The sequence below is a fragment of the Peromyscus eremicus genome, chromosome 8b (assembly GCF_949786415.1).
Source record: "Peromyscus eremicus chromosome 8b, PerEre_H2_v1, whole genome shotgun sequence".
NCBI classification, from domain to species: Eukaryota; Metazoa; Chordata; class Mammalia; order Rodentia; family Cricetidae; genus Peromyscus; species Peromyscus eremicus.
The window spans coordinates 23,580,372-23,724,550 of NC_081424.1; the positions used below are offsets into that span (position 1 = coordinate 23,580,372).

Consider the following 144,179-nt stretch of genomic DNA (forward strand, 5'->3'; position numbering starts at 1 on the left):
CCCATTTGTGTGGTCAGTTCCCCAAGTTCATGAGTGGAGAACACCCTGTACCAATTGAATGGCATACTGTGGTACCTCTCCTTCAGGTTCTATGGGAAAGGTCTGAGGAAGGATGCCCTGGTGGATGTGGTGAATGACTAGGTGGAGGCTCTTTATTGCAAATATGCCACCCTCTTCTATACCAAATACCAGAAAGGCAAGAATGATTATATGATTTTCTGTGGTCATCTTTATTTGTTACAAAGTGGTCAGCCCTTAAAACATACATACAAGTAACATACATACCAAGAAGGTTGTATTTAGGAATATACATATATATATATATATATATATATATATATATATATATATATGTATACATATATGCATGTAACAACAATTAGTGAATAAAAAAGGCCATGAAGTTAAAAGAAAGCTAGGAAGGGTAAATGGGAGGGTTTGGAGGAAGGAAGGGGAAGTGGGAAGTGATATAATTATATTACAATCTCAAAAAAAATGAAAGAAGAAATTAAAAAGAGAGAAATGACCATGTAAAGACACTTCTTGAGGACTTGAAGCCTTTTGAGACCCTCACTTACCCAAAATTATGGAGGCAAGGCCTTCATCATGGGTGACCATATCTCTTTTGCTGAATATAAGTTTCTGTATCTGCTGTCAACCCACCAGATCCTGGTCTGCAGCTGCCTGGACACATTTCTTGTTCTGTTTGTTTGACATGCTTCAGTGTGTAGCCCAAGATGGAAACTGACCTGGCCACCCCATGGATTAGACTGTGAGAACCATCCCACCCCCCAAAACATCAAACAGTGAGTGAAGGTTGTAGGCCCCCTGGACAAGGCAAGGCCTCCTTGCTTCCCTTTCTCAGAACTAATAAAGGTTTCAAGACAAAAAAAAATTGTCTAAGCTATATTAAATCACCCACCACTCTATACATACATACTAGCACTAAAAACTAGGATCAGCAAATGAGAGAATTGAAATTTGCGTATTCCTGAGATTATTCACCTTACTGTTGCATGAATCTTAGATGGTCTTATTAATAAAAACAAACCTGAGGCCAGATATTGGGATAAATGCTGGAAGATCAGAGAAACAACAAGCCACAGTTACCTCACCTCACCAGTTCCTCAGCTGATCCTGTTTCCTCAGACTGGAAGCCTCTTAGTCCTCATCTAGAATGAATCTCAGCTGAACTGCTGCTCAAAAGCCTGAAAGCTTAACCAGCCAAATGCTTCTAGTTTCTGGTCCTTACGCCTTATATATCTTTCTGCTTTCTACCATCACTCCCTGGGGTTAAAGGCTCGCTTTCTGGGATTAAAGGCGTGAGTCACCATGCTTGGTTTTATCTTTGAACAGATGGATTTCTACCTCTGGAATGCTAGGATTAAAGGCATGTGCTACCACTGCCTATCCTAAGTATCTAGTGGGTTTTCTGTTCTCTGACCCCAGATAAGTTTATTAGGGTACACAATATTTTGGAGACCACAATACCGCCACACCTTACTTTATAGAATTCTTTCCAGTTCCATTCACTTTTCTGAAAATTTCATTTTAACATCTTAGTAAAATTCTTTTGTGTATATATGCTACAGTTGCACTTCCTGTCTTCCTGCTAATGTATATCTAGAGTGGTTATAGTCCTTTACTGTTATGAGTAGTGCAGCAGTAAACATGGGCGTACAAGTACTTCTGTGGTAGGATACATTCCTCTCTGAGTTATAAGGAAGCAGCTCCACAGACTTAATAAACTTTTTTTAAAGTGCCTTATTAGCAACTAGTGGTTACACACAGGGAGTAGCTAGGTAAACATAGTATTGGATCAGAATTTTCCTACACATTTGCATGCTTCTTTTCCAAAGGGATTTTGGTCAGTTCTAAAAGCCATGGATGTGAATGGATTAAGAATTAATATGGTTCATATAGTCTGAAACTGATTTTAAATTAGTGTAACACTTATTGAGGAAGAAAAAAAATGGAGGTAGGAAATAGAAGGTTGAATCCATAAGTGAAGGGTAGAGACGTGTGATCAGCTAGGAGAGTGGCTTTAATAACGTTCTGTGAAGACAAAAATCTACAGGAGAGCTGTATTATGGCTAGCTGTCTCTTCACTTATAATTTGTCACTGGCTGCACAAAAGATTTAAAGTGCCATCAATATTACCTGACACCAAACAAAATTTAAAATCTTCTGTATGTTACCTTGTGGGCATTATTATTTTTTTTATCAGTGTTGTTTATCTAGTGACTCCACAAGTTGTATAAATGATGAAGTCTCTAAGTGCATAAATCTTTCACAAGGATATGAATTACCCGATTATTATTATTATATCAACTTAAGTACATATTGGTTTGCTACATGGCTTAGTGTCAGTCTGATGGATAATTCAAGGTATCTGTAAAAGAAGATGGGAGCTTAAACCTTGATATTCAGGGCTGGCCTTACTAAATCAACCAGTATCTTGGAACACAAATGATTATCTACAGGACGTCAAGACTTCTAGTACTGTTTTGTACATATTTAAACATTTTTAGTGACTTGAGCCCATTGGTCTAGCCCAGTGCCTATTAGAGTTGAACATTTCCCCCTTTGTTATTGTGTAAAGACTACTGGCTAAATACGGACTGAAGCGGGAATGCTGTTTTTTTGGTCTTACATTTGGAACAAGGATGAATAGTTTGGGATTATGTTTTGACAGACAAATATTTGTAACATAATGAGGAATAGTTCTTTTTCAATGGGCAGGGTTTCTCTATGTAACAGCCATAGCTGATAAACTTTGTACATCAGGCTGGCCTTGAACTTACATAGATCTGCTTGCCTCTGTCTCCTGAGTCCTGGAATTAAAGGTGTGCGCCACTGCTGCGTGGCGTGCAATAGTTCATTTAGGCACAAAAAACTTAAAAAAGGAGCTGGAGCAGGAGGTGAGAATAGAAAAGGGATTTGAATGAATAAACTTGTTATTGGGAACAAAAGATAAACATTTTTTTTTCCTGATCAAAGAATTGTATGTTTTCCCTCTGGGAACTATGAGAGATTTGTTTTAACCTTAGCAAATGAGGACCACAAATAACTTCCCTGGAGAAGTCTAAAGGGTATGGAGAGAGAAACAGTAAGCCTCAACGCACAAGGAAGAAGGCTGAGTGAGCACTGAGTGTGTGTGACACTGTGATGGAAGTTCAGTAAACACTGTCACATCTGATCATGCTGGAAACTCTGCAGATCAGAGAGCAGTGAGCTTCAGGCCTGTTAATGGCATTTTCAGTCTATCCCATGTGTTTAGTCTGCAAGTGTCAGCAAGATTTAGGGTGGGAAGTGAGGGGCAGTGTAGCCTGCAGGCGTGGCTTAGAGATTGGGAAGTGCTGTCAAGAAGGCTTTCTTTGGTCCCTCTGGAAGTCACTTGTGATTTGATGTCTGAACCTCCTTTAAGACTTGAGAAATTTTCCATAACTCAGGATATAATGAAATACGGGTAAAAAATTTTTGACAGAAGGAAGAAAGACAGACTATTGTCTTAAAGGATTATTGTACAAAATTGTAGGAAATTCCCACCTCAATTTCAAAAGAAATTAACATAGAAACAAAACTTTATTTTATTTTATTGTTATTCCTTAGATGGCAATTTGCTTTCTAATTAGAAACAGAAAAGTTGTGGGTTCAGATGGGAGAGGAGGTGGGGATGATCTTGGAGTAGTTGGGGGATGGGAAGCCACAACTAGAATATATTGTATGGAAAAAAATCCATTTCTTTTTTTAAAAATTTTTATTATTAAGAAAATTTCTATTCATTTTACATACCAATCATAGATTCTCCTCCCTCCTCCCACTCCCTAGCCTTCCCCTCTAACCCACTCCCCATCTCCACCTCCTCCAAGGCAAGGTCTCCCATGGGGAGTCAGCAGAGCCTGGTACATTCAGTCGAGGCAGGTCCAAACCCCTCCCCCCTGAACCAGGCCTGCACAAGGTATCACACCTTAGGTACTGGGCTCCAAAAAGCCTCCTCATGCACCAGAGATGGATCCAGATCCCACTGTCTGGGGACCCCCTAAACAGTTCAGGCTAAACAACTGTCTCTTCTATCCAGACAGCCTAGTCCAGTCCCATGGGAGCTCCACATCTATTGGTCCACAGTTCACAAGTCCACTAGTTTGGCGGGCCGTCCCTGTAAGTTTCCCCATCATTATCTTGATATTACTTGCTCATAGAATCCTTCCTGCTGTGGAATATCGATCTGTATGCTGTAAGTAGATGTTGCTCTGATTGGTTGATAAATAAAATGCTGATTGGCCAGTAGCCAGGCAGGAAGTATAGGTGGGATAAGCAGACAAGGAGAATTCTAAGAAGAGGAAGGCTGAGTCAGGAGTCACCAGCCAGACACAGAGGAAGCAAGATGATAAGGCAGAACTGAGAAAAGGTATCAAGCCACTTGGCTAAACATAAATAAGAGTTATGGGTTAATTTAAGTTTAAGAGCTATTCAGTAATAAGCCTGAACTAATGGCCATACAGTTCGTAATTAATATAAACCTCTGTGTGTTTATTTGGGTCTGAGTGGCTACAGACTGGGAGGGGCACAGACAAACTTCCTACTACACCCTCCTCTTTCTCATTGATTGGACTCCTGGGGCTCAGCCTGGCATCAGGTTATAGATCTCTGCATTTGCTTCCATTAGTTACTGGATGAAGGCTCTATTATAACAGGGTATTGACCAATCTGATTACCAGAGTAGGCCAGTTCAGACACTCTTTTGACTATTACTAGTAGTCTAAGGTGGGGTCATCCTTGTGGATTCCTGGGAACTTTCCTAGCACCATGTTTCTCCCAGACTCTTAAGGACAAACATGGTATAATCATTCGTAAGTGGATACTAGATGTAAAGCAAAGGATAACCAGACTACAATCCACAGCTCTAGAGAAGCTAGCTGACAAGGAGGACCCTAAGAGGGATGTATAGATAGCCCTGTGAAGGAGAAATAGATGAAATCTACATAAACAAACTGGGGGTGAGGGAGGCAATGGGGGGTAAGGGATGGGGGATGAGAACATAAGAGAATGGGAGATTTGAGCTGGAATAGGGACAGAGTGGAAAAGCAAGGAAAGAGATACCATGATAAATGAAGGCATCATGGGAAAAAATCTATTTCAATAAAATAAAAATAGAAAAAAAAACAAAAACCAAAAAACAAAACCAGGAGAATGGGCCAAAGATTTTCTCCAAAGATGACTTACAAACGACCAAGAGGTATATGAGAAAGAACTTAATTCTAATCATCTGCAAAACATAAATTAAAATCACAAGAAGATAAGGACTCACACTTGCTAGTGAGGACTTTGTTCAGGAACAAACAATAATGCCCTCAACCACAATAGCAGCAAAACAAAAGTGAAAATTATTGGACACACATGAAGAAACTAGGAGTTCATATTTGGCTGGAGTATGAAAATGTGCAGTTACTTCTTGAGAACACAGTATGGAGTTTCCTCAAACCAAAAATCAAACCATAATATGACCGCAAGCTCACTTTTGAATTCCCATCTGAAAAAACTGTATGTGGGATTTTGAAGAGATTATTTATTATTTATGCTGCTATGTTAATGAAAGTATTATTACTTAAAATAAGAAATAGAAACAACCTAAATGTTCATCAGTGGAAAAACAGAATATCCTATTCACAAAAACAAAGAAAAAGAACATAAAAGTTGGTGTAGACATAAATGATAGATTTTGATTTATAGAACAAATTCTATCATGTGTTAACAACATGGATGGTTCAAGAGGATGGTTTGCTGAGTGAAATAAAAACATAGAAGAATAGATACATGAATCCACTTACCTGAGACTGTAAAGCAATCAAATCTAGGCCTACAGGGGAGACTGGTGACTCATTATCTCAAGGAGATATCTATACTCCCATCTTCACTGAAGCAGTTTTCATAATAGCCAAGATATGGAAACAACTTAATTGCCTGTCAATGGGTGAGTGTATAGAAACTGTGGTATGCATGTACACAATATAATATTACTCAGTCTTCCAAAATAAAGAAATGCAGCTATTTTGTATGACAGAGATAGACCTAAACAATTCTGTGCTAAGTTAAGCAAGGCAGACACAGAAAGACAAAAATTACAGAATATCACTCATACACAGAACACAATAACGTCAAAGTCACAGAAACAAAATGAAGTCTGGTGCTCAGAGTCAGGGAATGAGAGGAATGGAAAGATGGTGGTCAATGAATGCAAATGCATACAAATATTAGTAAGTTCTAGACACTAATATACAGCACAGTGGGGATTGCTAATAATGTATCATATACTTGCAATTTGCTAGAGTAGTACATTGTAAATATTCTAATCACGCACACAAGACTAATAGGTGAGCAAATCATATGTTAATTATATTTTTTGTGTATGTGTGATTTTATTGAAAATAGATATTTTCATACCATATACTCTGATTATGGTTTCCCTGCCCCCAAACTACTCCTAGATCCTCCCCACTTTCTCACCCACACAAGTCAATATCCTTTTTTGCTTTCTTGTTAGAAAACAAACAGGCATCTTAAAGAAGAAAAAATACATAAATAAGATAAAAATAAACAGACTTGACTAGGACAAAGCAGATAAGTGGACAGAAAAATGAAGCGCCAAAGAAAAAACACAAGAAACACATGTAGACGTAGAGACACGTACATTGACACCCACAGAAATCTAAAAAACCCAGATCAGAAGCCATATTATGTAAGCCAAAGGCCTGTACAATAAAGGGGAGGAGGGTGAGCCCAGAGAAAGCATTATGAGACAAAAAAAAAATCCTCCAAAAATACCATTGACTTTGTTTTGTGTTGACCATCTACTACTGGGCATTGAGCCAGCCTTAAAAGTAGTTTTTATACCCAGTGGGATTCTCTTAGAGAAAACTAATTTTTCATCCGAGAGTGGTTATCACTTGGAGATAGCTTCTGGGTTAGGGATGTGGGCTTTGTGACCACGCTCAGAGCTCAGAATCTATCGGGTACAGACCTGTGCAGGCCCTGTGCATGCCACCAAGTCTCTGTGAGTTCGTATGTGCTTCAGTACTGCTATGTGTAGAAGGCCTTCTTTTCTTGCTGCTCTCCAACTTTTCCTGCCTCCTCTTCCGTAGGATTCCCTGAGCCACAAAGTGAGGGAGTTGATGTGGACATTCCATTTAGTATTACAAGGTTTCTCACTCTCTGGACGTTGTCCAGTTTTGTGTCTCTGTGTTTGTTCCCATCTACTGCAGGAGCAAATTTCTCTGATGGTGGCTGAGCAAAGCACTGATCCATGAATACATAAGAATGTCACTAGAAGTCATTTTGTTGCTAGGTTCCTTTTGCAAAACAGTAGTATTTGGTTTTAACCTAGGTACCCAGGCTATTTAGTCTTAGGTTCTTGGATACCCAAGCAGTGTTGGTCATGGGTTCTGTCTCGTGGAGTGGGCATTTAACTCAATTAGTTTTTGGTTTGTTACTCCCACAAGCTCTGTGCCATAATTGCATTTAGCACATCTTGCATGTGGGTGACCACTGTTGATCAAAGGGTTTGTAGTTGGGTTGTTGCTTACCTTTCATCTTTGGTAGTGTGCAGAGTACCTTCTAGTACCAGAGGTACATACCAGTACCTCTGGCCAACAGTTTCATTAGATGCAACCCATTCCCGGAACTAGAAGCTTCAGTTAGTTATGAGAGATGGCCAGCTAGGACTCTATCTCCCTCATTATTTGGTGATTCCATTTACATCACAATATATTATAATATAGCACATGAGGTTTTATTAATATGTAATAAAAATTATATATAAATTTATATAATATATACTAGGAATGCATTAGATACACACACACACACACACACACACACACACACACACACACACACACACACACACACATGGAAGTTTCTACTGCATTAAATTTCCATACAACCCTTCAAATGGCCCTTAGTTTTGGTTATTCCTCCACATATTCCCTTCCACATATCCCTTGCCTCTCCTTCCGTGTTTGATAATCCCATTCCACTCACCCCCTCCATCCTATGTTCTATATCCAATTTCTTCTTCTCCTCCTCCTCCTCCTCCTCCTCCTCCTCCTCCTCCTCCTCCCCCTCCTCCTCCTCCTCCTTCTTCTTCTTCCTTTTTTTATATTGCCCTGGCTGTTCTGGAACTTGCTCTGTAGACCAGGCTGGCCTTAAACTCACGGAGATCTGCCTGCCTCTGCCTCCTGAGTGCTGGTATTAAAGGCATGCAGATATTAAAGGCATGCACCCATCTCCACCTGGCTCTCTATTTCCCATTTCTAAGGTGATCCAATCCTTACTCAAGGCTCTTACTCTGTACCTAACCTCTGTAGTCATATGGATTTTACACTGCTTATTGAAGACTTTACAGGTATCATACTCATATAAGCAAATACATTCCATATTTGTCTTTTTGGATCTGAGTTACCTCACTCAAAATGATTTTTTTCCTAGCTCCATTTATTTACCTGTGAATTTCGTTTTTTTTTTTTTTAGCTGCTGAGTAATATTCCATTGTATAAATATACCATGTTTTCTTTACCATTCATCTGTTGACAGATTCTAGGATGTTTCCAGTTTTTGGCTATTGTGAGTAGAACAGAAAATAGCATGGTTGAGCAAGTATCTTTTCGGTAGGGTGACAGGTCTTTTGGGTATATACCCAAGAGTGGAATAGCTGGATCTTGGAGTAGATCGATTCCCACCTTCCTGAGGAGTCACCACACTGATTTTCTCCGTGGCTGTGCAAGTTTACACTCCCACTAGCAATGGATGATTGTTCCCCTTATTCCACATTTGTGCCAGCATGAGCTGTCACTTGTGCTCTTGATCTGGTGTAAGAAGACATTCTGACAGGTGTAAGAAGAAATCTGAAAGTAGTTTTAATTTGATAATGGCTGAGGATGTTGAACACATCTTTTAGTGCTTTTCTGACATTTGAATTTGCTCTTTTGAGGATACTCTGTTTAGAACCATATTCCCTATTTTAATTGGGCTGTTTGTTTTCTTGATGTCTAGTTTTTTTTTCTGAGTTCTTTATACGGTGGACACTAGCCCTCTGTTGGATGTACAGTTGGTGCAAGTCTTTTCCCATTCTGTAGGTTGCCATTTTGTCCTATTGACAGTGTCCTTTGCCTTACAGAAGTTTTTCAGTTTCATGAGGTCCATTTATTAATTGTTGATCTTAGTTCCTGTGATGTTGCTGTTCTGTTCATTAAGTCCTTTCTTATGTCAATGAATCCAAGGTTATTTTCCATTTTCTCTTCTATCAGGTTCAGTGTATTTGGTTTTATGTTGATGTTGTTGATCTATTTTGAGTTGAGTTTTGTGCAGGGTGGTGAATATGGGTCTATTGTTTTACATGCAGCCAACCAGTTTGAACAGTGCCATTTATTGAAGATGCAGTCTTTTTTTTCAGTGTGTATTTATTGCTTCTTTGTCAAAAATCAGGTGTCTATAGGTGTGTGGACTCAGGGATGAAGCCTAATTGATCAAATAAAATATCTTTTTGATGTGCTCTTGGATTCACTTTATAAGTATTTTATTGAAAAGTTTTGCATCTATGTTATAGGGGAAATTGGTCTGTAATTCTTTTTCTTTGTTGGGTCTTTATCTGTGTTCTTCTTAGGGAATGGAGGAAGAGAGGAAAGTTAGGCCCCTGCAGGTGGTCTGCTACAGGCCTGGGAGACTGGAGGCCACCTACCTGTTTAATTGGCTAGCATGATCAGTGTATTTTCAGGAAAATACTGTCTCTGATGTTGGCAGCCTAGACAAAAGGATGGGGTGAGAAAGGAAGTCTGCAGTAGAAGATCTCTTCAGTCTCTTTAGAATAGGAGCAGAGGAAGGAGAGGGTGCAGCAGGTGTTCTGCTGCATACTTGGGAATAACACTGGGAAACTGGAACTGGTGGATGGGAAGGAGAGTGAAAATCATACCAGATTCCTTGGCCAGATGTGGCCAATGGGTTTCCAGGGAGAGATGCCTTGGTTGTTGGTAGATAAGGGATGGGGCAAGAAAGGCCGTTTGTAGGGAAAAATTTTTGTCAAGCAGTCCAGGCAAGAACAGTTTCTTGCCCAAATGGCTATTTTTGCCAAGAAGAAGATAAACTCCATATAGAGTGTCTTTGATGCTCATCTTTCTCTTTGAAGTAAATTGGTGCTGCCAGGAGCAGACGTCTCCCACTGTTCAGAAAGTCTAAGTTTTAAAAAAACATTTTAAATGCCATATTCTATAGGTCTTTGAAGTGTTTGAAGATTACCTACCTAACTGAAACATATCTATGTATACCTAGAAAACATAACTAACATGACTATACGTTTGATTATCTGAGAAGACTAATTATTAATCTGTATTTCTTAATTATCCCTTACAATTTAAATGAACTGCACAAACATAATACTTTAAACAAGAGTAGAAATATACATACAGTATAACAAAATTAACTTTAAGTTTGTATCAATAAATTAAAATCTATACCAATGTAAAACATCTTAAACAAGTTACTCTTTAAAAGTAGGTTCAACAATTTTATCCTTTTATCCTATCATATCTATATCTTATATTTCCATATCATATTACCCCTTTCTTCTTTTAGAAACATATTGACTATAACCAAAAACAATTTGTAACCAACAACCTAAACAAAGACAAACATCCATAATCCATTTTTTGGGAAGGTGGGCATAGTTTTCTAGGCTACTTCTTGCTGATAAAGAGTGCTGTATTCTTATGGGGATCCTGAGAAAATTAAGAATTATGATCAAGTCCTGACTGGAATAGTCTGTGAGGCTGCATTGTCTGAGCTAGTTGCCTTGAAACTGCTCTGGATGTTGGATCATCTGGGCCATAGTGTCATCAGAGACCTTTCAGGGTGTCTTGGCTGGTCAAACTACATTAGCCTGGAAGCAATCCACAAGTTCTCATCTTCTGTAGAAACAAAACCTCTTTTTTTCTTCAGAACCTCTTTTCCAAAGCAACATATCCGTAGAAGTCCAGATACCTTTAAAATACATATATTGGCTTAACTCAGCAGCTTTTTACAATCAAATGTCTCTCTGCACTTAGAAATCCCAAAGACAATAGAATCCAGACTCTCTGTGTGATTTCCATCTTTACCTGGCTTATTTTTATATTACTTTTACTTTCTCTTTAAAGACTTTATTTTTTAAGACTTTCTATTTCTTTATATAACTGTCTATATTCCTTTTCCTCTCTTTTCCAAGCCTATGTATATTTTTATACACATTGTAAACCGTTTTGAGGTTATTCCATCTGAATCTGCCTTATTGTGAATCTATTGCTTTAAACTGCATCACAACTAGAACTGAAATGGCAGCTTTGGCTGCTGGCTCTGCCCACCTCAGCTTTCCAACATGGCGGAGGTAATTCACCTCCAGTTCTGGGCCATGTGTACCATTAACTCTCAGAAGCAATGGGTCCATTAAAGTAGTGTGTAGCCCAGAAACCTCCTTTTTTTTTTTTTTTTGTTTGTTTTTTGTACTAGCAAAAGCTAAATCCATCATGCAGCGTACTGTTGTGGCTTGGAGATGCCTCTGTGTACAGCGGCAGGAATCCACCATGTTGCTTGGCTTGAGCCTGCATGCTGTGAACCCACTATACCCACTATACTGTAGCTCAAGTCTGCACGCCACGGTGTCTCTGTATCACAGCTTTCCTGAGAGACACAGCTAGGAAGCTGCTCTTCAATCCATTTTAGAACCCCCTTTTAAAGCTTTCTCAGGTTTGGGGTAGGAATTCTTGCCCCATGTCTGGGCACCATTTGTAGTCTAAGTTTTTTTGCCACGGTCTGCCACAGGGACACAGAAAAACTTCCAACTACAGAGAATCTACTTAGTTCCCTGGGAGTGGGTGCAGAGAGCATGTTAATTATCTTAACTGTGGAAAGCGTGTTCCAATATATGTTCATATCAAATATATACTGTAGACTTTTAAATACATATATTTTGTCTTGTTAATTTTATACCTCAACTAAGCTATAAATAATGCTAGCCTGAAAAAAAAAAGCACATAGTTGTTGCCTGGGGCTGAGAGCAAAAGAAACCTATTTCATAGGTAAAGAATTTTAGTCACGCAATATGAAAAGATCTAGATAACCATTGTACAACAATGTTCAAGTAGTTAACAATTCTGTGCACTTAAATTTTGGTGAGTCGATTTCATGCTATGCCTTATATTATGATTTGAAAAGTTAAAATATTTTTTCCCTTAGGAAAAACAGAAGGAAGAGTGGGCCCTTAGTAAGCCAAAAGCAGTGGTGGCTATACATTACTAAAATATATTTAATTATGAAATCAAGATTTTATTTCAACATCCGAGGCTAGGAGGATGTGTTGGTTTATGACTAACCAACTTTTTTGTAAAGTCAAAATGAAAATTATAAAGGCATGTATACCTTATTACATTTATTGCATTATGTATATTAACTGTTTAATTTGGTAATATTTAAGTGTTACCTCAACTTTTAAAAAAAATGCTATTGCATGTGTAAAATTATATACAATTTACCAATATATAAATTTAGGTTCACTGATTAAGAAACGGAAGAATTAAAATGCAACCAACCAACTGTGGACTTTGCCCACTTACAGCAACTAAGAAAGTGTTCAAAGTTTGTTCTAAGGAAACCTACCTTGGGGTAGTTTGCTTTAAATGATTTAAAAAATCATAATAGCAGCTTAAAAGCGACCAAACTTTAAACACATATTTACAGAATTTTTGTTTAATGACATGGAAATAAAAGGTGGATAGACATCACTAATAAACTGTGGTTCCAATGTGTATTCCCTCCCTTCATTGTTCAAGTATGGTATGATTCCGACTTACAGACAAAATACCTGAATGCAGTCTACATGGTGGCTTCAAACCATCTGTCACTTCAGTCCCAGGGAATCTGACATCTTCTTTAGGTCTCTATGGGCATTACACTCACATTTTGTACAGACTATATGCAGGCAAAATACTCATCCACATAATAAGAAAACTAAAATTTGAAAATCACTTAAGGTAGTTATCTGCTATACAGAAAATTCTGGATTCTTTTTCTTTGGAATCTGGACAAATTGTCTTGAATCAACACTTCTAGCCCATTCTCCAGGGTACATTTAAGCTCTTGTGGTAAGTGTCGTTTTTTTGTGTTTTTATGAGTGGAAACAAGTTTAGTATTTCCATTTCTATTTCCCTGGGTTAGAAAACAATAATCCTTTCTTCTTGCAGGTGATACACTGAACAGTTACAATACTTCACATTGCATTCTTGAGGAAACTATCGATCATTTTTCTGCGTCAGCTTTGTACAGTATTGCCATATAAGCATCCTAGAGTAAAGCAACCACTCAACGTTATGACTAAATTCTTCATTTTAAATACCATTTTTTACGTATTTGTTTTTATTCTTGCCTTATTTTTATAAGCATTGCATAAGTTCCACTAAAATCCTTAACAGTAAGGCTTTAGTGTTAGCTATCTCTCTGCTACCCTGCTTTCCCATCCCCCTTACAATTTAACTTTTCCTGTTCCATTACCCCCCTTTCCCCTTTATATCCTTGTGTTCTATCTCCCTTCCCCATCTCTCATTGTCCTTTACTTATTTACTGACCTCTGTGGACATTCCAAATGAAACACACATATCTAAAGATTCTAAACTAATCTCACAGAGGAGAGAAAACATGTGGCATTTGTCTTTATGAGCCCAAGCTATCTCACTTAGAATAATTGTTTCATGCCGGGCGGTGGTGGCGCACGCCTTTAATCCCAGCACTCGGGAGGCAGAGCCAGGCGGATCTCTGTGAGTTCGAGGCCAGCCTGGACTACCAAGTGAGTTCCAGGAAAGGCGCAAAGCTACACAGAGAAACCCTGTCTCGAAAAACCAAAAAAAAAAAAAAAAAAAAAAAAAAAAAAAAAAAAAAAAAAAAATTGTTTCTAACTCTGTTCATTTACCCATGGCTTTTATAATTTGATTTTTCTTTATAGCTGAATAACATTCCATTATGTAAATTTACCAACTTTTCCACACATTTTCATTGTTCATCGGTATGTTGACCATCTAGTCTATTTCTTTTTCCTGGCTATTGTGAATACAGAAGCAATGAGCAAGTATCTCTGTAATAGGATATAGAGTCCTTTGGATATACATCTGAGTGTTGTATGTCTAGATTATGCGGTAGATCTATTTTCAGCTTTTTGAGGAGCCTGCAGACTGATTTCCATAGTGACTGCACTGATTTGCACTACCAGTGAGCAAGTACTACCCTTTCCCACATCCATGCTGACCTTTGGTGCCTTTTGTTTTTTTACTCTTAACCATTATTATTGTGGTAAGATGAAATTTTGAAATAGTTTAATTTGCATTTTCCTCATGGCTAATGTTGAACATTTAAAGAAAATATTTCTCAACTGTTTGTCGTTTATCTTTTCAGAATTCTCTGTTTAGTTTTGTGCCCTATTCTTTTTAAACTAGGCTGTCTGTTGCTTGATGTTCAATTTTTAAAAAGTCTTAAATTATATTCTAGATAGCAATACCTTGTCTGATATATAGTTTGTAAAGACTTACCCTATCCTTTGAGCTGCCTCTTCACTCAAATAATAGTGTTCTTTGCTATATAAAAGCTTTTTTAAATTTAATGGGATCCAATTTATCAATTGTTGGTTTTGATGCCTACACTAATTAAAGTCATGTTCAGAAAGTTTTTTTCTTTGCCTATAAGTTCAAGCATACTCCTTACTTAATGAGTATGCTTTCTCTATCAGATTCAAGTGATCAGGACTTTTGTTGAGATCCTTAATGTATTTAGAGTTGAGGGTTTTTTCTTTTTAAATAGATGAGAGATATTGATCTAGTTCTCTTCTTCTACATGTACGTAAATGGTTTGTTCAGGACCATTTGTTGAAGATGCTGTTTTCTCCAACGTGCATAGTTTACTTCTTAAAAAAATAGCTGACTGTAGCAATGTGGCTTATAAAAATTTACCACTGCAGAAGTTTTCTAAAGTATAAACATACTCATATACAAAAAGTATAAATAAAGTTGACTCATTACAACAAGATACCCCTCCTAAATATAACAGTTTAATAAATAAAAAAGCCCAATGCCAAGAATGGTTATCATTATTGGACTTAATGGTTAATGGTTCCTGTAGACCCCTAAACAGTACAGGTTATTGCACTTTCTCTTGGTTACTCTTCAGAGCCTGATAATGATACCCTCATGCTGGAGATACCATGTACTTGAGTCATAGAATATGGAGAAATCAAGCTGGTATTGACTTGAAAGATTTGTTTCTACTGTGTTCATTTCTTAGTGCTGGAATGTAATATGCATGATTCTGGAGGAGAAAAGAAATCCTCAATCATATCCAGCTGAACACTGAGAGCGACAAAAATGACATGCCTGGCAAGATATATCCAATGATGCCATAATGACTTAAATATAATGGAAGTAATGAACAAATTCTGATTGGATTTAAAGTCCACTCCACAAGATGAAACCTATATCCAGTACCATCATTGGGGCATGTGTATTTGGCTAATATAGGACATGGGCCATAGAGGAGAACCAATAACTGTCGCCCTGCTAAAGAGACATAGTACTAACCCCACTCTTAGCAACTCACTGAGTTTCTCAGTTAGAGATGGGATTTTGTGTTTCTTGAGCTAGTGAAAAACTTGTTTATGCTGTCATAACCACTGGGAATTCATGTGGGCAATTGCTCTGTTGTGTCTGGAAAGCACTGTTTCATTGTAATCATCCATTACCCATGGCTCTTACAACTGATTCACCCCTTCTTCTTCAATGGTCCTTGAGCCTTGGGAAACAGGGTATGATACAGATGTTCCATTTATCTGCATATTGACCAATTATGAGTTTCTGGGTTCATGGCCATCGGATTTAAAACAAACAAACAAACAAAAAAATTTCTCTGATTACTGCATCTTTCAAACCTAATCTAAGTGAGCAGCTATTGGTAATTGATAGATGCCTTAGAGAAAGTTAGTTTTCTTTAAGATTGTATTTACTGGTAGGTCTTATGTACTCCATTGGATAGCCAGACACCCAGGAGTGCTTGGCTAGCACTAACTAGATAGACTCCACAAGTTTAAGAAAAATAATGAGGATGCAAACTTCGGTGGGTATTGAATGGGGTATGGATCTGGAAGGAGTTGGTGGGAGAAGGGTAAAATACGGAATTCTTAAAAACAATAAAATATTTTGAAAAATCGTAAATTTATAATGTGCCAATCCACATCAGGTAGAACTTAAGAATGATACATTCATTTTTTATTAAGAAATCTTTTTTATTCATTTTACATACAAATCACAGATTCTCTTCTTCCTTCCTCTCACCCTCCCACCCTTCCCACCTCTCCTGCCTCCTACAAGAAGATGAGACCTCCCATGGGGAGTCAGCAGAGCTTGGTACATTTAGTAGACGCAGATCCACACCTGCCCCCCCCCCACCACACCAAGGCTGTGTGAAGTGTCCCACCATAGGTAGTGGACTCCAGAATGCCCACTCATGCACCAGAGATGTATCCTGATCCTACTGCCTGGGAACCCCTTAAGCAGATCAAGCTACACAACTATTTCAATTATGCAGAGGGCCTAGTCCAGTCCTGTGAAGGCTCCATAGGTATTGGTCTAAAGTTCATGAGTTCCCACTAGTTTAGTTTGGTTGTCTCTGTAGGTTTATCCATCAAGGTCTTGATGCCCCTTGCTCATAGAATCCCTCTTCTCTCTCTTTGATTGGACTCCTGGAGCTCGGCCTGGTGTTTGGCTGTGGATCTCTGCATCTGCTTCCATCAGTTACTGGAGAAAGGCTCTATGATGACAGGGTATTCACCAATCTGATTACCAGGGTAGTGTGCCAATCCACATCAGATAGAACTCAAAAATGATACATTCATTTCTTTTTAAAATCCATCCTTCTTCCAATAGATCTCATCCCCAATTCTGAGAAGAAATTTTAGTTTTTGTTCTTATGCGTATTTTTTCCTTAAACTGTTGCATTGTTTGTTTAGCTCATGGAAGCATTTATTTCACAAACACTTTTGTTTTGTTTACGGAGAGGGCATCAGTTAGAGTGGAACCATGAGGTCTGAGGCTGTAGGATTGGAGTCTTGTATTTCCTTCATGGTTTCTCTGCTTTCAGCCTTGGAGGAAACCATTGACTTGAATAATTAATTATCTATGCTTTCAAGATGGATTTAAGAATTGTCTTATTTACTTTAGTGTCTTCTTGTGGGGATTTTTAAAAGGACATAAAAACACAACAAAGTCTCTTCCATAACACAGCTCCAGCAACACTAACATTTTACCAGTTGTTTCCAAACATTTCATCACCCCTTTCTTACTATTTTTATTTTATTTTTCTTTTGGGAGTTTTATTTGTTTGTTTTTTAACACAATTTATTTATTGATTCTTTGGGAATTTCACATCATGCATCCTAATTCCACTTATCTCCCAGTCCCCCCATATCCACCCCTCATCCCCCACAAAAGAAAATTTAAAAAAATCAAAACAAAAACAAACAAAAAAACCAAAACACCTCTTCTCTCCTTGGTCTTCTCTGCCTCTCCAACATCTCTTCATTCATCCTGGTGGCACTGGGAGCCGTGGTGTGTCACACAGTATACTCTTTTGTCCAATCAGCCTCATTTGTAAATGTTCATTACAATGAGCATTGATGTGGTTCAAGGCCTCTGTTTTCTGGCACACTATCATCAATGGGCCCTCACTGAAACTTCTCTCAGATATTCCCCTTCTGCCCTTCAGGAGCTCCAGCAAGCCATAGATGGGATAGATGTTAGGGTGGGCCAACTCAGTGCCCTGGGTATGGACTTGGTTGGCAGCTGAGCTGGTCTGTCTGAGCAACTGGGGCTGCCTCTCTCAGACAAGGGATGGAGCCAGCTCTTCTACACCTTATTATTTTAATCTGACTATATTTAAAAGTAAATCCCAGGCATGGTGTTGTTTGATTCGTTAGTAATTTTGGGGGGAGAAGGCTGGAGTTCTTTCCAGTGGTTGAAAATTCTGTAAGAAAAATATTCAAGCGAATCCAGTGGTCACAGTTCTCCAGCAAGATGTACTCATGTAGAGGAAGGGATGGAGCTACTATCAGCCTCTAGTTCCTGTGACTTAGAAAACCTAACACAGAGGTGGGGTACCAGCCGGAATGTACTCATGTTCTTTAACCCTGTGTCCTCTGTTATCATCTCTGTACTAGGGATTTAAAAAATAACCTTTACTTCAGATGCAATTATTGACTTATTAAAAAAAAGAAATACATCAAGAATACAAATTCACTTTGTAAATCTCAAATACAAAGTGCTAGTGTGTTTAATAGAGCTTTGAAAGTTATAAGTGCCAAATATGTATAAAATGAAAGCACAATGTGTAAAAATGAACTAAGGGTATTTGCTATCTAATATCTTATGAAAAATATAATGTTGAATCACCTGAATAAATGTTTTTCTCAATTACACACTGAGTGATAGCTATTTGCGAATATCAGCTGAATACACAATTCAGGACAAGCTGATGTCTAACATAATTCAGCTCCACAGTCACCCCTGGGTTCCTGATGGCTGTTGCTTACCCTCAGTGATCACGGCGACTGTTCTCAAGAAAAATATTTTTCTAAGTGATGCCAAAACAAGGCTGCTTTGAACTAACTCAACGACGTGAAGATAATGAATTTCTCTCTTTGAAGTGTTCAAATTTCGGCAAGTGTGAGGGATGCTAGCCCTGAGTATCTCCTTAGAGCACATGCCAGTGGTGTTGCAAAGCATGAGAAGCAGAAAAAATCTGCCCAACAGAATGACATGAGTGCTTTAATTATGGCAAAACTAAGTGAAGACAGAGGAAGAAGCAATTAAAACCCCAAACAGACTCTTTGGCATCTGCAGTACTTCCTCTGGGTGAAGGAGAGGGAGAGGAGCTCTAGCAACCAGTTTACCATGATCTGTGTACCTGGTTTAGCGAATCTGTGTGGCCTGGGGAACTTATTCAGGCATCTTGTGACAGCTCTTGTTTCATTGCAGCACCGTTCAGTTGTCTGTAGGAAACATAAAAGGTTCACCATAGGTGGGGATTTGAAGGTTGATGGGATTTGAAGCCTCCATCCACTCTCACTGTCCTATCGACAAAGTAATAAAGTGTGTAGCATCTAAGAACTTGTTTTTTCCTTGTTTGAAATCCTGTTGGGGAGCCTTTGAGTGTATTACAGTGACACCTGGGGGACATGTTGTGAAATTCCCTTTACTGGAAGGGACTATGAAGGACGACTTGACTCCACTTTATTTATTTTTAATTTTCTTTTTACTTATTCTTTGTGTCTTTCACATCATGCCTCCTGATCCCACTCATCTCCCTCCCTCTCCCTCCCCCAAATAAAACAAAATAAAATTTAAGAGAAAAAAGGAAGAAAGTGAAAATCTCATCACAGAAACTGCAGTGTGATACAATGAGTCATTGTAGTAAACCCTTTTATCCATCCATACTTACATGCAGGTGTTCATCACAAAGAATTATTGGTCCTGTTCGAGGAGGGCCCTGGTCTTTGCTGAACCATTGGTGTTGGGCCCTCACTGGGACTCTTTCTGGACATCCTGTTACTGCCTGGTTTGACACCACTTTAAACATTCATACTTTTATGTTTTTTTGCCCTAAGGTATGTACAAGGCTTGGCTATAGTGGCACAAGCATCTCTTCTGTCTCTCATTTAATTGTATATATAGGAATAATCTTGTTCCATGGAAACCTCGGATCTCAGAGCACTAAGAGTTATTCCTCCCTAAGCATCAGGGCATGCACATAGACTAATGCCAGACGTTTTCTTGGCCGAACATTCTTTGGGCCCCATTCTCAGATTTCCTGATCTCCAGTACATCATTGTGTGACATAAAAGCACATCTCTTTCTCTAGTCATCTTCATAGCTCCATTTTCCAAGGCAATGAAGGGAAGACACTGTGTATTATCCAGATAGAGTTGGTGGTTTTCTGTTCAGTGTGAGTCATGTTGGCTTACATTGGTATGTAATCTGTTTCTGTTCTGCTGAGGTAATCAAACTGCTCTTCTGATGAATTGCTTTTAATTGTGTTTTGGCAATTAGTGAATAGATTCTCAAAGGTCATATTACCTTGTTCATCTAAAACTGGAAATTCTGGGTGCAGAGTCATGTGGTGATGTTCTGGCATTATTATTTGAAAAAAATATAATAGTAACATTTGAATGTGGCATGCCTGCCGCTGTATTGTTCTGATCAAGGAAGGTAATGCATAAAAAGATATTGATAAAACACACAGAGTTATGCAAAATGGTATTTCAACTTCTAAGGTTGAATTGTAGTGATTAGAACTGAATCACTAGAACTACATTTAAAAGTGGGTTTCACGCCACAGTTTATAGTTGAGACAAGTTGTTTTTCAGCTTCATTTTATTGAAGAAAGAAAATTTCCATTCAGCAACATAACTACAAAAACAAACCAATTTATCAGGAGAATGCAGAAGATATTTTGTCAAACACTGATAGTTTGCAAAGATATATATTTTCTCTTACTTATCTTAGACAACAGAATAAATGTAATGTATTCTTAGCTGAACAGTCTGGAAAACATTTGTAGCTTTCATATATTATACCTACATTCAATGTTATTATCAGGCTAGAGGATTTTAAATTGGAAAGGAACAATAAAATCATCTAACTGTACACCCTAATTTCACAAGTGAGAAAGGCATGGCTGGGAGATATGGAATGACTTCACTTAATAGCACAGCAGGTAAGAAAAGCATCACTAATATCTGGTCTCTTGACTACTATTAATGCATTTTCTACCACATACTTAAAACTATGTCTGTTTTGTAAGGATGTAACTATAATATTTTATTTACTGCATTTATCTGTGGCTTGGCATTGTACAAGAAAGCTGGCATATTCTCTAAGTAAAGACAAATGGTACTGTTTATTAATTCAACATAGATCTATCACATCCCTGTGGGACTAAGCATAAAGTTTATAGAAATTATTTACACCAGAAAATACATTTTTATAAATAAAAAGGAAGAAAGTAGCCAATTACCATTAAGCATGGTAAGCGACAGAATGTAAGACAATGTTGTGATTATGGACTAAGGTAATGATTTAAGCTAGCACAAGGTGGGGGGAGTCACATAATGGCATTGTCTTCAAGTTGAGTCTTAAATGGTTTGCAGTTGATACCACAATGAAGGAGGACAGAAATGCATTCTAGGATTAGAGAGTAGAGTGTACAAAGGCCCAGAAGCAAGACAGGATGGTTAGACTAGGTATTTTTCTCTTCGCTGTGACCAATACTTGACAAAACAACTTATACAAGGAAACGTTTATTTTGACTCACAGTTGGAGGATACAGTACATCATATCAGGGAAGGCATGCAGGCTGGAGGGTGAAGCAACTGATCACATCCTGTATGCAGTTGGGGAGCAGAGAAAGATGCTTGCTGCCAGCTACTCAGTTCATTTTCTCCTCTTTATTCAACCCAGGACCTCAGTGACACACCTCAAGTGACCTAACCTTGAAACTCCCTCTCAGTTGTGGCCAGAGGTTTGTTTCCATGGTGATTTTAAATCCCAACAAGTTGACAATCAACATCACTCCCATGCCCACCATGCTCACCTGTGGGTCCTGTAGTCCTTGTTCTGCAGCTGTCTGGCCACTTGTCTGGACAAATACAGTCCTATCTGTCACTGGAGATTAATGTTACTAATAACCTACTAGTCACATTCTCCCTTTGCTTTAATTTCCGCTGTCAACAAAATAGGTCTCATTGTTCGCCGTTAAAGATTACTATTATGTCCTCCATTCTGCAGCAAACAGACCTTTCCGCTAGACTTGCCAGAAAAATATATTACATCAAGTTAAGGTTTGGATTTTAAGATTTTTTTGTTTCGTTTTGTTTTCCAAGATAGGAGTTCTCTGTGTAGCCCTGGCTGTCCTGGAACACACTCTGTATAGACCAGGCTGGCCTGAAACTCACAGGGATCTGCCTGCCTCTGCCTCCTGAGTACTGAGATTAAAGGGGTGCACCACCACTGCCAAGCTAAGATTTGAATTTTAAAGTGAATAAATCTCATGGACATTGCATGGACTGTCCTTGTAATGTGTAATCTTGGTTGTCAACCTGATGAGATATAGTCATCTGCCCTGGGAGATGGGTCTCTGGGAATGGCTGTGGGGGGATTATCTTGACTAAGTTAATCAAAATGGAAAGACCAGCTCCCTAGTGATCATGCTGCTGTGACTCCCTGTCATGATGGCCTCTGACACTGAAGTGTGGGCCAAAACACACCCCTTCCCCCTTCCCTTGCTTTTATCAGTAGTAGGAAAACAAACAAAGAACCGAAGACAATACTCTACTTCTACGAATTGATTTGTTTTGAAACAGAATCTTAGTATGTAGCCCATGATGGCCTTGAATTAAAAATCTTCCTGAATTAGTCTCCCTTATGCTGAGATTACACACATGTCACATGTCTGGTTTATGTTAATTTTTTTTATTATTTCTCTGAAAGTCAAATGTACCTAGGCATCTTTATGCCCCTCAAACCACGTAACTTTTTTTTTATTTGCTTTAGATAGCAAAAAACCCTTATGTTTTGACAATAGGTTTTGACTCCTAAATATTAGTCAGAATTTTGTCAAGTTTACAGTGCCCTCTGCTGGGAAGCCAGACAGCATAGGTGACTATAACAGGACTCCCAGGCTGAGAGCAAAGTAAAGGGTAACACTTGGAGAATGTTTGTGGTGATTATAGGGGACAAGAAGACCTTATTTCACCAGGCTGGGGATACTGACAAGATTTGAATTGGAAAGACTTTTCCTCCATAATTTTATACTTGAAAAATCTTCATAGCATTATGAAGTCATTATTCTTTGATTAATTTTGTTTCTTCTATTCTACAGTGAATATAAATCAGCCTCTTCTCCCACTTCTCTATGACTTGCATTCCGGCACTTTTCAGCTGCCTAGAGGATTAGGGGATTAGAAGATCAAGTAGGATATGATTTTCAGTGATTAATGTTCTACCAATAAATAACTTCAGAGCTCTAGTTGGAGAAAATTGCTACAAAGAGTTTAATTTTATTTTCTTATTGGATTTTCCCCCAAGTTGAGCATAATTTGGATTTTTCTCTTAAGAGGCATATGTCATAACGTAGCTAAGTCATGGAGAAATATTTGTAGTGAATATGTCTTTTAACCTTTCCCACAAAATGGTATGAGAATGGTAGCTAGCCGTTTGATAAAACTGACTTCTGCTTTTACAGGGCAAAGTATATAATAAATATAATTTATATATGAATGGTTTCCCATCTAGTCATAAACAGTAGGCTCTGAACAGGTTCTTGAATCATAAAGAGAAAGTTGCATCATATGGAGGATGAAAACTGAATGATTATTCTGGCCTATTCAAGGTATATTCCCTCAAATTGTGATATTTTTTGACTTGGAACAATGATGGATGAAGGAAGAAATGATGAGATGCTTCTAGAATCTATTTGCTTACATGGGGGTTGGGGGGAGCTTTTTGTTGCGATATCAGAAGAGAGATCACAATTTTAGCAGCATCAGGTTCTAGATTGTGGCTGCATGTCCAAGTATGGTGCATGCAGCCTCTAGTCCCTGGACTGGTGGGAAAACATTCAGAAGTCAGGGAGCTGATGTGTAGCTTCTAGAGAATTTGTCTAAAGATAACTTGTGCCTGGTTTCAGACAGAAGCCAATTCCCCAGTTGAGTGGAAGATCAAAACAGAGCGAGAGCTGATGAGTTGCTGTGTCTGTGGCATGTCATCACAACTCAGCCCATAGATGAAGACACACCTGTGGTTCAATCTTAGGTGCTGTGACTTAGGAAGTATCTGGGAGCTGGGGGTAAGGCCAGTTTTTTTTTATTTATAATACTGTGTCTCAGAGAATTTATCTTCAGGCAATTTTGAAGTGACTACAGGATGGGAGTTCAGATTATTAGCATAATGTGGGCATCCTGGAGTTTTACTGGTCCATGATGTCTCAGGTTTGAAATGAAAAAAAGAGGATTAAGTTGGGCAGGAAATATTAAGTCAGATCAATGGACTGGGAAATTCAGGACCTGTTTTTGTGCCCCATGCAGTGTGCAAGGAATTGGTCCAGACAGCCTACTAATCTCTATTTGCTACAGTTAAATATTCTTTTCTAGCCTCATCCAGGCTGTTTAACATTTTACAAGAACTTTCTGGATCTTGAGTAATACTTGCATATGAAGTCCTTGTACATCATACTTCCCTTTTGAAAAAAATTAAATTCTTCCTTTCTTCCATTTTATTTTTGAGATAACAATTTAATTACATTTCTCCCTTTTCTTTCCTTCATCCAAACCTTCCTTTATACCCCTGCTCTCCTGAAAATTCAAGGACTTTTTAATTGTTCTTGCATGCATGTATGTATATGTAGAAGTCTACGCATACATATTTCTCAATATGACTAGTTCAGTCCATATAACGCTACCTGTAGGTATGTTTTCAGAGCTGCTTCCTGGCACTGAAGAACCAGTTTGTGTGCTCTTCCCTGGCAAAGGCCACTTTTTTGTTTTCCAACTTCCCTCAGTTGCCTACGTTCTTTGCATAGGGTTGAGGCTTTATGGGATTTTCTCCATCCAGGTGGCATGTTCCTTGGTGTAACCCTCGTTCAGCTCACATTTAGGTAGCCATGTTGGTGAACCTTATGGGTGTAGTTTCTGGCATTAATCCTACAGCAAACTCCCTAATCTTCTGGCTACCAGTCTTTCCACTTCTTTTCTGCTGTGTTCCCTGAGCCTTAAGTACAAGAGTTATTTTCAACGCATCCACAGTTCTCTCATTGGACTTAAGACCCACTCAACAAGAGGGATAACATTCCTGGTAGTGGAAACCTAGCTAAGCACTCAGAGTTGATAAAGTCACGGATATTGGGAAAAAATTATAGCCACTATTTTATTAAACCAGCATAATCCCTAGCATGACAATCTATAAACACAAATAAGTTTAGTTTTTACCCTTCATCATGAAAACTTCTCTTCGCACAGACAGAGACAGTTACAGAAAACCACAGCCAATCAAAATGCAAAGATGTGGAGCCCAGTGCCAATGGTTTTATTTATAGTTTATTTTTGATTGATCTGGGAAGGAGAGTAGGGTCAGAGTCTTCCAGTGTGCCCAACACTGGATCAAAGACAGGAAGAGTAAGACTGATGTTGATGGTGGTAAAGAGAAAGCCATCTTCAGAAGTACTGCTATCCAGTAAGAATATGTGAAAAACTTACAAGGAATAATACAACTAGCTATCTATCTTAAACGGAACCTTAAATACATGTAAGTGGGTGTATACATATACACATACATATACATATACATAATATAGTTTAAATGAAATTTCCTCATTTGGGCTGACAAGACTCCCTCCAAGAGGGGTTCCCATGGGACGCCTATGGCCAACAAGCCTCGATTAGATGTAATTCATTCCTGGTATAGGACATTTCATTCATGACAAGACATGTCTATTGGTGCACTGTCTTCCCAGTTATTTGTAGATTTCATTTAGATCACCTTTACATATGTATATACTATAGGAAGACTCTACTGTATTAGGTTTCCATGATATTCAAATGGCCCTCAGTTTTAGCTATTCCTCTCTGAACTCCCTCCCTTGTCCCCCTTTACTCTTACCCTTCTTGTTTGATTCTCCCATTCCCCCCCCATCCATAACTGACTATTCTATTTTACCTTCCAAGGGAGATCCATACCACCACCACCACCCTCCAGTTCTTTACAAAGTTTTGGTAAACAGCAGCTTATCAATGATTTAAGAGCTAACATCCATGTATAAGTAAGTGAATATCGTATTTGGCTTTCCATGTCTGAGTTACTTCACTCAGGGTGTTTTTTTCTAATTCCATGTATTTATCTGTGAATTCTTTTTTTAAAAAAATATTTTCTAAAGATTTATTTATTTATTATGTACACAGTGTTCTGCCTGTATGTATGCCTGCAGGCCAGAAGAGGTCACTAGATCTTATTATAGATGGTTGTGAGCCACCATGTGGTTGCTGGGAATTGAACTCAGGTCCTCTGGAAGAACAGCCAGTGCTCTTAACTGCTGAGCCATCTCTCCAGCTCCCTTATCTGTGAATTCTATGATTTCACAATTTTTAAAAGTGAGCAATATTCCATTGTATAAACGCAACATATTTTCTTTATTCATTCATCTGTTGATGGACATCTAGATTGTTTCAGTTTTTAGCTATCATGAATAGAGCAGTAATGAGTACGGTTGAGCAGGTTTTGTTGTAGTAGGGTGAAGTGTCCTTTGGGTGTATGCCTAAGAGTGGCATATTGAAATAGATCATTTCCAACCTTTCTGATGAACTGCCCTACAGATTTCCACAGTGACTGTAAAAGTTTACACTCTTACCAAAAATGGATGAGTGTTCCCCTTAGCTCCCTATCCTCCCCAGCATAAGCTGTCACTTGTTTTATTGATCTTGTCCATTCTGATTGATATAAGATGATATCTCAGCGTAGGTTTAATTTGCACTTCCCTAATGACTAAGGACATTGAGTATTTTTTTTTTTTTTGAGTGTTTATCAGACGTTTGAGTTTCCTATTTTGAAGAGTCTCTGTTTAGATCTGTACCTCCTTTTTAATTAGGTTAAGATTTCTTGATGTTTAGTTTTTTGAGTTCTTTATATATTTTGGAGATTAGCCCTCTGTTGGATATGTAGTTGTTAAAAATCATTTCCCGTTCTGAAAGTTGCTTCTTTGTCTGAATGATGATGTCCTTTGCCATGAAGAAGCTTCTGTTTCATGAAGTCTTATTTACTAATTGTTGATCTTAACACCTGTGCAAATGGTATTTTCAGAAACTCCTTTTCTATGCCTATGAGTTCGAATTATCCCCCACTTTCTCTCTACAAAATTCAGTGTATCTGGCCTTATGTTGAGGTCTTTGATCCATTTGGAGTTGAGTGTTGTGCAGGGTAATAAGTACAGCTCTATTACATTTTTTTCTTTTTTTTACAAGCAGCCAAGCAATTTGGTCAGCACTGTTTGTTGAAGATGCTGACTTTTTTCTAGTGTGTATTTGGCTTCTCTATTAAAAATTAGGTGTCCATATGTGTGTGAACTTATAGCTAGATCTTCAGTTCAATCTCATTGGTCAACCAGTCTGTTTTTGTGCCACTATCATGCTGTTTTTATTACTATAGCTCTGTAGTATAATTTAAGATAGGGGATGGGAATACCTCCAGCTGTTATTTGATCAATTAGGAATGTTTTCATGATCCTAGTTTTTTTTTTTTTTTTTTTTTTTTTTTTTTGTGTGTGTGTGTGTGTGTTTCCATGTGAAGCTGAAAATTGTTCTTCCAAGTGCTGTGAGGAATTGTGTCAGAATTTTGATGGAGATTATATTCAATATGTAGATTGCTTTTGGTAGGATGGCCATTTTTGCTAGGTTAATCCTACTGATCCATGGACATGGGAGATCTTTCCATCTTTGCATATCTTCTTCAATTTCTTTCTTCAAAGGATTGAAGTTTTTAATCACACAAGCCTCTCATTTGCTTGGTTAGTGTTACCCCAGGATATTTTAAGGCTATTATGAAAGGTGTGGTTTCTCTGGTTCCTTTCTCAGTCAGTTTGTCATTTATATATAGGAGGGATAGTGGTTTTTGTGAGTTAATTTTGTATCCAACTACTTTGCTGAAAGTGTTTATCAGCTGTACCAATTTCCTAGTGGAATTTTTAGGGTCAGTTATATATATACTATTATATCATCTGCAAATGGCAATACTTTGACGTCTTCCTTTCCAATCTGTAGCCTCTTGATTTTCTTCAATTGTCTCATTACTATAGCTAAAACTTCAACTACTATACTGAATAGATGTGGAGAGAGTGAACAACCTTGTCTTGTTTGTGATTTTAGTGTAATTGCTTTGAGTTTCTCTCCATTAAAGTTGATGTTGGCTATGGCCTTGTTATAAGCTACTTTTATTATAGTGAGAGATGTCCCTTGTGTATCCCTAATTTCTCCAGGACTTTTATCATGAAATGGTTTTAGATTTGTCAAAGGCCCTTTCTGCATCTAATGAGATGATTATGCATTTTATTTTCTTTCAGTTTGCTTATATGGTAGATTACATTTATTGATTTTCATATATTGAACCATCCCTGCATCTCTGGGACAACAACTCTTTGATAATGGTGGACAATTTTTTTTTGACGTATTCTTGTATTTGGATTGAAAGTATTTTATTGAGAATTTTTATATCCATGTTTCTAGGAGAAATTAATCTGAAATTCTCTTTGATGGATCTTTAAGCAGTTTAGGTATCGGAGTAACTGTTGCCTTATAAAAAGAACTGGGAAATGTTCCTTCTGTTTCTATTTTGTGGAATAATTTGTAGAGTGTTGGCATTAATTCTTCTTTGAAAGTCTGGTAGAATTCTGTGCTAAAACCATCTGGCCCTGGGAATTTTTTTGTTGGAATACTTTTATTTATTACTTCTATTTTACTAGGGTTTATAGGTCTGTTTAAATTCCTTATCTAATCTTGATTTAACTTTAGTAGGTGGTATATATCTAGAAAATTATTCATTTATTTGAGCTTTTCTAATTTGCTGGAGTGTAAGTCTCTGGATTTCCTCAGTGTCTGTTGTTATGGCGCCCTTTTCATTTCTGAATTTGTTAATTTGGATATTCTTTCTTGCCTTTTAGTTAATTTGGATAAGGTTTTGTCAATATTATTGATATTCCCGAAGAACCAACTCTTTGTTTCATTGATTCTTTGTACTGTTTTTTGTTTCTATTTTATTGATTTCAGCCTTGGGTGCATCCTTTCTTGCTGTCTACTCCTTTTGAATCTCATTCTTTTTTTTTTTTTTGTCAGAGCTTTCGGGTGTGCTGTTGAGTCAGTCATATACGATCCCCCCTTTCTCTCTCTTTAAATGTGGGCATCTGTTGGTATAGACTTGCCTTTTAGAACCACCTTCACTATGTCCCGTAAGTTTGGATATGTTGAATTTTCATTTTCTTTCAATTCTAAAACTTTTTATTTCTTTCTTAATTTCTATCTTCACCCATTTTTCATCCAGTAATGAATTGTTCAGTTTCCATGAGTTTGCAAGCTTTCTGTTGTTTCTATTTTTGTTGATATCCAGCTTTAATCTATGATGATCAGATAAGATGTGTATTTTAATTTTATTGTATATTTTGGGATTTGCTTTGTGTCCATATACATGGTCAATTTTGCAGAAAGTTCTATGAGGTCCTTAGAGCAAAATGTATTCTTTTGTGTTTGAAACATTCTGAAAATATCTGTTAGGCGTATCGTATTTGGTTTATGATGTCATTTATCTGTATCATTTTCCTGTTTGGTTTTGTCTGGATGACCTGTTCATTGGCAAGAATGGGGTGTTGAAGCATCCATAATCATGTTTGAGGGTCAGTATGTGATTTTAGCTGTGGTAGTGTTTCTTTTATTAACTAGGGTGTCCTTGTGTTTGGTGTATAGATGTTTAGAATTTCACCGTCTTCTTTAAAATATTTCAGTTGATGATTGTAGAGGGATCCTCCCTATTTTGGTGTGTTTTAGTTTGAAGTTTATTTTGTCACATATCGAAATGGCTACATTGCCTAGCTTCATAGTTCAATTTTCTTGGAATATTTTTTCCATGCTGTTATCTTGAGATGATGTCTATCCTTGATGTGTGTTTCTTGGATGCAGTAGAAAGATGAATCCTGTTTTATATCCAATCTGTTAGCCTGAGTCTTTTTGTTAGGGAATTGAGACAGAGAGGTGTTGAAAGTTATTAATGAGCAGTGTTTGTTAATTCCTGTTATTTTGGTGTGTGTGTGTGTGTGTGTGTGTGTGTTCCTTACTTCGATATGCTGGTCTGATATTATTTGTTCCTTGTGTTTTCTTGGGGGCAGGTAGCATCTCCTGGTTGGAGTTTTCCTTCTATTGCCTTCTATGGTTCTGGATATGCAGATAAACACTGCTTAAATTTGGTTTTATCATGGGTGGTGAGGGAGGCTGTAGGAGAAGATCTCTGTGATCTGCAAGAGAGGGGGCCAGAAAGGAAAAGGAGGCTGCAGCAGGTGGTTGGCTACAGAGTTCAGGATGACACTGAGGAATTGGATTTTGAGGAGAGGAAATAGTAGTTCTGAAGATTGCCTACCTATTGCCCTGGCTGGCTTTCCTGGCTGGTGTGAAGGTTTTTTTTTTCTTTCTTGAATTTTACTTTTTGTTATTCCCTCTCATTCTCTGGTGACATTTTTGAGTAACATAAGTTAATAATGAAGGCTATAAGACAGGGCAAAAGTACATACGGTTTTCATGTTCTTGTGGTGGAAAATTAATTTCAGCCACTCGTGAAGTTTACCAAATAATGTCCCACTGAGCAATTTGGGTCCTGTTAGGAGATTACTAACTTATATGATGCAACAATAAAATTGCTGATGTTTTTGAGAACAGAATCTCTTCTGAGAAAATGAAAGAAATTTGAATTTGAACAGTTGGTATGAAAATATGTTACAACTGAGATTATATGCTTCAAAACATGAGCAATGAGGCAGAATTGAATTTGCTCTCTTCTACTGACAAGATATCACTAACAGGGTGACAGTCACAGGCATATCTGTGGTCCTCACTTAAGAAATGTCAAATCTGGCAAGTTCAGCAAAATAGTAGTTTTCTCTATGTTTAAGACATACTCATTTCAGCAGGCTTAGTACTGATTTTTCCAAGTTGCGAATGGAGGAAACTCAGTGTTGCTGGCTTGTTTAGAATACTTGAAGCTTATGTGTGCATTCCTTCAATTCTACTCTCTACATGCAAATGTGCACATGCTTGTGGACATATACTCCCTTTCAAATGTTTAGTTAATTTCACCTGTATAACTATGTATGTTGGAAATATTGACATATGAACATAAATGATTCAAGCAAAAAAAAAACCCCAAAACTTAATTTGTCTTCTTAAGAGAACTTTATAAAAGTGAAATTTGATATGATAAAATGAATAAAAAATGATGAAAGGTAACAGATCCATGAAACAAAATATCTGTAAATGGTATGTGCTAATTTAAAACTTCTGAAATCAACAAGATTTAATATTATAACTTTCATAACTACATTAACATCTCAGAAGGAAAGAAAAGTGCTCTAGCCACCACTACATCTTCTGGTCTTCGTGGGAAGACTCGGCATCACAAGGCGGGAAACTGGATCAATTTCCCATTACCAGCTGCTGTGAAGGTGTGATGTGATTGGTCACAGCACTGAGATGAAACAAAAATTTGTCAGCAGTGTCTTCAACTCCAGTGAAGATAATGAACTGACAGGAAAGGTCTCCAATTTACCATTTCAGTATATTTAGTGCTCTCTCATATTAGGGTATGTTTCTAAGACATGACCTCTGGGGAAACGGGGGTGGAGAATACCTGATATGTTTTGTATTATTCCCTAAAACTTAATGTGAATCTACAATTATCTTAAAACAAAAAGTTTAATAAAAATACTCAATTTAAAAATTTTAAGTAAACGTTAAGGCTGCAAACTTTTCTCTGTCATTTTTGGGATTGGTTATCACTTGTCCATGCGTGAAATTTAGACATGGAGTATTGGAAAAATACATACTGCAGAAAAAAACTTAGAAATAGGTGCAGGCTTGTGTTTTGTTGTTGCTGCTGTTGCGTTTTTGGCTGCTTGTGAGTCCTTGCTTCCTTATGCTGCAACACTTTCTGTATTTCCCTTAGTTACACATGTATAAAGATACAGGGTGTAGCCTCATGATCTCTGACATTGAAATGTCTATCAGTAATACAAATTAGAAATGTATTTATTCTATAATCTCTTTTAAAAGACTAATTTTAGGTGATTTGGTGGTCAATCCATCAACTTAGGATGTTTAGAAGTGACAAAAGTTAAAATAAAACCCACCTGAGCATATTGGTCAGAAAGAAATAGAAACAAAGGAAGAGCATAGGAAGTGGATCAGCACTTGTCACCACTTTTGGATAAGAGCACAGTCATAGTTGTAGAAAATGCAGCTACATGCTTTAGAAGATAACCAGTATTTGTTATTCAATATTTTAGAAGGTCAAGAAGACGGTTTAGAGTCAAGGGCACACCATGAGAAGTGTATTAGAAATAAAATATTTGAGAAATCTTTTAAATCCTTTGGGCTACTATAACAAACACACTGAGTCATGGAGTTTATTAACAGTAGAAACCCATTTCTCACTGTTCTAGACTTGGGAAGTGCAAGTTCAAGGCAGATAAAATTGACATATGTCTGCCTTCAGGTCCACTGATGGGCATCTTTATGATAAAAGTTCAAATGTTTTTCTAAATTAAAAAGTTTATAAAATAATGTTGCAGTAGACCAAGGTTAAACTACTGAAGGGAAAAATGGCTTGTGATAAAGGAAATGTCATCTATGTACAACGTTCGAGTCTTCAGTAGTGCAGTGATAGCCTAGGCCTGAACTTTTACCTTGCTCACTCAATTACCAGAGGACCTTTCAGGATCTCAGTTCGTAATATCACATAATTTTACAGGTATAATAATTTAATTTAATAACAATTTTAAACTTCTGAATATTTTACATGCCTTTTCTATGTGTACACACACACACACACACACACACACACACACACACAGATGTATGCTGTTGTGTTACACTTGGCCATAGTATTCAGTGTAGTAATATGTTTGTGGCTATAGTCAATAAGCTATGCTATGCAGACAGCATGTGTAGTATTATGTGTTGTCAAAATCTGTATATTATGTTGATACATGATGGCACCACCTTACAACACACTTATCAGAAATTATCTCTGTGGCTAAATGACACACAACTATAATAAAATAATGGATAGACACACAAGGAGAGAATGTAGTATATATACAAAATTATAAATGATACAGCAATATTTCTTCAGACATTGTAGCTATTAAAGATATTAAAATTACTTTTTATTGTATATGAAGAGATTGAAAAATTGGGATCAATGTCCACAATATTACTGACATATCCCTATGTATATGCCCTTGTACATAGTCAGAAGAAATTCTTGAAAGAGTAAACATGATGATTTTATTGAAGAATTCAGTGAAGTGAGAGTGAAGAGAGATTAGAAAATGAAATAAATTAGAAGGAATTTAACACATTCAGGGATGATTATAAATAAACTAAGAGGTGGGAAGAAAAAATGATATATAAAAAGAAAGCATGGTAACTTACCCTTTCAATACAGCACTGGGAGGCAGAGGCAAGTGAATCATTGTGAAACTGAAGATAACCTGGTCTATCTATATAGGGAATCCCAAGCCAGCCAGGGTTAGACAGTGAGACTCTGTCATAAAAAAGATATAATATACATATAACTGGAATTCCAGATGCATAGAAAAAATGGCGCATAAAGAATACTTGAAGACAGCAAGGCTTATGTCACTTGCAGAGGTTGGGAGTTCTTGGGATGGAGGCAAAGGCTCCAGTACTCCAAACTGAATTTTTGAAAAGTAGAAAGTTGTGTAAGATTAAAAGAATAGTAATAAAAATTAGTGTAAAATGACTGAAACTTAAATATAACTAGACAAAATAGAATCAGTTAGAGAAAAATAGAGATTTCTTTCAAAAGAACAGTGAAAATGTTGTCAGTTTACAACAGAAATAAGAGAATCCAGGAAAAATGAAAAAATATTTAATATATTTAAAGAAAATTGTCATCTATCTAGAATCCAACTGTTATCACAATACTGTTGGAAAATAAATGTAAAATGAGGTGGTTTAGGTACACAAGCAAGTACTGAAGAATGTGTTAGAAGGTGTTCTTTAGATAAAAATTAAAATAAGAAATTCTATACTGAAACTCAGAGATCTGGGAGGAACAATGAGAAGTATGAGATAAGTATGAATATTGATTTCAAAATCATTCAAAGGGCTGGTCCCCAAACTTTGCAAGCTCCTGTGTCTTATAAGGGTTTTCTCTTCAGTTTAAGATTTTTGCAATTTTTTTTGCATTGGAATTTGTGTTTTGACCAAGTTCCCAGACATTACCGGGGGCCCAACTATGACAACCATCGAGGAATGCTGAGTATATAAAAGGCTGCAGGGTTTATATTTTGTATTGAATTAAAATCTAAGCATATATGAACAGTTATTTTGTGAAAATGGGTGTCATATTTCCCATAGGACAGTGGAAAGATAGTTTTCTCAATACATAATGTCTGTACATGATGCAGAATCAATTGGATACTCTATAGAAAAAAAATCACTTCATGCCTCTCTCATGTCATTCTACTACCCACATTGCCAAGTGGACTGGAATTCTACATGTGAAAAGGAAGGATAAAACTTGTAAGTGTATTGGAGAAAAATGAAGCAACAATAGGGACCTTTTCAGAGGACCTAGAAAGTCCTTAATAAGGGGAAATTGAAACTACATTAAAAATCTACCGTTCCGCCGGGCGGTGGTGGCGCACGCCTTTAATCCCAGCACTCGGGAGGCAGAGCCAGGCGGATCTCTGTGAGTTCGAGGCCAGCCTGGGCTACCAAGTGAGTTCCAGGAAAGGCGCAAAGCTACACAGAGAAACCCTGTCTCGAAAAACCAAAAAAAAAAAAAAAAAAAAAAAAAAAAAAATCTACCGTTCCGATAATCAATAAAACACTACCAGAGAAGGAAGAGTCAAGACAAAGAGTGGAAAATGCAAATCCAGGCCTCTTTGAGATTTCATCTTATACCTGTCAGAATGGCTAAGATCAATTAGGCAAGTGACAGTTCATGCTGGGGAGGATGTGGAGTAAGAGGAACACTCATCCGTTGCTGGTGGGAGAATAATCTTGTACAGGCATTATGGAAATCAGTGTGGCAGTTCCTTAGGAAGATGGGAATTGATCAACCTCAAGATCCAGCTATACCATTCTTGGGCATGTACCCCAAGGAAGCTTCATCCTATCAGAGAGGTACTTGCTCAACCATGTTCACTACTGCTCTATTTGTAATGACCAGAAATTGGAAACAAAACCTAGATGTCTATCAACAGAAGAATGGATAAAGAAAATGTGTTTACATTTACATTTACACAATGCACTATTACTCAGCCATTAAAAAAAACCGACACCGTGAAATTTTCAGGCAAATGGATGGAAACAGAAAAATCATCCTGAGTGAGGTAACCCAGACTTAGAAAGATGAATATGGTATGCATTTGCTTTTTCGTGGATAGTAGCTGGAAACTTAGTGATAACCAAGCTATAAGCCATAGAATTAGAGAAGGTAGATAAACCAGGTAGATAAAGAGTAAAGGACTAACCGGACTAGACAGATATGTTAGAAAACTGAAGTAGAATAGATAATTATGGATGGATGGATGGATGGATGAGGTGGGAGTTACATCTAATTAAGTTGTTGGCTGAAGAGGTTCTAACCCCCAAACAACCCAGCTGTTGCCAAAACTGTGTAGGTTGCTCTCCACAAACTGACCCAATTGCTGCATGTTCAGGGCCTGCATGGATATGCAGCAGGTCCTCTGCATATATATTATGAATTCCAGTGTAGTGTTTTTATGGGATTCCTGAGTTGGGAACAAGTGGGTTTCTGATTCTTATTCCTTCTTTTTAGCTCTTTTCCTTCTGTTGGATTGTCTTGTCCAACTTTTATGTGATAGCTCTTGTTTTATCTTAATGTATATTATTTTGTGTTATTTGAAAAACATGAATGAATGAATGAATGAAAATCTAACTACTGGGGTAAAGGTTAACAACCGAACTGTCATTTGTACCTTTTGGGAGAGGGAAAACCATTTTTCTCCAGTAGAGTGACACTGGGTAGATCAACCACTTCAGAATAGGCCTCATGCTCAGGAGTGGTTGATCAACATATAATGGACTCCACAGTTTTTTGTTTTTTGTGTTTTTTTTGGTGTGTGTGTGTGTGGTGTGTGTGTGTGCTTTTATTTCATTACAGTTTGGTGTTTTGTTTTAATTTTTCCTTTTTGAGTGTGGTTTTACTCTGTTTTATTGGTTTTGGGGTTTTGTTCTTGTATTGGGTTTTTGTTCTTGAGAAGAAACATGAATGGGAGGAAAGATCTGGAAAGACTTAGGGGGGAGGAAAGAATATGCTCAAAATATATTTAAACTTAAAATTTGTTTTAAATAATAAAAAATACCATGAAAAGAGTCTTGAGCTATGTCTCAATGGTAGGGAGAGTGGTTGGTAGCATGCTCAAAGGTTGTGGTTCCGAGCTTTGGAACTCCAAAGTAACAACAATAGCAATAAAATCTATCTATCTATCTATCTATCTATCTATCTATCTATCTATCTATCTATCTATCTATCTATCATCGATTAATAATCTATCTAATTTATCTATCATATATCTATTTATCTGTCTGTCTATCTGTCCAATCTAGTCAAACAGTTCCATTTTAGGGAAAGATATTAGGCGGTTTTTAAAATATATCAAGAAATCCTAATTCTTTTAAGGTAACAAGTGAACTGTCTATAGTTTAGGGATGCTGGTAGCAGATATGATGAAAACTCCTGGATTATCAAGCCAGCAGACAGCATGAGTATCTATGTGTGAGGCATTTTGTCCTGAGCTTCATTCCTATAGAGTTAAGAAAAGAGAGTCAGGTGATACTTGTACATCTAGGAGGCACTTTCTGAGTACTGTATCTCTAAGTTTAGAGCATTTACACAAGCTTGCTTGCCTTTTGCTCAATACAGAGATATTATAGTCCTGTGGCTATATATAGACTTACCTTTATTGCAGATGGAGGTACTATTGTCTCCATCTTTCAAGGCCCCTCCAAGGTTACTGATATATAAACATCTTTGAAGAGTTAGTCTGGAAAACAGAAACTTAATATCTTTTTTTTTTTGTAAGACATACAGAAACACCAGAGAGTTGTAGAAAATTCATTCTCAATGATGGTGATAGCTAAAACTTGTTTGTAAGTTGATATGAGGCAGGAATTTCTTCCAACTCTTAAATATTGGTAAAGCAAATTTACGTGGATTCGTTAAAAATATTCATATCCATGGGTTCTCTATCCGTGGATTCAACAAACGAGACTTCAAACGAGACTTCAAATACTTGCACAAACAATTTTCTTCCTTACTAAACATATATAGACATTCCTTTTCATCATTGTTTCCTAAAGAATTCAGTATGAAAACTTTATTTACACAGCTTTTGCACTGTGTTCATTAACACCAGTAATACAGAGATGTTTGAAAGTGCATGGAAGAAATGTGTAGAATACAGACAAATACTCTTGCACTTTATATATGTAAGCCTCTGCAGAGTTTGTTAGCCACAGGATCTGGGAATCAATTTCCCATGAATCCCAAGGGATGTACAGTGTACATGTAACATATATACCACAGACACATACACACACCAGATACATGCATAAGCACACACATATCTATTTATATGACTAATTTCTCATCTCTCGCATTTAAAATGTAAACCAATGGCTATGTGTGTATGGTTTATTCCATGTTTCTGGTCTCTCAGTTATTTCACATGAGTTTAATTAACAAATGGTGTAGTGTGCCATACCATACTCCTTTCTTTTTATCAATTCCATACTCAAGAAAACAAAAGTAACGTTGTATAATTTGAGAGTATAACAGTCTTAAAGTGTGGCAGCTTCAGGCCACCTCCTATCCACAGAATGTAGAACATTACCCCAAACTGGAGTGCAGTAAAGAGTTGCCGCATGGGGGGGTTTTGAACTCAGGACCCTTTCTTACAGTTTGAGAAATGCACACTGTGCTTTGAAAATTGAAAACTTTTCTTCTTCTTCTTTTTAAAATATGTTTCCAGGCACCAAGGGGTCTCTTTATTTATGATGATTCCAGCATAAAGATGCATCGTAAGGGGAAAAGCGTGTCTCTAGAAGTCACTGAAAATACAGTGTATTAGGAGTCTCCTCCACCCCCACCTCTATCCTTTAACAATTGTGATTCTTATGGATATTGTTGATTTTTGCCCTGATTGCCATCTTCATCCTCAACAGGAATTTAGTAGGGAGAGTTTACTGCGGAAAACAAATCCGTGTAAGTTCCCCCAGGGGAGCAAACACCAGCAATATGTTGAAACCTCTGTGGTCTTCCTTAAAATTAAACAGCTCGGTGTACAACAAAAGCAGAAATTGCAAAATGTTTCCGTCCTCCTTTCGCATCAAAAATCACTCCCTACAGGAACCAGAAAAGGTTTGTCAGCCTCAGTTACTGAGCAAGAGCAAAGGCTACTCTACAGGACACTCCGGGGTCATGCACACAAAGGGTGAGCGAGGGGGGTGGGGGAGGCTGGGAGGCAGTAGAAGCCCGCCCCGGCTGGGACCTGGGGACCTGGAACAGGCTAAACTTAAGGCTCGGGATAGATATTTGAATGCCTCCCAAATTGCGGTCCTATCCCTCAGAGGCAGGGAGAGGAGCGGAGTGCGTGCGCGAGCGCTTACGTCGCCTCGAGCTCTGTGCTGGGATAATCAGGAGTTGGGCTGAGCCGAGTCCTCTTTTAGCAGCAGCCGGCACAGGAGTGGCAGCAGCAGCCCCAGGGACGCGCGGGACCCAGCGGCTCGGAGCGCACGGGGACAGCTGGTGCCGGCCGCGCCGTGCCACCGCTTGGGCGCACAAAGGTAAAGGCGGCCGCAGCCCTTGTGGCCTGCCTGGTCCCGGCGGCGTTCCCCGTCCTCTCCCTCCTTCCTTTCCCGAAGGCGAAAATGGCTGGGCCGGGCGAGGACCTGGGACAGCAGTGGTCCTAGCTCAGCGGGTCCCCACCCTTCCTGCTGACAGGGGCGGCGGGCTGTCCTTGGATGAGGTGGCTGAGGGCTGCTGCTCCCTGGCGAATCCTCAGCCGGGTCGCAGCCACCGGCTCTCTCTGCTTGCTCCATCCCTCGGAGAGGAGTTGATGCTGGCATCACCCCCGCCACCGCCACCACCTCCGCGGAAGCCAGTGCTGATGGATGCTGGGGAGTGCCGCATTGCTTAGTGTCCCCGCCTCCGGTTTGCTGGTAGGAGCTGGCTGCTCTTTCTTCCTTCTGGCTTTGGGGGCGGTGGGGCGACGGCGGGGGGTGGGGGGTGGGGGTTAGCAAAGATAGAGACATTTCTATTTCATTCTCTACAACTCCCCGCACCCACCCTGGTTTTGACGTGTGTGCTCCCAGAGAGGTCTCCTCCCGTCCTTATCCTCACCCTCCACTCCCTTGGCAAGTGCCCTGAAATAAAGAGATAGACTAGGCAGAAGTTGGGGCGGGGGTGGGGGAGCCCACGCCCGTGTCAACGGTACCCAAAACCCAGCTGGAGCCTCATGAGATCACGGTGTGTGGAAGAGGGCTGGAGGGAAGGGTGCACGCTTTCTGCAGTCTCCCCTAATTGGATCACAATAACCTAAAGTAAAAATCGCCCCAAGATGTCCTGTAAAAATAGCATCTTTGAATAAGCAGAGGGAGAAACGAGCTCCCTTCCCTTCCCTTCTCTCCTTTTCTTTCTGTCAAAGACTCTCCCTCCCCGCCCTGGAGCTCAGCGCTGAAGAGCCACCTTATTATTAATCAGAATTCCCCCTCTTTATCCGTGGCAGGCACATCCTTCAGCGGGGACCGCAGCAGCAACCCGGTGCTGGGGCTGAGATGTGCCTGGGGTTTGTTTTCCTTGCGTCTTACAAGACAAGAGAAGAAGACAGAACCAAGACCCGAAGCGCCCATGCTAAGTGGAATTAGGGTTTCATTCTTTTTTTCTTTCTTTTTTCTTTTATTCAGAGAGATAAAGGGCAAGAGGCAGGCTTTTAGGGCCTGCCCAGAGGCCCACTTTTAATGGGAGGCGTTGTTTTTTAGGGGGGCTGGGGTTAGAAGTTTAGATACTCTCCAGAAAAGCTGTGGGGGGAAAAGCAGGAGCAACAGGGTACTTGACTGAACGTGAAGAGGAACCATTTCCTGTACAGGAGAAGCAGCAGACAGCCGCTAGGAGGACTGGGGGCCTGAGTGTGGTGTGGAGGTAGCAAGGGCCAGGTGTGTTGTTGGACACCAAAGGAGAGCTTCAGGGTGGACAGCTTGGGCACAAGGTAACAATGACTCATTTGCAAGCTGGTCTCTCCCCTGAGACCCTGGAGAAAGCTCGCCTGGAACTCAATGAGAACCCAGACACTCTGCACCAGGACATCCAGGAGGTGAGGGACATGGTCATCACTAGGCCAGACATTGGCTTTCTGCGCACGGATGACGCTTTCATCTTACGCTTCTTGCGGGCCCGGAAGTTTCATCACTTCGAGGCTTTCCGCCTCTTGGCCCAATACTTTGAGTATCGGCAACAGAACCTGGATATGTTCAAAAGCTTCAAGGCTACTGACCCTGGCATCAAGCAGGCACTGAAGGATGGCTTTCCTGGGGGCCTGGCCAATCTGGACCACTATGGGAGGAAGATTCTAGTTCTTTTTGCTGCCAACTGGGACCAGAGCAGGTAAAATCTAAAATTTTACTTATGATCTTTTGACCCCTCAGTTTTTTAGAGTTTACTCCGAGGAGTTTTGGGATGTTGCAGTTCCGATGCTTTTGGTTATTTGGATGGAGGTGAAGGGGACACGGGCCTGAGAAATGAGCTATGGGTCTGCTCCCTGGGAAGAAATTGTATTTTTACTTTTTAAAACTTCCTTCTCTGACATAGTTTCTTCTGTAGCTTTACGTGCTCCCAACCCATATTATGATGCTGAGAACTAAATCACAAAACTGCTAAATAAAACTTCTAAAAATTTTGGGCTTCTAAATCCTCATGTTTAATAATGTGGAGAAAGGGGGGGGAGAATAGAGACAACTTTTTCCTTCTTCATCCTCAAGAAATTCTTAAAGTCAGCTCCTCATCATCATTGTCATTATCGTCTTTCTCTCTCCCTCTTACTGACATTTTATCTCCCCCAAATAGCCTGGTGCTTAGCCAAGAACAGGCAGTTTTATTGCTTGGGAATTTTTCTGCTTGGTGATGTGTAGATGAAGGCGTAATATGATAGGTGTCACTTCAATGAGAAGGAAGAGTTGTACCCTCTTCTGTCGCTGAGCATGCTTAGTGACACTGAAAATAAAGGCTGACTGGTGTTTGTGTTCTACACCTGTCTCTAATCTGAAGGGCATGCTTCCTGTCTGATGCGATTGCTCGTCTTTTTGAAGTGGGAAACTTTAAGCTCCATCAGCTGGTAGACTATGAGCTCAGGTGCTGTTTAGTAGAAGAGAAATAATACTCTTACTTCCTCTACTTTACTGTAGAAAAATGCTGACAGTGACGTTTCTATGTTCTTCACAACTATTTTTCTCAGATGGAAAGACATAAAAATTACAAAAGGCTCTTGGGTAAGGTAGTTTCCATCAAATACAAAGTTAGACATATTTCATAGCATTTATGAAACCAGTTGTTAAGGCATTTGGTGTCTTTAGTTCTGTGAATGGTGTCTTTGGATGCATTTGGTTAGTTTAAACTATTTCTGGAGCAATGTAAATGATTTCTGCAGTTAAAGAGAGATCCAATAACTTGAACAGATTCCTCAACAGACTTCTGAGAGTATTAATAGTATGTTAAAATGTAAATGAATATTTTAATAGATTTTCCCTTTTAATTGGTCATATTTTCCTGCAATTCTAGGTCGAAAGGTTCTACTGATTTTTTTCTAGTAAATATAAAGATTAACTGTTATATATATATATATATTATATCTAGTAAATATAAAGACTGTTATTAACTGTGTTAGGAACTCACAGACAGGATTAGCTACAGGATGGGATGAAGTCCCCTTGCTTTGGTGAATCCTATGACTCTTATATTAATTTTTTTTGGGGTGCGGAGTTCGGGTAGGAAACTTCAAAGGATTATGCAGTTCCAGTCATTGACTACATGTTTTCTGTGAGTGTTTTTTTTTTCTTTTGATGTAAGAAGTTCACCATAGAATTATGCAAACCATTTGTGTCTATCAAAATGTAAAAATTAAATTGACACAGAATCTCATATTCCTTATATCAGCTAGATTAGAAATATATTCATTGAGCTATGGTGTTATGCTATATTGAAAGTATGGAGACATTTTATATTTAAATATGTCTTGAATCTGTTTGAAGTCTTGAGAGGCAGGTTTCACACACACACACACACACACACACACACACTCTATTGTTTTTTTCTGTAAGTGAACAAATATTATTCACACTTTATAAATCATACCAAAGTGAATGTTACTTGCAGTTCTCACGTGTGTAGGAAGAGTTATTTTGACTATAGGAAAGAGAATGTGTTTTAGTTGCTTATTGTATGCATTAATAAAAAAGACAGGCTATTAATCATCAAAACTCTCCCTGAAAATCTATAGTGGGAGAGAATTTATTGATTGGCATGTAGAATTATTTTCAATAAGCCAATACAAGATGATAAGTAATAATAAATGCTTGTGCAGTTAAAATTAAAATGAGAAGCCACATTTTATGGACATGTACTGTCAGGATCTATACCTCGTCTAGAAGGCATCAACAGGAAAAAGATGAACCTGGTTTAGGGATTATCTAAATTTCAGATATTTTTCTCCTTCTTTGCTCATAAAATAAAATAGTTCATTTTCTTTTCTTACCTATACCAAGTTTCAAATCAACACATACTGATGGACAGGGACACAGATAAACTGTTCTAAATCTTGGCATTCTCTAGAAGCCTTCATCTTCAGGATATATGATTAAACAGTGCTCTGATCTCTGCCTTAACATGGAAGGGAAGCTGTCTCTCACAGTGCCTGAGCCTCCTCAGGTCATTTCAATCTGGATTTCCTCTTTCTGTTCTAAGTCCTGTGGCTTATCTTACTTGACTCCTGCAGAAGTCTCTGGTACCTTCTCTATATGATACCTTGGTAATAGTGCTCTGTTAGGTGCCCATGTCCCATGCCACGTTCTCCTATTCTCCAGCCCTCTCTTGCTCTGAGGTTCAGGTATTTACACTTCCCTTTCTGTCGTCTTGATAGTCCCAAAGCACCTGAGTTCAATAAGCCTGCATGTCTGAACTTAGCTCTGACCACATCCCTTGAGTTGAACAACTGTTTTTAAAAAGTAATGTTGTTTTAAGGAAAGAACAAGGGGATTGTAAATGACTAAACAGGGAAATTTCAGACATTGAGAAAAATCCACAACCCACATAATTTAAGAGGATAGGGTTTATATACAATTTCCCAAGTACAGAGGTAAAAAGAAAATGTATGGATTTTGATAAAAAAAAAAAGCCAAGTCTATGGAAAGTTAATCTGGTAACAGAAGCATTTGAACTAGAAAGTAGAGAGACTCAGAAAGAACCTGAGTTGAAATAAAAGTTTCACAGTTTTTACCAAAAATTCTAAGTGGGAACTGAGCTGTGATGAGTTTTCTCCTGTACTGTATAAGGAAGAAAAATTTCGATGTTCCCCAGGACACTGAACCTTTAAGTGTGAGAGGAAAGCATAAATAAAATAGTGAGTGACTTTTTCTACTGAGTTACAGCACAAGTTAGTTTGGACTTACTATAAAGAACTAAACCATTTCTCAAAACTTTCTGAGACATGGAGTCATCAAGAAGATTATGTGAAGCATAATACTTGCAGTGTAGCCACTTTATAATAAATCTAATGCAACTCAAAATCCTAAAATGTCCAAGTGATTTTTTTTTTTATGAACTGGAACAGGTTTAGATGCCATGCGTTTCATTGATCAGGCTATACCTTGGAAGATTCACACAAATTTATCTCCTTTCTTTCAGATCGTCTAACACGATTTTTGCAAATAGAAGTAAACACAAGGAAATTATAAACAATCTGATAGTCACACTGCATCATTGGTTGTTCTTGGACCCCAGATATCACACGCTTCACGTGTTTCTGCGATGATAGTGCCTTGCTTAGGACTGGTAGATAAATTCAATTTTCTTCACCAGATTTTGTCAAAAGTCTGGGACATTGGTCCATGGAGATAGCTTCTTGAAGAAATGAAGCTTAGAATAGAAAGGGAAAGCATTCTAGGTCTCAGATGATAAGAGCAAATATCTGAGAAGTTGGACTCCATAGATTAAAGCTGTGGAGTTGGCTCAGTAGGTAAGAGCACTAGCCACAAAAGCAAGGTAACTTACGTTCAAATTCTAGAACCCATGTAAAAGCTAGACACACAGCCTGTGCCTCTGCAATCCCAGGGCTCTTATTTGTAAGAATATGATGCAGGAGAATCCTTGGAAACTCATGGATCAGCTTGTTGTACACAGTGGCAAAACTACAGATACCCTGTTTCAAACAAGATGGAAGATGAGGCCTGGCACCAAAAGTTGGTAGCTTTGACCTCTACTTGTGTCTGTATAGTGTACATCTCACATACATGTACACAGAGGGGGGCACTCCATGCATGGAGAAGTAACTGTTACTGGAGATACTCATGAGTGAAGTTTTGTCATATGAAATAGAAGATGACATATTCGGAATTGACTTGTGTATTGCCGATGAGCTTACTACTAATACTTTTGTAGATTGCAGCAAGCTTACAGGGCTGTTCTTTATATCCCAAACAGTCATTTATCTGGAACCCAGCCTACAGTCGTTAGAAAACAATTAAATGTAACTACAATTTAAACAATTTTTATCATTGTGGTAATTCAGAGTGTGCTAAACATCCTGTTCTTGTTTTGCCACAATGATTGACTATCGCATACAGTATTCAAGTTCTGGAAGTGGTAGACAGCAGACTGTTCAGATATGGCTTTGATCTTCTAAATTTTCCAAAAATTTGTCTATTAGTCTTGCACATTTATTGGTATTGTATAGCTTTTTCTTAGAAAAGAAACAATGTAAATGGACAGCTGTTTGTGGCTTCTCTTCAATTTATGACCATGCTCCTTTTTTTCCAAAGAGTGAGGTCAACAAAATGCAAGTTGCTCAGTCACTTAACACTTAAAAAAAAACCAGCCTCAGAGCACACCAGCTTGATTAAGTGCCAGGTGCAATGATTTGCTCTTCCTTAAAGTCCTCTAAAAGACGTAAGTTGAAGGAAAACAAAAATGAGTATGTATAGATTGAAATAGTCCTGGGCAATTAGCCAGAGAAGTAGGAAAACATGCTTATAGCAATCCTTAAAAAAGAAGGCTCAATGGTTTGGTCTGATTTTAAAAGACTTCCTTTCGCAGATTACTGGAATGTTCTCAGCTGAGACATTATTGTCAAGTGTAGTGCAGACAAGGCACCTTCACCAGCTGGAAGGCACTGCTGTGTGATGTTATGGGTGGGCTTTGACTAGGTTGAGGCTAGCAATGGTTGATGGACGTTACATGGGATTTCTGTCCTGAAAGAACTCCCATAACTGTAAAGAAGTTCTCTCAACAGCATTCTGGGAACAGCAACTGATGCCAAACAAAGGTACAGACCATGGAAAACTGAAGGTAGTATAAAAAGCTGTCTTGCGAAATGTAAGGTGACAGATTCTTGAAAAAAAAAATAGGACAGTGTCTTAAAACTGGGCCAATTATTCAGCAACTAGTGAAATAATACTAAAATAGCAGCAAACACAAGAGACGCCACCCTTGCTAGCATGCTGACTAGGTTTGATTCAGGCTCTTCCCATGTTACAAATAAGCAACTTTAAACAAAGTTAAAGAGTAGCAAAGGACTTAAGTTACTACAGGATGACTCACATGAAGTATTGAAAGGTGTATCAACACATAGTACACAGGCAGGTTTTGTTTATTAAATGAATGAATGCCTTCCATTTGGGAAAACAAAGACTGAGCTCCTTTAACATTGCCTGGAATGGATACATAATTTCACTATTATAGCCAGCAGTGTTTACAGAACGAGGAAAATCTATTCTGATCTATTATGTCCTTATGATAGTAAGCAACAAAGTGAGTTATTAATATTTCATTCAATTTGATTTAAAAATTATTTCTGTCAGCTATTTGCTTTTTATCTAAAAATGTGTAAGTATTAAGAACAAGTATAATCATATAGCATTTGCTTTGTAATGTTAAGGGACATAGAGCTTTTCTGGAACAAAAAGTGAAAATCCAAAGAACTAACCACCAGTTGGGCCTCAAATATTTGATGAAGATACTATAGACTACTGTTAGAACTGGGGGCTGTGAACTACTCAGTTTGTGTAGGAAAAAATCACCTATCTAGTTAATTAAATTTATTCTTATTGTTCCCATCCATCCATCCATTCAAAAACACTTCTGCATCTTGTATCCACTAGTTTATGAACTTTCCCTGGTTTCCTTTAACTAGTATGTGGATTAGTCAGTTCCTTTTGTGTATAGATAGTTGCCAACATAAATCAGCCTTAATACTTATTGGTGAAATTATTAAGGCCACTCCACGTAATTAAAAGGGAGGTTTATTTTGTGGGATACAAATAAACTTACAAGTAAAGGGATAGTTTACAGGGTCTGGAAAAGGTGTGGCGCAGTCCGGTGGTGTTCTCTGGCGAACTCTGCTCAGTCTACCTCCAGTGTCCAGGGTCCAGGAACCAAGAGAGCCCATGCATCCAGATCTCGGGTCTTCAGGGTCCTCCCTTGGCCCCACCTTGTAGGCGTGACAGTTACCGAAGCCTCAATGGGGTTGGAACTTCCAGATCAAAGCTGGAATGGCTACCTACTACAAATACTTAAAAAATTCATTTGTGATTAAAAAAAATCTTGCTTAAACTTCAGATTATAGAGAAAAAGGAGAACAAAAGGCTAAGGTGAGAAAGAAATGTTCTGAAAGCAAAATCTGCTTGTAGCAAGTGACATTTGCTTAGAGTAGCTGGTCCTGAAACTTAGGCTTCCAGATGTGCTTCTGTTTTCTCCAGCATGAATCTGCTTTATTTTATGTTGCTACAGGTGGTTTTTTTCCATTTTATTCTCCATAGACTGGAATTTTATCTGTGGCTGTCTCATTTGGTGGTTCTGCTGTTCTTACCTACATGCACCAAATGATAGTAAGACTGAGGCAGCTGATATGGGCTTGGAGACAGAAGCCCAGCAGACGAAAACAAGAATTTCCATTTCTTCCAGGGCTTGTAGACCGAGCCACTTCCATCCTGCCTCCTTTGAATGTGCTACTGGTTTTCCTCTACCAAATCCCTTACTCAATGGGAAAGTGCCATGTTGTATTGACTTCCTGATCTCCTATCATCTCGCACATAAATGCCATTAAGACACAACAATGCAGATCAACTTCATTAAACCGTGTTCTAAGTATAAGACACCAAAGGAAGTGGAAAGAACTTTGTTAGGTGTCAGAAAGACGCTGGCTTCTAACTTAGGCTCCCCTCTTTCTTCCCATGAAGATTCTGAGAAAACTTTAAATGCTCTGAGACCCATATTCTCCTCTGCAAAATAGTGGGCTCAAACCTGTGCTGAGACTTCATTATTACGTCAAGATTAAAATAATATATTTGAAATTGCTTTGAAAAATCTTAAGTATTACCCAGATAGAAGTATTATTATTAATCATTAATCATTATTATCATGTATGGTAATATAAAACGTCTAGATGGGTTCATCAGCTTTAGCACTAATGATACGCTGCAGCTTCAATAAAGCCAATTCTTTGCCTTTGTTTCATCCTCAAGCACCTTTCTAGCAGGAAATGCTTTCAACATTAGAAAAATGTGGTTTAATGAAAACTGAGAGGTTGGGCTAGCCTTAATGAAGGGTTTAATAATGGCTGATTGATTTAGTGACAAAGGGAAATTACCGGCTGTTGTGCTGTTCCGTGTGATACCGAGATGCTAGCGCGTATTTCCCCTGTGATACTGAAAAGGCTCCAAAGTAGAGGACACAACCCATTTGCCATTTTAGTTGGTCTTTGCACCGAAGGAAGGGCTGCTCTGGACTCTAGGAGGGAAACTACAAAAAATTGCTTGGCAATAGAGGCAGAAAAAGAAGCTTACTTGGTCACTTTGAGTGCTTTTGAGAAGCACCTTTCAGAATTCACATCCTGTAGTTAACTTCTTTAATTAAAAAAAAAAATCAAAGTTTCATTTTTCTTCCCTACTAAGCAACATTATATAACTCTTTTTTCCTATTTAGATATCTTTTCATTTTGTCCTTTGGAGGGAGAGGGAAACCTGAAGTGAATGATATAAACCAAATATTTACACCAAAATAATGGCAGCTTGTTTTCTTCTGTATGGGGGATATAAACAGTGTACTTTGTATTCTCTGGAAATAATTTGATTTTTGCCTAGAATATGAGAGGACTGAGTGTGCAGGGCCTGTTGCTGCTGTACTGATGACAGAAAGTAGTATCATATTGAAAAACACAGCTCCAACGGTAAGATTAGATATCTGAGGTCCAAAGACAAACTGGGATTTCTTATGAGATATAGATTTGTAGTGGAGAAGGCCGCCAATGTCTCAAATAGATGGAGACAAGCTCACATAGCAGAGCATGCTGGAGGTGAGAAGGGTAGAATTTAAGGAAAACGAAAAGCAGTGGCATCTCAATAGACTGAAGAGAAGGAAGAGCAAAGAAAAACACCAGTGTTTTGGGGGTACATTTCTTGTGATAAAATCTCAAGTGTCTGGAGTGAGCTTGCTATATGTGAGTCTGTAAGGTAGACTTAGTAGTATTTTTTTAAGGACATAGTGAGATTTTTGGAAGAGCTATGGGTGATTAGTGTTACATGCGGGTGTTAAGAAGACCAATTTTACAAAAGAGAGTAGGTAAGCTGTCTAGAAGAGAAAGAAAGAAGGTCAAATAAAAAAGAGGCAGGGTGCTACTATATTAGGTAATGGAAATAGGGCTCTAGTGGAAAGGAGTCATTGGATACCAAAGATACATGAATACATAGAGAAAGGAAGAATTGGGTTTTGGTGAGTAAATGTAGAGGCAAAAGGAAATTTAACAAGGTGTTATTCATTAAGTGCTTGATGCAGGCGATCCCAGAGGGAAAGTTGGTTTGGGTGACACAAGAGTGAGTTCCACTGATATGAAATAATTCAGTTGAAAGGGTACCGAAGTGCTGGTGTTTACATAGCTACTGGGAAGATGGGATGTATCTCAGGAGTGACACTGGCTCTGGGCCCATCATTAGGGCATTACCTACTATCTTGGCCAAAGGTACAAACACATGACTGTGGAAGCTTGTGAGATACCCCATGAGGAAAGCAGGAGACCAAATTCGACGTTCACATTAGGGATACTGGAGGAAGGAGTGGAGGAAAAACTAAAACACTGTCTAGAAAAGTGGGACAAGAAAGAGTTCAGTCTCAGCAGCAAAGATTATTGTAAACATTCTTCTTGTTTTCGTTACAGGCCAAGCACCGCTAAATGCGCTACACTTCATTTATTTCATTTTTATCCTTATAAAATTTTTGTTAAACTGAGACTATATGCCCAAAAGGTCCAAACATCAAGTGTAGATTAAGTGAATGCAAAAAGAAAAAAGTTTCTGCAGGAATCACAGAAGTTAGAACCTAACTGTGGAGTCTGTGGTAGGCACAAAGCTACACGTTTTTACGTTCTGTCCTATGAGGTCAATGGTATTATCTCTGACTTTGAAAAAGGAAGTGAAAACTTAATGATATTCAGCAACTTCTTCAGTGCACAAAGGGAAGCTGGGATTAGAGAAATAAATAACAGTCCCCACTTTGACTTTTGTATTTTGTATGGCCATAAGTTTTACATTAAGACATTAAGTTAAATAAAAATGATCCCAACTTATGAATTGAGGGATATATTACACTCTGTAAGGAAGACTGATTTTTACAAATGATGGACTTCAAGAGGGCTTCAATACTTTCTGACTACACAGTGAATAGGAAGTAGCTATGGTTGTCAATGATTTTTTAAAAAACATATTATGGAAGGTTTAATTTCCTTTGAGAGCAATGGTTTACATGGTATGCTGCCCTTTGTTAAAAATCATGATTTCCTCTTACTATGTGTTCTGCATCTTTCTTTCAACTGATTCAAGCCTTGGTTTATGCTATTTTGGGAAGCACAGTTGGTAGTCATGAGCTGCAATAGTGTGCTAGGTTTTATTCATGACTCTTTCCTAGTACACAAGAGATGAACAGCAGTGGCCGTTCATCTTGGGTCTACACCCCAAATATGAACATGTGAAACATTTCATTTTAGTGGTCTTCAATAAAAAAAAAACACCATCTGAAAGTAATTTTAAAAAGAAAATGATGGGAAGATATCTGAAGAGATGATTTTTTTTTTAAAAGTAGAGGTTATGTCTCTGTGGATGGTATTTTACAGGCAGTGGCAGGAGCCTGTGTAATAATGTTCTGTTAAGCAAGAGCCTGCTGAGTTGCTAATGGTGAGAATATGACATGTTTGACAACAGAAGGCCAGAGGAAGTCAGGAGTGTTTTTGGCCTGCCCTCTGAATGCAGTTAGCTTGGAACCTTTTAATGTTTCTTTTCTCAAACTTAAAAATTAAAATGATTTATTTATATCAGACCATTTAGTTACCTTTTTGGAGTAAGACATTGAGTATCTTTTAAAAGGGTAGATTTCCTCTTGAAAATTCTCCAATCCAGAGTCACTTCTTCTTTATGCTGTGATTTGCCTTATTTTACTCCCTTAGGAATAATGAAGTGTATAAATCTCTTGATTTTGACACAGTTTTGAAGGACCATGCTCCAAGTATATTTTTTGAAACAAATCGTCTTTTGGTTCATCCTTACTGGGTCCATGATTGATTTTTTCACTACATATAAATTCATTGCCCCCTTGTAGCATACTTCAGATTTAAAATACATTTTATAATGTTTTCATATCAATGATATTTGAGATTCTTATGGGTAATGCAAGGATAAATCATCCTCATGAGGGAATATCCAGATTAGGCTTTTGTGAATTTAAATTTTTTAACATGGTTTTATTGTGAATTTCAGAAATTAAAAATGATTTTTTGAAAAGGTGCCCAGTTTTAACCTAAAATATATCCTTTCTGCTCTAACTTGCTCATTTCTGCAGGCTTACAAGCTCCAGCTCAGAACACTATTGGAACATTATGTTTAGAGTGAATGTGGGACAGCCACGAGTAGTATCAAAAACAGCTGGGCACATCGTTCCACAGATCCAAGGAACATAAGCTCTAGAAGTTTTCAACTCTCCACAAAGTTTTCTGATTTTAGGGACTGGCAGGATGGGTCAGGGCACAAGGGCACTTACCACTCAACCTGACATTTGAATTTGACCCCTGGAACCCTGTGGGTGGAAGGAAAAAAACTGACTTCCAAAGATTGTTCTCTGACCTCCACATAAACTCTAGCACGTGCACACCTGTACCCATTCTGCCCCAAACAAATAAACAAGTGTAATAATTTTGATTAGTTTTATTATCTTACATATTCAAAGGAATATTTTTAAAATTTTTACACTGAGGCCTATAGCAACCTGGATACATTCCAGATAGTTGAGAATAATCTTTTGATGATTATTTTTTATAAAAGTAAATAGTCTAACTTAAGATCATTCTTTTTTAATGTTTTTTTTTGCCAATTATGAGCATGTGTATAATGAATTTTCTTTCCCCTTACCTCCCACCTTCTCTTATGCCCCCCATCTCTATCAACTCTCTTTTATCCCTTTCAGTCTCATTCTCAGATTTATGTACTTATGTTTTGTTTTGTGACTTACCAAGTTTAACCAGATGTGTTTATATAATCGTAACGGAACTACTATTGGAGCCTGGTTGGTTCACCAGTGACACACAACTGAGGGTGACTCCATCCCTCCCAGATCAATTAGGAGCTAGTTCAACAGTGAGAGGCCAGGATGCCTTAGCCCTCTCCCAATCGATCCCTAACTGTGGGCAGACCCACTCTTGGGTGACAGACCCATTCTTGGGTGATTTAGTGCAAACAAGTGCACCTGCTGTAACGACCTGAGTTCAATGGCTGTGTTCTTCTCAGAAGATATACTTCCACATCTTCTGGCTCTTACTTTCTTCCTTTTCCTTCTTCCACAATGTTCCCTGGGCCATGGTGAAGGCAGTTACATTGTGGATGGTAAAAATGTCTTGTTCACGCCTGTGCACTTGACCTTATTGTCAGATCCCTGAGAGTCTCTGAGTCTGTGTATTCACAACTATTGGTTGGAATGAGAGGTTTCTCTAATCAGGACTTGGAGTAGTATTTGGAAGGTAGTTTGATGCTGTCAATTTAGCTAAGCAAAAAGAATTAAGTAGATCCCTAGGGCCTACGGCATCTACCCCTACCCTATCTTCCCAGCTGTTGATTTTTGACTAGGGTTATGGTACCAGGCATGGATTCCCCCAAGTGGACAAAGCCTTACAGCAAATCAGAGAGTGAGTGGTTGCCTGTCTCCTCAGCAGTCATGCATGTTACCGGTGCACAAGAGTGCTTATCTTACCTTGCATGTTGGCATTGTATGTAAGACTGTTGATGCCTTTTCTCTTCTGGTACCGTGAATGGCACCTTCTGGAGCTATGAAAGCTAGCCACTAGGGGAAGCTTCCACCTCATTGCCAATCTGGTGTCTTTAATTCTTAAAATCAAGGTATGTGGTGTCTTCAGCAATAGACTCTTATTGAGTTCTGGTGGGAAAAGCCAGAGAAACAGGAGCAACTCTCAATTATTTTGTGGTTCTGTGGGGGCCACCCAGACCAAGAACTCCTAAAGAGGATTTCAAACCCGACACTGGGATTTCATTTAATTTCATTAAACTATAGCTTATAGGAGCAGCATTGGCCAGCCATGCGGGACATGTGCCTTCAAATTTGTTTTTTAAAAAATGTACTTTTAATTGGTTTACAAGATAATAGTTTCCTATATGACTACGTCATACATCTTTGGGTGTAGTCAACCCTCTCCCTACCCCCGGTCTCCCTTATGCAGTATTCCTCTTGTTGCTTAAACCTTTCCAGGATTGGTATTCTCCCTCTCTACTTTCGTATTACCATTATTCTACTATCTCCCCCCACACCCCGACCCCTGAAAATGGCTTCTTTCTAGCTTCCTAGTTTCTAGGGGAACTTCAAGTTGAATAAACAAAATCAGAAATTTGAAGCTAGGATTTACATGTGAGAGTGAAATGTGGTGTTTGTGTCTCTGGGCTACTTCAATCAGTGTAAGTTTTACTGTTTCATCTATTTACCTGCCAATTCCATGACGTCATTTTCCTGTACAGCTGAATAAAACTTCATGGTGTAGGTACCACATTTTCTTTGCCTGCTCATTAGTTGATGGGTATCTAGACTGATTCCGTTTCCTAGCTGCTGTGAATAGAAAAAAAAAATGGATGCAGATGAGCATCTGTCTTTGCAGTAGAGTCCTTTGGTTATACGCTCAGGAGCGGAATAGCTGTACCATAAATAGTTTCATTTCTAGTTTTCTGAGGAATCTCCATGTTGATTTCCATAGTGGATACACCAGTTTACACTTCCACAAACAGTGAGTAATTGTTCTTCTCCGCACCTTCTCCAGCTTTGGTTGTCATTTGATTTCTTGACAATAATCATTCTGTAATGGGAGAGATAGAAACTCAAAGTAATTTTAATTTTCATTCCCTTGATAATTAAGGATTGAACATTTTCAAAATATCTATTGGCTATTTGTATTTCCTTTCTTTGAGACCTCTTTCTTCAGATCTATAGCCTGCTTTTGACTTGGTTGTTTGTTTTCTTGATGTTCTGTTTCTTTTTTTGTGATTTTTCAATAATATTAGTTCTCTGTCCAAGGGTACATGGGAAAAAATTTCCCTCATTCTGTAAGCTGTTTTTTTTTCACTCAATTGACTGTTTTCTTTGCTGTATAGAAGCTGATTTGGAGTTAGTTTTTAATGAAGGTGAGAGATAAAGGTCTAGTTTAATTCTTACACATGTAGACATCATCCAGTTTTCCAACATTATTTGTTGAGGATGCTGTATTTTCTCCAATGTGTATTTTTGTTCTTTTCAAAAAACAAACAAACAAACAAACAAAAAGCAATCAGTGGATGAGTGAACTTAGATATGAATTTTCTATTCTATTTCATTGATATACATGTCTCTTTCTGTGTGATCACCACACTGCTTTTATTATTATTATTTTATGTATGCTTCTAGCATCATTCTTTTTTCTTAGGATTATATTGGATGTACAGATCTTTTGTGTTTACATATGAATTTGAAGATTTTTTCTAGTTCTGTGAAGAATGGCATGGCTATTTTGATTGGGACTGCATTGAATCTATACATTGCTTTTTGTAAGCTGGTCATCTTTGTAATGTCAATTCTATTACTCTGTCAGCATAGAAGGTTTTTGCATCTTTAGTGTCTAACTTAATTTCTTTCTTTTAAATATTTAAAATTTCTCTTGCTTGGTTTTGCTCCAAACTTTTTCCCCCTTTTATTGAAAATAGATTTTTTCATAGAATATATTCTGAGTACAGTTTAGCCTGTCCCTGATCTTCTCAGTTCCTCCCCACCACTCCTCCCATCCAGAGCCAGAAGGATGGAGAACAAGAAGGGAACAAGACCTTCGAAACACAGTTTGAATGATGCATACTCAAACTCACAGAGATGGAGGCAGCATGCTCAGAGCCTGCAGGAAGCTGCACCAGATGGGGTCCAAGAATGGAAAGGAAATGTGAATACATGCCCCTATCTCTAACTCAAAACACTATATCCAGTTGAAAACCACTTGCAAGGAAGGCTTACTGGGGAAATAAACTAATCTCTCTCTCTCTCTCTTTCTCTCTCTCTCTCTCTCTCTCTCTCTCTCTCTCTCTCTCTCTCTCTCTCTCTCTCTCTGACAGTGTTTACTCTGTGTAGTTTTGGTACTTGCTCTGGATCTCGCTCTGTAGACCAGGCTAGCCTTGAACTCACAGAGATCCCTCCTGGCTCTGCCTCCCAAGTGCTGGGATTAAAGGCGTGTGCCACCACCACCTGGTGAAATAAACTACTCTCATGTTGGACAGTAGATGGCTAACACAAAATGAACTCAACAGCATAGTTGAAAAAGTTATAAGTTCTTTGTCTCATAACGTTGAGTTAAAGCATTTCTTTAAACCTTACAAGTCCTTTGTGTATCTATTGAGGCTTCAGGTTTTGTTTTTCTGGAATTCCTATGTGTTTAAATGTGTGTGTGTTTTGCTTCTATATATATTTCTTGTGCTTTTTTCTTTGGCTCTTTTTCTTCTGTTTGTTTTGTTCTGCTCTGATTTGTATGTTTTTGCTGTATTGTATTATTATTCCTTAGATGCCTTTTTGTTTCTAATGAAAGACAGAAATAGTGTGTTTTTGTTTTGTTTGTTTATTTTGTTTTATTTTATTTTATTTTTCTCTATTATGAATGAGAGCAGTTCCCCAATTTCTCATTCAATGTGTTTGGCCTTGGTGTGCAGAAAGGCTACTAATTTTTGTTTTAATTTTGTATCCTGCGATGTTACTGAAAGTTTAGTGACTTCGAGAAGTTTTCTGGTGGGCTCATTACATATTTTAAGTACAGCATCAAATTATTGGCAGGCAGGGAGAGTTTGACTTACTTTCCTATTTGTATCCTTTTTATTTCCTTTTTACCTTATTGCTTGAGCTGAGACTTTTCACACTCTATTGAATAGGAGGGCAGCAGTGTGAATAAAGCCCCGTGTTGCTCCTTCTTTAAATGGACTGCATCAATTTATTCTCCATTTAGCACGCTGTTAGTATGGGCTTGTCATACATCACCTTTATTTTGTTGTGGTAAACATTCTCTAAACCAATCCTCTCTAGGACTCTTACCGTGAAATGATGTTGGACTTCGTCAAAGACCTTTTCTGCATTTGTTAAGATGAGCATGCGATTTCTGTTTTTAAGTCCACTGATATGATTTATTACACTTGCTCGTTTGCCCGTCTTCTGGGATAAAACCAGAATCATAATTTTGTTTTTTTGTGGTCTTCATCTCCAGTGAAATATATAGTACCAACCTTTCATAAGCTTACCTCTAAAAACACTTCTCAAAGTTGCCATTTGATGCCTCCTTTTACCTTCTTCGCTGAGACAGTGTCTTAACCTTGAGTCACTGTCCTTGCACTTGTCTCTGATTCTGTTTTACAGGGATGTGTGCACCTACTGGGTTTCTAGACTGTGTCAAGGCACTGGGCTAAGTACAAGGTAGTAAAGCTAAAGACCCCAATCCTTAAATTTGGATAGCTTAGTTTATCATAGAGGTGTGGTATTGCTTAGCCTTTCCCCTTTTGTTTTTATTTATTGTTTTCTAATTCCATTTCTCCTATGTTCTATTTTTCTTTTATATTTAGTGAGAGAAACACAGTTGAAACAATTAAGGACTTGGGATTTTTATACATAGCTCTCTCATACAGTGTTCTTGTTTGTTGGGTGAGATTCTGAATCTCATTCCAAATTTTTCAAGTATAGTTGTCTCCAAGTGTCTTTGGGCATTGTTTTTCAGCTTTCTACATAGACACCAAAATTTGAAGATGTTTAAGACTGTTTCTAAAATGGCAGTGTACTTGTATATATTTTCTATGCTTCCTATCTGTAGCTTAGTGTCTCTATTTAAGTATCTCTTGATGACTTACAATGTCTAATAAAGTACAAAAGCTATGCAAATGGTTGTATTTATTGGATAATAAAAAGTTCCCATACATGTTCATGGTTTACACATTTTCAAATGTATTTGATTCTCAGTTGGTTAAAGGCTCAGATGCATGGATGGCCTAGAGGAAAATAAAAATACTACACAATTTTAAACATGCTGTAATATTTTCAAAAGCACTGTTATTTGTTTGGGTAGAATATATGTTTCCTTTCTTAAAATTTATTTTTATTATTTTAAATTATGTATTTTTAATTGGGGGGGCAGTATGTACACATCGGCGCAGTGCCCACAGAGGTAAGAGGCATTGGATTCCTCTAGAAATAAAGTTACAGCAGTCTGTAAGCCACTGGACATGGGTGTTGGGAACTCAACTTAGCTGTTGTGCAAGCGAAGTGCATGCCCATAATACTCTTAGCTGTTGAACCACTGCCACAGTCTCTGCCTGCTAATTTCTACTTTGTTCTTATGGCCCATTCCAAGTCCCTCTCTTCTTAAAACCATAAGAGAAATCATTTCTGGGAAAATTTTGAGATCTTTTAAAGAGAATCTTTAGTTTGCTAAAAGATCAGTCAACCAAACAAATAAACAACACACACCCCCAAATAAACATGTCCCCCAAACTCCACCTAAATACAAAACCTCAATAATTTTTATCCAGGTGGCTATAAAAAGTGGTTGTTAGCTTCACATTAATACTTCTCTGTTGCTAATAGGTACACACTGGTGGATATTTTGCGTGCCATCTTACTTTCTTTAGAAGCCATGATTGAAGATCCAGAGCTGCAAGTAAATGGATTTGTTTTGATCATAGACTGGAGTAACTTTACCTTCAAGCAAGCTTCTAAGCTTACGCCAAGCATGCTTCGACTTGCCATTGAAGGCCTTCAGGTAAGAATATGCTGATATCATTTCCTTATCTCCTGTATTTTACTTGTCTAATATGTTAGAATATGGGATGTCTTATGGAATAATGAAATCAAAACCCAAAAGGGTATAGGTGTATTTTAGCACAAATCTTAAAGACAATAATGAACCAAAAGATTGAACAAGGAAAGCACAAGGATGGGGGAGGGGAGGCCTGTGATTTGTGAAAGGAGCCTGCTCTAAGTCTACACATAAGTGCTAGGGTTGAATGGAAAATTTGTCTTGATAGCCAGAACATGCATTGGTTTTGATGTATTAGTATTTAGGCTTGTTTTTTTTGTTTCATTTCATTTTCTGTGATGTTAGCAAATTAACAAAATTTTACTTAATGACTCTATTAAGCTAGTGTATTTGAGACTGAATCATGTTGTCTTGTATATAATTAATAATCAATGACTTTACTGCTCCTTAAGGTATAGAAATCTGTTTTGAAATATTTCTTTATATATAATAGGAGTTATTGCTTTCTTTCTCTTTGTCAGTAAAGGGGTGGTAATATGGAAGTTGTGCAGCAATAGTGCATCTTCTAGGGAATAATATTAAACTTGTTAGGAATTATAAAGTGGGAAATGAGTTCTTATGCATGCCTTTCATAATCTTGCTATTGGTAAGTTCTTGTTAACTTTCAGGATGCCCTCTGCTCGCTCTTTCTCTCTACTGTATTCTACTTGCATAATTTGTGGAACTGGTTTTGAGCTCCTAGAACATTTATAAGTTTACTAAAATGATATTATTCAGTATTTATTACCTGTATTCCCAACACATATTCTAGAAGTATGCACGTTAACACTTTTATCAATCAGAATGTCTCTTATTTTAAAATAACAAATTATATACTTAATATTCCCTTAGGAAAGATGCTACATTTTCTTTAAATGGTAAATAAACCAAATGATATATATATAGATATAATTCCATCCTTGCTGATGTCTGCAGGCAACTAAATTGATGACCACAGACCTCTTAACAATAGGTACCTCCTCCAGGCTGCCGGACATCTTAATCAAATTTAGTTCACAGTTTATGGCCTGCCTTTGTACTGAATAAGGCACGCAGATCTCCACATAGGTTTTTCCTGCAGCAAGCGTCCTGACTTGCTCTTGGTGAGTCAGCTTTGCTGATGACTTATCCTCTTATAACCCCATAGAGACAGTTAATAAGAACCGAGAGAGGGCAAGGATAATGCATGTTGTACAATGAGCATGTCATGCATTCTGCCATTTTCTGGCAATCCATAAAGTGCTCTTCAACTTGCGAAGAATACTGATTATCACCAACTATCACTTAACACAGAATGATCACCTCACCAGTTATTATCTCTACTTAGCTAGGTCTCATTTTTTATTTATATGGAAGCTGGAGTAGGCTTTCTGTTGTAGGAAAGATGGAGAACCCATCTATATCCAACACATGTTGCATGGGAGCCCCTTCATAAGTCATTGCTGGAAAACAAACAAGGATTTAAAGGAAGTTCTTGTTGTGAGTATTGTCAGAGCTTTAAGTGCTTGGTGTGAACCTGGCGGGAGCTACAGTAAGCCAGATTAAAATTTTGTTTGCGTCTAGAATGGGAAATAATCTCTATTCCTTGCAGAGGCTTTACTGTGCATATGGGGCTTCCTTTTCTTTATTCCCCATAAACTACTCAGCCACCTATTTTTCCCCAAATAGCAACATGGTGAACAGGCCTAAAACCTCCAGATTGACAACCAGGAAATGCTTAAAAGACAGGAGATCTTCTCGAGAATATGTTTGACACATGTATTAGTTACTGTTCTGCTGCTGAGATAAAACATCATGACCAAGGCACATATGGGAGAAAGAGTTTATATGGTTTATAATTTCCAGGGGGTTAAAAGTCTATGATGGTAGAATGCAGGCATGGTGGCTTGAGCAGGAAGTTAAGAACTTACATCTTGAACTATAAACATAAGCAGAGAGAAAAGTAGAAATTATGAGTCTTTAAATTTTCAATAATAATTTTTTGGAGCCCATTACCTATTGTGGGACACATTGCACAGCCTTGATGCCTGGGGAGGGGCTTGGACCTGCCTCAACTGAATGTACCAGGCTTTGCTGACTCCCCATGGGAGGCCTTCCCTTTTTGGAGGAGGGGATGGGGGTGGATTGGGGGAGGGAAGGCTGGGGGGAGGAGGAGGAGGGATGAGAGGGGGATGTGTGGTTGGTATGTAAAATGAATAAAAAATTTCTTAATAAAGACAAAAATTCCTTCCTGAAATCCTCAGTAATAAATTCTCAATAGAAGACACTCCTCCTCCCACAAGACAACACCCCCTAAACCTAACCAAACAACCCTACCAACTGAGGTCAAATATGCAGACATCTGAGCCTATGGGGAGGAGTTTGAACCACCACACAGGTTACTGAACTTCAACTCCAAATTATCTTCAGTTCATATTGATTGTTTCTTGAATCTGTGTCTATACAACTACCTCTAAAACACTGCTGATTCTGCACCCTTAGATTGCTAAAAGTTTTCCATTATGACACACTTAAGCTTACAGTTAGTCTCACAGTGAAGTAATAAAATCTGACTTTTAAAATTAAGTCTCTGGTTTAGCCTGAATTTACTATGTGGAAAAAAAACCTGTTAATGAACATTGTTATATATTCCAACCAGGATATAATATGAACAATTTTCAAGATAAACATGAGTTGGAAGCCTGTTTGAAATAAGGACACTATGTCAGGCTGCTATCCTGACAACCACGAGAACCAAGGGTACCAGCAATACCACAGATGTAACCCCCTTCCCCCAACTAAACCACTCAAAGCAGTTAAGAAATCTGAATGGTTTTAGTAACCCAGCAACAGTATACCCTAATTCTGCTATATGTGACTTTTACTTAGATTAATATAAATAATAGTCCAAGATGTTGAACCCAAAATAAGAAAGGCTACCAGTGAGCCTAATGGAAGATGGGAAGCTAATTTTAATGAAGACTTTTATGAATGGATGTTATTGTTTTGAAGAGGTGCTGTCTCCCTTCTTTTTGAGTCATCTATGTAATTTGTCTTTATATAACCAGCCCCCCTTTTTTTTTCTGAAGCAAACTAATTTGGGTGACCTCGATAGAGTTAGTATCTCGTCCCTACTTTATACAGATATATGGGAAGTACTATAGGTCTACCTGTGTACTGTGACCTACAGTAAAAGGTCAACTGAGAGACCATATGAAAGGATGGATGCAGGAGTCAAAAAGAACTAGAACCAGACGGCAGTGCTGCCACTCATCAAGGACTTGTGAAATTACATACCTTGCCTGAATCTCGTTCTAGGTCTTTACACTAATCTGAAGTGTTGTTATGAACGATACATCTTGCACCTAGCAGGTGATACCTTAGCTAAAGTTGGTGTGGATCAGATGATTTTTTGGTAGCATGTTTTTTAGTTATCAGGATGGACTGTTTCCTTTTTGAGAAATTTGAGAATTGAGTAATACAGCAATTTCTCAATTTTAGCTGTTGTTGTTGATTAACTTTGGGAATCTGAATAGTCTCTCTCTCTCTCTCTCTCTCTCTCTCTCTCTCTCTTTTCTTGGTGCTCATGTTATATATAAATAATTACATTTTTACATGTTTCTTCCCTATGGTTAAATAACATCTATAAATTTCACAGTGGATATAAAATAAAATACTCTTTCAATTGGGAAGCCAGAAAAATAAAAGAGAGATTATTTCCCTTGGAGCAGTTTAGCATTTATTTCTTTGATGAAGCACTCTAGCTGAAAAGGTGCTGTTTGTGAAGATAGTGTTGGCTTTGGAGGTTGTGCAAAAGTTTGCTAAGGGAACAGACAAGAAGGGGATTTAGGCAAAGGAACACTCAGAAAGTACTTTGAACAACTCAATTCAGAACTAGGGAGAGTTGGAACTACATAATGAATCCATTCCGATGTGATGGCAGGAAGAAATGAATTGAGGAAGATGAACTTGGGGAGGCAGGCCATGATCTGGACCACTGGGATAGAAGAGTTCAAGCTATGCCATTTGGTCAGAGCTCTCCAGACAGAGAAGAATTGGGGCCGGGAACTGTTTTGATCACTTTTCTGCTTTGGAGAGATTTTCTGAGTAGAAGAAGAAATACGGGGCAAAAGATTAAGAAACTGGATCTTGAGGACCGCCCAAATTACCCCTAAGTTAATCAAGTTCATTTATGGAGTGGGAAGTGAAACTTCAGTGAGTTTAAGGTACTTAGCCAAATTTTCTCAGTGGATACTTAGTGGTGAGTCTAGTTACCTGAGTCTGGACATCAATGTCTTTCCCAAGGATTTCTGTGGTTATTGTTGATTCTTGGATTGAAACAAAGAAATGCTAGGTAACAACAGCTTAAAATAATTCCAAATCCTTACATTTGAATATAATGTAAGTGAAATGCCCATAATATGAATGTTCACTTCTAGTTAAAGAAGTCACAAATGACTGTCTTGTTTATTTTTGTACTTTGTTGACACTCACCAGCAGATCCATTGTGTGCTCTCTGGTGAATAACCTCGTGACTGCCTACTGACTCAGAGTCTCTGGAATATAGCATGAAGGCTAAAGTAAAGATAGGTTTTGTTAGTATCTAGGAGACCTTTTATAAATGCCAGTATATATTGACAAGACATTTAGTTTTGACACAAAGGGGGTTTTGTGTATTTTGTCTGTAAAGAATACCAAACATTTTCAAAATATAAAAGGCATCAAATGTTTTGATCAACACAGTGTGTTTTCTTGATAGGTATAGTCAATATTAGCTCTGTTTGAAGGAAGAATATATTTAGGTTTCTTTAGAGAGAAAGAAAAGAGAAAATTGTCTTGCTACTTACAAGAAGTTAATTGATTAGTGTAGTCACAGAAACAGGAAGTTTCATTTAAAATCAATATAAGATTAAATGAATGTGACTTGTAGACAGAAGGTACCTTCCTGGGAATCCAATTAAAGTGTGACATGTTTAGAAATACCTGGAACAGATCAGTCTTTGAATTCAGAGTGAAATGATGATTCCTTTTTGAGTATATTTTATTTCTTTTGATATGTTATTTTTTTGGAAACTTCTTTAGCAATAAAAAGTCAATTTATAAAAAATTTAAAATTGTGTTCTCTTTGTTCCAGTATTGTTCGAAGCCTTTCAGATATGCTTATCTGTTATTCTCCTTGGCGCTGTCCTGCTGTGTCTCTGTGCTTTTACTTCCACAGTTGCCCTGGAATCCCCTAATTCCATCTGCATAATGCATCCAAGACATGCTTGCTAGCAAAGGGTTTGGCTGTGACAAGGGGCTGAATAGGTCTTTGATTGCTACATAAAGCACAAATGTAGGACCATTGTAAAGTACCTAACATGGTGCCAGATACTCCAAGATTCCTTATTAAGTAAGACTTGAGAAGGAATAAAGAATATGTTGTCAATTCACCGGCCCTTTCATTTGACTCAAGGACCCTGCTAACTCAGAGAGCTCTGATCATTCATGCAGAAGGCAAAACGTGCTGCCACTACACATTCTGATTCTGACTCTTTGGAAGCCCAGTTACACATAGGGAATCTTGCCAAAGTCATAGTACACGCTAACGACTTGGAACATAACTCGTGAAGGCCATTGAATGAGGAGCTCCATTAACTCCAACGCAGCCTTAGCTTATTCAGTCTTCCAAATCTTACTTGTTAATGTGGGTACCTGTGAAGTCACATGTGTGCATGCACATGTGTGAGAAGACTAAGCAAGAATAGAAGAAGAAAGTGGTAATACTGATGGACTTAGGGCTTCAGAGAAAACCTACAGGCTGCTTTACTGCTGCTCTTCGTGATGGTTGCTAATCTACTAGTAGGTTACAGTAGGTTTCAGGCATACAGCATTTGGGCAATGGCAGACACCTTTTGCTTGCAAGCTGCCTTTCAATTATAAGGCAGCATTGACGAGACAGTGTTGAAATGATACCTATCTCGAAAATGAACACACGGCCTCATGATCTGTATTCATTTCGACAGCCTGGTGGGAAGAACATTTACTTTCACATTTTGTATGCACAGACAGAACCATATTTGAGAAGCAGCGACAAGGGCAGTGTGTAAAAAAAGTCACATTTTTCTCATCACATGCATAGCTGTCTGAGCTAAGTATGCATCCTTTCAGGAAGTTGTTACTTAGCCTAAAACAAAATGAGTGAAAACACTCAAGATGCTTAATTTTGTGGTGTGAGAATATGTTTTGACTGAGTGGTTTAATTCATAGAAGTAGGGCACTGTCACCCTTAAAACCTGACATTAGGTATCTAAAAGGTATATATAAATTCAGTTCAATGAGCTTGTCAAGACACTGATAATGGTGTACACTAGTGTCTCATATATGTATGTATATATATATATATACATGTATATAGATTTGCACACACATATAAATATATATATAATATATATATATACATATTAGATCTACATTTTTACTGGATGAAACTGCTTTTTGTTTCCTTGTTTAATAACAATATATGCTCAGAATACCTAGCTGTGAGGAACTAGGTGTTAAACTTGAACAAAAGTAAAGATATGTGTTGTAGAGTTACTTAACACATATTTGCTGAAGTAAAAAACAGTAATAATTATCAATAAAACTTAATACATACCCTCTTTCAACTGCTGACAAAAAGGCTTAGTATTATTTACCTTTAGGTAGTTGAACCACTGAAGCTACAAAAAGGAAAGAAAGAAAAAAATTACACTTTTTTTTTTGTCTGAGCCATTGAGATTTTAATAAATGAAAAGGAAACAATGATCTATCAAGAAAAACTCAAGGATCCAATGACGTCTTCTTAATTCCACTTCTTTGCCTAAGTTTAGATGTTTCTTGAGCCAGAGGATAGAGATGAATGAATGTAGCTTCCATCCTACTCATTCTAATGGCAACATCAATGCATCGTGTATTCTTTCCCCTTGGCAGAACCTCGTTCTTATCACTATCTTCAAATCAAAGATGTAAAATGCTCGGGCAGGGGAGAAGGCTCAGTGGGCAAAGTGCTTTCTGCACAAGCCTGAGGAGCTGAGTGGGAAGAATTCACAGAACCCATATAGAAGCTGGATGGACAGCAAGAGCACCGTGATCCTAACCCCCTGCAGATGTCATAGGTAAACCAGAGAATCTCCAGAAGTTTGCTGCCCAGTCAACTAGGTGAAAACACCAAAGAGATACTGTCCCAGACAAGGCAGAAGGTGAGGACTGGCATTCGAGGTTTGTCCTCTACCTCCACACTCCGCGGCTCCTGTGTGCCTGCATTCTCATACATGAACACACAGAGATATGTATGTACGTAATACAATGCCAAATGTGAACATGTACTTATACTTTTATATATTAGTTTATTACTTGAGTGGCACTGGGTCTAAATACAGGTATTAGTAAGACTTACACACTTAGCCTTCAAGTTTATACTCAGCTTTCCTTTAGAGTTTTTGATCTCCTGAGCACTTAATTAAAATAAATACCAGTTTGAAATACCAATCAAAATGCTATTTTATTTTCCTTATAGTTAAAATTCTGCTATCATATTATCTCTTTGATGAATAACATTCTGATTCTATTCACTTAACATTGTTCTGGAAATTAAAATACTCTTCATCTCTCATTGCCACTAGTCTGAGAGTCATTTTTTCCCTTAATGTGCCTATTTTTCTTTTCTGCAACTGAAGAAGCCATAATAAAGTCATAAGAGGAATGTCTCCTTGGAGCTTTTCCAGGGAACTCTTTGATGCACAGCTCATAGTGTGGTGTTCCTGTAGCCTCAAGTAGACTGCATTTGAAACCCCACAATCAAATGGCAAGGTAAAATGTGAGAAAGTTCCTTAAGTGAATGATGGTTGCTGTAACTGACAAGCTAAAGTACCTCAGCTCAACCATTTCTTACATGAATTCTGTGTGCATCTGCCATCGGTAGCCGGTGCTGCTCCTGACTCAGTGGCTTGGGTTTCTTCCTCCTCATTCTTCCCTGGCATCTTCTGCATGTGCTTTCCAGTGACTTTGCTCAGTTTCATTCACTGACCTTGCCAGTTGGCAAACCTGAAGGACCACTGTCACAGACCCCACAAGCTAGATTTGCAAATAGTATATATGTTGCCTCTCCCTTTGCTCTAACTGAAACAGTGGATGCTCACTGTTGCAAAGGAAGAAGCAGAGCATCCCAGTGATACTAGGATGAAGAAGGATCCCTGGACAAGAAACAGTCTTTCTCAGAGCCTGATATGTAGACCAGGCTGCCTTTGAACTCACAGAGATCCTCCTGTATGTACCTCCCCAGTGGTGGGATTAAAAGTGTGCACCACCATGTTTGACTTCTCTCAGCTTTGTACTGATGTGGGTGAGAATGAGACCACATTTTCCCTTTCTGTAGTATTTATCTAGTCTAAAGCAGTTATTGCTTAAAAGTTTTATGTGTTGTTAATATGTGTCCTTCCTGATACTTTGAAAGATGAGAGCAAGTTTAGTTTCCAACAGTGTAAAGCTTTTACTCTGGGGTACATGTTTCAGAATCATAGCCAATGAACTGACTTGATTCTTGTCTAGGTCATAAGTTCCTACTTATGTGTTTTACTTATAATGTGCAAGTGTTTCAGTTGTTCTTTTCTGCTTTTTTGAGATGATGTCTCACAGTGTCTTTTCTCGGTCTTGAACTTACTTTATAGCCCAGGTTAGCCTTGAGCTCTCCTTTCTTCAGTCTTTACCCTAGGAGTGTTGAGATTGTAGGCACAGACTGCCATCCCTAGCTTTTATTTATTTTTAATGGGATGAATGGAGAAAGTTATGGTTACCTTTCCTTGGGAAAGAAATAAGAGCTACATATATTTTTCCTTTTATGGAATTTAATCAAAATATCTTATGCATTAATATAAATATCCTGATTTGGTTATTTGTAAATTCATTTCAGTTTGTACCTTTGGTGCTCCTTTCTGTCATTTAAATTTCCAGAGAGAGATGAAAATTGTCCTTATTCAGTCTGAACATTGATTAAGAAGTCAACCCTTTACCTAGTTTATAATCACAAGATGACAGAAATGAAGGCCAAGAGACACTGTTTTGACCAGTTCTCTAAGACATACTTATTCTTTTGAATGACACTAGTAAGATGACAGTGATGATGATGGTGGTGATGAAGATGCTGATGCTCTCTGATATGCATGAAATTTTAGAGTACATTTTCCTTATGGGGTGAAATATGAAATATTCTTATTCCCCAAATTCAGAGTTCCAAAAGACACATTAAAATTGATGATAAATAAATCTGGGCAGATTGAACTCACATTCTAAAGTTGAGAATGCCATTTTCATTTGCAACTAGGCAGCGATTTGCTTAGATGGGATACTTTATCAACTAGCTCCAATATAAGATCTCAGAAAGATAAGTCTAGTAAACTCACAATCTCTCCTGAGAGGGTCAATGAGAAGCTCATTCTTTATCACACAGGACCAGAGTTCTCAGAGCCCATGAGAATATGCAGGCATTGGGCCTGGAAAGTCGGAAAGTAAGAAGCAGAGAAAGTAGGATGCTAGGGCTCTCTGGCCAGCCGGTCAGGCAATCAGGGAGCTTCAAATTCAGTGAGAGCCCTTGACTCAAAAAATAAAGTGCTATGGGTAGGAGTTATGGCTCAGTGTGTAAGAAAATTCACTGTTCATGATTGAGGATGTGAGTTAATATTTCTAGCACCCATACAAAAAGTGAGGCGTGTCTACATATACCTATAACCTTAGTGCTCTTGGGCAGGAGCTTAAGAGAGAGTGGAGACAAGAGACTGTCTTGTGCTTGCTGGCCAGCAGCTTAGCCAAGAAAACCACAAGATCTAGGTTCAATGAGAGATCCTTGAAAGAATAGGGAAGAGAGTTATAGAGAAATATACCTGATGACCTCCTCTGACATGTGCAGATGTGTGTACATACATGTTCATGCATGCCCATATACTAGCCCACACAATAAGGTGGGAACCAATTGAGAAAGGCATGCTGTTGAACTCTGGCCTCCATACACAGAAACACACATATGTTCCTCCTTCAATACACACACATAAACACTTTTATGTATACAAGCACACACAGATGTACACATAAGGAAATATAGATGAGAAGACAATAAATGTTTCATTTTAAATATTCAACACAAGGAAAAATGAAATTAACAGGGTGAGGACAGTGAGTCTAATAAAAGTTCAAATACCATGCCTAGTTCCTAACCTGGACCAGTTTTCAGACTCCAAGTCCACAAAGTAAAGAATATAAATTGCCACACAGAAGAACATGTATCTCAAGATAATTGTTTCATTACTTTTTATTTATTTATTTTTATTTTTGAGAGGATCTTATATAACCAAGGCTGGCCTCAAGCTTTTTCTGTAACTAGGAGTGACTTCTGGTCTTCCTGTCTTCATGTCCTCTGTGTTGAGATTGAAGGGTATACATAATCATATCCAGTTTATATGACTTTGGAGATAAAACTTTTGGCCTTGTATAAACCAGACAGATACTCTACAAACTAATTTATACCTCCATTTTCAGTTAAGTCCATGGCCATTTATTTGAATAAGGGTAGAGTGGAATAAGGGAGTTACCCAGCTATTTCAAGGGCAATTGAACACAGGAGCCAAGGTGTCATTCATATCTGGGGACATGAAACACCTTAAATGAAATACTTTTTCTACGTTAGAGTGGGAATTTACAGGGATAAGAAAATTGAAAGAAAAGGGAGTGGGGAGTAGCTGAATGTTTACTCATAATATGTCCACTTGATCTGCAGGCTCATTCTACTCATTTCTGGAAAAATACGTTGCAAGAAGGAAAGGATTTGAGACCAGTAGCTTTAGGTGAAAGCTGAGTTGTGTTTAACCTTCTTCTTTGCAAAATTCTAATGCAAAACAAACCCAACAAGACACTGAAGATGCTATTATAGAAGAGATGATATTGTTATATGAAGCAAGTGGAGGTGTGTGGCATGTAGAGTGTTGCTCAGACTTCTCTCTAGAGTCCAGGGAGTCATTCTTCCATGGACCAGATATATTAGATGCTAATAGGTTAACCTGGTGTTTTAGTTATTGTTTTGTCACTGTGAAGAGACACAGAGATTTAGTCCATTGTCATCATGGTGGGGAGCATGAAAGCAAGCAGGCAAACATGGTGCTGGACAGTAAGCTGAGAGTTCTACATCTGGATCTGCAGGCAGCCAGAAGAGACTGTGAGCTGCTAGTCCTGGCTTGAGTTTCTGAAACCTCAAAGCCCACTCCCAGTGACATACTTCCTCTTAACAGCGCCATGCCCTATGGGTCTATGGGGCCATTTTTGTTCAAACCACCACATCTGGGTTCTTGTACAAGTAATGTATAGAGGGAACTATTTTCCCAGAGGTTATGTCCCTAGGGAGTCTACAGGCACAAGTAATCAGAACATTGTCTAAATACAAATCCATTGTCTTCTTTCCTCCATTCTGAGCAGCCCTGAAGGATCACACAGCAGAGTGTTTTTGTGGGATCAGCTGAGGCCTTTGTTATAGCTGTTGGATGTCTCTCTCTCTCTGCTTAGCTATGCTTCCCTTGATTCTGATGAGATCTCTTCTCGAGCTATTGTAGATGTTCCTTTCACGTCAGGGGTACTGCTTGACTGTAGAATTTATAAATAATATGGGAAATGTTACATACAGTGTTAAGTGGAACATGACATATGCGACACAAATTAATGTAAAACATTGCCATATTTATGCTGCTAATGTATTCAAAAAGAGAGGAAAAAATACACTTGACTGGAAAAAGTGATGCATCAGAGTGGCAAAATGAGGACGAAATCTCATCTTTTCTGCTTTCTGTCTTTCCAGGCTTCACCGTGTGGAATGTACTATTACTAATAGTAGATACTTCCTTTCAAACAGTTGTGGTATACAGTACAAAATAAAAAGCCATTGAACAAATAACTGTACAGTGTGCCGTGTTTGAGAGTTAGCTTCCATTTAAAAATAGTATTAGCATGATTTGGATGAGTTAATAAAATGAAGACGTCTGTAGCTGTTCATCTTCACACAGTTTTACAGAGCTTGGGCAAGCCATTGTTATTGTGATGGCCCCTGTCTGGGCTCACAGCCCAAAGCAAAGTTACAGCAAGACCCAGGGAAGCAGGATCAGCAGAAATCCAAATATGTATCGATGAAAAAAAAATCACACATCTTTTAGAAAGCTTGTTTTGAAGCCACCAGACATATATAAAATGCCAAATATCGTGCTAATATTATACTCAGCATATGCTAAGCAGTTTTTGGTTGGAGGAAGGAAGTTGAATTTAGTCCAGTAATCATCAGTAGCATGATATAAAATGTGATTTTTTTTTTTTGCAAAGACAGAATAACATAGTCATGAAAGAAATAAGTTAATGGCAATAAAGATCATCTTATTAAGACACACTCGCTTTTACTCTGTTGTTACTGTTTATAGGTTGCATTCTGTGTTATTGAAATCATTTCACAACACAACAAAGTACGTTTTGTAGATAAGAATTACTTAAGAATATTGCTTAAGATGCATTGATGAAAATGCTAGCAAGTGTTTATGAAGCCTTTTAAAATTGAGCTAAATCTTTAAATATAACATAATGGTTATATGAAAAGACAAAAGGTGAATATATATATATATATATATATATATATATATATATATATATATATATAAAATAACAATGGTCACAGAAGAAGAGGCCCCATGAATTTGGAATGGAATGAGGGTAGGTAAGTAGGAGGGGTAGGAAGGTTTTTTTTTAATTTTTTTGAGACAGGGTTTCTCTGTGTAACAGTCCTGACTGTCCAGGAACTCTCTTTGTAGCCCAGGCTGGCCTCGAACTCAGTGAGATTCTCCTGCCTCTGCCTCCCAAGTGCTGGGATTAAAGGCGTGCACCACCACTGCTTTAATTAAATAAAATGCCACATAATGCACTGTTGGCATAATGAATCTGAGGAATCTCATGTGAAAGGTTGTCCTAAGAAGGTCAAGAAAGAGAAGCTGAGGCAATCCGATTGACTGAGCAGAATAAGATACTCTTTGAATTTAAGCTATTTTTTCAATGGTTGTCTGGTGTCAAATAGTCCTAAAAATATATGTACAAGTAACATTATATGGACTGGGTAGATTATATTTAGGAATATATGTGTATATGCACACACATGCACGCACACACACACATACATACACATGCAATAACAATTAATGACAAAAGGGACCATGCATTTGAAGGAGAGTAGAGAAGAGTATTGGGTGGCTTTGGGGAGAGAAAATGGAAGGGAGAAATGTATTAAGTACACTATCAAAAATAAAAAAAACACTAAAAAAAAGAAAAAGAAAAACAATGTGTCGTTTTTCCTATCTTGGTTTCATCCTACTTGTACTCATCAAGTAGTATACTTTTAAGAATTAAGAAAATTGTGTTTATGAATGTGTGTTCGTTTAGGAGTGTATGCACATGAGCGTACATGCTCACTGATGCCAGAAGGGGATATACTATCCCCTGGAGCTAGAATTACAGGCGGTTGTGAGTCCCCCAACATGAATTCCGGGAGCCCAAATCAGTTCCTCTGCAAGGACTGTACATGCTCTCAACCACTGAACTGTTTCTCCAGCCCAAGTTTAGAGACATGTGAAACAGCCTATCATAGACATGAAGGAAGGCCACCTAGTCCTGGTCAAGTAATAATATATAGAATGAGAGAACCCATTTTCCTTATTGTTTCCTATCTATTTTTCTCCTGTCCTTACTTTATTCTTTGTCACATGCCACTTTGATGTTATTTTTGGAAAGAGAGAAGTAGATTTGCTTAAAGCTTGTCACCATCCCCTACCTTTGTACATACTGATCACATTTGTTCTCTCCAGAACAGACTTTCTCAGTCGATACTCCCCCATTCTTTTGCATAGAGGAGAAACCAGGGCTTTCCGGTGGGTTTGTGCTCAGAACTCATCTGGCTTAAGAGATAATAGAATAAACTAGAGGTTTAGACAAAATAATGTTTTGATACCTAATTCAGAATGTACTGAAAGAGAAATGAGTTGTGCAGGCTAAACTCTCCTGTGGAAAAGATTTGCAGAAAAATGTTCATAGTCGCACTTGCTTAGACTCAAATGATAAATTCTGTTCTTTATATTAACATACTGCACATTTTTTAGAGAGGTAATTTTGTGAGAGTACTGGAAAGTCTGCTGTGAAGCAATCTTTCTTAGAAATGGCTGCGAGAACAAGAGTGGAATTATGGCGATATCACTGGCATGTTAACATGGAAGATGGGAAATTTCATGGGGTTCCACCCCCCAGGACAAAGAACTAGAGGCAACTAATAACTGCCAGGAGAAAGAAATTGGCCATTTCGAGGGATGAGCACCCTTATTGATTGTCCAATGCAGAGTGGTCAGCCTTGAAACCATATACACACTTACAACACAGATGAATTCAGCAGGTAGTATTTATATGCATATATATGCATATATGTATATATATGTGTAACAGTAATAATCAAAGAAAAGAGGTTATCAAGTTGAGAGTTGGGGGACATGGATGGAGTTTGAGGGAAGCTAGCTTGGAAGCAGGAAAGAAAGAGAGGGTAAAGTGATGCAATTCTATTTCAATTGAAAACATTAAAAAAACAAAAACAGGTGTTCATTTTTTTCTGAACTCTAACCAAATACTGGTAAGTTAAAAATAACTATTATATGCCTTAACAGTTTTCCCTATGAATTTTTTAAATTAATAGTTAGGCTTACATGAACAGAAAACTTCATACTGAAATTTCAGAACCCCAATGTGATCTTGCTCAAGTAAGGAAAATGACATCTTTTACCTTTTTTTTGTGTGGTGTGTGTGTGTGAGTGTGTGTGTGTGTGTGTGTGTGTGTGTGTGTGTGTGTGTGTGTGTACTATAATGGGATTATATCGCTAGCAATCCATGGAGTCTGCTTAATGATCAAAGGAATTTATTTGGGGGTTAACTCACAAGACAGAATAAAGGAATTTGTCACAGGATCCTGGAAGGGTGAGGCACGGTCCAACACTGTTCTCTGGCAAGCTCAGCCCTGGTCCATCCCAGCATCCAAAATGAAGAGGTATTGAAGAGAAAGCCCACGTATGTGCATCCCAGGTCTTAAGGGTCCCTGAGTGGCCATGCCTCAGGGGCAGGTACCTTAAGGTCATAGGCAGGTGTAACAGTTACCTGCTACCTCACTAGGGGTGGTGCTTCAGGGCGTGGCTCAAACAGCTACCCGCTACGGTACTATGTGCACGTGTGTGTCTGTTCACATGAATACATATGTTCATGTGAGAGGGCAAGCATTCTTGCGACATAGTGCAACTGTGAAGGTTGATACCCTTTTTTCACTCGTTTGAGACGGGTTTTCTGCTGTGTATACTAGCAGGGCCCTAAGATTTCAGGGTTTCTTCTACCCCCCTTTGCACATATGCATTAAGAATGCAGATGTGTGCTACTGCATTGAGCTTCGCATGGTTCTGGGGATCTGGATTCAGTCCTCATGTTTCTTTGGCAAGAGCTTTACCCACTAAGCCAACCCCCCAGCTCATGAATGCTACTCACTGATTTTTTATGGTTATATAGGGAATGTCTACTAGGACAAACAGATCTAAATCAGTTTTAGCAGATCCACACTGTAGCTGCACATGCTGTGTCAGACTGTATAAGGGAAAACAGTGTTGAGAAAAAGTTGGGAATCTTAGACTCTTAGAAATCACATGGGACACTCAATATAAAATTATTTCTGCACAGTATTGAGATGCAGCTTCTGTTTGTAGATGGAACAGACTAGTCAATCACGTCCCAAAGCAGCATTTTTCATCTTTAAGAGTTTGACAGCAAAGATATTTTGAAATTCAGCTAAAGGATGCCTGAGAACCTTGGTTGTATAGCAGCTGTTGAGCATAGGATTGATGTCCTCTTAATACACTGTTCCATACATAAACAATTTTTCAAAGACATAGAAGGTCTATTCCTTTAAAAATTTGAAGCTATTCATTGCTACTTAAAGAAATGCATTTGTGTGTCCTGTTGACAATGGGCTGTGATAGTTCATTTTGATTGCAGTACCAATGGGATTGGAAAATATTTATGAGGTGACCTAAACACACCTGAGGGTGCATCATGTGGATAATTACAGGAAGATCTAATTTCTGCAGAGAATTCCCTAAATGTGAGTTGGAGGATTTCATAGGCCGAGTATATGGATAGAATGCAAAGGAGAAAAAGACAGATAGCTAGTGTGTGCATGCTGCATCTCTGCTTCTTTGTCTCTAGAATCTGAGATGCTCTGTTCCACCTCATCACCTTGCCAGGGTGAAGTGAAACCTCTGAACCCAGGAGCCCAAATAATTCCCTTAAGTCGATTTTCTCATGTATTTGTCACAGCACTAAGAATTCTGACCAACGCCCTCCCTAATGCTTTTTATGTCTATAATTTGCCTTATCTTTTCATCCCTTATTCTTATGAATTGATTTTTAAAGAGTGCAGTATTCTCATACTGTCTACAAAAATTCATATTTTGTAAATGGGCTGAATGTTTATATCCTTTTGAAGTTAACATGAAGGGGAGATCCTTCACTATGGGATTATGCTCCTAAAACAGATACTTAGAAGAGCTTGCATCCTCAGTTTTTCTCTTTATACTATATGAGGAGATATTGAAGCCGCGCTCACCATATGCCAACCCCTTTGGTCTTAGTCTTCTAAGCCCTCATGATCATGAGAATTGAATGGTGTTTAAGACAACTGATGTGCGCTATTTTTGTTATAGTACCCAAAGTAAGGTACTAAAGAAGAGAAAAATAAAAACCACATACACACACACACATATGTCTTGTATAGTATAGAAATATCCATCATTAGAAAAATATAAAATTATATTTTTAATTATTATATTAATTTAAATTGTAAAATGATTAGTAAAAATGCTAATAGTTTATCAATGGGTCTGAAAAGGAAAGATAATTAGAACTTTGTTAGAAAAAGAGCCCAAGAAAATATGACTAGAGGACTTTTAAAAAAGATTACAAAAGAAAGGCAATGCACTATTAAAGCATTATGTGTTGAGAGACTGGGAAAGAAGTAATTATATTTGTGATGCCTTTGGGTATTAGAAATCAGCCTAATTCAATGTTATCTTAGCATTTGTTGATTTTTCAGTGCCAAATGGTCAGCCCTGAAAACATAAAAGTAGTGTTTTGTGGACTCAATAAGTTATATTTGGAAATATATATGCATATACAAGTTATGAAAATAACAGTTGATGAAAAATGAGTTTGAAGGAGAGTTGGGAGGGGTATATAGGAGGACTGAGATTGAGGAAAAAGAAGGGAGAAATGTTGGGATGGAAATACATTTTCAAAAATAAACCAAAAAAAGAAGGATAAGGAATAAAGTTTTGATTTCAGTTGCAATGAAATAGTCATTGTCTTCCTTTTCCTGTTGCTGTGATAAAATACTGTGACAAAAGCAACTTACAAAAGTATTCATTCTGACTCACAGTTGAAAGGTACTGTCTGTGATAGAAAGGGTGTCAGGATACCAGGGGCTTGAAGCAACTGGTCACATCACACCTTCCACCAAGAAACAGAGAAGAATGAAACTGTGTGGCTTCTAAGCTTCCTGTCTCTGTGTATATAGTCCAGGATCCCATCAGGAAGGGTGCCCCCAACAGTGAGTGGATCATCCCACCTCAATAAATGTAATCAAGATAACTCTACCAAGCATGTCCAGAAAGCCTACCTCTCAGCTGATTTTAAACTTTGTCATTTTTGACAATCAACAATAACCACCACAGTCAAAAATACTGTACTTAAAACTCTAAAGTAATGTTTTCTAGAGGGTAAGTTTTGACTTGGCAGAACAAATGTATTTTAATAGCTAAAGCTGGTGTTCCTCTGTTAAAAGATGACATAATGAGACATACAGTTAACAGTTGCAATATGCTGGCAATTCATTTTAAGCAGATCATAAACCATGTATTTAACAAATACAGCCTGATGATGGAACGCATAGGTACCAAGAAGTTTGAGTATCAAACACAGACTGATGAAGCAGATTTTGTCTACAGCATATTGCGCTCAGATCTCTTGAATCATTTATACCAGTGGTTCTCAACATATGGATTACAACCCCTTTGGGGACTGAACCACCCTTTCACAGGGGTTGTATATCAGATACCCTGCATATCAGGAGTTTACATTATGATTCATAACAGTAACAAAATTACAGCTGTGAAGTAGCAACGAAACTAATCTTATGATTGGGAATTCACCACAACATGAGGAACTGTATTAAAGGGTCACAGCATTAGGAAGGTTGAGAACCCCTGCTATACAATGAGAATGTCTGTTAGATCTGAAGAAACATTGCCTTCCTTTAGTGAAAGACTTGCAATCTCTGCATGGTTTTAGCAAGCCACAGAGACCATGGTAAGAGCTATGCAAATGCCCTTGAAAAGGGAGTGCATAGTTTATCACTAGCATATGTTTGTCTTGTCATATCCCAATATCTCTCCTTAATATCACTTTTCCTGCTTCTTTGAAATAGACTGTTAAGAGGGCTGTTAAAAAAAAAGTGTGTAAATTTAGGTCTTTTCTTGTTCAGTGTGCCTGGTTTTTGATTTTATCTCTGGCCCTTCACAGCTATTGTAAGATACAGATAAGAGACCAGGTTCTTGAATTCACCAAGGAAGTTTTAATCTTTGCCGAGGAAGTTTTAATCTTCAGTGAAGTCCCAGTTACCCAAGAACCTTTTCCAGTGTTCTGCTTTAATGTTCTCAGTGCCTTGGCAGTGAGGCAGGAATGAGTCATTTTGAACTCAAGTTCTCTGCCAGCTAATACTATGTTGTTTAGACTCCTATGTGATTGCTTGCTTGGGGAATTGCTCTCTCCCTGTTGGTGAAGCATAAAGGTCAGCTTGACCTTTGGTCACATCTCTCCAGATCTGCTTCTCTTTGCCACTCTCCACAGCTGTAAGCCAATTTTGAAGTCCAGCTGATATTGGGGTGGCATGAGCTCTGAGAAGATCCACATGAAAGCACATCTTTCTTCTATGTTGGCATCTGAGGCCCAAAATGGCTTACTAAATAAAGTAAGTCCCAGGGTCTCAAAAAACTGTATTAGTTAGCTGTAGGGTAGACTGCAAACAAGTTTTCAGGAACAATCATAATCCTCTCTGAATGTTTGTTACCAGGAGAATGGAGGAAAGGAGGCTCACTGTTGTGTGTGGGGTCTCTATGAGGATAATTGTTTCCATAAGAAAATGCCAACGTAGACTCCAGCTCACATGTCTAGTAAAGGAAGTAGATATAAGGGGAGGTTGGTTAAAAGACAAAACATTCACTTACGGAAGGTGAGTCTACTCTAGGGATGTGTCATACAGGATGATGACTAGAGTGGATGATGCCATTTGTATGCTTGAAATTTCCTAGGAGAGCAGACTTACGTGCTCTTCTCTCTCTCTCTCTCTCTCTCTCTCTCTCTCTCTCTCTCTCTCTCTCTCTCTCACACACACACACACACACACACACACACACACACACACACACCCCTTTGGGAGGTGATGAATATATTAATAGCTTTATTATTATTTCACATTATAAATATATTAAAACACAAAATTATACCATATATGTGTGGTGATATTTTATTTGTGTTCTAACAAATAAAGCTTGCCTGGGGATCAAAGTAAAAAGCCAGCCACTATATTAAACATAGAGGTCAGGCAGTGGTAGCACATGTCTTTAATCCTAGCTTTCAGGAGGCAGAGATTCATCCAGATCTCTGTGAGTTCAAGACCACACTAGGAACAGAGCTAGGCATGGTGGCACATGCCTTTAATCCCAGCACTAGTTAACCATAGAGGTCTGGAGGTCTGTACGCTCAAACAGGAAGTGATAGATCTGGGCAGAAAAAGGAAGTGATGTAGCTGGGTGGAGAGAGGATGTAAGATGGCAAGGTACAGAAAGGTATATAGATGTGAGTATACAGGAAGTATCTCTCTTGGGCTGAGGATTTCTTAACGGTAAGAACTTGTGGCTGGCTTGTTCTGTTCCTCTGATCTCTTAGCTTTCACCCCAATATCTGGCTTTTTTTAATTAATAAGACCTTTTAAGGTTCGTATATATGTATATGTGTATATATGTATATATACATGAGATATTCATATACATATGAGAAGAGAGGGGATCTTACTATGAAGCTCTGGATGACCTGGAACTCACTATGTAAACCAGGCTGGCCTCTCAGATTAACTTGCCTCTACCTGTCTCTATATGTACATTTTTAGTTACCAGTTTGTATCTTCAATTGAGCTAAAGAAAAAATATCAGATGATCTTTTACATATTTTTCCCCCAGAAGATGGTAAAGGAGTAAAACTTCAAATTCTGCTACTAAAGTAGCTAATAATACATGGAATGTCTTCCCCTGGGGCATATTTGAAGAAGGACACTGGCCTGCCTCGCCAGGGAGGCTCCGTCCTTATTGTTCTTTCTTTCACACTTGACTTAGTATTATACTGTTAAGTAAGACTTGATCTCTAAAATAATAAAATGCGTGGGCTTGTAACTAGAGATCCTTCTTCAGTGCTATGGATTGAATACACAATGCTCCCTCATAGACTCATAACATGAATTTTTGGTCACAGATAGTAGACCTGTGTTGAGAAGCTGTGAAATTCAGAAGTGACTGGGGATGGGAGGTTGGGGTTCATTATCCCTTGCCATTCTTTGATTTTTTTCTCTGATTTATGTCCAAACAATGTCAAGAGCTGTCTTATACCGCATACTTCCATGACCATGATGGTCTGTTTAAGTACATGGCAAACATGTGCTGAGTTCTCTGAAAACGTGAGCCCCCCAAATCCTTAATCTTTTAAAATTTTCCTGCCATCTGTTAGCTTAAAAACAACAAAATCCTGATTAAGACATCTATGATCTATTACCACCATTTTATAGTCACCTTTTATAATAATTATTTTGGGGTTTTATTCTTTTTTCAGCCAAACCACACTTTTTTTTTCTAAGTTGTCTGGCTTCTTTCTATTCTGGTTGCATGGCTTTCACTCTGGATTCGTTTTCATTTAATTCTTGCTTTAAATCTACCAATCCTTGTTTAAAATGTCTGCTACTCCTCTGCTTCCAGTGCTCTATGCTTAGGTTGTCTCTGCTGCATCTATTGGTGGTTTATCTGCTTTCACTTTTCTAAAGCCTCTTCAGATTGTATGAATTTATTCTTCAGTTCTGCATCGATTTTACCGTTTTATTTCCTTTACAATATTCCTTGGTCTTGGGAGACGGTCAGTGGTTAGTTTCTTCCTGTGTAAGCATGAACACTTGTGTTTGGATCATCAACATTTATGTAAAATCTGGGCTGAGGGTAAGAGAGAGGAGACAAGTGAATCCTATGGGTTTCCTGACCAACTACTGTAGCTGAACTTGAACTCCTGGGTCAGTAACAGTCTTGTCTAAAAAAATAGCATGGAGAATAGTAGAGGGAGACACAAGAGACTGCCCTCTGGTCTTGATATGTTCATGTACAGGTGTGTGCATCTTTGTTGGACATACATATGTGCATATACCACCCATACACATATAGACATGAAATATATTTTCTCATCACTTTTAATGAAGTCTCAAGAGTAGTAGAGAAAGACAAATGTATTCACTCTATTGTTTTTATTTCAGGAAACACCTGCTTTTAAATAACTTTTATGTGTCCTTGTAACCTATCAAAGAGCTTTCTTGTCAAACATAGTATTAAAAAGATGTAGCTAGAGTTTTCTTGCCTGGCCCACGGTCAGGGCAAATCTCTCTCACCTGCCAGTCCCACAGCCTCAGACCCAATCAAGTAAACACAGAGACTTATATTGGTTACAAACTGTATGGCTGTGGCAGGCTTCTTGCTAACTGTTCTTACAGCTTAAATTAATCCATTTCCTTTAATCTATACTTTGCCACATGGCTCGTGGCTTACCGGCATCTTCACAAGCTGTTTCTCATCGTGGTGACTGGCAGTGTCTCTCTGACTCAGCCTTCCACTTCCCAGCTTTATTCTCCTCCTTGTCCCACCTACACTTCCTGCCTAGCCAATGGCTAATCAGTGTTTTATTTATTGACTAATTAGCAACACATTTGCCATACAGAACATCCCACAGCAAAAAGATACTTTAGTTAGATAGTGTTCTAGATAGTATTAGCTGTCAACCTGACAAAGTCTAGAATCTCCTGAGAGGAAAACCTTGATTTTTCAAATTGCCTAGGTGAGATTGGATTGTAGGTAATTGTGCATTGACTTTAGGGGATTATCATGATTACTAACTGATACCAGAAGATCCATTTCACTGTGGGCAGAATCATCCTTAGGCAGGTGTCCTGAGCTGTATAAGAAAGCTACATAATCATGAGCTAGGTACTTGCTGTCTCCACATTTCTGCCTTGAGTTCTTGCCCTGACTTCTCTAGTGATACATTTTAAAGATGCTTTTTAAAAATGCCATGCCAAAAAGATAAAAAAACAAACTGCTTAGTGGACAAAAGAAATGTAAGTGATGTACCATATTTTTCTTGGATACCTTGAAAAACGTCTTAAAACCAAACCATAAGCAAATCATTAAAACAGATGGACAGAGATTTCACCAAAGTGGGCACACAGATGGCAGAAGAACACGAGATGATGGACAGAATCTTTGGCATAAGAGAAGGGCAATTCAAAGCTCACTGAGATTTCACCCCATATCTAGGAGACTGGATTAAATGAAAGAAAATACTTAATTCTGAAGAAATTAGATTGCTTAGACAATGCTGGTATGGTTGTAAAATGGTTACTCTGTATCATGAATTATTGTAGTTACATCCAACTTATTAAATGATCAATTTACATAAAAGTGTATACACACATACACACACACACACACACGAGGGTTACAAATCTGATGCATTTGCATAAGCCTTGTGAATTGCAGTAATGTTTGGTTTTTTTTGGATTTGGTGGTTTATTCTAGAGAAATAGCTCAATGCTAAATTTGTATAATGGCTGTATAGGACATATACAGCCTAGATTTTTGCAAACATCCTGTGGTTCTCTAACTATTTTAAAGTAAAAATGAAAGAGTCAGCAAGTCAGTAGATAGATTAATATGTGTTCTAAACACTGAAAATTAATAATACTACAGAGTGAGATAGCCCTTTGCCAATATATCATTGCAGAGGAAATACTTGGTGAGTGAGAAAATGTTTATTTTCTACTTTGAAGAGTACCATACATGGTGGTTTGAATGAGGATGCCCACTATAGGTTCATATGTTTACACACTTCATTTCCAGTTGGTGGAGCTGTTTGGGAAGGATTAAGAAGTATTACCTTTTTGGTAGTGTGTCACTGGGGGCAGGTTTTGAGGTTTCTAAAGAATCAGATCATTCCCAGTTTCTCTTTCTCTCTGCCTCCTCTTTATGGTTCAAAGTGTCAGCTCTCAGAAACTGCTCCAGTGCCATGACTTCCTGTATATTCCATATTTCCCACCATGATGGTCATGGACTCTAATTATAAGCCCCAAACAAACTCTTCTATACGTTGTCTTGGTTGTGTGTCTTCTCACAGCAACAGGAAAGTAAATAACATGGCATGCAAATACAATCAGTAAACAATTTTAGTTTGTATCATTAACAACAGAATCACGACTTTTGCTATTGTTTTGTTTGTAGTCAAATGTATATACTATAGAGAATGTTAGATGCAAGAAAATTCTTCAAAGCCACCTATGCATTAACTTAGTTATCTTTGTTCCTAAAAACATTTTAAATGTGTACAATAGAAATATGGTTACATTCCACTCCCCTATTTTTCTCTTCTAATTCTACCCATCCTCCTAATACATCCTCTTACCAACTTCATATCTTTCTTTTAGTTTTTTGGTAACCCACTAAGTAAATCATTGTTGCCCATGTGTGCCCTGGTATGGGATCATCAACTGCAACATAGGGTACCCACCAACAGCCAAGCCCTTGGTAATTCTGTTTTCCTTCCTCCAGAAGCCATCAACGGTCATTAGCTCCTCAGTAAGGCATAGGACCTGGAAAAGCCCTTCCCCTTCTATACCGGTATTTTGGCTGGTTTGATTCTGTGCATGTCTTGTTCAGGAAATCACGGCTGCTGTAAGATCATGAGTGCTGCCCATGTTATATCATGAAGCTGGCAATTCACAGCATTCTTCCCATCCCCTTACTCTTGTATTCTATTCCTTTCTTCTGTTTTTTTTTTTTTTTGGTGATGTTCCCTGATCATAAGGTGGTGTACATTTGATAAAGATGAAGATGGCAAATACTGCTTCATTTCTGTAGCATTTGTTATCTTTTCACTATAAAAGCATTTTGATGGCTTTAATAATGCCGGCAACCTTAAACAATATGCAAACCTTAAAATGAGCCTTTCTATTGAGTGCACATATATGAATATAGGCACATGAACATAAAAACACATGATACCAGCATTCAAGGAATGGAATGTGGAAGGTTAAAAAGTGTAATGTCGCCAGGCAGTGGTGGCTCACGCCTTTAATCCCAGCACTGGGAGGCAGAGCCAGGAGGATCTCTGTGAGTTTGAGGCCAGCCTGGGCTACCAAGTGAGTCCCAGGAAAGGCGCAAAGCTACACAGAGAAACCCTGTCTCGAAAAACCAAAAAAAAAAAAAAAAGTGTAATGTCAGTAAGACTTAAGCCAATGACAAATTATGTAGATGAGAGGTAAGATGGATTATTAAAGATGAAGGGATTGGGTGAAAAGGCTCTATATTTTCTCAGCAAAACTTCTGAAATCTGCCTAAGTTGCCTCACAGATAAGTCACACTTTTTATCCAAAAGAATAGAGAATAGGTTTTAAAAAGTGATGCCTGTCAGCTAGCCACACATTGCTGAATACAACTGTGGTATCAGCTACTTCTGAGGCAGAGACAAGAAGATCCCTTGATCTTGAAAGTTGGAAGCTAGTAGAGCTGGACTTAGGCTCAAACAAAATGGAAACAGATACCGATAATACAATCTTCTACAAAATTTAAATGACATGTATTGCCCAATGTCAGATTCCAAAGTCATGGAAAACAGATTATTTAATCAGCTTCACTCTGTTTCTGATTTTTGTGTGTGTGGTCCATTAGGTATCAAGGGATTAGGAAAGTGTCTTCTCAAGAATTCCAAGGGACTTTAATCTATACATCCCTTAAACACCACACACACACACACACACACACACACACACACACACACACTCACTCACACACAGCCCCACTATTAACCTTTTCCTCCAGAAAATGTGTACTTTCCTGAGAATTTTTGCAGTAATTTTTTGGCTGGAACTTCATATATATCACGATTGAGATTTTGGAAGCAAAGGTTACAAAAGTCTGTGCACAGAAATATAGAAATGGTTGCATGTCTTGCTTATGATCCCTGGTAGACCTAATTCAACCCTTCAGTCCTCATCATGGTAATTAGGAGTGATGGGAGATCCTGAGTTCTCTGCAATGCTATGGTGGACATACAAGCTAATTACTGACATATTGACACTAGTATGGTGCCCCATTGTCCCACAGTTAGCTGAGTACTCTTTTCTGTAAAGCTTTATTTGTAAGAAAAGGTTAGTTATTTGAGGGGGAACCAAGGAACGCTTTGGGGTGGTTATGACTTGCCAGTAAAACCACAGGAGTTTAAGCAAAAGACAGAAAAGTCCTGCTGGGGACAAATCAATTTTTCCAGTGGCTTAATTAAATTTTTAAAAAATTATTTTCATTGTACATACCAACCAGAGTTCTCCCTTCCTCCCCTTCTCCTGCTCATCCCTCCACCTCCTCCGCACCTCACACCCATCCACTCCTCAGAGGGGGTAAGGCCTCCCTTGGGGAGTCAACGGAAGTCTGGCATACCAAGTTGAGGCAGGCCCAAGCCCCTCCCCACTGCATCAAGGCTGAACAAGATATCTCACCATAGGGAAGTGGGGAATTTTAACTAAAGTTGTTAAGTATCCACAAGATTTGAGAGTAAATGCAAGAAAAACACAGTAAACCCTTTGGAGCATTGAAGTAAGTTATTTTAAAATCATATTTAGAGATATAGTCAGTGTGTCTGAATTTTGAAAGGAGATAATGATCCCAACGTGAACCCTATTGTTTCCTCCCCCACTCATTGTTTCTTGGTTGCTGTAAAGCTAACAGATGACAGAAATTCTCATAGCAGACGAAATTACCTACCGTCTTCAGAACCCCCAACCTTGCAGTAAATGTTTGGAGACTGAATGGGAACTCCTCAGTAACTAAGTCATGTAGAGCAGCTGTCTTCAGCCTGAGCCACATCCTGTGGTTCATGTGAGCGTCTTTGAAAAATATGTGCCTTAGATCCTCTCAAGCTATCTTTGTAGTCCCCTGCTTCACAATCCATATGGACACCACACAGATCTGGAAAGTGGTGTAGAGCTAAAAGTGTCCTTGCAAATTATCGAACGTCATGATTCTGCCTTCAGTAATCTATTCTCTGCAGTTTTGTACTCTGACCAGTTTCATGACAATGGCCAATAACTTCAATTAGGGAAAAGCACATAATAATAATAATAATAATAATAATAATAATAATAATAATAATACCAATCTTATTCATTGTTTTTTGATAATTAGTACTAATTATTCAAAATATCTCATTATTATTATTGTTAAGGCATATGCATTTTATAGTGTTTAAAATGTTTTTATGTGCAGCCACGAATCATTACTTTTCCAAGTATCTAACAGATTTATCACTTCTTGGTAACATCTTCATATTAATTATCTATTGCAACTTGAAATTTAATATATAGCACTGTCCCATAAATACTATCTATCCTTTTCGTATTTCAGTTTCTAGTACAATTGAAGATGTGTCGATTAACCAAGATTAAAATGAACAGTATAATCTCCTATGCCTCTACTGCGTCCTCCAGTCATTTGTGAGAGTGTATACACTCTGCCTTCTCCTGTTTTCCTTTTAGAGTTTATTCAATGATATAACTTAAGACTCAGCCTGTAACAACCTGTGTGGTACTTCTAATATTGATCTCACCTCTTTTGTTGTTTATATCACTACATTCTCTTTCTCTTTGGAATTAAATCAAGTAAAAATCTCTATGCATCTCCCTCCAAGAGACTACTCAGGTAAAAAACAAAACAAAACCAAACCCCCTCAAAACATAAAATCACTTCTTGCTTGTTTTTTAACGAATTTGCTCCAGAGACAGTTCAGCCTCATCTCTATTGGCTCCAGGTCTCACTTCAGTCTAACTTACTCCTTACTTACTGTCTCATCCTTGTTGCCCATGGTGACCAGGAATGGAGTTAAGAGGGTCGTGGGGTGTCTCATCTGTGACCTGGACACTGAACAAATTGTGAAACTGAAACTACATGTTTCTTTCCTTTTTATATCTTGAAATTAGCGGTCTCCACATTTGTTGCACTGAAATATGAACATTACAACACTGGGTTTCTAGGCTAGGCTACACACTCCTGCTAAGGTAATGGTCCTACGGTACCATTTCTGCTTGCACTCTCTTTTCATAATACCCAGTGTTAAGACAAATACAAAGCCAGACTATTCTCACTGTCAAGGAGGCTCAAAAACACCTTCTTTGCCGCATGGCCAGACCTTTGTGAACACACTTTTAGCTGCCACCAGACAGCCCTGGCAACTGTGTTCTAAGAAAGCCTGGGCGTTACATTTTTGTTTCTCTGTTCTTTCTCCCAGGGACATTTCTCTACAAATTCTAAATGACATCCCCTAGACACTGCCTCTTTTGTGAGCCTTTTACCCATATTTCTAAATCTTCTGTTCAACAATCTATCCTTCCTCCTCTTTAAACTTCACGACACTGTGCAACAATAATCTTTTCTTCTTCCATATCATTATTCTTCCTGCCAGAACATAAGCTACTCTACGGTAAGAAGAGCACTTCTTTCTCATTTCCTCTTCTATTTCTCTGCATTGAGATTTAGTTAATATTTATTATTAGACTTCTTTGATGCTTGAAAAACTAAATATTATTATTATTGTCTTTGTACTGACATTTTAGAATGATGTAACATTTTACTATTATACATATTTATGAAGGTATATAGAGATACATGTAAAATGTATGCAGTATAAGGTCATTTCAGATCATTTGAAGCACACAAAATGTACAGAGGGAAAGGAAAAAGTCATTTGTTGTTCTATGTCATGAAGTTAACTAGGTTACTTCTTAGATGTCTTTTTCAAGTGTTTTCTATTCTTTTGAAAGATAAGTTATTTTGCGATTTATTGACTACGTTTTGCAATTAGGAATTGTTTGAAAATACTATTAACTGATTCTTTAATATCTCACCTTACAAGTACATTATTCATTTATTCCTTCTTCTGTTGAAGTAAATTAAAATTGATTCCAATATCTTGCTACTTACCAAATGTAAAATTCAAGTAGACATTCCTGGACAAGAACTTTTGCTCCAATTAATAAGTTTCTTGCAGTTGATGACCAGAAACAACATGGGAAGACAAGAGTCATAGATCTTTTAAGTTTCTTTCAAGAGTTACTCTATGTCTATGTATGTGCATATGGTGATTAACAGATATGGCAATTCCTGTTGTCCAAAACTCTTTAGCATAGTTTGATTATCCAGAACAATGCTGACTCTAGTTTCACATGCGGTAGATAAGACAACAGTGTCCTGAACTATCCATTTATGGACATTTGTCTGATTTTAATGCAATTCACCAGTTTTAATTCTTCTAGGATATTCTGCTCTGTGACTCCCCTTTTGGCAAGTTTGGATGTGGGATCAGCAGTTCTGGGTGCACATTATTTAAAATAGCCAAAATGTCAAGCGAGAAATCTGATCCATTATTGATATGCAGGTCAGTGTAAGAGTAAGGTATTCCTGCTGCCAGCTGATATGTGATGGGTGCTAAAAGCTTTGGTAAGAGCCTGACTTAGAAACCTGCCAGTGTGACATTTGTTAGAAGGTAATTTTAGCGTAAGTTTTCTTCTGCTGTTAGATTGTACTGAACTTGATGCCTAGTGGATTGTGAAAACATGTGAGCATAATTTCTGTCATTGAATTTCTTAGAAATTCCTCAATATCAGATTGTATCAGACACATAACAGAAGAGAGTTTGTCCTTCCTGTGGGGCTGGTGGTTGTGATTCCCTTTAATGTATAATCAGCCTTCTCTGACAGAGGAACAGCTGAGAGAATACCACACCTGTTTTGCACAGAAAAAGAGGCTTTCTACCTGTTCAGTTACACAATGAGTCAGTATGTTACAAGTAAGCTATGTTTGGAAATAGTAGATTATTATTAGAACTTATAAGCCAAGAACGTTGAATATTATATATATGTGTGTGTGTGTGTGTGTGTGTGTGTGTGTGTGTATGTGTGTGTGTGTATGTTCAAATACACACACATGTATATATATACATATCAAGAGAAAGAAAAATGTGAGTAGCAATGTGGGTATTTTTCCATAAATATTACATATATCTTTCCTGTTTACAAGTGAGGTGAGAGGTGAGATTAGATTTTTCATTGTAAATTTAAACAAAACAACTCTACTAACACTATTTTTCAGACTTAAAAAACAAAATAAAAAATTGGAAATGATAGCCTGCTTTAAGATACAGTAATGACAAGAACATTAAAAAAACCCTCATTTTAACATGGTCAAGTGGAAATGATGTGACATATTGGATAAGAGGAATATCATGCCATATTCTTCTTTGGGCCTGTAAGTTTCATGAACTTGAGCAACTCTGAGTGTCATCATGGGCTGAGTCATTTGAGAATATTCCTCTTGATTCCCCTGAATGACAACTAAAGAGTTTGTCTTGTCCAAGAAATAAAAGCTGATAGAGTTATCAAAACCAGTGTGGCCAAATGCCTCTCCCTTCCTTATGTTGCATGGTACTTGGTCTCCTTATAGTACACACCCATGATACTTTGAAGGGCATCATTCTTTCAGAGGATTCACTGTTATAACAGGGTTGCTAGTAGTGTGCACTGAGAAAATATGTCCCTCCATTGTTTTTTCTTAGATCTGTTTATGCAATCCATCTTTCAGTGAACACTACTGGATTAGAGCATCATTTCTAACAAATTTAAGAAAAAAATATGCCTCAGACAGAACTGAAGAGGAGAAAAACTGGACTATTTCTGATACTACATAGGAATTGAATTCCAAGAAAGAACAGTGACAATAGGAAAGAAAATTTTTCTAGGGGTCATTGTATCATGAAATCTTTCTTATTCAAGTACTAATGAACACAGAATGGGAGAATGAGAGCTTATCATTATTACTGCTGTTGTTTTTTTGAGACGAAGTCTCACCGTGTAGCCCTGGATGGAATCTAACTACTGGTAATCACTTTCCTCAGCCATCTGTGAGCTGGGATTGCAGGCCTACACCAACATACTCAAAAATGACAAATTTTTAAGTAGAAAATGTCAGAATTGATGAGTACATATATAAGTACAGTACATTCTACAACTACTCTGGTGAGAAATACATACTGACATTTGTATTTATGATAGACAAAACAATATCTAACACTTCGTTCTAAAACAAATACATGGTTAACTATACAGGGGCAAACTTTGAAAATCAGTCTTCTGATTCAAACTTGAAACTCAAATGTTATCTACATATTTGGGTATATTTCTATTAAGATTTAAACAGCTGGTAAGGCAAAATCATTTCCAAATACACTGATATTTCCAAAATTAAATACTCAGAAAATAATTATACTTAGAAAGTTACATAAATAACAAAAATTAAGTAACTCTTTTTGTTTGTTTCTTTTGTTTTGTTTTTTCGAGACAGGGTTTGTCTGTGTTGCCTGGCTGTCCTGGAACCCTCTTGGTAGACAAGCCTGGCCTCAAACTCACAGAGATCTGCCTGCTTCTGCCTCCCAAGTGTTGAGATTAAAGGTGTGTGCCAGTACCACCTGGTTTAACTCATTCTTTTCTTAATTTTTAATGATCTATTGGGCAAATCCATATTACTTTCTTAAAACACTTAAATTAAGACACATTTGTTTAGATGAATGATGAGAATATAAATTTGTGGTTTGCATACATTTGGTTTCAGTGATTAGTATCAGATAGAAAGACTCACTATATGCTTAATTTGAAATGCAGGACTACTTATCTTTGGAGGTAACTTGATTCTTATGAGAGGAATTGACTTTTCATTTTATTTTAACCAGGTATTATTTCCTCTTCTCTGTGATAAACTACCAAGTGTTAAATAGTGTGGTTATAGAATATGTGACTCATTATTTTCCCTACAGATCAGAGCAATATATTTACTTCTTGTTGAAATGCTGCTTCTGTACAATGCTTTGAATCTAGTCAAGTTCATTGTTTGTCTGCTTGGGTAGGATGACACATTAAGGAGCAGTTAGCAGTTACAAGAGAGGCGATGAAGACTCCTGTAGCAAGAGTACAATTTTAAGCTAAATCCTCATATATGTGTTCTATGAGGATCAAACACTTTGTTTTCCAACCTATTATTTGCATCCATTTAAATATGGTCATTACTGCTTATAAGACTGGCACATAAAAAGACATTCTTATTAGCTGGAAATTAAATAGTTTCTTGGTGTTCTCCTCTCAATTTGGCAGAACACATAGAGGTTGGAGTGTTTTTTGCTGAAACTCTGTTTTTGCCGTGGAAGTGAGTGAGTGACTTGTCTGAACTCTCCATCCAGAAACAATGACATAGAGAACGTAAGGAACAATTGTAATCTACTTCTTTTCCATTCCAGATGTTAGCAGTAGGAGGTGAGCTAATATTTTGAACAAGTGCCAGCTTGCTGATATTTCCAAAGATGAGATGCAAATATTTAGTAAAACTATGAAGGATGGGTGTACTATTTTTAAATATCATCATAATACCCAGAAGTGATATCCTCAAAAGATGTATAAAGGGAGAAAATGTGGTTAGCATGTCAAAACACAATTGTAGTAGGTATAAACACAAAGGAGGAAGAAGAACAGTGATGTTGGGGCAGAACTAGCTGTACCAGTTGCTACATCAATCACTTTTACTCCCTGGACTATGGCACAGAAAGTAATATTGTGTGTGCTGTGTATCAATGAGATATTGTGAGTAACTGGTACCACAGTTACAAGCTTCTTGATAGAGTTCCATGTCATCTGTACAGAGCTGAAGTAAATAAGTTTGGAATCTTGTTTTTTATTGGTTAACAACACAAGTGGTGTTTTAAATAGTATTTTTCAATTGTTAACACTTGTTTAAAAACACGTTTCATATTGTTGGACCCCAAAGTTTAGGGTCTCAAGTGGGCGCCCCAAGAACCCAGACTCCAGTCCAGTTGATGCAACAGCACGAGGATTTTATTGAAGCTTCTGTACAGAAGGGCAAACTCTGCTCCTAAGAGCAAGAGCTGCATCTTACTGCAGCCACATAGGGGCTTTTAAAGGAAAAACCCACAAAAGCCATAAGATTACAATTTCCATACAATTTCGTTTCACAAGATCATGGTCTGATCACAGAGTGGGATCACAGATCATGGTCTGATCACAGTCACGTCCGCATGTACATTCTTCCTGAAACCTTAAGGGCGGGTATCAGGGTAGGAGTGGAGTTTACACAAAGGTCACAGTGGTCCTTCCTGGAACACCTGCAACTATCCCAGTCACAGTTGAGCACATCTCTTAACAGAAATCTTTTTACATTGTTACATTGTTACAGGGGTGATTGAATAATAGCTGAGTCAGGTGGCCCTTGGAACTAGTTTTCTTTTTAGTTCCTTATTTCCTGGGGCTTGGGGGTGTAAGCCTGAAGGGTTAGGGTCTTTCAATATTTATAACACAAGTGCCATGAAGGGATGACACAATGCTTTGTATCCTAGTAACATTTTAAGAGTAGATTTGAGAACCAGGCCTCTTGTTGCATGCCTGTAATTTCCAGCTATGAGGTAGGTTGATGCATGATTCTGAGTTCAAGGCCCGCCTGGATTACAGAGTGAGTTCAAGGCCAGCTTAGGCAATTTAGTCAGACTTTGTCTCAAAATTAAAGAAAAACATGATGAATCAGGGAGACAGCAAGATGGGGAGGTATGTGGAAGGTGTGATAGGGAAGAAAGGAAGGGGGAAATGTAATTATATTTTAATAAAAAAAAACTGTTAGAAAAAACAAGGTCCTAGGAAAGAAGGCCAGTGGTAGAATGCTTGCTCAGCCAGTATGATTCTATAGGTTCAACCCTCACATCTATAAAAAAATGAAGTAGATTTATAGTAGGAAAAGTGTAATCCCTGGGGGCTGATTGCTACAATTTATAATTGTGTGTGGTGCACTGGTGTTTGAAGTAGTTTGAATTGTTTTAAAAACATACAAGGAAGGCAGAAGAGGAGAAATAAATGAATAAAAGAAGCTTGACATACTTAGTTATCAATGAGTAAATTACAAATATGATTTCTGCCTAGGGAAGACACCTTTTGAAACTCTGTATTTGGTTTAGAAACCCTAGGCAGTCACACTTATGAAATGATTCTAGAATTATGGGTTCCATTCCTATAAGGTGGTTCATTTTTCTTTCATTTATAGCTTAAAAACAATACCCTGAGTACATCAGAAATTATGTTATTGCTTCCCATTTGGCAATATTATCAGTTAATACTATTATCACAGTTTTTATATTTTAGAAAATTAATTTTCAAATTTTAATAACATGCTAATAGTTCAAAATGTCTATCTGAGGAACCCATTTTTGTGAGAAAAATATGAGCAATTTATATTAGCAATTCACTGATATTCATGTGTTTTAGATATATGTTCTCATTCACAATGTCTAGAGGCTTGGCTTGTGACCCGTCCTTATCCTGCAATTGTTTGTATCCACTATGCAGTGAAGTCACACTGTACACTGGAGTTACTTCTAAATCCAATGCTTCCAAAGAAGGACATTTGCTTGAGTGTCATGTGACCATAGGCTTAGAGAAATGCTGATGTCAGTGGGATAATGGTGGGCCCATTCTCTGTTCTCCACAGCATTGAGGCAGTACAATCTGTGTGTCAAGCTTTAAGTGCTCTGCTCAAGGGAAAAAAAAAAAGAATGAATGGGAACAAGAGGGGCAGCAGAAACACTTGGAAGGTAGAAATCATGTGCATTTACTTCATACAGATTATCTTGGCCACAATTTCCTTAATTGTAGGGCATTTCTTATATTCTTGGTTGTACGGTAAAGCTGTAATGTAGGCAGAGTCAATGATGAGCATCATGTATGCTGTTACCTTGTATTCTGTAGTACTATTCTGGCCCAAAAGACTGCCTCTATATTATATTATAAAATAGCTTCAGGATTTTTCCCCTCTTATACAGTGAATGTGATAGTGAGTATGGTAGCCCTGTATCTACAAGGTATGCTCAACAAGTAATAGAAATTTGAAAGTAGCATTCTTATTAAATGTTGGTCCTTACAGAAAAGGAAAGAAACATGGTTTAGAGAAGACAAACTATTTAAATAGTTTGGTTAAGCTGTAAATATCAGAGTGTTTTTCATTTAATGAAATTTGCCTATCTCTGTTCTGGGATACATTTGCAATGTGCACAGAATATAAACATAAATATGGCACAGTTGGGCTCAGTTTCATGTACAAAGCAGACATATTCCTGAGTAGTTCAAGAAAAAGTAGATTTATTTACAGGGTGTAAGTGCTTAAAGTTTAATGGAAAAGCTGAAGCAGTGGAGTTCCTGGAGGATTGCTACAAAGCTCTGGATTTGAGTCCACCTCTGCAGTTGTGATTCAGAGGCCAGTGACCTGCTATAATCTTATTTATTGCTGTTGCCCTGAAGACCCCTTGTATTCTAAATGTCAACTACAAAGTGGAAGGGGGATGTAGGTCCCAACTGCTACAATATCTTCTCTGGAAGTTAGCTTAGTGCTTGTCACTGGAGCAAGAAGGTTACCACTATTGCTTTTGGTCCTTCAGACTTGCTCAAGTGCAGCCCATTGGCAGAAATCATCCATTCAGAATCCCACTACAAGATCTACACTTGATTTTCCATGCCCTGACTCTAGAGTAGGGTGTGATCCGTGTACAGTGTTTAGAAATCCCAGTGTCTGCACTCAAAGAGCTCACAGTTCAGCATCAAAGACAGGCAACAAAAAGATTATCAGGGCTTGGCAAGATGTCTGTCAGTAAAGTGCTTGCTATATGACCATGAGGATCTGAGTTTCAGACTCACTGTCCATATAAAAAGTTGGATGTAATGACACACGCTTATAATCCCAGTTCGGAGAGACAGAGTCAGGAGGATCGCTAGGGCTTACTGACCAATGAGACTGGCCTAATTGGCAAGACTCAGGTCCTAGCGAGATAGCAAAAGCATAAGATATCAAAAAGGACAGAAGAAGAAGAACACTTGAGGCTGATTAGAACTTCCAGTTATACATGCAAACATATCCATGAACACCTATACACGTGCACAAAATCATGCACATGTATAAAGACATGTAGAGGGTATGAAACAAGTGCAGGGGTGAATTTTGGTGCTGCTAGTAGCAGAGAGAAGGCTTTTATGAATGAGCATTCTGATGGGAAATGAGAGAAGGAACCAGAGCATTGTGGAAATAATGTTGCCTGAGCCAAGTCCTACGGGCTTAGTAAGAGTAGAAAATACAGAAGGGGGTTGGGGAGACCATGCCAGGCATGAGGGAGACAACAGTCCACAACCACAACACAGTGACCACAGGCAGAAGACATGAATGAAAGCAACATACTGAGTTTGGGGTTTGGAGACATCAGTTTGACCTCGTGCTGCATGGGAACATGAAGCTTCACAGAACCTTGGAGGTCAGGGATGTTAACCCTGAAGAACCCAGAGGATGCTTAGAGGAAGATCAGAGTGTAGGAGAAGAAGGAATCCATAATCATGCCTTGGACTTCTCTGCATTATTGAAGTCAGAATTCTGAGCTAGATGTACTTGCTTGAAAAGTGGATTCTCTTCCTGTTCTTTCTCTTTGGCTTAACTGTAATTTGGTATGACAGAGTTGTGTATTAAAAGAGATCTGTCCGTGAAAGTGTTGTATGTTTTTTCAGAAGAGAAGGCAATGGCCTCCCTGTAATTGTCAAAATTTAATAATCCTGATTTGAGACTCATGGTGTTATATCTGTATGACTGATGCTTATTCAGCTATGTTGTAGATGTCAACTCCTTATATTTCAAAGATACAGTAAATAGTTCTATTCAGACAGTGCAGCCTGTCTCCTGTCTCTGAAACATCTTTCTGTCACAAAGGAGAAGAATGTTGAATTTATTACAGCATAAATAATTCTGGTTGCATTGTTGAGCTCGTAGGAACAGAAGACAAACACACACAAAACTCTACAGTGAAAACTGTGGGAGGAGCTGAGAACTGGGCACTTCTGGAGTAAAATGCCAAAGCAAGAACCCATAGTTGTAGAGGATCATGGGTACTCAGGTGTGGGTGTTCTTGCACATGCTGAAGGCAAGCGGGTGACTGAATGTGGAACCAGGCACTCATCTGGGTGCTGTGTCCTGTAATAATGCTTCAGTGGACCAGGAAAGAACCAAGGAAATTGCTTTGCCATTTCTATATCCTGTTGAAAAGTAACCATGTCAATATTAGTAATGATGATGTTAGCAGCCTTCTCAATTGCCCAGGGCCATAATAATTTGAAGAGTGTCTGAAATTTGAATATATGTTGGAATCAGAGAAACCTCAGCAGGGTAAATTAACTTGAAGCCATATGAAGGGGCTAGCATCTCATACCTGGTAAAAACTGAAGCAGATGTTGTTTAGAGAAAGGCATCTCCAAGCCATCTCCTTCTAGATGCTTGATAATTAATGTTATCCTAACTTGAGTTCACCATAAACAGGATGCTGTAAGAAAAATCAGTAGTGAGAGCAAACAATTCACACTCTCAAGAACTCAAAAATATAATGTTGTGCTCACAGCTTTTATTATTAATGATGAAAATAACCAATATGCACAGAGACCAAGAATCTAGCAAATAAAGTTAGTGTGAGAATCCATTTTATTTCTACCAGATTCCTAAAATTGGAAGGTGGTAATATACCAGCTATACAAAATAACTGGAATTGGAATGTAATGCTTGGGGAAGGAGGGGGTGTAAATTGATTCAGTCACTTGTATTGGTTTTGTAAACTTGAGGAGCATTTGCTCTGGGAAGCAGCATCAATGGTGAGAAAAATGCATTACTTCACCCTTGAATGTGTGTGTGTGTGAAGGATGTCTTGAGGGCTGCAGTGTGGGCCATGGCAAACACACAGATGATGTGAAAAATGACATGCATGAATGAGAGAAGTCCGTTACCATATATACCATAACGTAGTCATAGTAATCACTGGTGACACTGGACTACAGTGATACTAAACATGTGTAGCTCAAATGTAGTGAACCTCAGAAATGATGTTATATGACACACATGCACACACACACACACACACAAACACACACACACACACACACACACACACACACACACACACAAGTTGACATACTTATAAAGTATCCCCAATTAAAAACAGTTTGTTTTCCTAACTGGCCCATGTTTTGGATCAGAAAGTCTTACTCAAGAGAACACTTAAAAAAAAAAAAAACCAAACTTTGGATTTTACCTTCACCATGACCCTTACCTTTTATTTGTTCCTATTCATGCTCTGTGGAACACAACAAAATGTCAATTATTTATGATGCTACTTGAAAGACAAGATTAGAGGAGTTTATGTTGTTGCTTTTGTTCGTTTGTTTATGAGGACCAATGGAGCTGATGCTTGTGGAGTTTTGACATAGTAGAAGAGAGAAGAGTCAGTCCTTTGGAGGAGAGTCCTCAGCATATTCAGCCAGGTGTCAAGGTTGTGAGTCTTCTGGCTTAGGTATCAGTTTATGCTAGCAACTGAGCCACAGGTGCACCCCCTTAGTCACAGCTAGGCAGAGCAGATTCTCTTCATCATTCTGGTCTCAGATGTATCCAGGTAAGTTTTGGTGAAGAGGAAGTAGGCTTTAATGGAGTCTCACCTTTCTCCACTGGAGTGAGCTCAGAGCACTTTTGATGCTCATTTAAACTACTGAACGTTTTCTGAGGTTTCCTGTGCCACAACACTGGGTTTTCATTTTGCTTAAGTGTGATTCCTTTCTAATAGTTGAAATAAGGAAAGGTACGTTTATAATAAAGCCTAGAAATGATGTGAAGAGAATAAGATACGTTGTGATGTACCTTACTTTACATTTTAATTTAATTTTTAAATTTTGGCATGAAGAGGAGCACAAACTATGTGTGGAAGTCAGAGAACACCTTACAGCATTGTTTCTTTCTTTCTACTATGTGAGTCCCCAGGCTTGAACTCAGGCTGTCCAGTGCCCTTCCTTACCCATACCCCCTGAGTCATCTTTTTGACTTCTTTATTTATTTATTGTGCGGTCGGGGATAGGTGGGCTCATCAGAGTGTACATTTGAAGGTCAGAGGACAACCTGCAGGTTTTCTCCTTCTATCATATGGGTTCCAGAGACTGAACTCAGATCTTGAGGCTTGGCAACGAGCATCATAACTTACAGAACCATCACGCTGGCCACAAAAATCCATGTTCATATAAGGTATCATTCCCGTTACTAATGATGGCACCTAAAGTCGATAAAATATTCGAATTTAAATACATTTTATTATCAATAAAATTAATTTAAATAAAGCAATTATTCTTACCTGAATCTGGTATGTGATACCTCTTTCTAATCTGTCTGTTTATTGTGCTTCTGTGATGGGGATAACTATTAGAAGTGAGGAGGCTTAAAATACACAGTATGAAAGATGCCAAGGTTCCTTTCAGCAACCCATTCTTGGGAAGGATTCTCTTTACTACGTATTGTTTTAGTTTCATTGGAGAATCTTCTTTCTGTGGCAAGACTTGGTCCTTTTTCTTTAGTATGTGGATTAATACAATTAAATAACATGCAATAGTTCCTGAGCCACTCCAGTGTGGAAAAACCTGTTCTACCTTCTCTACCTTTCTTGTTGCTCTAGGACAGCTTCCCAGCAAGATTTGGAGGAATTCATTTCGTCAACCAACCTTGGTATATCCATGCCCTGTACACTGTGATCCGGCCTTTCCTGAAGGAGAAGACTCGGAAAAGGGTACTTTTGTTGTTTTTTGTTTGTTTTAAAATCTGATCTCGGTCCCCATCCACATTCAATGAGTTATGACGCACTCTTCGATTGCTTAATGTCAGCCACGATAGAATTTCTTTATTCTGGTCATGTTACTATTTAGCATAAAAGACATTTACAGATTTTTAGAGAGTTCACAAGCTCTCTAAATTCTCAACAATGTTTCATAAACTGGACAATTGAAAACAAGCTTTCCTACTGTTTCACCAAATAATGAAACATGGTACTACTTTCATTCCTATGGCAATCTCACTGTAAACCTCAAAATACTCTGCTAGGTTTTTCCATTATTGTTGGCACTCTTAATTTCAAGTAAGTCTAGGCAAAAGTTGTTATCTTATTTACTGACAAATGAATGCTTGTTATTTCACAATATTTACTGAAGTAAGTAAATTTTACAGAAGCTGATCTACCAGATATTTCGATAATAGTACTGGTGTGTTGAAATTTTAATATTTCTCTAAATAACGTGTTATATGAATTTCCTCAAGATTGAGTTTCATCATACAAGGGTGGTAATACATATACATGAAAGAAAATCATGACTTTTCTGCAACTATAATAATTATTTAAAGCATTTAGTTCTAGTACCATAGTACATGGTAAATTGAATAGGTATGCTAATTGAACATAGATTAAAAATATATTTAATTATGTTATTTCATTTATTCATTTAGCAGCTCTGTAAAGGACATTTAAAATATTGTTCAACTATTTACTTATTTAAACATACGTACATTGTGAACAGTTCAAATACGGGTAAGCATGCATCTCCTCTAAAAATTAATTTTTCTTTGTGGTGAAAACACTCCAAATCTTTTTCTTGTAGCTTTAAAAAAAATAGACAGTGACTATCTGTATCTAGAGTCCTCGTACTTATTCTCCATATCCATCTGTAACTTGGATAACTTGTACCCACAGAGCAACCTATTCCTAGCTTTTCTTTGCCAGCCTCTGATTGCTGATTTTATGCTGAACTCTGAAAAGTAAATTTAGTAAACATGGTCTCCTATTTCCGAGCTGAGGAAGGAAGTCTGAGGATGGGTAAGCAACTTGCTTCCTCACAGATGCAGCTGGGAAGTTGTAGAGCCAGTAAATGCCCTGACAGCATCCAGTTCTATTTACCTCTGTGTGCTAATCACCATCAAATGATTAGTGATACTGTAAGATACACTTACTTCCAAACCTATGGGGATGACAATAGTGTTGTGAGTCTCAGTGATTAAGCACTTTGTGTCTTCCAGTATCACAAAGTCCTCATTCTGAGCATGAAAGCACAGTAATTATGTGTTCACATCAAGCATTAGTGAGCAGAGGGTTGACTGTGTATGAATTTGTTAAAAATATTCCATTCGTTCAGGAGGAAGAACGCTGCAAACAACTGTGATTTATACTAAGAGTTGTTTCTACCACTAAGCATGAAATTATGCATATTTCGGAGTTCAAAAATATAATCAAGTGCTTCACAAACGTACCTTCAAGCTTTGTTCCATGAAGTAGTAATCAGGTTATTCATATCTGCTGGGTGTTTTAGCATAAATTCCACTTATATGTGTTCACTCCTGCCCCATGCTGTTCTCAGGGCATAATGTACGTTTCATTTACTACTTACAACAATGCTTTAGGGCAAGTCATCTTTATTTTTTTTCATTTTATAGGTTGAGAATGAGACTTAGAAGACAAACAAACCTGCCATACATTCCTGTTAGTAGATAGAAGAGCTAGAGATCCAGGCTGATTTGGAAAATTCCGCAGAGAGGGGATAGCAAAGACACAAGTCTTAGGTATGCAGTGCCTAAGTTATTGAACAAAAGCAAAAAGACCAGAAAATCTGGAGAATGAACTATGGGGGAAGAGAGTAAGGGACAAGATCGAAGGAAATATGGTTCATTAGTTCTTACGTGGTCTGCCTAGCATTGCAAATGCTTTGATGTTCAATCAGTATTACTGTGACATGATATAACACAATCCTGCTCTCTTGAATGCATTGCTAGCCAGATCTAAGCAAGGCAACTGAACTCCATAATTTTAATAAAAGTTACATGACTTGGAAATTTTCATGTGAAATAATTAAAGGTTAAATTCCTTTAATTTTTACTTATATAATGAATATATATGGCAAAGGTATTTTATTCTTACTAGCATTACAAGTGATACCCTGCCATTACTCAAGCACCCCATACTGCTGATGTTGTAAATACATGCTCTGAAAAATCTACTGAAAGAAAAAGCCAAGGAGAATTGGGAGTACACCCAAGTGTACAAGAAATGGCTACAACTTCATTCTCCTAAATTAAGTTAAATGACAACATAACAGAATGGTGAAGATTTCTGTGTCTAAAATAATGAATTCCCTTCTGATAATTTCATCAATGCCTGGTATTTTCATACCAAGCTTCCCATCCGTCATAACCAATGCCTAATGTTCTCAGGGTTCAAGACAGTGTTAATTCCTGGAGTTAAGGTTTTTTTCTTGTTTCTCTTATATTGCCAGCCAAAAAAGGCACTGTTGCTGACTCTGGAAAGCAGGGGCTAGCTTCAACTCATCACCCTACTACAGCCTTGAGCAAGCCTCTGCTTATAGTTTTGCCACCCTGTAAAGGTTGACAGGGAGCTGGGTTCTCCATTAAGTAGTACAGACTCTTATCTCTTCCTCAACATGGTGGGCTCTGTCTTCTAAATTTTACTGGTTCTCAGATTTATGCCATCTTAATTCTTTCTTTTCCTAGTCACCTGATAGTCTTCATTTATGGCGTAAATGGCACAGGAAAATGAAATAGAAAAAAAAAACACATAAACAGTTTTTAGGATAGTTCTTAGTGTTGTTAAAACACAGTGTAGCACAGGAACCCATAAGGATCAGATATCTTTCATGAGTTAACAGAAGAGCAAATACAAAACAAAACAAAATGAAAGAAAGCAGAGCAAAACAGATCAGTAGCAAAACTTCAATAGATGCTCTTAATACAGAGTTACTCAAGACAAAGAACTCTAAGAGCAAACATTTCCCAGCTGAGCAGTCATGATGGATTCCTGACGCACAAATCAGAGGATCAGTTCCCACTTAAAGTTCTGAAGGAACATCTCTTTAGGATGTTATTAAATTGTGGGTTTTGAGAAATGGTAGTGTGGTGATTTATAAATCTTCGAAGCTGCACATATATATCTCAATACTAAGTAAATTGAAGGATATGTCAGCAGGAGAATGGTGTTGTTAAAAACACATGATATAGAAAAAGTTGACCCTTGTTTCCCCGTTGGGCAGGAGCAGAGAGTTGAAATTGTTGACCAGTGAAGGGCTTCATACAAAGGGTACTTTAAAAAAAAGATTACAAAAGAGTAGGTCAAGAATATGTTGAGGGAGAAATATCCAGGAAGAAGAAAAATCCAGTACAACTACTCTAAGACAGTGGTGGGAGGTGGATTAAAAAGAGTAATCTTGTAGGAAATATGGGGCCATACAGGTTTTGCTTATTGCAGTGAACAGAGTCAATGGTGAACTGTGAGCAGAATGATGTAATCCGGTGTATGTGTTGTCATGGCCATTCTGGCTGCCATGTTGAGAGCATTCTGAAGGAAGAAGAATGGCAGGAGGCTGAAAACCCAGGAGACCTGAGCTGTGGCATAATACAGAGGAAGGTGGCTCTAGTTAGGGCTGTAGCTGCTCTGAGTGGTAGCAAAACCAAAAAAAAATAAAGAATTTTTGAACAACTTGGATGATGCAGGAAGTAAAATATGATTGATATGTATTGGCTTGAGAAACAGGAAGGATAACCAAACCATTACTGATGCTAAGAATAAGGAAAAGCAGTTTCAGGGTAAGATTTTTTAGTTCAGTTTTGGACCTTTTGGATTCGAGGTACCCATTGGACATTGAAATGAAAATGTCAAGTAGAGAGAGAGAGAGAGAGTGGAAGTTCAAATACAGAGTTCAAGAGTAAGGTCTGGATTTAAGACACATGTTTTTATAAATCTACAGATTGAATGAAACCAACAAAGAGGGTAGTTTAAGAATAATAAATCTGGTTAAAATATTAGAGTTTGGCTGGGAATGGTAGCACATGCTTTAATCCCAGTACTTGAGAGGCCAAGGAAGGTGGATATCTGTGAGTTTAAGGAAAGTCTGGTCTACATAATGAGCAAAATGGATTCCAGGCTAACAAGGCTATATAGTGAGACCCTATCTTAAAAAAAAAAAGTTGGAGTCATCAGCAAATGAGAATTGGACACTGAGTTCATCAGGGAGAGCAAAATTGATAGAAGGTAATATCATGTAGGGTTAAGAGATCAGTTAGATATGGGCTGGACTTATAACATGTTAAAGAGAGTATTTGAACAGTGAATAGAAACAAGGTTTTATGCATCTGTTTGCAAGGTATTGAAGACAGCAAGATTTTTTTTTTCCTCAGATGGGAAAGAAAGGTTCATGTTTTAATATGAGAAAAACACGGGAAAATTGTTGGGAAATAAAACTGAGTTGAGGAAAGAGAATGGATCTTGTTTTGCTGGTGTAATGGCTAGTCTCTGTGGGCTTTACACTGTCTCTGTTCTAGCAGTGAGGCAGAACACATGGGCACAGATGCTGGTGGGTGGATCTCAGCTGGCTGCCCTATTTCCTCAGTGAGAGTGGAATCAAGGCCAATACTGAAAGTAATGCTGATGGAGGAGGTAGCAGAGTGTTCCAGAATTTATTGCTCTAAGGCTGGTTTTTAACCACAACACCTTCATGACTTGATGGAGGATTTCGTTATAATTTCGAAACACATCTGATGTTTTCAGGGTTAGATAGCTGGTACAATAAGAGTTTTGAAACTTAGATTTTTTTAAGGGGAAATATTATTGATTGAAGAATATTGGTGCGCGTGCGCGCATCAATATCACACACACACACACACACACACACACACACACACAGAAGCTGTGTGGTCTTAAACTACAGTGGAAACATGTTATGTTTTCAATTAACCTGGTTTACTGCGGTGCAGATGGCATCTTCCAACACTATAATTACCTACTAAAGAATCTGATTGTTCTGTGCACTGGCCAATGTTTGAGTGATATCTGTTTTTAATCTTCCATAGTTTGTTAAAAAATAATAGCTGATTGGTAATTTGCATCTCTCAGAGTTTGCCTGATGATAAAGATATATTTTCCTACATATTTATATCTGTGGGTTCTAAAGATACAATGAACAAATGTGAATGTGTTTGTTAACCTGTTCATCTTGAGCCCCAAATGTGAAATTAAGTAACTTATAAACTATACTTTTAAAATAAATATTAACAAAATTTGCATAGTATGCTAATAGTGCTTTTTGAACGATTTTATGATGATAGAAATGGAAGTGAAGAAAAAGCAAGTTACAATTTAAAAATTTCTTATTATCTGATTGGAAATGGAAGGTCCATTAACTAATGATGAAAACTTGATTATGAAGGAGGACTTGAGAGTCACATACTTTTCTTTTTTAACTTTTTAAAATTTGATTTTTGAGAATTTCATACATGTGTATGCACATAGACATAAAGCTATATATGCATATGTATTTATGTATAATGTATCTGATTTCTGTCACCCATCTTCTCTTGTCTTTTTCCACCCTACTATCCGTAGCCTCACCTCTGTTTTCACTGAGTTTAACTGGGCCTTCTTAGTGATTATGGATTTGGAATTATCCATTGCAGCCCCATTGTCTCATAAATGGGCATAGAATTGCAGAAGATGTTGATCTGTCACCCCAGAACCCGTTACTGTCCGATATTTCAGCAAGGAAGGGTAGGATGTTGTGAGCATCTCCCCAGCCCATGATTGGGTATTGGCAGTCCCAATCTTCTACAGACCTATGCAGTGCAATGGCAGCTAGTGTGAGATCATGACTGCACTGACTGTGCTATGTCCAGAAGAAATCATTTCTCTGGATATTACATTCTTTCTGCCCTCTCTTCCACCATGTTCCCTGAGCCTTAGGTAGAATAGTATAAAATGTTTTGTTTAGGGCTGAGCACTCAATCAGCTCTGATTCACCTCAAGCAGCAATGTGTCTCTGTGTTCATTACCATTCACTGCAGAGAGAAATTATCTGATGAAGACTGGGAGTAGCATGTATCTACGGATAAAACATAAACATATCCATATGTTTATGTCCATATGCATATGGATATAAACATAAATCATTAGAAGGCAGTTTAGCACCATGTTATGTCAATGAATGCTAAGAACAACAGTAATAAGCTCACACTTAGGGCTGGCAACATCCTCATCTATGTTTTGTTTTGCTTTGTTTCCTTTTTCTGAGATTTTTTATGCACACATAAAATGTATTTTGACCAAACACACCTCATATTCTTTTCCCACTAACTCTCCTCTATCCTCACAACCTCCTTTCCTTCCCATTATTATGTATCCTTTATTTAATTTTAAAACCTTATGAGTCTACTTAAAGCTCCTGGATGAACATGGGTTTAGGGGTGTCTGCAGGAGCATGAGTAACCTCTCAGGGACCACATTCCCCCATAGAAGTCATCAATTACCAATAGTATCTCAGTGAGGAATGAGATACTTCGTGAGTCATCCCTCTTCCCCCACTGCCTATCCATGCTGGAAATTTAACTGTTCTTATGCAGGTCTTATGCATATAAACACAGCCACTGTGAATTCTTATGATTCAAAAATTCTGATTTGCTACAGACATATACTACCTCTGGCTTTAACAATCTTTCTGGCTCCTTTCTGTGATGATGTCTGAGCCTTGGGAGGGAGGCTATGTGATATATATGGCCTACTTAGAGCTAAGCACCCCATAGTCTCTTATTCTCTGCATGATGGTAGGTTGTGGTTCTCTGTGTTAATTACCATCAACTGAAAACACAGGTTTCTCATATGAGGGTTTAAAGATGCACTAATATGTGGATATAAAGGTAATCTGGAAACTTCATCTCTACTGGCTAGGCTTCATCATTTTTAGAAGATTCTATGCATGCTATCAGGGAGACTAGTAATCAAAAGTCTTAGCTAGCTGTGAACTGTGTGAACTACAAGAATTAACAACTGGCCTGACATGATATGGCCCTCTGGTGTGAGAGTGGTACAGATGCAAGAGTAACAAACAACTTTCTGATTGAAGTTTAAGCCTGCTTCATAAAACAGAATTTATACCTGCTGCCATTAATTATGGCCAAAAATCTGTGGATGGCTAGATCATGGGCCCTAAAGAAGAACAAAATACTGCCATTCTACTAAACGGATGTAGTAATAAACTTCCCCTAACTTCTTAACTTTTATACCCGTAGATTGCTGCATCTCTCCGCCATGGGGTTTTAACCTGGTTTATAAAGGAGACATGAATTCCTTCTGTGGACCATGTCTCAAAACTGATCTAAGAGCAAGTGATTTCCATCATAACAGTTATGTCATTATTGTACCAGTAGGCACACCTTGCCTGGAAGGTTGGTAGTGCAGTTCACAAGTGAGCCACTAGATAAGACTGCTGATATCTCTTCTCCCTGCAAAATATGCATAGCACCTTCAGAAACTATGAAAGCTACCTACAGGTAGGAAGCATCCAGCTCAGTTCCAGCTTGCTTTATCTATAGCTTGAAACCATAGTGTGTGATGTCTCCTTTAAAAGCCTTAGTAATAGTGACGCATATTGGCTATTAACTAATGGAAATAGGTTTTTATTCACTGGTACAATATTACTTCGAATGAAGTTTTGTTATATCAACATGTTAACAAATAGTGTTTTAAAATTTGCAACACTGAAAACATGTAAAAATAGAAAAATTTAAATGATTTGTAATAAAAAATGTAGAAAGGGGTAGCAATTGATGGAGTTAGCAAATAATTGAGATTGTGCTTGAATTTGTCTTCAGACTATAAAAAAAACTCTATGTAGACAATAATTTAATATTTAATTTAAGTATACTTATGATGTTGCCCTTTCAATTCACTGTTCTGTTTTCATTTGGACAATGAATATGGAAATCTCTAGGACTGAGGACATTGGCAACAATACAGAACATGTGTCCTTTGGGACTTTGGCCTCGCTCAGCCTTTACTTACAAGGATGCTAATCTACTTTTCTTTACAGCATCCACTTCAAATTATACAGCTCCAATAGAGTAGTTACAGTATTCTTATTCTTAGAGAATTGACAATGGAGAGAAATCGATATGGAGGCATCTTTTGATCTTGATAACTTGGGCAGCTCTGGAATTGATGAGTCTCTCATGAGAAAAAGTTGATTGACCACCATTCATTGTGTGTATCACCAGGTTTGCACAGCTAACACCAAGGTGATGTAGAGTTTTGAATACTCTGCTCTGGTCCTGACAGAGAAGCAGAAAATCAAACTCGTGATTCTAGGTCTTTAGCCCAGTAACTATCCGACCTTCCAGAAACTAAATATTCTTGCCCCTCAGGATTTTTATATGAAATATTAGATAATAGTACAATCTTGCCTACTTCATAGAATAAAGACTTAAATATTGTGAGAAACGTATAATCCTCTTACGTTTGTTTTTTTAGGCTCACCATTCCCAACAGCCTTTGGGTGGTATTTAGTTTTCACTGTGTGTTTCCTTCCCACCTCTTGCCTTGCATTGATAGATATTTTTGCACGGTAACAACCTGAACAGTCTACACCAACTAATTCATCCTGAGATCCTGCCTTCTGAGTTTGGAGGAATGTTGCCCCCATATGACATGGGGACGTGGGCAAGAACCCTGCTAGACCATGAGTATGATGATGACAGCGAGTACAGCGTGGACTCCTACAGCATGCCTGTGAAGGAAGTAGAGAAGGAGCTCTCCCCCAAATCCATGAAGAGGTAGGTATGCTGTAGATCACCTGGAGAGTGGGTAAAACTCCTGGGCGAAGGCACACTGAGTTTGACTTCCTCATTTTCTTTTCTGTGCCTTATTTCCTTTCTGATGTCATTTTAAAGTCTTGCTGTGACAATGACTATTTTTTAAGTACATAAAAATCCAATTAATTACTCAGGAAAAAAAGTCATATGGGTCATATAGACACATACAAGCAACACACACTCACTTTTAAACACTACATTCAAGCTTATGTTACCGGTTCAATATTTCTGTTCAGTCTTTATCTAAAGATGGCCATTTTTGTGCCAACCACTATATCCCTCAAGGTTTAATCATCGTAAGGTTCATTATTGAGTTAGAGTCCATCTGACTGTTTTGACTCATAATGCTTTATGCTGTTTCTTTCCGTTAGTGGGTGGAGGAATTGCAGATGCATGCTTATATAATTGGCTCTGCCTCTGAATCCTGTAGCAAACAATATGGCTTTGATTCTCAGGCTTCCCCAGGTCCCAGAAGAGTGCAACTTAACAGTGCTAACAGATAACACCACAAGTCTAATCACCATCAATGAAAGTGTATGCTTCCCAGGGCCAGCTACCTCTAGGAAGATGCAGACATTTCACTAGTTATGCTCAACCTTATCCACCATTTTTTTTTTAAATCATGAAAGCTTCATGGTTCTTTGATTAAGGCTTTGATTCAGGTAGTGTCAAGCATGATCCTAAAGAGTGACTCTCTCCCTTCCTTCCTCTCTCTCTCTCTTGTCCTTCCCCCTTTCTGTCTCTGTTTCTCTTTGTCTCTGTTTATCTCTCTGTCTGTCTCTGTCTCTCTTTCTGTCTCATATATGTATAAGCTGGCACATATTTTTATGAGATGATGATGTTTGCTCACTACAGGCAACTGCACACCTTCTGGAAATAAAAGGAAAGGACCAGAAATTTCCCCTGCTACCTATCATTTCCTTACTTGCTAACAAATTTGTTTGTAAGCTGACCTCAGATTTCTTACCTCCCTTCACTTGTCAGCCGTATGCAATAATTATCAGTAAACCTGAGGGTTCATTAACCTCCTGAGGTGTTTGCTGATAGGATGCCGAGGATTTTGTTCAGTACTAAGTTGCCTCCAAAGTCTGCATATGTGTAACTAAATGGGCATGTCTATGTGTTTACATGGCTTTTTTTCTAACTCTAAAATGTTCCTAAAACAAAAATCCTGAAAAGTAATTGCCTCTGGGTAATTGTCACTTAACAAAAGTAATTCTACTAACAATTGTGATACTCTTACATTTACTATGCATTTATCATAAAATAGGCCTGAAAGATGGGCCCTTTAGTTCTCACAGAAAACTTGTTAAAATATTGTATTCTCAGAGCTTCTCCCATGCCCCGTGTATGTGTGTGTGTGTGTGTGTGTGTGTGTGTGTGTGTGTGTGTGTATGAAGTTTAGGAGACAGGTGTCTCTAATAGCCCCTAGTCTCCTCTCTTAACAGTTAACAAAGGCATTTCCCTTGGCCATTCCTCCTGTGACAGTTTCATTCACACGGTCCCATCACAGGCATACATTCATTTTCTCTCTTCAATCTAGCTGCACCTCTATTACTCACACTGTTGACCTTTTCCCTTCACAAGAATTTTCTGATTGCCCTCTTAAATTCCATCGTTGTCTCATTCCCCTTTCCTTATTTATAATCTACGTGGAAATCCAAACATCCTTTTAAAAACGTGATTTAAGTCATCACACAACTCCCATTTAAATTTCAGATGACTGATGATTGGATCACGAATCACAACATGCTATGACTTAACAAACCACTGTATCATCTGGCCCTGTCTGCATTTCTCCACTGGGTTATCACATCTTCCTCCTCTCCTACCTTCAGATGCAGCAGTCTTCTCTGCTTCTCAGCTTCTCCAGCTGGTCCCTCTCTAAAGTCATTACTTGTCACCTCTGGCTCGAGTTCTTCTTCCAAGTGTCTTCAAATGGCTGGTACCTGTCAAAGGACCTCCTCAAAAAGTCTCTGCCCCCTTTGCAGCCACTCAGTCTTAACCATTTCTATGTATGTGCCACTCATTCTACTCATTTCATACCAATCACTGTCCTTTTAAAAAAATTTCCTTGTATCATTTAGCAACACTGTGAAATGACTGGGGCTGTAGAATGAAATTTGTGGAGACCATGGTGACTGTATTTGTTCTGTTTTCTGAATCCCTTGTTCCTGGAGGTAGGCTGTCCCCCAGACGGCCCACTACATGCTAGCTGAGTGGATGAGTGAGTTGTTTTCTGCCTTTCAATGGCTGCCTAAAGTAAGTATTCAAAACTAATAGGTGACATTTGAACCAACTATGACCAGTGCTGTCTACATTTCTTGTGTAGACCTTGTTAGCTTCTGGTTATCAGTAGTTGCTGTGCAAGAAGTCAAAACATGTTGCTGACTCACACTGAGCACCTTAAACTGAGACTTGCTCATCTATTAGCCCATGACCCCTAATTTTATGTTTTGCATTTAGCCTTGTTATGAGAACATAATTTTGATGGAGTAGCATCTCTTTTTAGATAAGCTATGTAGCCCTGATTTGAAGTCAGTTTGGATCCTGTTTCTTTACTCCAATTAGTTGGGGCATTTTGGTCCTTGATGATCAGGCTTCTAGCCACCCCCCCCCCCCCAGTTGTGTATTTTGCTTCTGATGTGAGCTGATTAGAACTTTACAGGTTCTTGTTCATTGGTGTGTGCTTATAGCATGTGAAGGTTTTGTAATCCTATTGGGACTGTCTTGCTGTGTGTATTTGCTGGGGAGAGAAGAATATGATCAGTTGAAAAGATGCAAAGTTCCCTAGAGTATGCCTGTCTTTAGTGCTGGGAGTGTCTTGTGTCTTATACTTACAGGCCCTAGGATACTGTCTGACTACATGCAGCAAGACTAACATTTCACTTTTGTTGAATCATGTGTAACCTCTCAGGGACAATATTCCTAAAGAAAATGGATTCTGCATAACTGAATGCTTGCTGACTCACCATGGGAGGCCTAAACTTTTCGGAGGAGGGAATGGGGGATGGTTTGGAGGGGGGAAGGGTTGTGGGGGGAGCAGGAGGAGGGAAGAGAGGGGGATCTGTGGTTGGTATGTATAATGAATAAAAAAACTCTTAATAAAGAAAAAAACAAAAAAAAATGGACTCTCCCTCCTCTATTAAGTCATCAGCTGCCAATAGTATATCACTGGAAGGTGGGACTTCCTGAGTTGCCCCGCCCCCACCGCCAACTCCACCCCCATAGCTCATTCATGCAGAGACTTTGATTGGCTTATTATTATGTAGGTCTTGTGTATGCAGCCACGCCATTAGGAATTCGTATAACCTGAGCAGCTGTTTTGCTGCAGATATCCATTTAGCTGAAAGGTATGAACACTTAACGACTACGTGTCAATCTGTATTCTACTGACTTGCATAATTTCACACTCTTGTTTCTTGCAGTTAACTAACAAGATGTTTCTAGTCTCATCTTATTGATAAGGAGATCAGAGACAAGAAAGATAGTGAATTCCAGTTCTAATTTCAGTGAGCAGACAATCACGTTCTGTGAGCTACTTCCTTAACCCTTTTTGTTTGTCATGTGCTTGGGGTTTAAATATGCACTATTATATTTTTATTCTCACTATGTTAATGTAAAGCAGGGGTTCTTTCCCAATTTTACACATAGAATAGTATAATTTTAAGAGTTTTAATAGCCTTCCCATGATCAAAAGGCAAGTAAATTCGCTAAAAAAGTAACTGGGATTGAAATACTTTTCTCTGAAATCTAGGTCTAAAATATTTTATTGCAGCCTGTTATAGCTGCATATTACTGAATAAATAAATATTGGATAATTAAATTTAACTTCCTTTGTTATTTCATGTGTGTATGTTTGTGTATGTTCACGTATGTATGGGCATGGGTACTTGTGTAGGTGTATGTGTATGTATGTGGTCAATGTCAGGTGTCTTTCTTGGCTGCTCTTACCTTATTGTTTGAAACATGGCCTTTCATTGACCCTGTAACTTACCAGTTTTACTACTCTGGCTGGCTATGAGCTGCAGGGATCCCCTAGTTGGGATCAGAGATACTGGCAAATACTCAGCTTGTACTTGGGTGTTGAGGATCCAAACTCAGGTCCCCATATTTTCATGACAGGCATTTTAGAGTCATTTTCCCAGCTCCTTACTTATTTTAAAAAATGGAATAAAAACTTCCAGATATACATAGTTAATGATAGACAGATTCCTTTACCATGACTGGAATAAACCACTTAGGAACAATGATGATCTTACACAAACCACCCCCTCTTTCATACAAGAAAGTAAGAATAAAACCTCAGACTAAGTGAATGAAATACAACCAGGGCAACTAAATACCAAAGACAATCTTAATCATCTTTCTGAGTGTTTCCTTTTTCTCTTGTGAAGTTGTTGTGCAGATGGAGCCAATATTTACCCACCAACAGTTATGAAAACTGTAATGCCTGAGAAAATAATGTAACAATTTAATTCCAATTCAGACAACATATTTTATATTCTTAAAATGTCAGATTTCATTCAAACTGAAGATAATGTATTGTGTATCTAGGTGTGTGTTTTAGCGGAATATTACAGCAAACACAAATAATTTATTGTTGGGCTTTGTGCAGCTTAAACAGCTTTGGCATTTACTTATTTGAGATGACTAAGACAGTTCAAAGTCTGAATAGTAGATATAGTTTTATGATATTTTCTGTTTTCCTAACAAATGCATTTTCTATTTCTCTTGTTGCTCTTCACTTTGAATGCTTAATGTCATTATTTTTGTATGAAAATTTATTAGAAATTGAGATATTAAAATCTTACTATACATCTTATCCTTTGATTCTCAACTCTGCCTCTCCCCTTTTCTCTCTGTCTTCTTTTCCTCTTGTTTCCTCTTTATTCAATTGTCTTTTTCCCACAAAATCACTCAGGGAAACACAGAAAAATTTACTCCGTATGTTTTGTAAGTTCTAGTGCCTATTTAATATTCAGATAATGTGAAATTCATCTAAGAAACAAACCCTCTCCCCACTTTAAAAAAATGCTCCCATTTTCTTTTTCTTCTTTTTTTGAAACAGGATTGTTTATTTAAATAAATGAGTCATTTTTGTTGGTGAATCTTGTGCTCCTTAAAAATATAATTAGTTCCATTACGTTCTTTCTTATTAGCATGCGCAATTGTAATTTAGCTGAGAGTCTTCTTTTTCGGGAGTTAATGAAGTCTGCTAAGAGGCATGTTGCTACAGCAAAAGGCAATTGGCTGGAATGCAGCAGTGTGGAAGAATTCATTACCAGGGAGGGCTCTAAAAGGGCAGCTGCTTCTTAATGCCATAGCCATTAAAATGGCATCTCTCTGCCACAACATTAGCGTGTGCCATTATTTCCTCTTCTTCCCATTCTCATGCATTTTCCATTGAGGAGCTGGTATATAATTCCACCTTCTCTATCAAAAGCATGTATGTACACGGGATTTTCAAATTGTGTGCTTTTTTAGCTATAGACCCTTCCTGCCCAAATAAGCATTTTTATTTTAAATGTCCTTCAACATTTCTTGAAGAGTTCAAACATATGGGTTATTTTATTTGGATTTTCCAGTGGGAAACTTAACAAAATTACATTCAAATTCTGATTTGTTGTTGTTGTTGGTGGTGGTGGTGATGTAATCATTAAAATTGAGAGATGACAAGGAAATGAATTATAATTATTTTGGATTTGTTTTTGTAGATTATTTTAAAGCAGGAATTAAGCCTCTGTCTGGTGTTGAAATCATCATCAAAAGCATCTACCTATTAGTTTCTTTTTCTATCCAAAAATAATTTATTAGAAAATATCCGTCCTACACTAGGAAATTTCAGTATCTCTAAGAGAACACTCTTGCTCAGCTGTAAGGACAGCATTAATCCTATTATTTTCTGTTTAGAACCCGGGAAGCCAGAGGGGATTGTTTGCTCACTCTGATGCCAAACTCTAAATGTATGATATCCACAGCTCATAAATCCCTTGATGTGGGGGAAGAGACTTCACAGCCATGGGAGAAGCAGCAGTGGAGAAAAGACTGACGGGAATGTCATGTGGATAATTCTGGGTGCTAACTCGTTGTCTTTGGCTTTATTCTTTTCAGATCACAATCAGTAGTGGACCCCACAGTACTAAAACGCATGGATAAAAGTGAAGAAGAAAACATGCAGCCTTTACTTTCTCTGGACTAAGAACTTCTCCACCCCTACCCCACCGATTAGAAATGGGAGGTACTGGCTTTCAGCAACAGGACAGCACTGTGGCATTTACCTGCTGGAAAACCTTATCCATGTTAATGTAGCATAATGCATAAGGCATCTGGCTTTCACATTTGCCTAAACCATGGGTGCCCCGGGCTAGATTTTAAAAAGTCAATAATTTATTCTGTAAGTGCCAAGTTCTTTGTAAATACAATATAGTCTTCACATCAAGTTTGTAAATTTTGGTAGTAATTTAATTTGGGAAAGATTGACTCACAAGTTTGAGCCAGTGATATGGACTATAATAATAAGCATAAAGACACATACACTATCGAATTCAATTAAATGTATCCCTGTTTCCTATGAAGCCATATTTCTGCTATCATAGTGAATTGTTTCATCGTCTTTCTCTGAAACACTGTCAATATTCAAACATACTTGGGCACAGCAAGCAATTATTCCAGGAAATTGCTATGATTAATGTTTTCCTGTTCAGTGGTTTTCATTTCAGAGGAACTATCCTAGAACCATCATTGACTGCATTCTGAAGAAAAAGAGTGGATGATAAGCTGGTGAACAAAAAACTTGAGCTTTTCTCTGTTGTTTGATTCACGGAGTTTTGCAAGACAATTTATTTCCCCACTCAAGATGTGGAATTCTGAAAAAAGAGTGGATATTTGTCTAAATTGTTGTCTTCACAATGTTCCATTTGGTTAAGGTCCTATTGTAATCCTTGTCTGATGTACTTTAGAACATGTTCATCCAAAATTCATTGACCAAGAAAATGAGAATTAGTTCCTGAATAATTTTGACAGCCAATTTTGAACATAAAATTTATCACTTACAAATAGGGGCCTAATTTCACATCATTATGTACTTGTTGAAAATATATTCACACACAACATACATATTGTTATTGCATTCTAATAAATTCTCGATATGACAGGCTTTGAGATGTCATGGAAAATGACTTTCAGTGAAGTCAATGAAAATGAGAACATGAGACAGACTTCAGGGTACCTATTCAGGGGATTTCAATATACCATAAAATGAAATCTTGAATATGTGGCACCTTAATGAATGTGTTTTTTTTCCCTTTTAAAAAACAACAAACCTCAGTATAACATAGATACCAGACAATGGAAAACAAAAGAGTTTTTCTTAAATTTAAGTTCATTATCATGTTGTTCTTTTATGCTTACATTTTCTTTTGAGAAGAGATTAAAAGTACATGACATTTGACAGCTATAATGAAAGTGTTGGAGAGCATCTATGACAGCATATAACAGTTTAAGTCTAGACTCAGATTTGTATATGATTTAAAGTTTTATTTCATAAATTGTATAATTATAACCTATGTTGAACATCTCAATTTAAATTTCAAATTCCCGTGTAGAGAGGCAGGATTTTTTTTATCACTCTCCTGGCATGATGAATCTTAAGATTGAGAATTTACCATTATTCTTTCAAAAAGAACATATCTCCAAGAACTTTTGGAAACTAGTATAAGCAAAGGCATATAACAGCTTTGACATACACATTAGCCAAGAACTTTAAAAAAAAAAACAAAACCCAGTTATAATTATGCAGACCGAAATCTCACAGTTGAATTAACACACAGGTCTTCAGCATCATGGGCTGCCTAATGCTTATAAAATTACAAAGATCATGAATTTTTTTAAAGATACTTTAAGAATAGCAACCTTCAGTTGAGTGTAGAACAACAGTGATGCTCCAGGGACTGTCCATCCTTGTGGCAGAGATCGAAGAGAAATGAGAATTAAATGCCAGGGCAATTTTATGAGATAATAATTGATGCACCAATAATTGATGTGTGTATTTTTGTCTACCTGACATACATTCTACAGCCCTGGACTTTCCTTGTGTTGTAAACATGAATCAGGCAGAAGTCACTGAAATCAAATAAGAATAATGTAAACACAGACAGCGATGTATCAGTCTCTTGACACTCATCGTTTGTTGACAGGTTTCAGAGTCTACTAGCTTCAGGTGTCATCCAGCATGGCCAGCATCCTTCTCCTACCATAAAGTTACTGTCACATAAAAATAACTAGTATCATCCACACTCTCTCTTAAGCCCATATTTGGAAAATTCTCATTGGCATTGCCAAGCGTCTGCTCCTCTTTAAATGAGCAACTGAAAGTTGGCTAGATGGTGTACAATATTTTTTTAAAAAATGAATGAACAAATTAAAACAATGATGCCTTTTGATTTTCTAGCAATGATTTTAAAGCTGCTTAGTCAAGGGATATTTATTCAAATTTATAAATTTTCCCTTCAGCATCAGCTTAAAGCACCGTTTAGGCAAATCTTCCCTACTGTAACGTTTTACATCATGTAGCAGTGTTTCTGGTACACGATCTAGTAAATAAGCATGCCCGTGTTCTTCTGCACTAGATGGTTCTGATGGCTTCTCCTTTTTACTTTGAATCCTGTATTTTGCCATTTAAATAGTCTCATTACTTGACATTTGTGAACTTCTAAGAGATACCATATCAATTTGGAATAGTCTGGTTGACCATTGTTCTCTACTTTTAAAAACAATGGTGCTGGGCAAGGAACCCAGTTCTGAGCATAGAGGCAGGTACCCTACATCTGAGCTATATGCCGAATTCCCATTTATATTTTTACTTTGTCTGACCTGTCTTTTATTTCTTTCAGTTGTTTCAAGAACAGCTGCTCCCAAAACTGGCTTAAAAATAAAGAATTCTTATCATGTTCTCAGCAACACATTTTGTTGACTACTATATAAGATAATATCACAATATATACTCTAAGGAATATGAAGAAGTGCCTCTTTAAAAATAGAACAAAGCATCAGTAATGACATGCTCAGTTTATTTTCACACTCTTCCAAAAAAAAAAAAAAAAAACCAAGATATTCTTCAGTATTGTAAGGGTAGCATGTAGATATCTCTTGAAGAAGGATGTCCAAGGGAGTGGTTTGACAATTTTCATCCAGTATTGTTTGTTGTACAAAATCAATGCAGTAACTTCAATCCATGCTATTTAAAACAGAGCATTATGTTAAAACACTATGAAGATATTAAGTAGAGTTTTTTTCAAGCAAGTTGTTGAAATGGGTATGCATGACATTATTTCAGCAATAGTTTGCATTTGTGTGGGCAGAAGCATTCCATAAGCCATTTCATAGAAAATGCTTGTTTACACTATTAAAATTCTCAGATCGCTAAAGAAAAAGCCATGTAAGATGTTCTCTTTAATATGAGTATGCAGGTCACATAGTTAAATCCAGCTTTTATAACATTCCTAAGGGAACAGAATGGATTGTATAACACCATGAAAAGGGGAGCATTTAGGCTTCATGTTACAAGGAAACCTTTAGAGCCATGGCAGGCTGTTTCTATTTCTACGCACAAGTTCAAGTTTATCTCCAGACTCATGGTCCTTTATGGATAGTGTATTAAGGAAATCTGCTGAGATAGTTAATACTCCTGCTGCTTTATTAAAACTGCCTAGTTGGATTGGTTCATACTACCCTTTTGCTTCTGTCATTGAGTGCATATTTATTAATGATTCCTTAAAAAGTTGCCCTGAGCCATGATGACATTCCAGAAAGATTCTCAATACACAGTAAATTGACCCAAGTCCCAGCATGCACTGTTTCAACTTTTAGGTGATATGGTATTCATACTTGACATCAGTAGGCCTCAGTCAGACATTCTAGTTTAGACCGGCTATGTGCACAGGTGGCCTGAAATAGCTGTGTGCTCTTTAAGCCTTTGAGGCTGCCACAGGAAAAGACACACATGGGAAAAAAATGGACTTTTCTTGTTTTCAGTTGAGGAAAATAGATTCTCATATGCTACTGCAATGATTGGTCATTGCTCAGAACTTCAGATTGGATAAATAAATAGAAATACAAGCAGGCCTTGGCTTTGTGGCATTATTAGCTCATGGCCTTTACGGTCTGGAGAAGATCTTTCATGCATCCAAGATTTTAGTTTATAAAAAAAATGGAGGTTAGTTAGTGCCACACACAATGCTATGAAGTTTGTCATTTGAGAACTATGGGAACGAATCCACCTAGACTGTAGGAAAATCATAAAACTGCATTTTTTTGGTAGTAAAATGCTCAAATTAAACCCTTTGTTCAAAGGATTACAAATGTTACTGTAGAAATGAAGATCATTTAGAAACCAAATAGTTGTGATGATTATGATAACTGCACTTTACAGCAAGGGTTGGGAGGTGTTGACACTAAAAGGTGTTTGTCAGGGTTTAACAGAGTTTCAGATCTCCATGCAAATATTTCTGTCCTTTCTGTTTGCAGAATTCTTGATTAAGTCAACATTATTTTTGTGAATAAAATAGACCTATAGAAAGCCTAACGAAATCTTAAGAACATCTTTAGCATGGACTGGTCCCCAACTATTTTGAAAAATCCCAATGATCTCTATGTAACTGATTTACATATCACAGGTTCAAGTCATTGTCTTATTTCTGATCTAGTTCTGTTTTGGATTTTTGTGTCATTGCATGATGTTTTTTAGTTGCAAGTTTTTATAATAAACTTAAAATAAATTTTAAAAATTCAAAATAAAGAAAGCTAAAAATATACATTTTTTTTGTCTCCAAAGTTCAAATAATATCTAAGACAAAAATTATACAAGTGTTTCAAAAGTATATTACTGTTTGGCTTAAATGTAATAACTATTGCTATTACACATTGTGTTTCATTACATATTATTCACTATTTGATTTCTTGAGAGAGTTCTTTGTGACAAAGCATTATGATAAAACGTATTTCTTACTCTAGGAGAGAGAAATTTTTGCCAGACTTCACAAAGTTAATAATATACCTTGAAGTCATTGAATATTTAACACTGCTATCCTACTGTGAACTTAGCCTGTTGGTTAAATTTTCTTTTAAGAGAATGATGTAATAATCAACCTTACTTGCCATGGATTTCCCATGGAATCAACTTTTCCAACCTAAGTTAATGGATAGCTATAATCATAAGTTATGTACTCTTCCATGCCCCTGACTAGAACAATGCATGTGCATCATTTGCTGAAAGTAACAAATACAGAAGTTAAAAACATTCTTCTTAAATGAATATCCACCATAAATTTTGAACATAAATTTGGATACTGGTTGAGAAACAATGATTTTTGTAGTACTGTTTGTTGTCTGGTCACTTGGGTTACAGTGGAGTTAGTGCCTTAATTCCTTGTAAAATTCTGTTGAAGATTTTGGTAAACTATCCCTCATTCCTTCTCCATTAGATGCTGTCTATGCTGTTCAGAAAAGTTAGAGGAATGCCTTTTTTTAGGGACAGAGACAGTCACACAGACACACAGGACAGAGTCACAAGACAGTCTTCAGTCAGAGACAAATTCAGATTCATACAAGAGACAAACAGAAGGCAGAAGTTACAGGGAGTATAAAGTAGAGATTTCAAATCTTGACTCACTCTTGGTTGAATCACTCCAAGGAGAAAGGCTTTTATTACTTTCCATAATGTGACATGGATGCACTATTAGTACCCTCATATTAATCATTATTGTGTCTAATCCACTCCATTATTTATTCCAACAGAATTGAAAATTGCAAAGCAATATTCTGTTGGTTTGGTTTAGTTTGGTTTCTTTTTTGGTAAGTATATACACTTCTTTTAATGGTATTTGTTTTACATACAATAGATTTTGAGTTTGTAGGTGCTGAATGGGCTACATCTAAAAATATGGTGATTTCTAATGGAACACATAAAAATAGAAATAATTTTACTTGAAGAGATTATTGTTGCCTCTTGGTCAGAAATGTCTCAATTTTTCTAATATTTGAATGTTTAAAACAGAGGGCAATATATAATTGCATAATTCACTTCACTAAAATGAATCTTAGCATTTGATCACTTCACAGCCCTTCAACAGAGTTTAAAGAAGCTAACTTTTAAGTTGTGGAAAATAATCTTAATCACGATGTGATTTTCACATCTTCACAGAAAGCAACTGGACTCGGCAGGAGTTTAAGTTCAGACATTAGAACCATAGAACCATCCACACTGATTTAAGTAAACTTCATTGAAAATAATTTCAGGAGTAAGCATTAAGTATTGGTGAAATTATTAAGGCCACTCCATGTAGTTAAAAGGAGATTTATTTAATGGCGTAACTTACAAATTAAGGGATAGGTAGGTCACGGGGTCTGGGGAAGGTGTATCACAGTCCAGCGGTGTTCTCTGGAGCTCTGCTTTGTCCACCTCCACCATCCAGCGTCCTGGAACGAGAGAGTGTCCGCCAATCCCGATCTCGATCTCGGGTCCCCAGGCACCTCCCTTGGCCCCGCCTTGTAGGCGTGACAGTTGCCGAAGTCTCAATGGGGGTTAGAACTTCCAGAACAAAGCTGGAATGGCTACCCACTACAATTAAGTAAAATGAAAACATTCAGCCTGACTGAAGAGTTAATTGAACTCCTAATTTCCTGGAACTTCCAAATTTTTATTTTGCATGTATGTGGTCAATCATCACCTTAATCACCTTAATGTTTCCTTTTCGTCTCTCATATGGCTTAAGATATACAGTCACTACATTAGCGAATCAGTGCCACATTTCTCATTCAGTGGATAGTTTCTTCAAAATGGAAACTACATTAAAATAAGAAGACACTGGGTGGTGGTGGTGCACACCTTTCATCTCAGCACTTGTGAGGCAGAGGCAGGTAGATCTCTGAGTTCGAGGCCAGCCTGGGCTACAGAGTGAGTTCCAGGAAAGACGCAAAGCTACACAGAGAAACCCTGTTTCGAGAAACAAAACAAAACCACAAAAAATAAGACAAAGCCACCAAATATTGAGAAGATGGCAAAGTATTGGTTAAGAGATGATTCACTCTGCACAGATGCACATGTGTGTGCATTTTTACTTCTTTTTTAAAAATTGAAAACATTTTTTTCATATTATATACTCTAATTATGCTTTCCTTTCCAGTTATGATTTCCTTCCCTCCAAGACCCTCCCTATCTCACCTCCCACCTGAATCCACACCCTTTTTGTCTCTACTTAGAAAACAAACAAGCATCTAAAGAATTATAATAAAATAAGATAAAACAAAAACAAACTGGAATTGGACAAACAGAAAAAAACAACAAGAAACACATTCAGATGCAGAGACACATATGATTGCACATGTAAGGAGCTTCATTTGGGGGTGAGAGATGTTGGACCTCTATTTTCCTTGGCAATTTCATTTAGATCACCCTCCTACATGGACATATTTTAGAAGCATGAACTGTATTAGATTTCCATATGACCCCTCAAATGGCCTTTTAGTTTTACTCGTCACCCCCATAGTCTCTCTTTAACCCCCCTCTTTTTTTCCAACTCTTGTTTGATCCTACCAATCCCATGCCCTCCTCAACCATCCATAACTATCTATTCTATTTCCCCTTCCTAGGCAGATCCATCTGTCCCTCCTATTCCTGTATGCTATACCTAACTTCTGTGGTTATACATATTGTAGCTTGCTTATCGAAGACTTAACAGCTAACATCACATATGAGCAAACACATACAATTGTCTTTCTGGGTCTGGGTTACCTGACTCAGGATGGTTTTTTTTATAGCTTCATCCATTTACCTGAGAAATCTATTTTCTGACAGCTGAGTAATATTCCTTTGTGTAAATGTACCCTCTTTATCCATTCAAGTATTGATGGACATTTAGGCTGTTTCCAATTTCTGGCTATTATGACTAGAGTAGACATGAATGCGGTTGGACAAGTGTCTCTGTAGTAGGATAAAGCATCCTTTGGGTATATGCCCAAAGGTGATATAGCTGGATTTTGAGGTAGATCCATTCTCAGCTTCCTGAATAATCTCCATGCTGATTTCCATAGTGGCTGTATAAGTTTGTACTCCTACCAGCAATGGATGAGTGGTCCCTTTACAGCATATCCTCACTGGCATGAGCTGTCATTTGTAGTACTGATTTTAGCCATTCTGCCTGGTGGAAGATGAAATCTCAAGATAGTTTAGATTTGCATTTCCATGATGATAAGGATGTTGAACATTTCTTTCAGTGCTGGTATCTGTGCTCTCTTAGAGTCCAGGCCCTTCTGGCCTTTAAAGTCCCCATCGAAACGTCCGATGTTAGTCTAATTGTTCAAACTTAAATGTTAGTTGCTCTTTTCCCCTTATAGCTTTTAATATTCTCTCTTTGTTCTGTATGCTTCATGATTTTATTATTTGTATCAGGAAATTTCTTTCTTTTTTGGGGGGTGGTGGTGGAGGGAGGAATTTCTATTCTGGTCCCGTCTATGGGGTATTGTATGCTTCCCATACCGTGATAGGTATGTCCTCCTTCAGGTTGGGGAAATTTTCTTTTATGATTTTGTTGGAAATATTTTTTGTGCCTTTGACATGGGTTTACTCTCCTCCCTCTACTCCTGTTTATTCACAGATTTCATCTTTTCATAGGGTCCTAGATTTCCTGGATGTTTTGTGTCTGAGATTTTTTTGGATCTAACATTTTCTTTGAGTGAGGTATACAGTCCTTCTGTCTTGTCTGCAATGCTTGAGATTCTATCTTCTCCCCCTTGCATTATGTTGTTTGGCTCGCCTCTGAGTTTACTTTTGCAGTTCCTGACTTTTTCCTTTCCAATTTTCCCTATGTTGGGGGTTTCTTTGGCGATTCTATTTCCACTTTCAAATCTTGAAGATCATTCCTCATTTCATTCCACTGTTTGTATTTTCATTAATTTTATTATTGGATTTATTTCCATCTTTTTAAGATCTATGAGCATATTCATAATAGTTTTTTTTGAAGTCCTTTTTGTGTGCTTCAGTTATATTGTGTCTCTCAGGGCCTAGTGTAGTAGGGTTGCTAGGATCTAGTGGCAACATATTGTCTTGGCTGTTACTGATTGTGTTTTTACGTGGGTGTACAAGCATCTGAGGTTTGAATAATTGTAATTCTTGGTGCTGATATCTGTTGGGTCTTGTGTGTGTGTGTGTGTGTGTGTGTGTGTGTGTGTGTGTGTGTGTGTATGCTGAGTTCCTTGGTTTCTGTTACCCTCTCTGATTCTTAGGAGGGTGTGGTGGTTGTTGGTTGCCTGGTAGAGAGTGCTTCTGAAATTATGACAGATGTGACCACTGAAGGTCCTGTATTATGATCAATCCACATGAGTCTATTAAATGGGTAACAGAATTTATTAAGATATAAATTGAGGAAACACATTCACGATTACAGAACAGAGTAGACACCAGAAGTTGTCCTCTGATCTGACCGGGAGCGAATCCATCACCTCTCAGGTAGGAGCAGGGAGAAGGGTTGTGAGACCCTTCTCCAACTCCTTAAAAGAAGTCACTTACAATGGGGTCTGAAGTGGGGTCTTTTTCTATACAGCTACAACATCCAAAGTTCTTACCCCTGCACATCACTATTTTTCTCTAAGCATAAGGAAAAGTATCTCTATTAGTCTCTCCTTTTTAATTTCTATTATAAAAGTATCTAACAAACCAAACATAGTAGTTGTTATTCTTAAAAAAATGCTGGTATTCACACATAAATAAAATTCACTTAGTTACCTATGATTGGAATGTTTGCATGATAATTTAAAGTTCTATAAATTTTTAAACATACAAACTTGAAGTGCTAGAAGGTTATGAAACATTCCTTGCATATGGAATTTATGGAGAGGACATGTTATTTTTTGTTTTGGGTTTGTGTGTTGAGTACTTTGGTTGGATGTCCAAGGCATGTATAAAAGCAAACTTCATGTTATCTTCGAACTGTTTCCTCTGTAGTTCTACAATGTTACCAACTACTAGTTCCTGACTTCTGATTTCTAGGGCTAAAATCTTTGGAGTTATTCTGTATCTATTTCCTTTATTTTTCTCAATTTTCATGCTATTATCTCACTCACACTATCAGCTCTATCCTTAACACACACACACACACACACACACACACACACACACACACACACAGAGTAGTCTGAACATGTGTCTAACCAGCCTTAGGATCCTGCTGTCAGTTATAACATTTTTCATCTAGAGTCTTTCAATAACTCAAAACAAGTTTCCTTGCTTCCCCTTTTAGTCCCTAAGTCGATTGTCAACCTATTAATAAACATAAGCCTGTTAAAATGTAAGTCAAATAGGCCCACAGTTTCCAAATGCTCTGGAAGTGAAACCCAAAGTCCTTATGACGATGCATGAGGAGAGGTGATGCTGTAACGTTAATAAGTTCCATTATAGCAGAAGGTAACTCTAATGGCATTTCCTCACATTCACTGCAATACCAGTTGTTAAATACTTGAGGTTTTTACAACTAACGTCTCCTCATTCAGCCTTTCTTTTTTCTTGGACAGTCTCATGAGAATCTCTACTTTATCATTTTGTTGTAAATGACCATTTCTTCTTTTCCAGGAACTTGTCATGTACACTTCTATCTCGTGGCAGTCACCTTCCACTCCATTTTTCTCTTACTTGGCCTGTTCCTTCTTCACCTCCTTCCGATCTTTGTTTAGTGTCCTGGTCTTCCTGGAGCCCCTTTTCCTATTCACAACAAAAGAACCTCATGGTGATGCTTCTTCATAGCCTTCTGCTCCTTCCCCATAACATATCTTGTTGGGACCTTCCCTCTCGTTGACTAGTTTTACGTCTCCATTGGCTCCACAAAGGCAGGGATTTGAGGCTGACTGTTGACTCTTGTTGCTGGCGCCTTGACCAGTACTTGTCAGCAAATCCAAGATTTCACGATAATCAGAAAGAGACATAACTTGATTGTTAGGACACATAGGAGCCAATAGTATGCTCTATGTTATTTATCATTTTTAATCAAAGTTTTATTTTATTTTTAAAATTTTATACATCATTACTGTTTTACTACATTGTCACACATTCCCCCCAACTCTTCCCATGAACTCCCACTCCTTTTCAAACTTATGACTTCTTCTTTATTTACTACTGTTATCTACTGGAGAAGGGTTCCAGGTCAGTTCCAGCTTAACCTCTCCTAGTTCTGATTCCAAAGTGTGTGATGTCTTCAGCGGTGGAGTTTTACTTTCAACTTATGTTAAAGAGGGAGACTTTGCCCTCTCTGATAATAATCATGTAGTTCAAATAAAACTTCTATTTCACTATTTCCAAATATGCATTTTATCACAGAGTGTGGATATTTTAACTTTCACGGTGGAAATGGTATTTCAACTTTGTCTGTAAAAATAACTCCTGTACATCGCTGGTCCCTATACCTATCACATGTATGGCTATTTCTTTAAGAGATTACAAAATACCTCAGATAGAAAGTCATTTTGATAAAAATAATAGTGAATTGTGAACAGTTTCAAGTTTGTAGGTAAGGGGCCACTGAAGCAGATTGTACTTTTGGGTAAGAACTATCGGAGGAGATAATATCTCTTAGCCAAACAGAATCACTGTGGGGGCTCTGAGGAGAGTTCAGCTACCTGGGATGGAGTGGGTGGGTCCTTTCCTATAGGTTTCTGAGGACACAGGGTTTTATGCCACGTTGTTAATGAATAGGCCATAGCACTTGCTTATGCATTTGCTTGCAGACAGGCTGTCTCTGAACATGCCTTGAGAGGTTGGAGGCCAAGAACCTAGAAAAACAAGTCACTTAAGCTCTAGAAAACAAATTTGTCTAGTGTTAGGAATTATTGTCCAACAAAATAATATAAATGAAGATACAGTTTAATCATTTAAAGATCTCTCCAAGAGATGGAAATTACACATTGCAGCCATGTATTCTGCAAGCCCTTCTGACAGCAACAAGTATCAGTTGGGTTTTATATTTATATCTTTATGTTTGACTTTGAAGTTTTGTCGTTCTAACACATGATAAGAATCACTTGTGCTCCTGTGGTCTAATTAGCCCTCCAGAGTTCTTGTTTCTCTTCTCTATTTTAATTCCAATTCCATTTATGAAACCTTCCTCTCCTTAGTTATCTCCACATTCTTAATTTCCAACTATTTACACTGATTTCATAATTTTAGCAATGAGATATTCTAGATACCACCTCTATGTGATGTGTTTCTCATTTTTATCCTGTTTTGATTTTTAATTCTTAGCAAACTCAAGTTATTTCATTTCTTCAGTGACACTGTTGTGCCTTTCCCAAACTGCAATCACTCAAATCTGCAGCTTCTTCATTTATTACTGGATATTCTATTAACAAAACACCAACGATAAGGAGTTAGAATTGGCAGGTGATATTGATGAATGATGTATAATTGAGGAATAGGATAGATGTTTGCAAGCATTTTCAAAAGTTAGTCATTTGGTGGCCCTGGATTTAAGGTCAGTGCTCCCCAGTGTGTAGAATGTAGGATATTGTTCATTGATGAGTCATGACTTTTGTCAGTTTACAAATACATGGCAATTAGGGTCAGCAGACACTGTGGGAAAACATCTTCAGAGAAGCAAATAAAGGTCCTTGTTCAAGAACAAGGTGACATTTCCTTGTTCCAGACAACTGTATAGTAGATTCTAGTTGCTTCTATAATGTCTTTTCTGTCAGCTTTTACTAATGCACTTAGTATCTCTCAGAAGTGGAGTTAAGTATACACACACCACAGAAGGTATAGAAGGTATTTTGGTTTGTGCTCTCTTTCTAAATTTCGTGGATTTTTTAAAAATACAATTATCTTATTTATAATTAATTTAATTATGTACACATTCCAAAAGATTTAGAAAGTTTTGCAAACAGATCATTGTTTTATATTCTTAAAACCACAGAACTGATGTTTCATATTCTTTAAAAAAAGAAACTGTGACGTTGTATTTACTGTTGAGGATAAATGAAGCTCTGTGGAACAAAATGTCACAAAATGAAATCCCAGATTCAGAAATTTGAGTATGTATCCACCCTCTCAGTTACTTTTTTCATAAACTAAGTTCCCATACATTTAAAACCAAGTACAACATATAAGTAAAATTGTTACTAAATATGGAAACATTTGCAATTGGTATTAACATTTGGAGGAATATACATACCTTTATGACTAAGTTTATGCAAATGTATTGTAATGTTGCAATGTTTTAAATACAGTGTTCATTTGATAAATTTTATATAAACTTCAAATCTTAAAAACAAAAAATAAAAAATCTTGATATCTTAGATGATAAAATGCGGAGAAGGGCAGTACCATGTAGCTCTCCCTTCAAAGCAGTAGAAGGGGGATGTATTTCAATCATTTTCTTTTTATATTAGTAAACTTACAGAGCACTGAACTGCATCCAAAAGTCCCTAGGCACTGAAGACATAAGAGTAATAACAAATTCCTCACAGTTCTGGAAGTCTTGTTCTTGTTTTTTTGTTTCTGTTTTTTGTTTTTTTTTTCCTTTTTTTCTTTTTGGTTTTTCCAGACAGAGTTTCTCTGTAGCTTTTGGACTCTGTCCTGGAACTCAGTCTGTAGACAAGGCTGGCCTCGAACTCACAGGGATCCACCTGTCTCTGCCTCCTAAATGCTGGGATTAAAGCCTTGTGCTACCACCTCCCAGCCGGAAGTCTTGTTCTAATGGACAAGACATCGGAAAGGAGAAAACGTCTTGGTCCTATCCTAGAGACATGCTAATTCAATCATGTCACTTCTACATTCTCATCTCAAAAATGGGGCAATGACAGTACCCACACCCCAAAACTGATTTTGTTATTTGTTCCTTTGAAGCCCTGGCCGTTTCTTTTGTGTGGAAAGACCCAATGTAATCTCCCCTTATGCGTGCTGTTCGGAGGAGCCTCCCCCTGTCTATGTTTCCTGAGTGCATGTTTAGAGCTTTTGGTAGTTTTTGCAGATGCCCAGGGACAAATCAATCCGATCGTCAGTCCCCTTGAGGTATTTCTCTTGAGATATATTGCCTTTCTACTTTATTTCATAACCCAGAAATATTTCTAACAGAAAGAAAACAAACCACTTAAAACTCTGATTCAGTTTCTCCATTGAATCTGTTGTTTCCCCTAATCAGCGGACTTCCTGCTTCTGAGATTTAATGAGAATTTTTGCTTTCTGTTAAGTGATTATACCATGAAGTACCCCCAAGAAACTCATTATAGGAAAGCCTGAAAGCGTGGGCAGAATAGAATACCAGGAATACGGACTATAACATCTCAGTGGAGCTGTGAGGAAACAAAGGAAAAGAAAACTAATAAACAATCCTAGCCTGGAGGGAAAATTTGTCTCTACCTAGGTTCAGAGAGAAGATCACTGAGAAAGCATGCTGAGCTATAAGATGGATACCATGTTAATTAATGGACCAATGACATGACCGCTTCTCTTTTTTTATTGATTCTTTCATGTGAGTGATGTATGTGTGCGTATCTGTGAATGTGGGTTCATATGTGCGTGGGTGCATACACATGCCCAGGTGCTTGGGGTCTGGAGGTTGACATCGGTGTCCTCCTCAACTGTTCTCCGCTATATTTTACTGAAGCAGGGTCTCTCACTAAACACCGTGCTTGCAGCCATTTCAGTTAGTCCAGTTAGCCAGCTTGCCTAAAGGTCTTGCCTCTACCTCCAGATGGCTGCAGTATTAGGTGGCTATTACATCTGCCTGGCTTTCATGTGGATACTGAGGATACGAACTGCAATCCTCATGTCTGTATGACAAGCACTTTATTTCCCAAGCCAGTTGCCAAATCCCAAGATTCCTCTCAATAAAAAAAAAAAAACACAACAAAAAATTAAACAAAATAAAAAAAATCATGCAAATTAGGAATTGTGCCAACCTATAACATCATGTTAAAAATCAATCAATCATTAAAAGTCAATCAAAAGTTATTCTTTTTCAAATAATTATTTTCATAAGAAAAGGTAAAGGACAACAATTTTTTTCATAAAATTTACTAACAGGACAGATACCCATTATAGTCATAATGAAGCATTTTATATCGGGAAGCAGGAAGATATTGGATTTTTTAATGAATTGATATCTTAATATTTATGAATATATCACCCTTATTAATGAATATTGAAAATTTAAACTGGTTTCTAAAATACATATTGTGACTTCAATTTATTTATTAAAAATCACCCAAATACAGTTTTCTATGGCAAAGTATTTTAAAACGTATTATCATAGTTGGTTTTTGTCATTTAATAATTTACACATGTTTAAACAGAATTTCCTTAAAGTAGTGAAACACTAGAGATAACTGAATGTGTTTAAGGAAGTATATTTAGCTGTGCAGTTTTTAAAATTTAGATTTGGTAATCACTCTTTGATTAAAATTGAGATTGCCAAGGAGGTAATTATCAACATCTCTGCAGATAATCAGAAGAATGTACTTTATTCATCTTTACAACAATCAACAAGTGTTTCTGTTCTCATTTTTCTTGCAATAATAGATGCTTCTGCTGAAAAATCTGTTAAATGTGAAGTAATCCAGTCATTCATGTTACTCACTTATTTGGAGACCATTCAAGCCTGTCTCACTGGGAAAGTTAAGCAGCAAGCTAAGGAAAATGTGGAAGAGCCTGGACCTCAACAGTCCAATGATGTGATGCTGTTTCTACTTAGTTCCCTCTGACTCTCCTAACTTAGAAATTAAATTCTGCCCCACCTGCACAGGACTTCATTTAATTCATTGAACTAGTCTGACTGTAAAACCATGGACTCTCTTAATGCTATAAAGACTGGGAATACATCCTATGTGCAAAGTTTCAAGTGTGGACATTAACAGAGTTTCTAGTGTGGTCATTAACAATTTCTAGTGTAGACATTAATGTAGTTTCTAGTGTGGCATCCTAACATAGGCTCACACCTACCCCTGCTCTTTGTAGTACCAGCTGTTTGCAAATTTCATCAGGCTTATGTTGAAATAATAATAATAACAATAATAAAAAGCTCTTGGTGGAGTCAATTATTGTGGTTAGAATCATGTACTTCCTGTTCTGGGGAAGGAAACTGGTTTGTGTTCCTTTTGTTTTCTCTATCAAATAGCTTCCTCTGGTCAATGGAAAAGACAGCAGCCAATGATGGATACTCATTTTAGCTCGTAACTTTCTTCTCTATATTTATCAATGGTTTCAGGCCTAGAAGTTGGACATACTTTCCGTAGTTACTGCTGTCATGTAACTGTGAAGATCTGTGGTGATATTTGGGAGAGTCCCTCCCATTGGCTGATCCAGGAATTACTTTCCAGCTCTACTAACTTACAACATGATTTTCTTCTAAGATTGACTATTAAGGGCTGATGATCTGGCTCAATCTGTAAAGTATTTACTACACAAATATGAGAGCCTGAGTTTAACTTCCAGAACCCAAGTAAAAAAGTCTGACCTGGGCCTGAAAGCTTTGCACTGGAGATAGGCAGCAGGGATGGAGGAACCCCAGAGCTTGCTGGCCACCCAGCCTAAACAACTCTGAAGTTCTGTGAATGACTATCTCAGAAAGTATGATGGAGGGTGATTTTAGAAGACATTGACCTCTGACCTCCACATGGATTCTGCAAGCAAATGTACACCTTCACACACACACACACACACACACACACACACACACACAGAGAGAGAGAGAGAGAGAGAGAGAGAGAGAGAGAGAGAGAGAGAGAGAGAGAGAGATTGCTAAACAGTATTATTAATAAACATGGAGCCAGATATTGAGGTGAAAACTGAGAGATCATAGGAATAGGACAAGCCACAGCCAAACTCACCTCCCTGACTCCTCAGCCTCCAAAGAGACCTACTTCCTGTATACTCACAACTATATACCTTTCTGTCCCTGCCCTCTTACTTCCTCCCTCTGCCCAGCTACATCACTTCCTGTCTGTCTGTACAAACCTCTATGGTTAGTGATGGGATTAAAGGCATGCGCCATCATGCCTGGCTCTGTTCCCAGTGTGGCCTTGAACTCACAGTGATCTGGATGGATCTTTGCCTCCCAAATGCTAGAATTAAAGGTGTGTGCTACCATTGCCTGACTTCTATGTTTACTATAGTGGCTGACATTTTCCTCTGATCCTCATATAAGCTTTATTGGGGTACACAGATAAAATATCACCACAATACAGATAGAGAGAGAGACAGACAGACAGACAGGCAGACAGAGACAGAGAGACAGAGAGAGACAGAGAGAGAGACAAAGAGACAGAGAAAGATATAGAGAGACAGAAACAAAGAGACAAAGGGACAGAAAGATTACTATTGGAACTTTATGGTCTAGAGTTTTAACAAACTAGATTTTCTTAAATCTTAAAGAAAAAGAAAAAGAAAACCACAAAGTAATTAGCTCATTATCACCTGTCCTTGAGTTTACCAAGGGTGACATTGAAGTTGCTTGACCACTAACATCTTGTCTAACTGTTTTTTGTGGTTTTCAAAGGAAGTTGTGTAAATATTGCACTGATTCTGCAGTAAGGATGCAAACGTTACATAGTCATGCTCTTTTAAAATGATGCATTTGGAGCATTCACAGTTGATGTTGGTACAGTGAGTGGATTTGAAACTATGATAATATTAATATGTCTGAAAAAATTGCTCCCTTTTGAACTATTTCTTTGGGTTACAGCTGTACCCTACAATTTCCTCTTGTCTTTTACACTTAGATCTTGTTTCCCTAGATTTCGCTACAGTAGTGACTAACCAGATATTACAGTCACCAACAGAAAAACACACTGTACTGTAAACATCTCTTTCTGGTTTCACGGAAAATACGTTTTTTCCCTGTGCCTCACTTCTCTCCCCAAGAAAGTACCTAGATAGCACTAATAATTAGAAAGTTCTGCCCTCTCCTTAAATTTTTCTTTCTAGTTGCGTCCTTTTCATAGGTATCATTTACTAATAGTAAACTTTGTAGCAGTTTGCAATACATTTTAAGATATTTTTCATGGACTTCATATTTTTCCTTTTGAGAAAGCAATGCCAATGTAGTAAACGTTGGCATGAGCACACAATCCAGTTCCTGTTTCCTTTCCTCTGCTGTTTGTTTGACCCCGAAGAGATCCCTTTAATGTTGAAAATCTGTATTTCCTGCTCAAATTTTGCTGTCTTTTAAGTAAGTGGCCCATTCATTTTCTCCATCTTGAATTGACAGTTCTAAAATTTGTTCATATAGCTGCAATAGAAATTATGTGATATTTCTTGTAGATGTGCTTCCTCCTTGTTTTTGGCTGCCCAGAGCATTTTGTATAATTAGACTCCATAGTGTATCTGAGCTTAGAAAAACACTAGCCAGGAGTACCAGGAATAATGGAAAGTATTTTAACACACACACACACACAGAGAGAGAGAGAGAGAGAGAGAGAGAGAGAGAGAAGAGAGAGAGAGAGAGAGAGAGAGAGAGAGAGAGAGAGAGAGAGAGAGAGAACATCCACACAGAACACTTGAAACTCCTTTGTATTTGTTTGCAGGAAGAAACAAAAAAAAAAACATAGTAACAACTGTAGCTAGAGTTTTCCTGCCTGGCCCACAGTCAGGACAAATCTGTCACCCCACCAGTCCTACAGCTGCTCAGACCCAACCAAGTAAGCACAGACACTTATATTGCTTACAAACTGTATGGTCATGGCAGGCTTCTTGCTAACTGTTCTTATAGCTTAAATTAATCCGTTTCCATAAATCTATACCTTGCCACGTGGCTCGTGGCTTACTGGCATCTTCACATGCTGCTTGTCATGGCGGTGGCTGGCAATGTCTCTCTCTGCCTTCCTGTTCCAGTTCTCCTCTCTGTTAGTCCCACCTATACTTCCTGCCTGGCCACTGGCCAATCAGTGTTTTATTTATTGACTAATCAGAGCAATTTAACATACAGACCATCCCACAGCAAACAACCTAATCAGACTGATTATGTCACTGAAGCACCAGTTTACTTCCTGTCCTTATCCCAGTTTCTAATGTACTTAAGAAAACTGAAAAATTGCCATGTGTCAGTCATGTTTCCAAATACCTCTCCTTCAGCATAAAATATGCAAATACTTTTATCATGTTGAGATGTAGGTAGTTGCCTGATCTAGGTTGAGAAAACTATGCAAGAAAAATTATAATAAAGGTGATATTTTGTTATGAATCAATGATTAACTGAGAGTAATAAGTGTTAAATATTATTGCTCTCAGAGAAAAGAAATCATGACTAAAAGTGGCTTAACTCTAAATATCATAACATATTACATTATATTATATATTATATTATCTTCCATATTAAGAGCTTTGCATTTAAATTTGAAATTTTAGCTTTCAAAATTTGCACACATGAGCTTATACACGTAGATAATATACATATAATAGTTTTAAACAATGAAATACTTTAGAGTATTAAATTGTTTGAAAAACATAATAGTCACCCAGAGAGAATACTATACAATCTATAACATTTTTGAGTTACATAACCACTCAAGGGTATTTTTTTTTTTTTTTTTGGTTTTTCGAGACAGGGTTTCTCTGTGTAGCTTTGCACCTTCCCTGGAACTCACTTTGGAGACCAGGCTGGCCTGGAACTCACAGAGATCTGCCTGCCTCTGCCTCTCGAGTGCGGGGATTAAAGGCGTGTGCCACCACCACCCAGCATCAAGGGTATCTTATATGAAAACAAAAAGTAATGAAATAATATGTATTAAGATACAGAAAAGACCTCCAAGGTAAATTATTCAAAAATCAGAGTGGGAATATTATATTGAACATGAACATTATATGCCATGTGAAAAATTAGAGCCTATATAAAATAAAATATAAAAGCCTGTATTTTGTGGAAACTCTAAAGGACATTCAGAATACATGACGCTATTCAGAGCATCCATCATTTGTTACAGGAATTAGAAGTTAAGGGCACTTGGGCAAGGGTTAAAAAATTTCCCCATTTCTACTTTGTTAAAGTAATTAACAACTGGAAGAAATTAAGCTTAAGAATTTTTTCTTGCCTTACATTATTGTGACATTGATAATAGCTAAAGTTCATCTCTCTCTCTCTCTCTCTCTCTCTCTCTCTCTCTCTCTCTCTCTCTCTCCCTCAAAGAAGAAATACTGAGGCAGCAGTGCAGATGCAAACCATTATCAGCAGTTTTACTTGTATGTCCTTACCCAATACCGTTTGATTTCTGAGTCACAGAGACTAAAGTTATCCCCCCGCTTACCACTCAGATGGGTACCCTTGCTTGCGAATCTGTAAACCCGACCTAGACGCCACCATACTACATGCATTTTCCGTGACTTACCATATTCATCCAATAGCATGTTTTTGAGCATTCTTCGTGTTGTGTTGACAGTCATTTTTTGGCACCAGTATATTGATAATCAGAAATAATTCATGTTATATTACGGTTATGTCTTTGTTTGACGGGACTCAGAATTCTCTGGGACTAGAATTTTCTTTCTAACAATATTTAAACTATTAATTCCATATCCTCAATGATTTCAAAATGATCCCGGATTTCAGTTTCTAGCTGAATCAGTTTTGATCAGTGTGTTTCTCTTTCTAGGAATTTGGTGATTCTTTCACTGAGTTTTTCAGAAATTATCTATACAAAATTTATAATATTCTCTACTTCAATGGTATGATGCTGTCTTTGTCTTTATCCCTTTGTTCTACCCCTCCATATCCTAATAATAAAACTAGTAAGCCGTTTTATTATTATCGTCATAGCCTTCTTACATAGTCTAATTGAAACTATTTTCTTTTTTTCCCCCAATTTTACTAGTTCTACTACAATCTTTATTACTTGATTCATTTTTTTCTTCATTTTTTTCAGAACTTCTTAATTTGGGTTCTAATCCATTAATTTGTCTGTATTTCCTACTATTAATATTTTAAGCAATAGACTTCCCTTTAGGAAAAAAAATTCCTTTTTCTCCCAAATATTTACACCTTTGTTTCTTACACTTGATACTTGACACATATAATTGGTGTATTTATGCAGCTGTAGTCTTTATCTTGTGCCTTTACTAACCATTTGAACACAAATTTCCTTTGAAAAACAGCTAGTAAAAAAATCTAGGTCCTGTATTACTTAGATCTGCATACCTGTTTTTTGTGCTTCTCTTCTGAGGACTCTTTATTCTATTCCTAGTTTAGCACCAACAAATCCAATTTTATTATAATTTTTTTTAAAAATTGCTCTATAGTGCAAAATAATTGATTTGGATTACTAAATTAACCGGATTTAAAATCATAAAGAGATATGCCTCTGGGAAATATCCATGAAGATACACATCTCCACAGAGGTGTAACCGAGTAAGGAAGATCCACACTGAATATGGGCAGCAGTATGCCATGGACTGGATCTCCAGACTGAATAGAAGGAACAAGAGAGTTAGCACCAAAATCACTCTCTTAGTTTCCTGAGTGTGGATGCCATATGACTAGCCACTGCACGCTTCCCACCATGATGGACTGTATTGTACCATAAACTGTCAGCCAAAATAAGTATTTCCTTATTTTATTTCCTTCTTGTCAGGTTTTTTTTTTTTTTTTGGTTTTTCGAGACAGGGTTTCTCTGTGTAGCTTTGCGCCTTTCATGGAGCTCACTTGGTAGCCCAGGCTGGCCTCGAACTCACAGAGATCTGCCTGGCTCTGCCTCCCGAGTGCTGGGATTAAAGGCGTGCGCCACCACCGCCTGGCTTTTTTTTTTTTTTTTTTTTTTTTTTTTTTTTTTTTTTTTTTTTTTTTTTTTAATACCAGTGAGTGAAGAAAGGACCTGAGCCATAGAGGGACAATTTTTAAAAAGTATCTACCTAGCCGTAGCACAAGATGTCTTTCAAATTGATTTCCACTATAAGATTTTGTGTTGCAGTAGAACAAAGGCTTTGGAATAAGCTTACTTTCTTTTTTTTTTTTTTAAAGAAATGTACATGATAGTCACAGTGCTACTAGGGATTTTATTACTAATGCTTGTGACATGGGCCTTACTTCATTATGTCCCCATATTGGATATTAAAGAGAAAAGAAAAGGAAACATTGTAAGTGTGAGAAGCTAAATGGCTATTGTTTTAAGAGTAAATATGTGGGAGAAGGTATTAGGCGATGGTCCAACTATAAAGAGCAATTATTGTTCTTTCAGAGGACCAGAGTTAGTTCCAAGCAGTCACTTTGGATGGCTCATAACCACCTGTAACTCCAGCTCCCAGAGATCTGATGTCTTATTCTGACCTCCCTGGGAACCTGTTGGCGTGTGCATGTACAGAAAACAGACACACACACACACACACACAAAAAAAATAATAATAATAATAAAAGAAACCTTTAAAAAGTAATAAGTGTCCTAGGTATTATTGTTGGTGCACATTAAGTTACTCCATATTGGTTGGGGTTTCCTGCAAGTTTTCAATGGAATAACGAGGGCTTAGTCATCTATTTTTCTCCTATAAGAATTTATGCTTCCAGAGTATTAGGCAAAGTTTTCAGAGGACCTGAGTGCATTGATAGCATTAAAGTAAAGCTTTTCATTCCATCTTGATTCCTTGTCTTTCACAATCACAGGGCAGGGAAAAACTGTGTTGGCAATTATATAGGTAGTTATGGTAACCAAAATGCTCAAGTAGGATTCTTGGGCTTCTATGTTTTAGTGTTGAGATTATCCACATTGTCTTCAAAATAGTTCTTAAAATAATCATAACTTTCCTATGGTTTTTCCAGTGTTACAAACTTCTTTTAGATTTGCCCTTCACTGGATTCCAGGGATATTTAAAATATTTGTCATTTGTGGACCAAGAAAGCCATAATTAGTGACTCAGAGTCAGAAGCGAATAAATTTCTAACTAGTCCTCTAAAATTGCCCGAATAAAAAGAACCTGAGTATTCTATCTATCTATCTATCTATCTATCCATCCATCCATCCATCCATCCATCCACCTACCTATCTTCTATCTATCTATCTATCTATCTATCTATCTATCTATCTATCTGGAAATGGACACTTATTTGAAACATTGAAGACCACCAAAATCAAAACCAACATGATAACCCTACATGATACATTAGGATACTGGTTATAACTGTGGGTCCTCAGGTCAGAACTTGAGTTTACACTTTGTATTATTTTCTTTCTGTGGCCATGAGAAAATATTGCAGACTGAGTGACTTAACAGAAATTAATGTTTTCACAGTTCTGGAGTCAGGAGAGGGGAGGTGTGTGTGTGGTGGGGGGAGGTAGGGGACTGAGAGGAGTGTAGTGAGAAAAAATTGTTGTGGTTGGGATGTAATGTTTGAGAGATAAAAAAGGAAAAAAAATCTGACATCAAATCTAATAGCAAGTTTGTTTTCTTCTGAAGCCTGTTTCTTGGTTTCAGGTAGCTGTTTGAACTGACACAGTTATCAGTGTATGCCTGGGATTATCCACGTGTTAAAATTTCCTCTACTTAGGAGGACATCTATCATAATGAATTGTGGACCACCTTAAAAGCTAGCTTCTAAGTTAATTACACATTTATCGATCCTGTCACTAAATGCAGTAACTTATGACATACAAGGTCCGGGGTTTAGTATATAAATCTTGAGGGAAGGGAGCATAATTCAGGCCAAAGCAGTCCCTTTTGCCTTTTACCATCCAGAGATATCAGTCTTGTTTTTGTTTTTTACTTTGTGTGTATGTGCATGTGTGTGTGTGTGTGTGTGTGTGTGTGTGTGTGTGTGTGTGTGTATGTGTTTTGCCTTCTTTGTACTTCTCAAGTTGTTATAGTTAGAATTAGTAAAGGCTAAATTACATACGAAGCACTTAGGATAATACTTAATAAATAGCAAATGTTAATATTAGGCCGGGAGCAAAGCACTTGCTACACAACTGTAGAGAAACCCAAAGACTAAAAACAATTGAGCCTGGTGGTATGTGCTTGTAACCACGGTATTGGAGATACAAAGACATTTGACTCCTTAAGGCTCACTGGTTGTCAGCCTTACCAGCCAATGAGAGACACTGGTAAGGCTCACTCCTGAAAAATGACATCTGAAGTTAACCTAACATGAACATGCATCCACACGCACATGCATAGATACGTAAAAAGATAAATATTGATGTTAATGAGTACATATTAGAAAATTTTATTTTGTATTTATGAAAGTACAGTGTTAATGTGAAGAACAGTAACTGTAAGTGAGGTCATAAACCTAGTTTTTCTTTTGCTATAACTGTCTTTGTCATTTATATTTACAACTATAGTAAGCACTTCATAGGTTTTGGGATTATGTGTAAAGAAGAAATAATAACAGTGTTGTGTTTTGTCCCATTCCTCTTGCCGTATCCATCCTGATTTGCTTTGGCCACTGACTAATTCAGACCCCAACTGCTAGAGAATACAGCTTCCAAAGGATGAATGGGACTGAAAAATGCCAAAAGCTATAGAAGTTAAAAAAAATTCGTTTTAGATAGCTGCTAAAGTGCAAAATTGAAACAGGGCAAAGAAAAGTCTCTAAATGATGAATTCTGAAATACTAGATATTATATTACTGTTATTGGTAGCATAGATAATAAAAGAAATGTTTTACCCTCACTAAAAATACTAAATTATGTTTCTTTACTTGCTATTTAATATGAAGCTTATTCTACTTTTTAGATGTTTAGGAAAAACATGGAATAAGGGAGAACAGACATAATGTCTTGAACAGAGGAAACTTTTAGCTCATGCTAACTTCTTTTCGTGAATCAATTAATGCCTTTCTGAATGTAAGTTCAGAATAACTGGCAGGAGAATCATTTCAAAGTTGAGTTACCTAACATCTATCTATCATAACTTTTAACCCTGTGTTTTTGCTTTTCTGTAGCCTGGCTAGCCTCTGGAGTGCTGGGATTATAGATACCACCACTGCACGGGGCAACCATTTCGACTACAGCTTTCTGTTAAAGTTACTATCTTGATAGGGTTTCTATTGCTGTGAAGCGACACCATGGCTACAGCAATTCTTATAAAGGAAAACATTTAATTGGGGCTGGCTGACAGTTTCAGAGGTTTATTTAGCCCATTATTGTCATAGTGGGAAGCATGGAGACACAAAGGTAGACATGGTGCTGGAGAAGGAGCCGAGAGTTCTCCATTTGGATAGGCAGGCAGCAGGAAGAAAGAGAGAGACAAGGAGCCTGGCTTCAGCAACTGAAACCTCAAAGCCCACCCCAATGACCACTTCCTCCAACAAGGGTACATCTACCCCAACAAGGCCACGCCACTTAACAGTGTCACTCTCTATGAGCCAATGGGGGCCATTTTCATTCAAACCACCACTGCCATCTTGAAATAATCTGAAAATTAGTTTAATCAGAGTATCCTTCATTTTAAATAAATCTAATTAGTAGGAATTCAAGGACACTAATATAATAATGTGTAACATATAGGCCATGCCATGTAAGACATGTTTTGTATAATGTAAGCCTTTTGTTTGCTTAAAACCATTATAATAATTTTGTCACTTGATATTACTAAGAAATTCTTTCTGTTATTTGGGGTTCTGTGCTTTTCAAAACTGACACATTCATAAAATATAAAAATAAAATCTAAATTACACAGAACATTACTCATAAAACAGTAGTATCTAAACATGTTCACAGGTTTTAGTACAATGTAATAGCTCTAACATAAAAGTTCTGCTGTGTGAGTATCATTGACTCAATATTAAGGGCCCATCTAAGTGAAAAAACGCAAGTTGAAAATAAGAATGAGCAGATGCAAAGAGGCGATTCATGTTAGAAGTATGTACTGGCTTCAAGACCCTAGAAAATCATCATCACAGAACTGCTTTGAGTATTTTGTGATGACGGAGAACAAATATGCCATGTGTTCACATACAGAGCTCTGTAAAGGTTTTCTGTCAGGCACAATAAACTTATGAAAGCAGACATTTGCTCATAAACAAGTGAATCTTGGTGGATACAGCATTAGCTTCATTTCATGCAGACTAGGGACCCCAGAGGCCTGTCTTGCTGTCCTTTCTTACTGAAAGACTTTCTATAGTGAAATATAAAAGGAAGCATGGCATGAGAGGCATTGAATGCCTATTCTCATCCTTATCTCCTTCAGATTTAGAAAGTCTGTAGTGTTGGCTCTCTTTGTCAGATCCTGCCACATCTGTCATTCTACCAGATGACAAAGAGAGTGGGAGACTTCCGGGAATACTGAACAAAATAGATCTTCACTTGCTGGATTAGACAATCAAAGACCTTCCACAGGAATCTCATGAGAAAATGTCAGCAAACATTTAAAAATGATTAAAGAACTGAGCCAGTGAGATGGCTAAGTAGATAAACGCACTTGTCAACTGTGACAACATAAGCTTGATTCCCTGAACCCATATTGTATAAAGAGAACTGACTCCACCTGCAAATTGTGCTTGGACTTCCACTAACATGTCATAACACATGTGGGCATACGTCTATAAACATACATACTAAATACATGTAATGAAAATTTTAACAATAATTAAAGGAGGAGAGGGTAAAGGATATTCACAATATATTTTGTTTGGTTGATTAACTTATTATTCTGGGTGAAACACTTTAAAATAGGAATTGAGAAGCTATACACATTGAATCATTTGATTCTGTATATAGGTAGATGGAAAATGGATAAAACATTAGCAACTTACTTAGAGAAAAGTTCTTTATGAACTTAAAAATATCATTGATATAAATTGGAGAAATTAAAATTGGCACTGCTCTCCTCAAGTGACAGAAAAAGAAAATATTTTTTTAAATTTTATTTTATTTTACAATACAATTCAGTTCTACATATCAGCCACGGATTCCTTTGTTCTCCTCCCTCCTGCCCCCCTCCCCTTCCCCCCAGCCTAGCCCCTATTCCCACCTCCTCCAGGGCAAAGCCTCCCCCGAGGACTTGGGTGTTTTTGCAGTTTTCATGACAGCAAAAATCTGACAGCCACTAACAATGAATGAAAAATCAAAAACAATCCTAATGATTTTCTCTTTATGGAAAATTAATCTAAAAATTTAAATGATAAGTTCTCATATAATTCCCAACTGAAAGATTCATGGAAATATTGGAAGCCATAACCAAGACACTTCAAAATTTTGATCTTATACCATAAAACCAATAATCAAATTAAATTGTATCAGTAAAATAATCTAATTGGTATATAATATTTAATAATAGTAAAATAATGCATCCATTAACAGCAATGCAAACAAACAACATACCTAGAACAGGTCCAAGGTATTTTATCTCTTTGAAATAACTAAGCAAGAAAGAATATAAGAATATAATACCAAAGATCTTTTGGAAGAGTTCTGTGAAAACTTACTACTTCCAAAGTTTCCTGGACAAAAAATATATATATGAGAGTAAGTGGAGAAGTGGAGTTACCCTGTAATGAGCAACAACAACTCTGATAGACAGGACAGGTTAACAAATAAAAAATCTAGTCCCCGGCATGTTATCTCTTTTGGAATTGTTAGCCAGTGAGTTTCCATAGACACCCAAACATTAGACTAATATTCTTGGTTACCCTCCAGAACTTGATGATATAATCTTATTGCTGAAGACACCACAAACTTGAATCATAGAACACAGAGATATGGTGGCACTGACTTGAAATCACCATCTTTACTGGTAGCCTTATATAATGCTGGAAGGTGATTTGCACAGCTGCTGGAGGAGAAAAGAAGTCCTCAATATTGTCCTGTTGTGAACCCTGGGAGCTATAAAAAATAACTACCCTAGCAAGATATGTCCACTGGTATAATGATGGTGCAGATGTCATGAAAGTAAACGACTACTTTCTGATTGGATTTAACACCTGCTCCACAAGCTAGACCCCATTATCTGACACTGTTATCAGGGCCAAGAACCTATGGCTAGACATAGAGGAAAACCCATAGGAAAACCTATTACTCTTACTCTGCTAAATAGACATAGTACTAAACTAACTGTTAGTACTATGTACATTGAACTAACTCCCTTACACTGAACAAAATAGATCTTTACTTGCTGGATATCCCTAGAACAGTACATCTCTCAAGCCTTACCAGAGAAGACTCTGCTTGCAGTGGATGGTGATTAACACAGAGAAACTCATTGGTCAACATGCAGACAGTAAGAGATTAGGGAATACTCAGCTGTAAAAAGGACATCTATATCATACCTCCTCCTCCCAAGGCTCAGGAATCATTGTGGGAGAGGAAACAGAAAGATGTAAGAACCAGAAGTGATATATGAGTACAATGTCCAGTATTTTCTGGACACAACAGGGCAGGTACACATATGAATTCAAATCAGTTGTGACTGTATATACAAGTCCTATACGAGTTCAAGCCTGACAAAACGCTAGCTTGGAGGGGGAGCTGGATATTAATTCTTATCCCTACTTGAGATGTTATTGATACTGATAGCTGCTGGAGAGGGAGTTAGTCATTTTCAAGGGTGTATCTCTTGGCAGGTTGACCATGCTCCATGTGTGCGAGGCCACAGACCCAAAAGTATACAAGGAATATGAACTGGACACAAAGTTGGGTAAATATTGAAGGAGGGAGTGTGTTTTGGGGGTTAATGAATATGATTAAAATATAATGTATGAAATTTTCAAAGAATTAGTAAAAATATTAAAAATATATAATTGTCCAGCATTTTGAGTTATAATGGATATGCATTTTTTAATATATTGGAGCAGAAAACAAGGGATTAAGAAAGTTGTTAACCTATTTTGTTTGAATTTCTAAAGTTTCCTGAGGGCTTGCATTACAATGAGGGAAGAATCAGAACTTAGACCTTCACTAAGGAAGGCAACATCAAGGCTAACACTTTGAAGAAAAGTGAAGTAAGTAAAACTTACTCATCATCATAAAGAGTCCAATAAACCTCTATGTCTGATGAAAAAAAGCTAGAAGAATTGTGTCTAGGAAATCAGGGTCATGGATCTCCTGCCTGACATGATTGGGAGTTTAAAATTACTAGCGTAAAAAACTGTCATCACAAGCACCAAAGTCATGCCGCTCTCAGGAAAACAGATGCAACTGGAGATAATCACGCTAAGTGAATTAAGCCAGGCTCAGAAACACAAACGTCAGATGTTCTGTCCTATACGGCTCCCAGGTTTATATATTTATTATATATTTATATTGATACATAAGATGGTGTGTGTATGTATGTATAGAAGGAGAAGTGAAAGTATTTAGGTGGACAAAGGGGGCTAGTGGGAGGGGCAAGGGTAAGAAAAGATAGACGGAGTGTAAGGGAGTTAGTTCAATGTACATAATGAATTTGCATGAAAATACCTTTGTGTAATATGGTATCAGATAACTTATCATATTCTCTCCCTTCCCCCCAACTCCTAAATTCTATTCCACCTACCTTTGTACCCAACTTCATATTCTTTCTCTTAAAAAATAAAACAAAAAAGCATGTGCATGCATGCACATGCATACACACACACACACACACATACACACACACACACACACACACACACACACACACACACACACGGAGTCTGGTTTGTGTTGTCCTATTCATATGGCCTTCCCTAGAGTATGGTTGTGTGGTTGATGTATGCTCTCCCAGCAGGTGCCAACTGCAAAAAGCTTCTTGGCTTGGGATGGGACTTTTTGTTCACTTTTCTTTCTCTACTACTTAGAGTTTGTCCGACTTGAATTTGTGCAAGTTCTGTGCATGATGTTCCTGTTTCTGTGAGTTCATATGCATATCACCCCTGTGCATGTCACCACCTCTGGCTCTCACAATTTTCCTGCCTCCTCATCTTCATAGATCCTTGAGCCTTGAGGGAAGGGGTGTGATAAAGATATCCTATTTAGGGCTAGATATTTCAAAGTCTCTCACTTTCTGCACATTGTCAAGTTTTAGATCTCTTCATTGATTACCATCTACTATAAGAAGAAGCTTCTCTGATGAGGGTTGATGGGTGTAATCTATGAGTATAGCAATATGCCATTAGGAGTCATTTTATTGCTTTGTTAATTTAGTAATTAACATATCTTGGCCTCATTGATAGTGTCAGGTATGGAGTTATTCATGGAATGAACCTGAAATTCAATCAAAAAGTTGTGAGTTATTCCCATTTTTTTATATAAGGCACAAGTATGAAGGCATATTGAGTTCAAAATATGATAACACACTTGAAAGAGAGAGGGTATATGATTAAACAGTGATTTGAAGGAACTTTGAAAATATATATGTATATATGTATATGGTTTATTTAATGATGGCATACATGAATACTCATTTTTTTAAAAGTTTTCCTGTGTTTGAAATATTTCTTTATAAAAAATAAAATCAAGTTTTTAAAGACATTCCACTAACTGTGTAAATATTATGCTAAAGTTAGAAATAATTTTGAAGAGAAAATGACCCTTTATTAACCTGATTACTTCTTCCCATTCATACTTTCCAGGCCCTATATATTTTGATTACTTTCAGCACAATCTCATAAGAGCGTTATATTACTTCAAAATGGTCATTATAATGTCAGACTCTATTAGTACTTCACTAAGCAGGGTCATGGAGGTTGATACATTAACTGATGAATCTGCAAATGTGTGATGGACTGCATTGTGTTCCCTGAAACTGAATACATTGAACCCCTAACCTCAAGGCTACTGTATTTGGTATAGAGCCTTTAAAGAAGTCTCAAAGGTTAAATGAGGTCATAAAGGTGCCCCCTAATATAATGGAACAGATGTCCTTATAAAAAGAGGAATGGGCCTTAGAGGAATGCACACATACAGAAAATGTCACAGTGGCTGTCACTAAGAGGCCTCAGGAGACATCAAGATGTTGGGTTTCTGGCTCTCAGAGCTGTAAAAGACTTTTCCTTTTGTATCTGACTGTTTAAGTCATCTCGGCTGTGCTATTTTGCAATGGAAACCCTAACAAATGAATACTGCTGTTATCTGAACATTAGAAGATAAGAGAAAGGACTCCTAAAAAAACAGATGAGAGACTAGAAATAGAAAAGCTATGTGTAAAAATAAATGTGAACAGGAGAGACAATAGATATACACACTGTTGCAGAGCAAGCTGTTGGTGTTGTCAGATCGGCAAAGAGAGTGCTGTCTTGGACGGGTCAAAGATGGCTACATTCCTGCTCTAATAGTACATGACTGCCAGCCTGGCTGAAAACCATGGACAAACACTGTCTCTGTCCTCCAGTAGGAATTAAGTATGTTTTATCTCCTGAACACGTACAAACTTGGTTTACTTAGCATTCTATGCCCCATCTGTGTTTTATCACAAATTTTGACTTACTAGTAAATACTCTAAGGTGTAGTCTCCATTTTCCTAACGGAAATCCATTCTTTATAAGAAATCACAAATAATAATAAAAGACAAGAAAAATATGGTTACCAGTAGATATCAGCTAGGCCTAAGGATCAACTACTTTCAGGTATTATTTTTGAACTTTTTAGCATGTCTGTTCTCTGACATAGGTGACATTTTGTCTTGATTCCTTTTTAGATTAGGGGATTGTTTTGAGTTGACAAGGAAAATGCAAAGAGGTTTCCTGAGGAGATTTAAGCCAAGGGAATAACTAAAGATAAATGTGTGGTGGCATTGACAGTTAAAGACTATTTCATTATTATGAAAATGAGTCACATAATGCCACAATAGCATCTAGGCTTATCTTTTGTTATTTAAATTCTTTTTACAAATTGTATTTGTTTATTTTATGTACATGAATGTGTACCACATGAATGCGTAAGAGTTATGGGTGATTGTGAGCCATCATGTGGGGGCTGGGAATCCACCTAAGTTCTTCTGCAGGAGCTACAACTGCTCTTAACTCTGAGTCATCTCTCTAGCTGCTATCTTCGGCCTTTTCAAATGTGGAATGGATTTCAGTGACTTTTCAATTTGTGTAAGTATATATTTACTTAATTATTTAGAGATGGGACTCATGTAGCAACATTGTTCTTCAACTCAAGTAGCCCAGAATGACGTTGAAATTCAATCCTTCCATCTCTGCCTCCTGAGTGTTGGGATTACATGCTTCACCACACTAGTTTACTTTGTCAGCCATGTTTAATGTGGTACTAGGAATCAAACCCAGAGTTTCTTGCATCCTAGACAGGCACTCCATCAAACCCACTCCAACTCTTACTTTTGATTAATATTCTTAAGTCATTGTAATTATTCATGTGGGATGTTAAAACAAAATGCAATAGGCTGGGTGTCCCATAGACAACAGATATTGATATCCCATAGTTGGAAGGCTGAAGAGTGTGAATTCAAAGAAAACACATACTCATCCTAGAGAGCAGTCTCCTCACTCTAATTTACACATAGATAGAGCAGAGTCTCTCAAGGGCCTCTTCTGTAAGGACACCCATACCAGCCAGGAGTATATTGCTGTTGTGACCTAGTTACTTCCAGTCTCTGCCTCCTCCTACCACAACCTTGGGAATAAAATTTCAACATATGAATTTTGAGAGACATAAATA

The 144,179-nt window shown here is 37.7% G+C and overlaps 1 protein-coding gene across 1 annotated transcript; it reads left to right on the forward strand.

Moving 5' to 3' along the window:
• Positions 1-40,176: 40,176 nt before the first annotated feature.
• Positions 40,177-112,114, forward strand: Clvs2 (clavesin 2). The gene is made up of 5 exons (XM_059273002.1): positions 40,177-40,565; positions 57,336-57,510; positions 96,640-96,750; positions 105,391-105,611; positions 111,765-112,114. The coding sequence occupies exons 1-5, from the start codon at positions 40,177-40,179 to the stop codon at positions 111,850-111,852; spliced, it is 984 nt and encodes a 327-aa protein (XP_059128985.1). The 3' UTR covers positions 111,853-112,114.
• Positions 112,115-144,179: the final 32,065 nt, after the last annotated feature.

What these genes read in the sequence shown, in the direction of transcription:
- Clvs2 (XM_059273002.1), top strand. Translation starts at nt 40,177, where the DNA reads ATGACTCATTTGCAAGCTGGTCTCTCCCCTGAGACCCTGGAGAAAGCT. An exon ending in AGGAGAAGACTCGGAAAAGG is followed by an intron (nt 96,751 to 105,390) that starts GTACTTTTGTTG and finishes TTGCATTGATAG; the next exon opens with ATATTTTTGCACGGTAACAA. An exon ending in TCCCCCAAATCCATGAAGAG is followed by an intron (nt 105,612 to 111,764) that starts GTAGGTATGCTG and finishes TATTCTTTTCAG; the next exon opens with ATCACAATCAGTAGTGGACC.